This window comes from Dermacentor andersoni, chromosome 7 (assembly GCF_023375885.2).
Source record: "Dermacentor andersoni chromosome 7, qqDerAnde1_hic_scaffold, whole genome shotgun sequence".
Classification (NCBI taxonomy): domain Eukaryota; kingdom Metazoa; phylum Arthropoda; class Arachnida; order Ixodida; family Ixodidae; genus Dermacentor; species Dermacentor andersoni.
In genome coordinates this window covers 86,164,257-86,273,149 of record NC_092820.1, presented here as the reverse complement: position 1 = coordinate 86,273,149, position 108,893 = coordinate 86,164,257, and the positions used below count along the sequence as shown (strand labels likewise).

At 45.4% G+C, this 108,893-nt stretch overlaps 3 protein-coding genes across 9 annotated transcripts in view; all 3 read left to right on the top strand.

Moving 5' to 3' along the window:
* Positions 1–16,338: 16,338 nt before the first annotated feature.
* Positions 16,339–61,878, top strand: LOC129380103 (sulfotransferase ssu-1-like). Of its 7 annotated transcripts, none has more exons than XM_055072719.2 (4): positions 16,339–17,644; positions 18,076–18,145; positions 39,698–40,173; positions 42,117–42,726. In XM_055072719.2, the coding sequence occupies exons 2-4, from the start codon at positions 18,085–18,087 to the stop codon at positions 42,600–42,602; spliced, it is 1,023 nt and encodes a 340-aa protein (XP_054928694.1). In that variant the 5' UTR covers positions 16,339–17,644; positions 18,076–18,084; the 3' UTR covers positions 42,603–42,726. The 7 variants fall into 7 exon arrangements, with proteins under 7 accessions (XP_054928694.1, XP_054928695.1, XP_054928693.1 ...); XM_055072720.1 differs by lacking the exon at positions 16,339–17,644 and adding an exon at positions 48,829–48,917 and having other exon boundaries at positions 17,926–18,145; positions 42,117–42,602; XM_072289244.1 differs by lacking the exons at positions 16,339–17,644; positions 18,076–18,145; positions 39,698–40,173; positions 42,117–42,726 and adding exons at positions 43,274–43,367; positions 45,453–45,548; positions 48,829–49,304; positions 61,287–61,878.
* Positions 61,879–63,875: 1,997 nt separating this feature from the next.
* On the top strand, positions 63,876–81,760 carry LOC126534157 (sulfotransferase 1B1-like). Its single transcript, XM_055072723.2, has 3 exons — positions 63,876–64,115; positions 76,903–77,378; positions 80,892–81,760. The coding sequence occupies exons 2-3, from the start codon at positions 76,923–76,925 to the stop codon at positions 81,375–81,377; spliced, it is 942 nt and encodes a 313-aa protein (XP_054928698.2). The 5' UTR covers positions 63,876–64,115; positions 76,903–76,922; the 3' UTR covers positions 81,378–81,760.
* An 18,624-nt stretch (positions 81,761–100,384) lies between these two features.
* Positions 100,385–108,893, top strand: part of LOC126534147 (sulfotransferase ssu-1-like) — an 11,464-nt gene continuing 2,955 nt past the window's right edge. The window contains exons 1-2 of the mRNA XM_050181376.3: positions 100,385–100,504; positions 103,376–103,851. Coding sequence (XP_050037333.2) covers positions 103,396–103,851 — 456 coding nt within the window. The 5' untranslated portion in view covers positions 100,385–100,504; positions 103,376–103,395. The remainder of the gene's footprint in view (positions 100,505–103,375; positions 103,852–108,893) is intronic.

Genomic DNA, 108,893 nt, shown 5'->3' with positions numbered 1-108,893 from the left:
TATCGCCACTTTCTCATATCAGGCGTGTTGCGTACTTTGCGATAGAATAGCACGTGCGTGCGGGACTGTTCCTTTAAAAGGAACACGCGTGTGATGATGAACCTGATGCTTTTATACCATAGCTTTATTTTCGCTTTCCCATGGGTAGGCCTTCGTCGCAATTTCATCGCATAATAATTCTAATAGCACTCTGTGGTACTTGGTTTGTGCTTCTGTTGAAACACAACAGTCGGTGCCAACTTGCCGCACTCGTTGTGTGCCACAAGATGGGTGCCGCTATTCAATACACGTCTTTCACTCCGACTCACGTAAATATCTAAGGGTTAACTGTAAATGTGCAGCGCTTCAACTAACCTTTTTAACGGAAACGTAGATGATAGGGTATGAGTGGCGCTCTTGAGTGACTAAAAACAATATAATTTAAATTTCTCCGATGCTGGGCGGAGTCCAACTTTCATCATGTAAATTCAGGCAGTCTTGTTTATATATATATATATATATATATATATATATATATATATATATATATATATATATATTTATATATTGCTACACGCGTGCGGTATTTCATTGTTTGAACGAGGCGCGTGGGTGCCATCACTCGAGAAAAGAGGAGGAAGAACGAATTGGGCTCGCGCTGTGAATCGAACCGGTCAGCGCTGCAGCTGCTCTTGTAGATATAACCTGTAAATAGTTGCTCGTCTTACTGACTCGTCCTTCGCGTAACGTTGTGGTGGTGGACGTGGAACGTTCCCAGTCCTCGGCACGGAGCTGCGAAGCGGCCGCATCGTCGTCTTCTCAGCCATGGCTTCCGATGGAACCACCCCGTCGCCACCTAAACCTGCGGCGCCAACGGCGACGTACGCTACAGTTCCTAGTCTCTCTCATCGTGGGACATTCTCCGCCCAAAATGACGTTGACGTCGACGACTAGCTCAGCATGTATGAGCGTGTTAGCCAAAGCCACCACTGGGACTGCTTGCCAATGTGATCTCTTATCTGGATGGGACACCACATGTCTGGTTTCGCACACATAAGATCGAGCTCTCCAGCTGGGACTTTTTCAAAGAGCGGCTTCGCGACCTATTTCGCAACCTGTCAGGTCGCCAACAGGCTGCGCGAAAAGAGGTTGCCACCCGTGTCCAGTCATCTACCGAATCCTGTCTCCTACACACAGGAAGTGTTCACGCTTTGCCGGAAAGTCGATGAGCACATGACCGAGGTTGACAAGGTGGGCCATTTCCTAAAAGGCATCGCGGACAATGCCTTCGATTTGCTCGTCTATTTCTACCGTCGACGCCATCGTCAAAGAATGCCGCCGCTTCGAGGTAGCGAAAAGCCGCCGAGTCGTCCAACAGTTTTCCCGGCTCCCCAACACACCTGCCATGTCCACTTGCTCCCCTCTTACTGCCACTCGACCATTTCAAGAGAACGTGACACGCATCGTTCGCCGTGAGATTGAAGCCGTGAGTCCGGCCACCCTTCATCCACGACCCCCTGACGGTACCTTTGACCAAGCGGCCCCCACTATTACCGTTATTGAAGCAGTTGTGTGGCAAGAAATTACAAAGCTTGGCATCGCCACCACCTGCTGTGTCTCCCGACCTGATTAGGCACCCATTCCCATGTCCACAACATGTAATGACCAGTATTGCGCTCCCAGACCACGCAATACTGCTGAATGGCGAACCCCAGACGACATACGGATCTCCTTCACCTGCCACTGCGTTGGTCATTTATCCCGCCACTGCCGCACCACCTGGATGCCGCCGTACTGGAGCTCATTCCCTACTCCTCACCCATACGCCGACGCTCGCCGTTATTCACGTCGCCGTCTTTACCCACCTTCTGATGCCCCTAACAGCTGCTCCTCCGTGCGATCGCCGTCGCTCCCCGCCACCCCAACCTCGCCGGTATTCCTGGCCAAACCGACGGACGGAAAACTAGGCCCTGCAGCTCTTGGAGGTAGTGCTGCACCACGTTCCTCCTGTCCAAATCCTCCGTTTACACTCCTCACCAACACGAACCTAATTGAAGTAGACGTTGATGGTCTTCCGTTGACGGCATTTATTGCTACTGGAGCCCCAGGGCCCATAATGAGCGCTAACCTACGTGGTCGCCTCAAAACTGTTCTTACGCCTGCCATCACTCGAGCCGTACGCCTCGCCAGAGGCGCCACTGTTGTCGCCAGGGGTATGTGCAATGCTTGCATAGGAATTGCTGGCCGTCAAGTTCCTGTCCTGTTCGCAGTGCTGATCAGTTGCCCTCATGATCTAATCTTCGGGCTCCACTTTCTGACGACGCATTTTGCTCTCGTCGACTGTGCCACCGGTACGCTGTGCCTCGAGCTTTCTCTTCGTTAAGACGTTTGACCCGAACAACCGACCACCCTCTGCACTACAGTGTTTGTTCGCTTACCATCAAAAGCCCTAACCTTTATCTCTGTGCCACACTCCGTAGTAACCCTTCCCGTTAATAGGATGTCTCTCCCCGTTATCAATTTTGCCTTGACGAAGCAAGTGTTACCTGACGTCATAGTGGAGGCCACGTTCCGGTCAGTGACAGACGACCACGTCACTCCTTTTTCCGCCGACACGTCTCCAGATCCTCCTGATTACCCGCAGGATGCCTTGAACCTCGACAGCCCATTACGTCCCATGGTCGTTCCGGACCTTGTACCTCACCAAGCAGCCGCCCTATCAGCACCAAGCAGCCGCACCTCACCTAGCCGCCTTTTGCTTTCCTACCGCAACATATTTGACACTGACAATCGACCGCTTGGTCAGACGTCCTTTGTAAAGTATCGGATAAACACTGGTCATGCTGGTCCCATTCACCGCCGAGCGTATCTCGTGTTCAAGGCAGAGCGGCAAGTTATTAAGCAGAAAGTGAACAGGATGCTCGCCAGAGGCACTGTTGAGCCCTCGTCGAGTCCTTGGGTGTCGCCAGTCGTGCTCGTCAAAAATAAAGATGGCACGTGGCGTTTCTACGTTGATTACCGCCCCCTAAACCGAATTGCTAAAAAGGACGTTTACCCTTTACCACGAATCGACGACGTTCTTGATTGTCTTCACAGTACCAGAGAATTTTCGTCCATCGAACTTCGATCTGGTTATTGGCATATTTCCGTCGATGAGCAAGACCAAGAAAAGACCGCTTTCGTCACTCTCGGCGGCCTCTGCCAATTCAAGGTTATGCCATTCGGTTCGTACAATTCCCCCGCCACGTTCCAACAGATGATCGACTCTGCTTCAAGGTTTCGAATGGTCAACATGCCTTTGTTACCTCGGTGACGTCCTTGTGTTTTCTCCTACATCTGAGACGCAACGTGGGCGCGTCGCATCTATCCTTGACGTCTGCCGCAAGGCTGGGCTCCAATTAAACTCATCAAAGTGCAACTTCGGGTGCCGACAGATTACAGTGCTAAGCCATCTCGTCGATGCTTCCGGAGTACAACCCAACCCGAAGAAGGTTCGAGCAGTAAGCGATTTTCCTGTACCTCAGTCTTTCAAACTCGTCCGAAGGTTTGTGGACGTGGCTTTTACATGGCGTTCCCCTCAGGCTGCTGCATTTTCACGCCTTATCACGATTCTCACCAATCCACCGCTCTTGGCCCACTTTGACCCGTCCGCCCCTACAGTGGTCTAAACCGATGTCAGTGGTTGTGGCATCGGCGCCGTCTTATCGCAACGGCAACACGGACACGACTGCGTTATAGCCTACGCTAGCCGGCTCCTGACAACTGCACTGCGCAACTAGTCCATTACCGAGCGCGAATGTCTTGCTCTTGTCTGGGCTGTTTCAAAGTTGCACCCATATTTATATGACAAGCCCTTCTCAGTAATCACACACCATCGTGCGCTCTGTTGGCTTTCTTCGCTCAAGGATCCTAATGGCCGGCTCGGTCGTTGGGCCCTCTGACTACAAGAATATCCCTACACAGTGATTTACAAGTCGGGACGCCAGCACCAGGACGCAGATTGCCTCTCTCGCTACCCAGTCGAAGACGCGACCTCTACGTTTGATATTGACACCCACGGCTCTGTTCTCTTTGTTTTTCCACTGCTCTATTTCGCGGACGAGCAGCGCCGTGCCCGTCCTAGCGTATTGTCATTGACCGCCTGGAATCGTCACTTGCCCATAGTTCCCTTCGCTTACTCACACTTCAAGGTGGCGTACTCTACCGCCACAGGGTTGACGCCGACGGCTCTGCGTTACTCCTTGCGATCCCTAAGCACTTTCGCTTGGCTGTTCTCCACGAACTTCACGATCTCCCCACTGCCGGTCACCTGGGTGTGTCCCGTACCTACGAGCGGATCCGCCGACGCTTCTTGTGGCCAGGGCTTGCTCATTCTGTTCGAACATACGTAGCTGCATACGAGAAATTTCAGCGATGCAAGACACCATCGACGCTCCCTGCCAGGTACCCTCAACCACTCGACATTCCTACTGAACCATTCTTTCGGGTTGGTTTGGACTCATTTGGCCCTTTTCCTCTTTTACCTCTGGGCACAGGTGGATCGCTGTGACCACGGATTACGGCACGTGCTACACCATCACCCGAGCGCTTCCTACAAGCTGCGCCACAGATGTCGCCGATTTTCTTCTACGTGACGTGATTTTATTACATGAAACTCCGTGACAAATTCTTACAGACCGTGGCCGGACATTCCTATCAAAAATTGTCGTGGTATTCCTGCAGTCCATTGCTACGAGGCACAATCTATCCACGTCGTACCATCCGCCAACAAATAGCCTCGCGAAACATCTCAATGGCACTGTCACAGACATGCTCGCGAAATATGTCCCTTCAGACCACGCTGACTGGGCCCTCGCTCTACCATTTGTCAGATTTGCTTATAATTCCACGCGCCAAGACACAGCCCGTCATTCCCCATTTTTCCTTCTTTTCGGCCGACAACTAGCACTGCCCTTTGACAAAACCCTCGCTGTTCCCGCGGCACCGACCAGTTAATATGCACTTGACGCCATCGCCCGCTGTGCCCACGCAAGGAAAACTGCCAGTGAACGCCTTCTGAAATCCCAAGAGAGTCAAAGGCGTTTGTACGACCAGCGATATTGAGACGTGCACTTTGCGCCTGGTTATTTGGTGCTTCTATGGTCTCCGTCACGCCAGGTAGGAAAAGTGCTGTCTCGTCACGTAAGGAAAAGTGCTGTCTCGTTACACAGACCCATACGGAGTGCGTCGTGCCGTGACTCCTGTCACTGACGAGATTGTCCTTGACGCCCCATCTGCTTCCCAGTCCAGTGATATCGCGCACGTTACACGGCTGAAGCAGTATCACCCAGCCAGTGATGACACTTAGACGCTCCGGGACGTCGCTTCTGCCACCGGGAGATTATACTACACGCGTTCGGTATTTGATTGTTTGAAGAAAGCGCGTGTGCGCCATCACTCGAGAAAAGAGGAGGAAGACTGAACGGCTCCCGCTGCTGTAAATACAAGATGTAAATAGTTGCTCGTCTTACTGACTCGTCCATCGCGTAACTGTATATAATGAACGAGAAGAAAGGTGGTTAACCAAGGGGCGCGATATTTCTAATTCATATCATGAAAAGCCAACAAAGACACCAAGGCTAAGATAGGGGCACTCCTTGCTGACCGAACGTTTCCTGATGGCGCCAGCTTTTATCTTCTTGAGAAGCATTTCTGCCACAGGGACGAAGGCCGACTTAGTGAACCCAGCTGCAACAAGCCTGCCCAGTTGGTTGTCAAAACTAGCTTGCTGCTAGTGCACACACGAGTTCTGGAGTGACGATCGAGGCAGAGGTCGTTTTATACGTTCGAGTAGGCGGAATTATACGGCCGCAGTGCGTTTTGCGCACAAAGGGAGTAAGCCGAGTAAGTATTCACATCTACAAATTTTAAACGCAAATCTAAAAACTGTAACATGCCTTTCACCGGCAGTTCATGGGTAAACGATAGCCCTTTTCCGAGTTTTATGAACTGATCTAAAACACTGTTTACTGTTGCCTCACTAGAAACATCGCTTTGCCTGTTTAAAACAGCTAAAAGCTCGTTCATGTAACTAAACACCTTAATAATCATTATTTGAAGTGATTGAACCGGTCGTGTAAAGAGCAATTGATTAATGCCAAAAAGAGCAGGCTTACCTTTGCCGGTAAGCCTGCTCGTCAAATATAATATAAGTGCTGAGAAGATAATATTATAAAAGGATGAAAAGTTATCTACAGTAACACCAGCAGTGTTTCGGAAAGATACAGGGCCGCATTCGTAATGCAACCTTTTACAGAGGCAAATAGCTCAAAATGAGGCACTCAATAGAATAGCTCTTCCACATCAACAGAAAACACGTAACCTATATCACCATTCTCTGCGAAAAAATAGACGACATCCCCCGAACGATTTGAAGGAAAAGGATTATTGAATTTCTGGCGATTCAGAAGTCTCTGCAGGAGCAATTGACCTAATGTTGTGAGGTCGCGCGTTCATTTATAGTTGTACGAAATGGTGCGTCAGTTTCGTGCGCTTTAACACTGAGGAAAACATCTAATGCCCCACTGCTACAATTAGTTATATCCGTAACTAGACTATGCAGATTTAGACGTTCACAAAGTGCAATAGTTTACTCTTAATTATAGTTTGACCTTCTTTCACCGGGGCAAAGTTTTTATTGACGGCTTGCACGGCCTTATTGTTATACAGTGTTCGAGGTAAAACGATGAAGCCACCTACGTAATCTGCCTGCAAGAGACGAAGTTCATTATGCTTGAAAAACTTTACGACATCCCGTAAACGTTCTTTGCGGTGGTTCTGCTCTGTCCGTTTGACAAACTTGGCTAGACAGTCAATTCTGTCCAGTAGGTAACGCTGTCGACCTTTTAAAACGCACAAACCAGAAACTCCATTAAGTACAATTTTAAATGAAGGTGGAACCTGGCAGCACTGCGTCAGCCGGTTCCTGAAGAGGCGTCTAAATGGCCTGAAAATAACCGATCCTTTCCATGTAAAAATTTCGGGGATGTAGCCCATTTTTGTGCACAGAATAGTGACATAGGTTATGCGTTTTCCGTTGACGTGGAAGATCTATTCTATTAATTGGCTCATTCTGAGCTATTTGGCTCTGTGAAAGCTTGCATAGACGAAAGTGGCTTTGTACCATTCCAAAGCACCGCTGGTATTACTGTAGAGAACTTTTTAGCGCTTTTAGAGTTTTATCTTCTTAGCACTTTTATAATATTTGACGAGCAAGCTTACTTTCCAAAGAAAGGCATTTGCATCGGCTCTTGCATAGCTTCTATACTTTAAACTATTTTTTTATCATTAATCGATCGCTCTTTACACGATCGTTTTAATCATTTTAATAATGACAAAGTTGTTAAAATGTTTCCTTACATGGACAACTTTTTAGTTGTTTTAAACAAGCAAAGGGCTGTTTCTAGGGAGGCAACGATAAACAGTACTTTAGATGAATTAATAAAACTACGAAAGGGGCTGTTGTTTACCCATGAACTGCAGGTGAATGGCATGCTTCGGTGTTTGGATTTACGTTTAAAGTTTGCAGATGGGCATACTTGCTGGGCTTATTCGCCTCGTGCGCAAAGAGGAATGCTGACGTGCTATGCGGGATGCGTCGAGCTTATCTACATTCACTATGAGTGGCTATCATTCCTTGGGCTTTGCCTTCTGGGCGGTCGAGAAACTGGGGTTCACGTGATCACACCGCCGGTGCATGGTCGTGCCTTCTTTCACTTGTTTGTCGTTCCACCGAGTGTATTACAAGCACAAGCAAGTTATAAAACCAATGCGTTTAGTACAATATTATTAGTTACTTTAACGTGGTTTAGAAGCATTTTAAAGCTTACAGGATGCACACGAATGTGTATCAGATTAATTTGTGATATAGTACGCTTCACATTATACCACGAGGGAACGCTGTGGTGGCGTCACCACATCCATTCACCGGGCGAGCATGGCGGCTAAACATCGAAGAGGCCCAGTGTAAAAAAATTCGTACAACGAGCTTGCAGTGCGCGACGTATTGATCAGGCTCGACGATGGCCACTGTTTCTTGAATAGTTCTGTTCCTCCGTGAGCAATCTTTCTGTGCACCCCGTAAGACTGCCAATAGCTTCGGTGATTTTACAGATCGCAACGCGCACCTACTGTTCACGGTGCAATGTTCAGGAAACAACTTGTCCGGTGCCGCTTCTGCGAGTGCGCTGAGTTCCTCCACTCTGCGTGACTGCGAGCGTCACGCATATTACATCGTGTGTGCAAAAGGAAGACAGCCTATATAGGTACGAGGCGACAAGGAGGTGCTGCCGACGATGGATCTCTCTACCAACACACTGAAAGAGAAATCGACAAATTGAAGGTAAGTATATTTCTACTGTTTCGTATTTAGCATAATAGTGAACGGATTAAGTCACTTTCGTAGCGAAGAACCGAATGTCCAGCAGTTTAAAAAAGGCTCTGAGAACCAATGAGTGTTCGTGCTTTTACATGCACGTGGGCCCGCGAAAATATGGAAAAGATAACGGTAACTTTCACTAACTTGTTGAGATAACAGACATTCATAAGTGACATTCCGCCTGCAAAATCTATGGAAGAGTATCATTATCCAGGTTAAATATCAGTAGCAGGTACTGATATAAAGCAGGAGACTTATACAAAAATTTAATAGGTTGAACAGCACATGGAAGGCATTACTGAATCATGATCGCCATGTTAGCAATATCCTTGAAAAAAATTTTAGAATCATTGTAATGTGCAAACCCTGAGGGTAAAATAAATAAATAAATAAATAAATCCTACCGGTTATGCAATAAGGGACATAAACATGGAGGTTAACAAAGAAATTTGAGAAGTCGAGGACTGTGCAGAAAGCGAAGTAAGAAAAATTGTTGGAGATAGCATTAAGGCAGGAAGACAGTGGCGTAGTAAACCATGGCAACAGATGTGCTAGTTGAGATTAAGAAAGAAAAATGGAATCGGCAGGCAGGCCATACACGTCTTCAATCACTTGTTGCCAATTCATAACAGGTGATTACATAAGCGTGACAGAATGGATGTCAAGGAAAGAGAACTGCAGCCGAGGATGGTGGAAAATTGCGTAATGCGACAAAAATATTATGTTTGTAGGCATAGGATGCGATCAACTCGCATAGGACGGGATTGTAGGGAGAGGCATTTGTTTTGCACTAAACAAAAATATGTTTATGGTGCTGACAGTAGAGACTCGTGAAGGTGTGGGGACACTTCAGCTGCTGGCAAACTAATCAGCATGACATTTGGGTCTGAAAAAGACAACCCCAGTTATGAAAAATAAAGCAACGTTGTCCCGACACATTGTTTTATGGTGCATACTATACTAAAGGCTTCCACAGTTAAGGGCAGCTAGTACCATTAGTGCAACGAGCATTTTTCTCTGTATATAATGGTGCATATGCGGTTCATTCATTCCAATAATCCACTTTTTTGCAGCAAAACATTCTGCTGCTGGATGCACTCAACCGCCTGGTGGCCGTAGGCGAGCGCCAGGCACGTGATTTTGAGAGTGTGGCTGAGCTCCAGAGTGTTGCTCTGCAACAGTAGTATCGGTGTCCTCACTGCTCCCCAGTCGAGCCCCCAGAAGACACCTTAGAAAGGAGCTTTCAGTTTATTGCTTTGTTTATTATTCACGAGCTTGAATGAAATTATTGCAGTAAACATTGTGATGTGCACATTAGGACACTTGTAACATGCGCTTGGGGTCTCTTCAAAATGGGCAAAAATGTAAGACAACCTGTGCCATGCTTGGTCCATGTAAATGAAAAATACACTAATGCAGCATACACGTCATTTTGCTGTTTGTTCTTTCTATGTGCTAGAATACAGTGCGTGTTGATTAGCCACAAGATAAACGGTGTGTGTGTAATTCACAATGAAAAGACAGGAAACAAGAGTAGCTTAATAATGTTATCACCTATAGACTGTGCATATGAATGCAACACTCCTCGATTCAAACGTGCCATTACATGCATTTTCGATACCACATATGCTTTAACAAGGTCATATATTTGCATGTACGAATTTTCACAAAGCTTAAACCCTTGCATAGCTCAGTTGTGATGTATCCATTTCATAGGCCAAATAATTGTACACTTTGTCCTTTTGTGTTGTATGAAAAGCGATATCCTCTACAGTCAGATACAACTTCAGAAGACAGAAGAGGCCCCGCCCAGCTGACCACAGCGCAGCCGCCGATTGCCTCCACGTCTAAAGAAAGAGTCCCTCTCCAACGAGCGGGTATTAGTGCGTCGGGTGGCACGACGTCAGTCCGAAGTATGTGCCCATTGGTGCAGGCTTGTGTTCACCTGCCTTTGAAGTGCAGGTTCCGCGGCCTCCTAAAGTTGTATGCCACTATAAAATCATTTAATGCCTTGCACCGGTTGCATAGGATTTAGCAACTTGATAGCACACAGTGATCAGGAACAGAAATCTGTAAAGGCATCCAAGCAAAGCTGGCTGGCCACACTTCCATTAAGAGGGGCTGTAAAAAGGTCTCGCGAAATATTCCCATGACGTCCTTGAAGTAGAGGTGGTGTTTGGCACTTCTTTAGAATCAAAAACAGATTACAGTGAATGTTGTGTACCACATTAAAACAAACTTAGCTTGGTTATATGCACAGCATGTAATGGAAGCTTGTGCTTCGCATAGGAAACAAACTGCTCTATCCAGTACAATTGTTGAGTCCGGTGTGGGACCTATTATGCCAAGAGTGTCAATATACAATACACACTTTTCAAAGGCCATTCATTTCACCATTTCTTTCGTATGACTGTTCTTTCAATCAGTGCTTGTATTACATGAGCAGGTGGATTTGAAAGCAAAGCTTTGTTTGCAAACCTTCAGACTTCCATAATTGTGTGGCAAGGCACTGGCACGGTGTCGAATAGCTCACACTTCCTCGGTCCTGCACCAAAGACGCCCAATGCTCTATTTGAAGTTGGATCGCGCAACAATTCGACTGCACACAAAGAAGAGTAACACACACAGCAGAGCGTTCTGCTGTGTGTATTTCTCTTCTTTGTGTCCCGTCGAATTGTTCTGCAATTCAACTTCAAGCTTCTATACCAATACACCGAGTCGTCAACCTCACCAAAGTTCTAATTATTAGACCACGATGACGCACATCTTTGAAATGTTCCAAAACAAATTACCTCTCGAAAAATCACCACACGCGTTAAAGTTTGCAGCACATGTGTGTGCACGTGCCATATTCTTTACCACTAAACTCACAGGAATCAAAGGGGCAAGCATTAACCAGCCTTACTGCTGCTGTTACCATCATCATTATGACACCAATGGAAAGAAAGTGCCACGTTTCAGGAAAGGGAGTGCCGGAGGGAAAGGCGTGACAGCGAGGCTTACAATAAAAATAGCAGTTACAAGACATGTTCAATGCAAAAATATGCTGCATGTCGCTCATACTACTTTGGCATTGCGGCAAGCTTTTCCACGTTTGAGCATATCGCGTTTTGTGTAATCATTGCTCTAAAGTTGTACGAAAGTTCCATTCGCTCTGCAATTTTTATTTTTATTAGGGCGAGTTAAGACCCACTTTTCATTGGCATCTGCACCACATTTATTCCGATATGTAATTTTGCCTTGGTGGTTCATGACATCTTCACGCACACAGATTTCTGCAGATTTCTGCATTGTTCTACTGCTTAAGAATTAGAGCCCCATTATGAGACGCAAATATATGATTTGTCCTTCCAGAATAACGCTGCCCCCCCCCCCAAAAAAAAAGAAACATACAGTGAACCTCTGGCACTTGCATCAACAGTGAACAGAGCAAACACTGAAGTATTTTCTTCATGCAAGCCAGCCCACTAAGATTCTCAATGCATTTTCATTTCGCCACAAATGCATAGGCACAACCGGCTTGGCGCAACATCCGCATCTCGAGCTGTAACGAATTGTGCAAGGCCTTGCTGTTTCATAGTGCGGCCGATAGATGACGCATGACCATAATTCAGCATTATGCATAGTAAGTAACTTTACCAATGAAGAACCCCAAGTTCTTTATGAGATTGGCATTCATAGTGTACGTCACACAATTTGTGATAATAATTTATCTATTTGTACTTTATTAACCCCTTTCCCAAGAAAGTGAGCCATTTGGAAGGCACCCTGAGAGACAAGTAGAACAACCGGTAAAAAGTCAGCAACCAGAGAAAAAGTCAGTACCATAGGCAGCCGCACGTGAGATGTCGGTAACACAAAATTAAAGTCGGCTACACAAAAGAAACATAGTTGGCAATATGGCGTGTCTAGACATTGCTTCAATGCTAACCACAGTAACGCTGACATTGAAGGCGCCTTAATTCCTACGTACGTTCCGTCGACACACACGACTACGTTCGTAATGTTCCCGCGAAGTAGGAAGCGTTATTTTATATATGCACGCTCAGCCACAGTATTCAGGAAAGCTAGCCACCGCTTACGCACTGCCGCATCAATAAGCGCGCCATAAACATCACTGACACAGCGGCTCACAGTAGTTTGATGACGTCCAATGTAACGCTCGGCGCCGACGCATCCCCGAAAACTCCCAGTCCCGTAGAAACGGAGGGCGCAGAGGACTTGCTCTTCGACGGTGAGCGAAAGAAGCCCGCCACGCTGTCTCCGCAGACGAGAGTCTTGGCCTAGCGCGTCACACAGCCAGCGCACTGATGTCTTCGACAGGCGAAAATGACGTTGAAAGTCCACGTCGGTCATTTACGTGAAATGCTCCACACGGTCATACGGACGCTTGTGGCCGCTGGATGCAATGACACAGGCTGCTGCTGCGGCAGCCATGTTCCCGAGTTAAACTCGGAGGGGGTTTCGCGATGTACGAGTTTAGCACGAGTTCGCCAGTCATTCAAAACCAGATGTCACGTCCCGCGCGAGGCATGTAACTCTTGTGCGCGCACCCACCACGGTTGGGCCACGCCCAACTTATTTTCCGGCAACAGCGAAGCGGTGTCGAGCTGAGGGGCATCAACAATCTTGACCGCCGATATAAAACACGCACAACGCACTGTCATCGGTGATGTACTGAGCACCACTAACAAAAACAAAACGTTGACTGTCGCTGGCTTATGCATATATCTTCTCGCGCTGAGATGGCCCCAAAACACGGTTTTATTACCTGCATTGTGGGAACGTAGCGCACAGTAAGTAATTATCCGCACGTCACTGTAGCTGCTTGCAAGGTGTCGATGTGCCGAGGGGGACGACGATGCTGAGGAGTGCGTATCGCAGCAGTTGTTTGAGATAACTGCTCTGTCATCGGCGATGTATCGGAGCCACAGCGTCGTAAACACGATCAGCGTCCGAGAATCACTCGCTTTTTTAGGCCCAGTGGAATGGGCCTAAAATAAATAATAATATGAACCTGGCAACGTTTAACGCTAGAACGTTATCTAGTGAGGCGAGTCTAGCAGTGCTACTGGAAGAATTAGAGGGCAGTAAATGGGATATAATAGGGCTCAGTGAAGTTAGGAGGCCAAAAGAAGCATATACAGTGATCAGAAGCGGGCACGTCCTGTGCTACCGGGGCTTAGCGGAGAGACGAGAACTAGGAGTCGGATTCCTGATTAATAAGAATATAGCTGGTAACATACAGGAATTCTATAGCATTAACGAGAGGGTGGCATGTCTTGTTCTGAAACTTAATAAGAGGTACAAAATGAAGGTTGTACAGGTCTACGCCCCTACATCCAGTCATGATGACCAGGAAGTCGAAAGCTTCTATGAAGACGTGGAATCGGCGATGGGTAGAGTGAAAACAAAATACACTATACTGATGGGCGATTTCAATACCAAAGTAGGCAAGAAGCAGGCTGGAGACAAGGCAGTGGGGGAATACGGCATAGGCACTAGGAATAGCAGGGGAGAGTTACTAGTAGAGTTTGCGGAACAGAATAATATGCGGATAATGAATACCTTCTTCCGCAAGCGGGATAGCCGAAAGTGGACGTGGAGGAGCCCGAACGGCGAGACTAGAAATGAAATAGACTTCATACTCTGCGCTAACCCTGGCATCATACAAGATGTGGACGTGCTCGGTAAGGTGCGCTGCAGTGACCACAGGATGGTAAGAACTCGAATTAGCCTAGACTTGAGGAGGGAACGGAAGAAACTGGTACATAAGAAGCCGATCAATGAGTTAGCGGTAAGAGGGAAAATAGAGGACTTCCAGATCAAGCTACAGAACAGGTATTCGGCTTTAACTCAGGAAGAGGAAATTAGTGTTGAAGCAATGAACGACAATCTTGTGGGCATCATTAAGGAATGTGCAATAGAAGTCGGCGGTAACTCTGTTAGACAGGATACCAGTAAGCTGTCGCAGGAGACGAAAGATCTGATCAAGAAACGCCAATGTATGAAAGCCTCTAACCCTACAGCCAGAATAGAACTGGCAGAACTTTCGAAGTTAATCAACAAGCGTAAGACAGCTGACACAAGGAAGTATAATATGGATAGAATTGAACAAGCTCTCAGGAACGGAGGAAGCCTAAAAGCAGAGAAGAAGAAACTAGGAATTGGCAAGAATCAGATGTATGCGTTAAGAGACAAAGCCGGCAATATCATTACTAATATGGATGAGATAGTTCAGGTGGCTGAGGAGTTCTATAGAGATTTATACAGTACGAGTGGAACCCACGATGATAATAGCAGAGAGAATAGTCTAGAGGAATTCGAAATCCCACAAGTAACGCCGGAAGAAGTAAGGAAAGCCTTGGGAGCTATGCAAAGGGGGAAGGCAGCTGGGGAGGATCAGGTAACAGCAGATTTGTTGAAGGACGGTGGGCAGATTGTTCTAGAAAAACTGGCCACCCTGTATACACAATGCCTCATGACCTCGAGCGTACCGGAATCTTGGAAGAACGCTAACATAATCCTAATCCATAAGAAAGGGGACGCCAAAGACTTGAAAAATTATAGACCGATCAGCTTACTGTCCGTTGCCTACAAAGTATTTACTAAGGTAATTGCAAATAGAATCAGGAACACCTTAGACTTCCGTCAACCAAAGGACCAGGCAGGATTCCGTAAAGGCTACTCAACAATAGATCATATTCACACTATCAATCAGGTGATAGAGAAATGTGCGGAATATAACCAACCACTATATGTAGCTTTCATTGATTACGAGAAAGCGTTTGATTCAGTCGAAACCTCAGCAGTCATGGAGGCATTGCGGAATCAGGGTGTAGACGAGCCGTACGTAAAAATACTGAAAGATATCTATAGCGGCTCCACAGCCACTGTAGTCCTCCATAAAGAAAGCAACAAAATCCCTATAAAGAAAGGCGTCAGGCAGGGAGATACGATCTCTCCAATGCTATTCACAGCATGTTTACAGGAGGTATTCAGAGACCTGGATTGGGAAGAATTGGGGATAAGAGTAAATGGAGAATACCTTAGTAACTTGCGCTTCGCTGATGATATTGCCTTGCTTAGTAACTCAGGGGACCAACTGCAATGCATGCTCACTGATCTGGAGAGGCAGAGCAGAAGGGTGGGACTAAAAATTAATCTGCAGAAAACTAAAGTAATGTTTAACAGTCTCGGAAGGGAACAGCAGTTTACGATAGGTAGCGAGGCACTGGAAGTGGTAAGGGAATACATCTACTTAGGACAGGTAGTGACTGCTGATCCGGATCATGAGAGTGAAATAATCAGAAGAATAAGAATGGGCTGGGGTGCGTTTGGCAGGCATTCTGAGATCATGAACAGCAGGTTGCCATTATCCCTCAAGAGAAAAGTTTATAACAGCCGTGTCTTACCAGTACTCACGTACGGGGCAGAAACCTGGAGGCTTACGAAAAGGGTTCTACTTAAATTGAGGACGACGCAACGGGCTATGGAAAGAAGAATGATAGGTGTAACATTAAGGGATAAGAAAAGAGCAGATTGGGTGAGGGAACAAACGCGCGTTAATGACATCTTAGTTGAAATCAAGAAAAAGAAATGGGCATGGGCAGGACATGTAATAAGGAGGGAAGATAACCGATGGTCATTAAGGGTTACGGACTGGATTCCGAGGGAAGGGAAGCGTAGCAGGGGGCGACAGAAAGTTAGGTGGGCAGATGAGATTAGGAAGTTTGGAGGGTCAACATGGCCACAATTAGCACATGACCGGGGCAATTGGAGAAGTATGGGAGAGGCCTTTGCCCTGCAGTGGGCGTAACCAGGCTGATGATGATGATGATGGAATGGCATTTCTTCATCACAAGCACTGTGCATTCAACAGTTCTAACATCTTACTCCGTTCCAAGTGTCATTTCATAGCCGCACACAAGAGCCCTCACCTGCCAAAATACGATTGCTGCGGTTTCCTTACGATATCCCTCTGCGATCGCTGCTGGCTCCAGCAGAGGTAATCCGCAAGCACATTGGAGGGCACAACACACTCAAATACTGCGTTCATGCGCTCAGAGGCACCTTCACTGGGCAAGCGATGAATCGTGTCGCTGGGAAGCATGCGCTTCTTCGCAATGCATCGCAGAGGCTTCAGGCACAAAGATAAACTGGTACATTTTCACGGAACTGCGTCACTACGGACCCTAAAATAACGTATATACTGCCATTTTGCAGCGACAGCCGCTGCTCCCGTATCTATGACTAGTTTTTGCTTCTGGTAGTGAAGCGCCTGCAATGAACAGCCGTACCACGACTCAGCGTTTCTATTCCCCTAATAAAGAAAGAGAGGTGATGACTGACTTTGTTGAGAATAGCACTGCAGCGCCCCTAGGCGACTTCTCACCGTATGAACTCCCTCCTGCGTGCGACCCTATTCAATGTATTCGTTTCTAAGCTTTCGCCTCACTGTCGTCACTCGCGGCAAGAAGTGCAAAATTTAATAATTTGCTCGATCTCCGTTTGTCATCAGAAATTTCTAGCATTCAAAAGAAGAAACAGATACTTAAAGAAATAAATATGTCTGTTATTTTACTTGTTGCATTTTAACATATTCGTTTGAGTGAAAGTGTTGGTGCAAGAATGCGATGCATGTACCCTGTTCGCATTCGATAGAAGATAGAAAGATAGTGCCCAAAAGAGGAGGCACGCCCTGGACGCGCCCGGGAAAGCCGTGCCAAGCGGCTCACGACAAGTGTGCAGACAGACAGCGGGACAGTCGCGGTATTGCTTAGTTGCGACAATCCATTGAAAACGATACGTGGCGCTGGCGCGTTTCGTTGTGCAGACTTCTGCCCTTGAAACGCGGACGCAGCGTACTGCGCAGGGTGCGCTCATGTTTTCATACGCGGCTTTTCATATACATATTTTTTTGCCTGTAGCTTTTGCGCGTTCCATGCTATCTTCGTTAGCTGACTGCCGTCAAGCGAACTCGGGGGAAACTCGGATGAACGAGAAACTCGGCGCATCCTGCATGCACCCCTGCTGTGTAATTCCGCCCATTTGAGAGTAATAAAAAGAGGCATCGAAAACCTCTGCCTCGAGTCGTCACACCGGAAGTCGTGTGTGCATGAGGTGCAAGCCAGCTTTCACAACAAGTTGGGCAGGCTGGTTGCAGCTGGGTTTCCTGAGTTGGTCTTCGTCCATGTGGCAGAACCGCTTCAGAAGAAAATAAAAGGTGGTGCCAGCAGGAAGGAATCGGTGAGTAAGGAGTGGCCTTTAGTGGTTCCCCCCATCCACAGGGTATCGCACTGCACGAAAAAAGTGGCTAACCGATAAAACGTACTGGTACTGTTTTAAGCTCCCAAAAAGGTAGCTCAGCTTAGCCGAAGCATCTCTTGCGAAGGCCAAACGGTTGGCTGTCGGGAAAGGCATGCCCAACGTTCAATAAAGTGTGCCACAAACGTCGCTTATGAAATTTCCCTTCCATGTTGAAAAACCTACATTGTACAGACGGGGCGCTGCGTGTATGACCGAATAATGTACTCCCGTTTTCTTTTTGCAACACTGGCACTCCGCGTAAGAGCACCCTTGATTTCATTGCCACCCACAGTCAAGAGATTACTTCCGTTACTTCCCGGCCAGACGAGATTTCGTCAAACTCTTGATTTCAGTGTGTCATTTCGTCTTAGGAATCACCGATGGATCCTTCTGAAAAAAGATGGTCCACCGAGATAAATCAAGAGACACCGTCCAAGACAGGTAAGTTGTTTTGTTCCACATATAGAGTTGCTTTCTGTGTCGAAAAATTTGCCAAATATTCAGGCCGTACTGGCGCTCATTTCCCAAATAGAAAAGCAAGTGGCGAGTTCATTTTTGGTTTTTATTGAAAGGAAAATTTATGAAAGGCAAACAAATGTAAAAGAGATGGCGTCATAAAGCCAGAAATCCACAGCATAGAGTCATATACACCCACCAACATATAAATTTAAACGGCCGAGTTGACACTGAAGAACGTGAACGTTGACATGGCGGCCGCTGCGGCAGAATCAATACAGCGCGTCTCATGCGTCATGCAAACATATTCTGGGCTCGGCTTTCACCGCTGAGGAGTTGCCTTTTCATTCACAGACACGTTCCTTTAATTTATCATTTGAACATTTCAATTAAAAGCTTCAAGAACGAAAGCTTCTCTATGGTCTGCTGGCATGGTCTGTTGGCTTCTGCTGGCTTCATTACCTGTTGGCATCATACGGTTGCGTTTATCGCTTCAATCCGATTAGAAGTTAAGTAATCTCTGCCCACCCAGTAACGAACTTTACGAGCACAAAATATAAGTAACTGTTATTGGTGGTTGTGAACGCGAACCAGCGAGACCAAATGCATATGGCGATTCTGCTGCGCGCTTTTTTCTTTTTTTGAGCTCTAGAGTTTCAAGAGGGTTCTCGCGCTGTGTCCTCAAATTACCTCAACACCAATATCCTCTTTAGTAATGTTAAAATCGTATATGCAATCATCTGACTACCTGTAGTATTTTTGGAGGGTCATACGCAGTTCTGCAGCCTATGCAACTAACAAATGTGCGTTTTAACAACTTTGCTTTAAGTGTATTTTCCACACTTGATTCCTTCAATTAGTAAGGCTGCGCATATTAAGTTTTGATAATATTACAGTGTTTATTGCGGTAATACCACCGCGACATATGTCAGCCTGCATGGTCACTAGCAAACTGAAAAAGCTTGCACAGTTACGTAGCCATAATTATTCATGGGTGGAGCAAACCGCTTGTGACTGCACAGATTTCTATTCTAAGACATCGTGCGTAATTTTTCGAATGCTTCCATAAGTAACTTCACAGACGAGTAATTATCAATAAGTGGTGTTTTACCCCGCGATACGAGGTCGTGTTTCAATCGCATGCATTTAAATTTATCGCATCCTATTGCTGTAAGACTCGCTTTCACGACCTTCTGAATTAAGCTCGATTATTGTGTCTCGCTAAATTTCTTGAATTATCATTGCATTACTATCGTGAGTCACTGTGAGATTGGTTCTGCCATACTTTTTTCTTGTTGTACTTGTTGCAAAGAACTCGCACGCAATTGAAACAAAACTTTCATCGTCAGTAACAAAGCACGTATGTCGCCTGTAGTTTTCAAAGTGCAGGTGACCACAGTTAAAGAGGCCACTGCTCGTCCGTCGTGTGAAATGTGCACCCTTGGTTTCATTTGCACCTCGGTGTGCTTCTCAATATGGGAAACGTAAACTCACCTAGGTTTCAGAAATGCAGCTCCCACCAGCTAGTACGCCACTGTAATCTGTTAGTCGATCGCTTTACGTGGAAGCATGGGGGCGTGGTTGCGCCAACTGCGGTCTATGTCGCACGTGCCAAAATATTTGCCCGCACCCTACGCCGTAATACACCTCGGCCAAGCCAAGACAGGACATCGAAGCCATCACTTTGTGCAAAGCGGTGTAGTACCACCCCGACCGCACGGCGCGTATATACCTCTCCCGCATGCTCTTGCATATTCTGTTTTCGCCGTGAATCGAGGCCAAGGAAAGACCTGGACACATTCTCGTCCTTGTGGTTCGGCAGGTAACGTTACGAGTGTATTCACGAAAGAGCCGCTACAAGCGCTTTCGCAACCCCGGCCTATGAGGAAAAAAAACCCTTGATTGTTCTCTGCTCAGCAGTAAGAAAGCGGTCCTGTCAGTCGTATAGGTCAGGTTCTGCCTTCGGCTGCTGCCGTGAAACGGCGCTCAGGCAACAGAGATCCGAAGAACGTGTGGTCCACAGGGAGGTGAATCTAATGAGAGCAGCATTCCGGGCAAGTTAGTTACGTCCGTGTGTTTTTTGTTGCGCAATTATACTTGAGTCAGGTGATCCTACCTATTGTAGTTTACCTTGGTTATGCACGGCTAGCTTTGTAACCAGGGTTTCCATTTCTGTTACCTGCTTCCTTAAGTAGAAAAGTTATTACCGAGCCTCTGGCGCGCGATGTTTAGTTGTAAAAGTTTGTGCTGTAAACGACAAGAGAATTGTGCTGTGGGGTAAACTTCTGGGGAACTTCAAGATTGCAGTTCATCCGCCATCTCTGAATAATTCAGTAATGCATTCTAGGACACCTTATACGTAAGAACTCGTCTACACAAGAGGAACTGAAGTAAGCTAGATCTTGAGAGGTTTTTCTAACTGGATCTTTAGAAAAATGTCAAAGATCTTCGTGGCTGCGAAATGTTACTACGTCTGATTGATGTCGTACTCCTAACCAGCATTCATGGATGAAAATAATGCCCCGTTTCAAGAAACCACAGGCATCTCGATGAAGTGTTTTGAGCGTATCATTCTTCTATGTGTATATTTACTGCGTTTTTTCTCATAACTTGGACAAACATTAAACAAAGGCCAGTAGGCCTTACATAAATATGATGGACATATTGTTCGTCTTCGTCTTCGATTACTCAGAGTATTTATTAAAGTACGAATAATTTGACGAAGAATAACGTCAAAAATACACTATCCTAATTATACTTTTAGGGCGTAGGTATACTGTTGCACAGTTGTAAAGCCTATTCGGAAACACAAAACGAAGCTCTTTTCCATTAAGTTTTTTTTTTCGTGGGTATTTTCTTCTGGGCTTGGAAGAAGGTCGCGAATAAAAAAGAAAGGTCTGGAAACCAAAGTCGGAGCGAAAGAAGACAAGTTCGACTAAGATGTTATATCTATCTATATGTGCTAAACTGGGGCATAAATAATGATTCAATGTTGCATGTGTGCATATTATTCTTGCATTACTTGCAATATTTTACTTGTTCCATTGCCCGAACTCGCACTTCTTTTTCGTGAGTTCCACTTTTTCACGTTCAGTTGTTTGTTTTTTCTTCGTGCACCTCGCTAGACGCTGTGTTCGTTCACGTTCGCTTTGGTTGGCACGCCTTGCTTTTTCTTTGGCATGACGCCAGGTGTGCCTATACCGGAGATGGTGCAGTACTATGCACAATGTGGTTGACAATGAATTAACTTGACACCAATTACGCCCATACAGTTGTGTCTACTCTGCGACAATGCCTCATATCTTGCCGTGTTATGCCCTACACTTCGATACTTCTTGAGACTCGCTACAAAACTCTAGAGCAAGTTGTTAGACCGGGATACACTCTCGACACATGGGACGGGCGATTAGTGCACAAAAAGGCAGGCACACTCCCTAATTCCACCTACGTGGGCCCGTCTGAAGTCACCGGAGATGGTGAAGTACTATGCACAACGTGGTTGACATTGAATTAACTTGACGCCAATTACGCCCATACAGTTGTGCCTACTCTGCGACAATGCCTCATATCTTGCCGTGTTATGCCCTACACTTCGATACTTCTTGAGACTCGCTACAAAACTCTAGAGCAACTTGTTAGACCGGGATACACTCTCGACACATGGGACGGGCGATTATTGCACAAAAAGGCAGGCACACTCCCTAATTCCACCTACGTGGGCCCGTCTGAAGCCACCAAAGAGGACCTTATCTCAGTATGTGACGTCAGTGCGCGCTTGGAAATCTTGTTTGCAGCACTTTCAGTAGTGTTTCCGAAGAACGAAGCCTGCATGCTCAGGATAGGCTGAACAGTGTGTTTGGGGCGACGTTGAGTGCCAGCTTATCGCCTATAATTGGTGAGCGTAGTGGAATTCGGTCTTTTTTTTTTCTTTCGCGACGGGGACGCGGGGCCATAATTTTTTCAACACTTCATTTAGAACGCTGCAAGCCAGAAGTAAAAAAAGTGCTGTGACGTCAATAAATTCAATATTTTGCGACCTTTCATAAGCATTCTTATTGCTCAAAAAGATAAGAAGCACACAAAAATATAATGGAAACAACCTCATACCGTTTTTCTAATCTCCAAGAAAAGCACTCCTGACTATCAATTATCGAGAACCGCGTAACATTCACGTAGTTTAATAAACAGAACAAAGATTTTCTCTTGTAGCTATAACAAATCCCTATTAGATTGAGATAGCGCCCTACATTCGAGCCGTGGCAGTGGTATTTTTATGGAAGCGAAAACCGACAATGCTCTTATACTTCCCGTTCAGTGTAGGTTTAAGAAGCCCAGTCGGTCAAAAATATTCCGGAAGCCCCCAGTGTGCCATGTCTAATAACTATATCGTGGATTTTGCAACCAAAGCCCCAAATTTTTCTAAAACTTATGTCTTCGTGAAGAGCATTGGATCACTCTCTAATAATATTTTCTAACGTCCCTAACACGCCCGCACAACTATCATCTTCTCATGCATATGAAACATAATACCTTCTCTTTTTCCCCCATTTTCAGGAAATGTTATCTCGTTGACTGACATAGCCTTTTTAATACATCCAGCGTAATTCTACGTGCGTAAAAAAACGGTTATGTCAATCATCTGAGAGCGCCTGCATAAGTAATTTACAGAGTAAGATATTTGCTTGCACATCACCCTGAATGTGCCCCCTACTTCTGCAAAATATAGAAAATTTGACTTCGTGAGAACCGTGGCAATTCACGGAGATCCCCATGCGTGCTTTGCATATAGCGTGAAAATAGTGCAACAGTACGGGCTCAGTGATTGTTTGCAAACTGATAATTAGACCAATTCACTTAACACGATTCAACTATTTTATAAGTGGGAACTTGGTGGGATTTACAGTTCTCTCAGGGCACTCCAGCGGTATAGGTTTTCGAGCACCTGATTAAGCACGTTGTTACAACGCTCTTAACTTAAACAGGCACAAAAATTTTCAAAAGCTCATAAGCCATAGTCTGTTCCTGATTTGATCTCGTCGCAGTGTAGTGATGCAGTGGAATGCCCGAGGCCTGCGTGGTCGCCTAAGTGACTTCCGACAGCGCGTCCAGAAATACCGCTTCCCCGTGATTGGTATATGTGAGCCCAACATGCCTTCTGCTTTCCGCCTTTCTGGATATGTATTGCTGTGGTCTCGAGAAGCTGATGAAACCCGAGATATTCCGTACTACCGCCATGTCCTCCAGCCCCCATAACACGAACCACTACATTTGCTTGACGTTAACGCTTAAAGGACGGGTCTTCTCGATACTCGGCGGCTACATTCCACCCAGAGATCACATTGATTTCTCGTACCTGTCCTCAGCAATCCAGAGTTGCGCAGCTCCCCATAATATTGTGAGCGACTTCAATGCTCATCACCCCCAATGGGGAAGTACAGTAATGAATAACTGAGGCAAAGCCTTGTCCAACTTTATGCACTCAAAGGATGTCATCAATATTAACGATGGCTCTCCTGCGTTTCTGCGTGGCACGTCCTATAGTAGCTGCTTGGACCTGACGTTTGTTTCCCCACGACTACAATCTTCTATTAGCTGGTTCAGTGATGTGGAAACACATGACAGTGATCACGTACCAACGTAAATCTGCGTAAAGTGGTTCGCACCTACCACTTCGTCTCATGTGCGGTGCACAGACTGGCCCACTTTTAAGACATTCGTGGAGAATTCCTGTGCGAATCTCGAGTCACCAACCCAAATAGAAGCCTTGATCACGTCCGCCCTCGGTGAGGTCATGCGGAACATATGTGCACCTACACCGGGGTCTTCTATCGACGTGGAATTCGAGAAGTTGCGCGCAGCCCGACGGCGCGCTGAAAGGAAATATAGAAGGACGAAATCCACGCACGATCTCGCCCTTTGTCGCCGAGCTCAACGACAAATAAAGCGCCATCACGAGAAATTAGGAAGGAAGCGCTGGAGAAAGTTCTGCTCATCACTGGATCCTCGCCAGCCGCTGTCACGTATTTGGCATGTAGTCAGGAGCCTACGTTTTCCCCCACAAGAAAGGTACCCTTTCAGTGCTCTGGCCCTTTACCAACGCCGCAATGATGTAGATGTAGCGGATGACTTCTGCTAAATGGTTGTGGGCATAATTCAACCAGCCTCAATCCAATTCGAAGTTTTTGCGCCACCTTCCTTAAGGGACCACTACGACTTGCTCTTTACGATGCCAGAATTAGAGGCGGCTCCTGCGTCGTGTCGGCATTCATCTGCTCCTGGCCCTGACGGGATCTCGTACTCGTCTCTCTCTCACCTTGGCAGGGCTGGTCGCACTGCGCTGCTCAATTATTACAACGACACATGGGTCTCCGGTATTGTTCAGGTTATCTCAGAATGTTCGACGATAAGAGATGAATGCAATCGGATCCGGGAGACCGTTTCAATGTGCAACAGCTGTAGGAAGGGGAGATGAGTTAAATGCCTGCGTTGGACCATGATTTCCAGAAACTAAGTGCTTTGGGGATGCGTCGAGATGTGGGCACATGAGCACGAAGCGGCAAGCAATGAAAGTACCTGGGAAACAGACATAAAAGAGCAATGACGCGGCGATCTTCCAATAACTGAAAGGAAATCTCTTGTTTTTTTCGGGTAATGCTCGAATGATAGCCGTAGTTGCCAGAGATGAATCTGACTGCTCTATTCTGAACAGCTTCCAACATACGGATTAGATAATCTTTATATGGTGACCATGTAGTTGAAGCGTATTCTAGTTGTGGGCGAACATAAGTAAGATATGCTAATTTTCGTACTTTAGAAGGACCGTTGGGCAAGTTTCTATGCAGGTAGCCGAGGGATTGAGAAGCTGTGGATGAGACAGCTGCTACATGCGTTGTCCAAGATAAGTCCGATGAAAGGTAACCGCTGAGATATTGGTACGATGGGGCAGTCGAAACTATGGTATGATCAATCGAATGGTGAAACACTTAGTGCGCTTTCGACTAAAGGAAATTAACTTCCATTTTGAGGCGTTAATCGTTCAAAATCTCTCATAAATAGCAACAGTTGTGCCTCTTTTATTTCACCGAGAGCACGAGTAAAACTTAGGATAGGCTTAGAATTACGCAGTGAAATAAGGAACACCGTGCATATGGTATTGATTCCCAACACTGCTAAGTAGGCCTGTTTTTTCCCCACATCACACCATACATGACCCCCATTTTCATTGAGTGCGAATTCGGCCTGTTGTAGAGATCGCTTGAGACGCTGGGACACATGGTGAAAAAGGGATCGCGTAACGTTTCTCGGCCACTTTCCTCACTAATAATTAGAAAAACCCATAGCTCCCTGCCGTTCTAGAAAATATGCTCCTACATCACCCATAAAATTTTCTTTCCTCATTATGCATATGTAAACTTTGTGACGAGTTGATATGGTTCGTGATATCTGCTGAGCTTGATAATTGGTTTGTAAAATGCGTGCGCAATGCTCTGAAACGCTCGAATAAGTAAATTTTGTACAAAGCCTGTGGTTCACCTACAAATACTTAGGATGTATCGCCCGCAACAATTCCATTTCAGCCGAATGTAATGTGCATATTTTAGTGCACCGGTAATACTGGGGGAACCAACTAGTGCGTTGTATCAGACCTGACAGTTAGGAAAAATTTCATTGTTCAATAAATATTTCCCACAGCTCACAGTTACCCTAGGCGTTTTAAACTGTCGGTACGCTTCACCAGTAAAAGTGCCGCCTTCTTTAAAATAAATTTAGAACTACAGCAAGTACTGATTTTCCTACGGCAGTCTTGAAGCATTGTAGGGGTTTCACAAAAATTCTCTCAACTGGGAAAAAACCCTAAATAACTCACGCAGTTCCAAAGTTTCAGCGCTACCCAGCCCTGTGTTGGCGCCCAATTCTCCTGTTTTAAATCTTTGCTTGGTGAAATAATTGTTGCCTTAGGACGCCTTGAAAACTCGCCCATAACGTTTTCGAGAACTCCTAGTTTCACTGAATCCTTTGTACCATATTTTAACCGCAAAGTGAAGTGCATATCCTTCAAGCCACAAAAATAACGAAAGGCATTTCATAAAAAACGAGTATATAAACAAGTCTTGAGCATAGAATTTCCTGCATCCTACGCAATTTAAATTTGCAAGCATTAGTGCCGTAATGCTTGCTCCCTTAGTGTACTTAACACAAAAACAAAGGAAATGTTAGAGAAAAATAGAAGCGGAAGGTGCTCTAGGTAGACTCTTCTCACCCCATGTTCTAATATCACGAGCATAGAGGCGAAGAAAATGTCCTCATCCTTACACATCAACAAATGGAGGAGCACAGCATTGGCGGTCGCGTTTAGGTGACTCCAGACAAATACACGCCCACCCCCAAACTACATTAACAAAATCACAGGGGGCAAGGAAAGCGACCTATGTAGGCTCTGTCCACGAACAGGGACACTCACACACATAGTGTGGGAATGCACCGCGCTCCCGTTCTCTCATCCCCCTGTCAGCAGCGATACTGACTGAACAGCCTGGTTGAGTTCCGGGGACGTCTACCAACAACTTGAACTGGTGGACTGGGCGGACAAGGCAAAGCAGGCCCGGGGCCTTACTTGAGCCCGATCCCTCATCCACCTCCCCCTTTCCCCTTCCCGCTTTCAATAATGTTTACCACCACCACCATGTGAGACGAGCACGCGCATACAGTGTAAAAAGATGAAGCTCTTTAACAGAAGATATTAAACGCTTGCCCTTTATACAAGGTGGGCATCGTCTACAAAGAAATGACAAATGACTGGACATAGAAAACTCAAGAACCAGTATGGGTAAAATCCTGATATTGTCGAAATGTTGTAGACACTTTCGCAGGAGATTGCTAAAATGCGTGAAAGTTGCAGTTTTGTCCGAAAGCAAGTTGTGGGCGATTAGCGAAACCAGTTTACACTAGAGCATAGATAGCACACTAAGCAACGCATCACTGAACAAGCGGAGCAAATGAAGCCGAGAGCTTGTGTGAACAAGGAACACGCGAAAAAAAGAAGACAAACATTTCACCTAGAGGACTGTGATGCTTTTTTAATTCCCATACGTAAAGAGTCTTAGTATCGTTGCCAGTTCTTTTTAATTGCGCAAAAGTTCATTCGAGTCAATGTTCTTTATATCGTACCTTTGATGGTTCAATCTTTATGTTTGTAATACATTTCTTAGCATTGCAAGTGTTCACAGTCTTTTACTGGCTACGTACATTTTCTTTCTGCTTTCTTTGTGTGTGCCAGCAAAACAAGAGCCTCGGCCACTTTGTTTGCGATTGTCAAAAAATAAAAAAAGTTTTAATGCTAGGCCAGAGCCCCCCTGATCAGTAGCGGAAAAGCAAATTATTTGTTTTAGCCAAAATATTGAAGTAGCCACTTTATATCGAGGCGGTGAAGCTAAGCCCTTCCACTTCGTCAAACAAAAATTCTGTTTCAGGTTTTAATGCTTGAACTCAGCCTATTCGTTAAGGTATGCTACTTGTCCAAGCTACATGCAATAAATTAAACAAAATATGGAAGCCTTTAATGCGTACTAAAAAAGTTACATATCGTTAGCAGGAACCTGAAGAAGGGTTTCATACGTTTTCAGTTTTTAATTAGTATTGGAATAATTACGAACTTCCGAAACAATATAATACAAACACCACGCCAAGACATGGTGTTAGAGTGACTTCGAAAACTTCAATGTAATTTGGTTCCGGCGAGCTACATATCGTGCAGGTCTTATTCCTACATGTTCTGTGTGTAACATGGTATATTGTTACATTCGGGCTCTTTCTAACACGTGGAAAAACGATCCGGGCAAAATATAGTGTATCACAAACAAATTAAGCTTATGTTTTCGATGTAACTCTAATACATAATGTGTATTTACATATATGTGCCGTAAATATAGCAATGAAAACAATACTTAGTAACTCGTCACTAAGTATTCATTAGGAATATGGAAAAAAACAAGACGGACCGTCTTGTTTGACTGCTAAATAAATGTGGTTGACTTCATCGGAAAAGAAAGCTGCCGTTTTTCATTTTTATCTTTTTGTTTTAATAAATGTGGGACACCGTGAAGACAGTAAACAGAGCGACAGCATACCAACGACAGAAAGGCACGAAGGAGGCAAGTGCTCAAGCTTCCAACTAAAGCTTATTTTCTTTTGACAAACACACATACATACTCTTGCGCGATCGCAATCGCAAGTGCCGAACCATACTTGGCAAAAAACAGAACGTCTCGTTTATCTACGTAGCCTAACACAGCGTACCAATTCGCGCGCATATCATTCAAAAAAGTTTCGTTTTAGATAAGGTGACGAGAAGTTTTGGCACAATTGGATTTATTTATAGCCGTTATTTTTTAATTATCAACCTGGTGCTATTACTTGCGCACTTTGCAATTGCTGAGTTTTTTGTTTTTTTTTGCAACCAGATGAGCACAGTCACGATGGCTACAATGTAAAGGAAGCACTCCCCCTCTGCCTTTCTACACCTTTAGATTCTACTCCTGTAGACTTAGAATAGGGTATATGTTTCACGTATTTTAGGTGACAGGAAATGAGGATGGCGTATGCCACAACCCTCACTGTGCAATCAACAAACCTTTTTTAGGATTAGTATTACATGCATACGATTCATTATTACCAGCGCTTCATTCATGGAAACAAAGCTCAGTAATTGCTAAGCACACATGCGATAGCACCAAGTTGGTAAATGAAGCCAGGGATGTTGCTCAAGGCGACTGAATCAGCAAACCTTCTGTCGCCCTATCCGAAAAAGCAACTTATCTGCCTGGAATGTGCAAGAGGTGGTATGCTGTGTTGATCTGCGTAGGGATTAGAGATGTTCTTTTTGGTTGGCCAATCATGGTTCAGTAGTTGCGGTTGTGATTACGTCAGCGCAAATATATATATATATGTGTGTGTGTTTCATGAAAACAATGTTTAGTTAGAAGTGTTAGCGACTTGTCTGGGAGGTTCCTTTCCGTCCTTTGTCAGCTGTCGCACGGTGCGCATCATGGATTATCAACTAGGCCGGTCTGACACCTTGATTTAAAATCCAATAACCGATTATGAAGAAAGAAAATAAAACTATTCGTTTCCATTCCAATACAACAGTGACAGTTGTTTTGAGAAATGCTCTGGAGATGTTGAAGTACTCGAGGGTAATGATGCTCGATGTTTTACACAAAGTAACAATAAAATAAACAGAAGCACAGATGTCAAAGTTCTTTCGCTCTAATATGGGCTTCTAAAGGGATCAGACTACCTTTCAAACACACATTCATGCTATCGTGCTCTTGTCGTACTGCCAGAAACGAGGTGTCTCTCGAGAACTATGCGCCGCAAGAGCAATCTGTCGCCGATGTAGGTCATCCGTGATATGACCGTTTCTCTAGAAGTAAAAGACGATGCCAAGTGAAAGATTGCGTTAGGTGTTCGTGTGACATTCGATATATGGACATAGCAATATTTTTTTGGAGCCTGCTTGATAAGCTCCGACTACATTTGGGGCGTTCCACTTACGCACTGTTTCTTCAAGCTACACGCTCGAAGGACAGCATTTTGAATCTACATTGTTTGTTGCTGTGTTCATAGCCACGACCTTGCTTGCGTATTTTTTCGGCTTGTATTGAGAAAGACGTTCCTTCGCTAGAAATTTGTTATCAAGAATTCAAGAAGACAAACGCGGTGATGAACATGCTATTAGTGAAGGTGAGCGGTGAATGGCTACAGGAATTGGGAACAGCAAAACATTCTCAATTGCGTCCCAGCACATATGTTTCAAAGCCTTCATTTGAACTTCATACCATTCCTCAACATTAATACTACGCTGGCCAAAACTTTATTACGTGACCGCAAGCTGACGTATACAAAAAGGTGCAATTGTCATAATAAGCAGCTTGATTTAAAATTGTGCCCTTCGAGCGTTTGGCTCGCAAGAACATTGAAGTGCCGAAAAACACGCTAGATATGGTATGATATAGATATTAGTCCATAGGTATAGATATGAGTCCATATTCAATGCGCTGAAGAACGTGAAGAGCGGCAATTTTTCATTCGTACTCGATTCCGAATACTTTTGTACGCTGGCAATAATACTAGCGGAAGGAGTTACGCACGCCTAAGCAAGTGTTCGGGGGAACTTGCTTTACACATTATTTGTCTGCTCAACGGTTAAATAGAATTCTGAAGCAGGCACACAGATTTGCGAAATTACGTAACCGTCCAATTGGTCTAATATTTCGGGGATGATCTCGCCGTAAAGTGGAGAACGGGCACGCATATGATCTACTCAACAATAGATCATATTCACACTATCAATCAGGTGATAGAGAAATGTTCGGAATATAGCCAACCATTATATATAGCTTTCATTGATTATGAGAAAGCCTTTGATTCAGTCGAAACCTCAGCAGTCATGGAGGCATTGCGGAATCAGGGTGTAGACGAGCCGTACCTAAAAATACTGAAAGATATCTATAGCGGCTCCACAGCCACTGTAGTCCTCCATAAAGAAAGCAACAAAATCCCTATAAAGAAAAGGCGTCAGGCAGGGAGATACGATCTCTCCAATGCTATTCACAGCATGTTTACAGGAGGTATTCAGAGACCTGGATTGGGAAGAATTAGGGATAAGAGTAAATGGAGAATACCTTAGTAACTTGCGCTTCGCTGATGATATTGCCTTGCTTAGTAACTCAGGGGACCAACTGCAATGCATGCTCACAGACCTGGAGAGGCAGAGCAGAAGGGTGGGACTAAAAATTAATCTGCAGAAAACTAAAGTAATGTTTAACAGCCTCGGAAGGGAACAGCAGTTTACGATAGGTAGCGAGGCACTGGAAGTGGTAAGGGAATACATCTACTTAGGACAGGTAGTGACTGCTGATCCGGATCATGAGAGTGAAATAATAAGAAGAATAACAATGGGCTGGGGTGCGTTTGGCAGGCATTCTGAGATCATGAACAGCAGGTTGCCATTATCCCTCAAGAGAAAAGTTTATAACAGCTGTGTCTTACCAGTACTCACGTACGAGGCAGAAACCTGGAGCCCTAAGAAAAGGGTTCTACTTAAATTGAAGACGACGCAACGTGCTATGGAAAGAAGAATGATAGGTGTAACATTAAGGGATAAGAAAAGAGCAGATTGGGTGAGGGAACAAACGCGGGTTAATGACATCTTAGTTGAAATCAAGAAAAAGAAATGGGCATGGGCAGGACATGTAATGAGGAGGGAAGATAACCGATGGTCATTAAGGGTTACGGACTGGATTCCGAGGGAAGGGAAGCGTAGCAGGGGGCGACAGAAAGTTAGGTGGGCAGATGAGATGATGAAGTTTGGAGGGTCAGCATGACCACAATTAGTACATGACCGGGGCAGTTGGAGAAGTATGGCAGAGGCCTTTGCCCTGCAGTGGGCGTAACCAGGCTGATGATGATGATGATGATGATGATGGGCACGCAAGGCGCTTGCAGGATATAAAAGAGAAGCAGTTTTAACTGGTATAACTAACTATGCCTCGGCTTCGAGTTCCGCCAGTGACTGTCACCGACTTGACGTACATCTGTCGCCTACACTTGCGATAGTGCAAACAAAGACACTCTGTCCACAAAGCTCGTCACATTGCGGCCGTACCAGGGAAAGACGAACTCCAAATACTTTCGCGAGAGCAGCGCAAGAGAAAACATAATGCCGCTGTCGCATTCCCGTCAGTAGTCCAACCAGGGGTTGGGCCATTTATACCTCAAGGGCTATCGTTGGCGGCTGTCGTGAAACGGAGTTCAGGCAAGCTATACCGCAAGATTGTGTGCCTCAGAGGTAGGTGGATCAACCCACTGCTGTTTGATTCCGATCTAGGCTGTTGTTTCAGCAGAAGAACTATTTAGTAACCATAAATGTAATAACAAATTTTGGAAGACGCTTAAGCTGCCCTTTAAGAGTGTAACGCCGACAGCATTCAATGATCCCCGAGTTGTTCTCATGCTTGCCGGCAACTGCAGCTTATGTGACCATAATGTTTACTGGGCAACGTTGGCGGCGAACACTATGCACGAAGGAGAGCTTTGTGGATTTTTTTTTTTTGATGGTGTGCAAGAAACCGAGGGACCGCGCCGCACGTACAAAGACAGACCTCGAACAGAAGCTGAAAAACGCTATCGCTTAAAAAGGGGTTTGCGTCTGAGTTTCCGCGTAAGAGCATTATGTTTTCGCATATATTCAAATTACAATCCGACGTTATCATGTCTCCAGCTTGTCTGTAAGTTGTACTTTACAATTTGCCTGACGTATTTTACTTCGAGAAATTCAATTCAGTAACATTTTTGAGCCACAACAAGAGACTGCTTGGTTAGGTATGCATCCTGCAGAACGCGTATTCCCGAAGCGACGGTCGACGCTGAACGCGGTATGCTGGATGCCGGATTTTCTACGACACGGGGCCCTTAACGCTATCGCGTTACACAAGTACTGACACAAACACTGAACCTAAGAGGCGATTCCAGCCAATCGTTATGTTGGTCATATTATTGGTGAAGGCGATCTTCTATTACTTGGACAGTACCTTAACATCCGCCTTAGGTTGCACCAATGTGCGATCAGGAATGCAGCAGGTTCGAATCAGGCCGCGCATTGTAGAAATCGCTTACGCAAACCTTAGTTTGAACAAACCAAAAGTTTGTATAAAAATATCAATCAAATCAACCGCCATATTGTGGAAGCCTACTTAATGCACGTAAACTCAGGCGCATGCGTAAACCTGACTTCTATCGTTCTGCAGAATAAAGAGACTGAGTTTCTGAATGGCAACATAGGATAACACCATTTCATCCTTGTAAACGTCACTGTAGACGTGTTTGCATTTTGTCTATATTTTAGTCACTTGTATGAAAAAAGTAAACTAGTTAGTCTGAGCTGGTATCGTGTACTTCTTTTTGTCTTTCGTCCGGGTCGCGCTGCCGAGCCCTAGGAACATGTTCAATCACTAACTCGCTGAGCTTGCCGTGCTAATTCCAATAGCAAACAGAACTTGCCAACTAAAAGCTCTGTAAAGTCACAGACCTTTCCCTTGGTAAGCGTTCTTTGCCATCGGCCGGTCACCATGCAGAATTGTTCCCATAGAAAGAATTGCGACTCTCTGTGTATGTGATTCATTGTCACCAGCGCTCAATTCCTGAAAAAAAAGGAATTGCTGGCCCTTCCGTAAACGTTAGTAGATGAAAGCATAAAAGTCCAACATGCAAAGCAGATTGGTTGAAGATGATAACAGCCACCGTCTTAAAATGGGCGTAGTGCGTGTGCGCAGCGGCCCACCACACCGCCCCAGGCCATACTGTGCACCAGTTCATATGGACGCTGCCCAGCTAGAAGAAAAAAAATCGCCTGAATGAGGCGCCTACGCAGCGTGGCGCCATCTCCCGAGGCGGCGTAAAGCCCGCGCCGCAAAACTCACGGACCGCTGGTCTTCAAAAGGGCACAGGAAACCCCGTCTCAGCGACACGCTTATAGTATGGTATAGTATAGTACAGCGCCAAGCGAATTTTATATTGCCTTGTATCTCGCTTTTAAACGTCGCTACTGGAAATGGCAAAGTAATGTTCAGCCTGCTAGAAGTTACAACCTGAGTGACATTGTTAACAACTATTAGGGAGAACTCGGAAGCAGCATTCTTGTAAATTATTTCGGCTATAAGAAGCGTATGTAATGCGGTACTGCACAAAGGGTTGTGGGCCTGAGACCACATTTCCTTAATTTCTTAAGTTTTTTTTCTGGTTGCCTGGATGATCTCGGTTGAGTGGCGCGATGGACTCATTTAATTGCCTGGATGATGGCTCTGGCGATTGGATAAAGGTCACTTGAAGGTCGCAGACAACTGGAGCTAAAAGCATTTCATGCTTAAAATTCAGTGATTACTAAGATCACACGCGATAGCACCAGGATTATAATTGATGCCGCGGACGTTGCTCAAGACGACTGAGTCAGCAAAGGTACTGTCGCCCTATCCAAAAAAGGAACTTTTCTACCGGGCAAATGCACGAGGTGGTACGCAGTGTTAATCTGCGTAGGCATTATCAATATTCTTTTTCTTTTGCTAAGCATGCTTCGGCAGTGGCAATTATGGTAAGGCGATCGTGAAAATAAAATTTAGTTGTTCAGCTAGTTGTCTGGGTCGTGCCTTTCCCACCTTCGTCTGCTGGCGCACTGTGCACATGAAGGATTATTACCAACTAGGCCGGTCTGACACCTTGCTTTTAAATCCCACAGCCGATGACAAAGACAGAAAATAAAATGGCTCGTTTACATTTCTATGCGACTGTGAACGTTGTGTTGAGCAAAGCCTGGATATGTGGAGTACACGTGAAGTTTGATGCTCGAAGTTTAAAAAAAGGGCTGAAGCATGGATGTCGTAGTTCTCTTGCAGATATATATATATATATATATATATATATATATATATATATATATATATATATATCGTCACGTGGTGGTGACGTTGAAACAACACAATAGGAATACTGTGAAAGACAAAGGTAACATTTATTCGGCGAACATCTGCCCACAAAAACAGGCTACACTTATCGCACAACGATAGCGGCGAGCACGGTCGGCGTTCGTCGAAAATCTAATCAACGGGTCAAGTGCGTCGGCTTTTAAACCTCAGTCGTCGAATGTTCCAGACTAATCGCTGGGACACGCGTGTCTTCCATAAAGTTCTACGCTATTCGCGCCCCGCATACATGCAATCAGATTACACAAGGTTCGGTGACAGACAGCAGTTGGAACCATCCTATGCATGCAGGCGCGTTCTGCGCTGCGTGATAACATTTGTTAAGCGGTATATATATATATATATATGAACAATGGGTGAACATGTTTAGAGTTCACCGAATAATAGAAATCGCTCGTGGCAGATAGCATAATATTCGTCATTGCGCTAGACCGTTCAAAAAGGGGGTTATTACATGGAGCATAAATCGACGCACACTGTTCATATTACCAGATATTCACTCACTAACTTCTAATTTATTTCTGTATGGAACATGTTGCAGTTTATGAACTGTAGCCGGTGAGTTTGCAAGGTGTATCCACTTGGAATCAATTTGCCGGATGACACCAGTTGCTAGATATTTTTTGCCAAAGTATGCTGCGAAATACAAATTCGTTCCAGTTAATTTTGTGCTTCAATGGATAAAAGAGCGCTTTGCGATAAAGGAGGTGGGACAAACGTGCATTTATACGGCAAATGTGATTATTCACATCTAAAAACCCGTGTCATGCGCAAAGTTCAATCCAAATAGACATCCATTGAACTCCCTCGATTTAATTCTCTACTCGCAATATGTGCCGTATACGTACTTAAAAATTGCTAGTGTATTTTGGACGTTTATTTGAATATTCGTTTTGATTTCTCGAAACTGATGTCGGCTTCATTGGAATATTCAAGGTAAGGACTACAATTATGCCATCTGCCACAAACAATTAAAAATATCCTAAATCGTAAAAATAATCCCCTGTAGATATCCTGAGTAGCAAGGGCAGTCGCAAGGCCTTCGATCATTGCATATGAATTCAGACTGATGAGTCCGGTAATCGAGCAGCCCGAGCAGCAGCAGCGGAGAAGCTCTCCTGAAATTCTCCCATTGTGACACGCTGTTTGTTCATTGATTTGAGCCCATAAAGATCTGTGTACCGGCGTACATGCATACGTACGTACGTACGTCCCCGCGGGGGCGCCTGAGTAAGCAGGCGTTAGATGTGTTACGACACCACGTACCTGACCATATGAAAGTTGGACCCTGCAACGTGTAACTTTGGGTGCTTTAGCTGTGTTCTGGGAAAAGGGGATTCTGGGGGTTGAGCCGATGCTGAGCGCTTGGACCATTAAGGCCCCTCAGAAGAGGCAGCACGCCCCTTTAGCGTCGGGTTGACGTAGACGGCACCCCCGGATTGTCCCACCTGAAGGACATCGGTAGTTGCCTTTTCCTTTTTCTCTGCCCCTCTAATCTTCGTATTTCTCGCTTTCCACCTCTCCTGTCTTCTGTTTACTCGGTGTACTCCCAATCTTTCAGGTAGCAAGGGTTTACTTTGTGTGGGTTAGCCTTCCTTGGTTATAGCAGTTTTGGTTATAGTGGATGAGTACAGAGCTGGGGGGGGGGACATTGGCAGACCTTGTTTAAACACAATCCTGTCACGTGTCCTTGTTCAGCAGCATGATGGGCGAGTGGCGCCGTTGCTGAAAACTCTATATAATTAACGGCTAGTTCTTTCTCCTGCCTCCCTGATCGCCCCCAGAAAAGAGCGCGCACCCAAGATGTTTTTAAAATTTTCGGCAACAGATTACGAAACTTCTACGATTCCATGTCATTCATTCTGCCAAACCGTAAACGACTGAGATTGATTTCCCCTTTCCTCGTGCCGAAATGTCTCACCGAAGCGCTTGGTGCAGCCTAGAAAGCATCGGAAATTGCTAGTGGAGAGCTTCTTCTGGAACTCCGCGATGCGAAACAGAGTGCAAGGCTTCCTAATCTAGTAACATTTGGGGAAATTCCAGTGAAAATAACCCCTCACCGAACTATGAACTACAGCCGTGGTGTTTTCTTTTATGATGACCTAATGAAGCTGAGAGAAGCTGAACTGCTGGAAGGCTGGAGCGAGCAGAATGGGATCAATGTTAAGCGAATTATGCTTAGGCTTGATGGCAAGGCGATCAAAAGAAAGCATCTGATGCTTACTTTTGGCTCACGCATGCTGCCTAAGACAATCGAGGCTGGCTACGTAAAGCTACATGTATGACCCTGTGTCCCAAACCTTTTTCGATGTTTCAAATGCCAGCATTTTCGCCACAGTTCCCAGAACTGCTGAGGTCGACAGATGTGTAGTGCTGCATGTAGTGCTAAATGTAGTGCCGCTGATCATGCGTGTGAAACTTGCGAAAGTGCTTAACACTGCGGGAACGGTGATGGCGAGCATGCCGCATACGCGGGGTCGTGCCCGTCATGGAAAAAAATAAATAGTGACTATCAAAGAAAAAGAGAATATCTCATTTAAGGAGGCAGGCAGGTGGGTGTCATACCTGCCGCATAGCAGCTTTGCCGATGCGAGGCGCCAGGAGGAAGTGACACAACGGCTTCCGGCGACTGTACGGCCAACACGCAGTGAGCTGCAATTACGCCATCCGCCCCCATGGCGGCTGCTGCTAGCCCTACTGCGCCGCCGAAGCAGAAGGGTGAGGGGGAAATAGAGAAAGTATGGGGACTATAAAGATATACCAACTTACAGCTCACCTGCACGCATGCGAGAGAAGCCGCATCAGGAAATCATGTGTGCAAGAGTTTGGCTCTTTATCTAAAGGCTCGTTGTCCAATGCAAAGCAATTTCTTGAGCTCGATACACAATATTCGTCGCGAGCTGCTCACTCCTCGTGAAAGACGAACGAGCAGCTCAGGAGCAGATGCACAGCTTACTGTTCCACTCACAACGATTGGTGGCTTTGCTATTTGATGGAGTCTTCTCAGGGTCCGGTGAAATCCTTTCTTCCCTAAGCAACCGCCCCAGAAGCTTTATTGCCTTGTTTGGAAAGCTGCATTTCATTTTTTTTTTCGATTTGTACTTTTGTAAAGAGCTGTAGTCCGACCTGAACAAGACAGGCGATCACTTCATCATGGTGCCCTCAGATGTGGCCGTATGAAAGATTATACACTACAATGCCGTCGAAATAGCACAAGCAAGTTTTCAATTTCAGGCCATGCAAGACACTAATGTGATGCCCTCGATTGTGACAGTTGCCTTGTAGAGAACGAAAGGCTCAACCTGTAGAGCCTATCGTGGTGGCAAACTATTGTGTTCCGTGTTACGTTCAGACCCCTCGTCAATTCAGTTTTTGACAGGGAACAAACATAATTGCACGTGATTTTGTTTCGGATGCGACAGTCCGAGCGAAAGCTTAGCGAACAGCCTTTTTTCTGCACTAGAATGACCACACATTTGCGGAAGGCCCTATGGGAATACGTCGAAGCATGTCACACACACACACACACACACACACACACACACACACACACACACATATATATATATATATATATATATATATATATATATATATATATATATAGCCGTCAGTCTGCATGCGAAGAGTCGTGCCTCTCTCTCTCTTCTTTCTCTGCCCCACTCCCTCCCCATGCTTAGGGTAGCAAACTGGATGGAGTCATGCTTAAGCTCTTTCCTTACTCTATTATCTCTCTGACGCTGGTCTAAGCTTATGGCAGTCGATTGGTACGTGCAACTGCCATTGCGACGACGCAAGGTCAACTGGGAATGCGCAAATAATATAACAGAACTTTAGAAACTACTTTTGGCCGGTGATTTCACTGGAGTCATTGAATGAAATGCATATGCCTGAGGACACTGGGAAGGATATACCGTTGGTGCTGTTCCTTTTAAGAACGCCTACTTTAAGATTGGGAGCAATAATGTAGTACTTCGCCTATTATTACGTTTTGGCTCACTCGAGCCTCCGCAACGCTCAAGGAAATGTGACACGTAGAAAAACGTAACGCTTACAGGTTTATTTTTTCTGTTTCATAAAGGTTTCTTTTATTATTGCGGAAAGATTTCGCTATGCTTCGCTTTGTGACTTGTTTTTCCGAAAATAACTGCATGAACATACTAATAATGAGTCCCTAAGCAGTTTTCATGCTTTACCACTTTATTTTGAACGGCCCTCAGTAAGCGGGGTGATCATTTTGAAGATTTACTAAATTTTGAAAAATCGGCCTTTTCAGGTAACATAATTGAAGACCTTCAGATGAATTACTGAGGGAGGCGGATATTACTTGCACGATAAATAAAGACACATGTTCAAATAATTCTTAAAAACTATTATTGAAGTTTCTACTTAACTATTTTGCGGCCAATTGCTATTTACGAACAGTAGCCGGTGAGTATGCAACGTGTATTGACTTAGGATGAACTTCCAGAATTGCATCTGTCTGGAGATATGTGCCATCAAACTCACCATAACAATGCATTGTTGTTCCACTTATATTTTTAACAAGGCGCTCTTTTATGCAGACAAGCACAAAAGTAACTGGAGAGCCCATGTATTTCGTCCCACACATTGGGAAATAATATCTCGAAACTCTTGTCATCCTGGAGCTTAATTTCAAATGGATCCGTCTTGCAAACTCACCTACTACAATCCGGAAATTGCAATATGTGCCATAAGGTAATTAGATAAGATGTCAGTTAGGTAATTTTTAATTAGTTGAATATATGCTTAGATTTGTCATGCTAGTAATTTTTGCTTCTTCGAATAATCCAAATGCAAAACAACAATTTCGCAACCTACCTCGACGGATATCTGTAAATTTCAGCAAGCTTAGAAATGATCATCCTGTACAGGAAAACATTGCCGAAAAGCTGCTTCGCTATGCTTTCAAATTTGCAATTTGGTGCTGTCAAAACCACTTTATAAAATATTCGATACATTTCGCAACCCCCATCCGCAGGGCCGACCAGCAGTGCCCCGATGGACGAGGAGTCGTACCGTTACGTCGAAGGAATGTGGCTGCACAAGTTGTTCAAGGATGAAGCTATCCTCTCCGCTGTCAACTACAAGCCACGTCAGGGAGACATATTTGTCGATACGTACCCTAAATGCGGCACAAATTGGATGCAGTTTATTGTATACAATATTTTGACTCGTGCAGCGCCGGTCACCAACATGGGTGAATTCAGACTGATGAGCCCATTTATCGATTTGACAGGCGCCGCTGCTGCGGAGAACCCCTTGAGAAATGGTCCCGTGATGACACACTTTCCGTACAACGTTTTACGACCAGTGGATAGAGCCAAGTATATCTACGTAGCCAGGAACCCGTATGACTGTGCCGTCTCCTTCTACCACTTTATCAAGGGGCTGACTCCTAAAACTGTCACCGATGTTTCCTTTGATAAGTTCCTCAACCTCTACTTGGCAGGAAAGGTAACTTTCCACCACTTTACCACACGCACTGTGAAACCAGAGGGAACTTGACTTGTTTGCAGTAGTTAATTTTATTCGTACATGCGAGGCATCTGCCTTTCGAAAGTGGCCGGACTCGGAGGCACAGATATTATTATGACTGTGTTGTAGACAATGGTGCGCACAACAAACTATGTATTTTCCTGGAGAGTTTATCTATCGCAATGTTCAACGTTCTGCCTTTCTCTAGGTACTGAGCATAGAGCGCGCAATGGCTGCTATAGGGATCAGGAAAGTGTCCGCAGCGCGGGTTAGAGTTGGGCACGATCGGTAATTTTTCAACCCAATATCACGTGAAGAACCCTACCATTGTTGAGGCATTAGCAAAGGCGAGAGGAGTCTGCTTGCTTTAATAATATTAGACAGTTGCTTCCTTATAAAAACTGCTGTATTTGATCATTTTGTTACAATGATGGTGGCCGCCCTTCTGGTATTCCATGCTGATATCTTGAAGAAAAAAACATCCCTCCAATGCTCGGTTCCAAACAAATAGTGATACGCCCCTTCCTGCAGTATATTTGCTACTGCCATGCGGTTTACACCGATTCCATATTCCTTTTTCACATGTCCCCACTGAAGGTATTTCAGGGTGCACTAGATGCATTTCTAAATTACAAATGTTTCACTTTTTCTGACAAGCTACATTACCTAGCGAAGTCGCCATCAATGCGACGGCGCTTTTAATGAAACACAGTAGCCATAATAACTAAGGCGTGTTTGTATGATGTCACAGAGAAAGCGGCCAGTTATTCTGTTATAGGCAGAACAGTTCTTAGGTTTCAGGAATTCTCCTAAGGACAGCAAAAATATTATAGATGGTTCTGCATCGCTGCCCTAATAGTCGATATGAAATAGCAATATTAAATATTAGTCAATGCGCGAACAGTTGCCATGCGGCTTACTCTCATATCGTTGTGCAGAGGAATGAAGCCCATTACACGATATTGCGTGTGTGGCATGCGTAGAAGGTGCCACCTTCGCGCCACGTATCCCGCAATGCGAGATACTTGGATGCCCTGCGTGTGGCATTGATGTAGGCATCGCTGGACAGTACCTTTGTCCATCTGAGTAGGAATTGCCATGTTTGCAATAACGGGCTATATAATGGTGTGCATAATATATCAATATGCTACTGGCGCTCATCATGAATATTTAAAAACGTTATTGGGTTTTACATGCCAAAGCCACTATCTGATCATGAGGCACGTCGTAGTGGGGGATTCCTCAAATTAGGACCACCTCGGGTTCTTTAACGTCCACCTAAATATATGACACCGGTGTTTTCGCATTTCGCCCCAATCGAAAGGCAGCGGCAATGGCCAGGCATTCGATTCCGCGACTTCTCGGTTAGCAGCCTAACACCATTAAACAACGCCACCAACGCCACTAAACAACCACGGTGGGTATCATGAATAGTAAGGTGTAAATGAGTGTAGTATTTTGCAGAAATTTGAGGCTTGTTTGGGTATGCTCTGCTGAGTTGTGCTATTTATGTCCAGACCACACAGCGCGCACTGTCAGAGTGCGTATGTTCTTTTTATTGCTTGCTTTAGGTTGGATGGAAAAATACTGGCATGAACGATTTATGTATTTTTATAAACGTTCGGCATAGGTAATTATTCTAAATAATGCCTTACGATCAAACTGTCTATTTTTCAATTAACACTTTCAACATAAAACATAGTCTTAAGGTTGTTGCAGAATTTAAAAAATTCATGGCTACGTGCAGACTTCCCTTTTAGTCATGGGAAGTCTACCGCAAGAGAGGGGAATCGATGCAGGTTGTATCAGAAAAGATCAGAAACCATATGCTGTATCCACATATAGAAAAGCTTGCTTGTCTTCATTAAATCAACGATTTGTATTCCTCTTAACTAAAGATGCGCAACTTTTCACACCATCAGGTTCTCTACGGCGACTACTTTGACCACCTCCTGCCATGGTACGGCCATCGAGGATCAAAGAATATTCTTTTCATAACATATGAACAACTGAAGGTGGACACCAGGGAGCAAGTGCTCAAAATCGCCGACTTTCTTGGCGAAGGCCACGGAACTTCATTGCGTAAAGACGATGACCTTCTTCAGAGAGTCCTCCACGCGTGCAGTCTGGAAAGCATGAAGAGTTTACTTCCTAGCAAGCCAATGGACGTGGCAAAGATGATGCTTAAAGCTGCACCAGAGAAGTCAGAGACTTTTGCGATGATAAAGGACATTGCGAATGTAAAGGAGGAAATGCACGAGGGCTCCGGCTTTATTCGCAAGGGGATCGTCGGCGATTGGCGAAACTATTTCACTGCAGAGCAGGTACAGCGAACGAAAGAATGGATCACGAAAAAGACACAAGGGAGCGACGTCATGGCACTCTGGGATGACTGTGATCTACCATAGGTATTAAGGCATCTTTGTATACTGTGCATAATATGGTACATATGTGTGGCGGTAAGCAGATGCTGAGGCATAGAATACACATTGGACTGTAGACGTATTGAATAAAAGCAAAATACCACACTGACGCTAACCGTGTTTGTGCTGTTGTAATCCCCTGACATTCGCATACTAAATACACCTTTATTTTATGTCCACTCTAATAGAAAAAAAACCACGGATCTAAGTTATCTAGGCTTTTTGCCTTCTATTTTCCTTGCATTCGTATTTGCTTCATCTATGTTGGCAGCCTCGTCTGGTCATCCATGCAGTGTATCACCACTGCTTAGTTGCAGGTCCATAAAAAAGAAACTGTAGCGTAAAACTGTGGCGTACGAATACAAATGATTGAGTTACGTATGAAAATTCAATGAAATTTTATCTAATTATGGAGGTTTACAAAACTAAGAGTTGGGGCCGAGGGGAATGCGATGCTGCGTGCCTACGTAAATTACAGCTCTAGGATACACTTATTCAGCAAAAGAAATCACCTTTGCTCAGTAAAAAAATAGCTTTGTTCACACAATGCGCGATATGATTACCGTATCAGTGGAAAAAGCACTCGAAAGGCTTTCAGAAGAGCAACGCCCAGAAAAAGAAAAGGCAGCCAGGATTGCTTGCCGCCAGTCGTCGAGATAGCAGTCACGTTACTCTAAGCTCAGAAACTCGTTTGCTACCTCTGCTGAAAGAGCGCGAGGTATACGTATCAGAAGGTCTTGTGACACAGAGGTAAGTGGATCTGCCCACTTTTGTTTCGTTCTACCTTGCGCTGCTTTTTCAGCAGAGGTATTCCACGACTAGGGTGTATATTAACAAAATTGTCGTAACGCCAAAACGAGTTAATAAAGGAGGTTGCAGCCAATCACTACGTTGGGCATTTCCGCGAAGTTCGGACGGTCAATGGCCAACAGCACTTGCCAAGGAAGGGGTCTCTGAATTAACGTAGTTTTCTTTTTAATTGCCTTTTGTCATTGGCCAGTTACATTCCCTAATTATAAGTCGAGCGTCAAGATTAGCTGATTTTTTTTCCTGTTGCAAACAATTCTAGCCTAGGAGCTATTTCTTAATACGGGTCTAGGGGCTTTATGCCTCAGAAGTACTAGTTTCATAAGAAGGAATGAGATATCCGATTAAAGAAGTTTAAGTGTTGCACTTTTAATATCTAGCAAGCGAACGACTTTACACGTCATATACAAAATAATGTGCAACTGTACGGAATGTATGTGCAATAAAGCCATACCTCCGTTATTGAAAGACAGGCATCGAACTACAGCTTGCATATAGAGACTATAGCGAGTTATATAAGAGCCACGCTGTCATTTTCCATTGCGATTGGGTCCAATTCGGATTGTGCTCGGCCCGGATGGATAGTCTCGAATCACTTTCGATCGCGATCTTGCTCGATCCAGATTGACACAATCGCGATCCGCGCATCGCGATTGCGCCTCTTGACCAAAATTATAGGCTGACGACCATGCATTTCGGAGAGTTGCAGACGGTCAGTAGACGATAACAGCGCTACAAAAAAAACAAAAAAAACAATACCTCCTAGAAAAAAAAAATGATTTGAATGTTGCAATTTTCACAGCATATTAGACAAATTTGATAATTCATTTAGACCCACTTACGACACTGGCGTGATTGAGCCCAGTAAAACTTGATCTGGATAGTTGGATCATGTAGCAGCGTTCATTGTCGATCGCGAGCAAAAATGACAGTGTCATTAATTCTAACGCAATAATTACTTTACTTAGATGAACTTACAAGATTGTTATACGAAAACGTCTGGCTTCTTAGTGACAGGCCAGCTATGGATCAATGCAGTTATACAGAGACAAATAACCGATTTGGTGACAACATTACAGCAGCATCGACATTCAAACAGCGGGTCACCGTAGGCCCGCTGCAAAATTGTTCATCAAGCAACGGTGACAATTCGTCCGTCTAGCCAAAAAAAAAAAAAAAAAGAGAGAGAGAGCACCGATTCTGGTCAGTCACTTGCTAATAAATTTTTTTGAGCTCCGTGACTAGCATCGACAAAATGCTTACCCAATCAGCGGTCATGTCTGAAGCAGGAAGACTCACCGGCTGTACCCATGGCGACGGACAGGTCGCGTTTGGTGGCATCAGCATCAGTCGGCATGAGTCGCTCCTTGGAAGCTAGCCATTGTCGATCAAGTTACCTTTGACAATCGCTGCACTTATTGCGCGCTAGTAATGGTTTTAGAAAATTCTTATCATAATTACATCTTCTTTACTAGAAACGATGCTGCTCCTAGCAAATGAGGGCGTATATTGGAGATATAATGTTTGACGGTAAAAGTAACCTGAAGTCTCGAGCCGCCCAACAATATAGAGCTGAAGGTAATGTGTTGCATGTGCACACATTTTATGTGCGCGTGGAGCATATACCTTCTACATTTTTTCGAAAAGTGGCAACATCAAGGAACACCGTTCGCAATACGATGATAGCGTTCTACCTTTGCGAATGTACGAGAGTATTAGCAAATAGTCTGTGGTATATTGGTGTGTTTTATGTGATTTCTCTAGTGAACAATTTTATAGCATTTACTCAAACTGGCTGACTTTGTTGCTCTCGTTTCTTCATTTAAGTCACTGCCCACTTGTTATTTGATGTTCAGCGCATATCTGTCCCATCTTAAAAGGCGCATTCAACGCCATCTAAAGGTGCAAACATCGAACAATTATTATGCAATAAATAACCACCGTTTGGCTTTCGTAGTGTTTGGTTCACGTGCTCAACGGACACAACAAGATATTTCTCTCAGTGTGAACGATAAGCCTATCTTTCAGCTCGATGAACGGCAGGTCTGACGTGAATGCTGGAGCGGTCCATGCCATGCATGACACCATGCAGAGTCCTTGGGATGCAGATGACTTCTAAACATGGTACTTGTCGGTATATATATATATATATATATATATATATATCGTGTTGCGTGTCCCAGCTACCTTTAGGCAGAGTATAAATATATGCGAATCCCACGTAGCTCGACAGAACCAAGGTAATTTGTTTTTTGTTGTCGCTTATGGATACTAGAATCAGTTCTTTTCAATTTTGTCTCATTAGATAATAATCTGAACTAAATTATCAACTTCTCAAATATAGTTACATGAGAAGTCTCAATAAGAAAATTTTTAGAGCCACATGGGAAACTCCCGATACAGCTTTCTGTTGCTCAGTACGGGCTACATAAAAGTGCTTTTTCGAGCGTGCATTTCATGCATAATAATTATTCGATTTTGGCACCTTTAGTTTACGAGAAGCACAGCTTCGCGGTTATTTTTGGTTTACTTACCCGACAGTCTCCGTGAGCGGACCATTTTTTTTTCAAGGGATACAATAAATTCTCGCGACAGTCTTTCTACATATTTATGTAAAGAACAACGCCAGAAGAAACAGAAAGAAGAAACCAGAAAAAAAAGAACAAAGCGGCGTGAAATAAAAAAAAAGCAGAATGAAGAGAAAAAGAGCAAAGGGAGAGAGGCGAAGGCTACAGAGATTACTCGTAGATAGCGCGGTTATCACCGGCGGTGTTCAGGTCTTTGACCCGCTCTTCGAAAGCAGTGTCAAGTGGCCACGGCGTGAGACGCGTAAGAAAGGGAATACGTTACGCGTGCTTTTACATGGTTAGCAACCGCGCAGGCCACATTGCGGTGCGCTGATTAAAAGCGTGCTTTTAACGTTCAACTTCTCGGCATAAATGCCTTCTTCGGGCAACACCTGTCAGTCGACATCACACCATGCCTTGCTTGCATGCTTGCTCATTATTTCATTGCCCTTACCGACTACGGCGATTGGCCAGGAAGCCAATGTGCCATGCTGCCTGTGGGCGAAGCCTTCGTCCTCGTCATCGAGCTCCCACAGCCGCTTGCATGCAGCAATGACTAGTCAGCCTTGGCCCACGGTTGCTCTCCAAGCCACTTCCCTCAGCGCGCATTGAGAGGCACATAACGAGTGCTCCAAGTCAGCGCCAAAAAGTTTCTTCGAACATTGGTACTTGCGTCTGCAGCGGTTGATGTTGGCTTCAAAGAGACTGATTGAAGAGCAGCACGTATGTACGCATTGTCGCGCACTGAGTGACCCAAGCTGATCTGATAGTTGGTTTCGAGCCCTGTTATCTTTGCACAGTAGCCCGACGCGCGAGCCATTCGATCATAGACTGGCCAACGAGCCAGGTAGGCGGAAAAAACGGTTTTATACCAAAAAAGATACGTATACATATACAGAAACGTACATAAATATACTCCTAATACTTGGTGAAGTATTATAAGAGTGATAGGAATTAAAGAAAACATATACGGATAAAGGCAGACAAATATACACATATATACATACATAGCCCTGCAAAAATTCGTCAAGTACCCATAGATTGCTAATTGGGATACCAGATTCCTAACATTCCCCCACGCTGAGAGGAATCGAAACCACATCACAGGGGTTCCTCAAGGGCAGTAACCCGATAATTTGGCAGGCTGCCCTACAAATTCACTGGGTATCTGGCACTTTCACGCCAGCGCTTTAGCAAGCTACGCCATGAGTGCACGGTGTATGTGCGGCTCTTCAATGAACCTGTCGCCAACTTGGGGCACTGAGTGCGCACTACTCGGTGTGCGGCAAGCTAGGGAACAAATCTCAACCTTTGCAGGCGCCGAGGCGCCACGCTTGTCCCCTGGGACACATGGCGCGAACTTCTCGCCGGTGCCTCCAGATGGCGCAGTGCGTCTTGATAGAAGCGCGAGGTTTCCGCATGACGCCTTTGTAAGCGGTCGCACGCACCGCCGCACCAAGCATTTAGGAGGCCACGCGCCAAACGGCGTCAAATGCTTTAGGAAAGTGTGAAAGAGGAGCCCCGCTGCACTACGTGCCTGATACGTCGCTCGTTTTGGTGGTGGCAAACGGTTGGGTTGCTCTATTGATCCTATGCTAAACGCATTGACATCGGCAGTCACCGTGAGATGGGTTCTGCCAAATTTCTTGTCTGTTTGTTTGTTTTGCTTTTTCGGGGAAGGGAGGTAGTCCAGCCTAGGCAACACAGACGAGTGCTTCGTCAATGCTCAGCAGATGTGAGAATGGGGAAAAATATAATATGATATTGTTTTCAATTTGCCGTCATGCTCTAGAATGGGGCAGGTTCATTGCAAAGTCTCAAGTGAATTAGAAGGAACCCATAGAGTACACCTCGGCAGGAAAAAAACTACTGTTCTTTTCTGATAGTGCATCGCTATCTGCCAGTAGCCAGGTGAAATGTCAAAGGTGGAGAAATATCCTGCGCTCTGTTACGGTCCTTGCACCTCGCCATTTCGTCGCTGGCATTAAACATCGCTACGCGTGATTTTGTTAAGCATGTGATAGTCAAAGCGAAAGCGTGCGGAGCCACCCTTTTTCTGCACTAGAATGACTGGGGAGCACCGGGGACTTTCCGAAGGCCGTATGATAATTCAGTGATATATTTGAAATACATTTTCTTCAATAATTTTACGCTGGGTAAGTGACACGAAATGCAGGCACCGGTGAACAATACGGTAGCCTGCAGTCTGCTGGCCACGCGTCAACGAACGACCCATGAGGAACGAACGCATGAACAACGGCGCATGAACAACGAACGAGCCAGTGGTCTTGTCAAACTAGGCGAACAGGACCCTGTTCTGGGCAGCGGTATAAGGCGTGCGTTTACGGTTGTCTTCAAACGTATGGACAGTGCCGTTGCTAGGACGCAAGCTTCACTCTGGGGATGCATTTAATATATGAAAAACCTCGGACCTCGGAAGCTATTCTTGGCAGCAGATTTCACTTGAACAATAAACAAGATACGCGTACCCGACGACGCTGCGAAGAAGACTCCGGTGGTTTCATTCGTGTTAACAATGCCCTCTTTAGCTATCCGCTTGATCAGTCCGCGCCATCACAATCCTTCGAACAAGTTGACACCTCTAGGTTTCTTTTTGTTGTTTCATCAGGGTTGGTTTTCTTAGTATCCTATAAATTGCTCTGGGTTAACTTGGTTAATTCGGGTTTTTCCATTTCTCACGTTTTATTTCTCATGTTGGAACCGCTCTCAATACACAAAATTATCGTAAGTGCTCTGCCACAGTACAGTTTGATAACACGTTATCGCATTGTCACCGCCAATTTAAAAGTTTCATCTATCATCAATTCAATGCGCAGGGCCACCCAACTGTGCCACGATGGACGAAGAGTCACACCGTTACGTCGGAGGCCTGTGGATGCACAAGCTCTTCAAGGATGAAGCTATCCTCTCAGCAATGAACTACAAACCACGGGAGCGAGACATCCTTGTCGTTACGTACCCGAAATGCGGCACCAATTGGACGCAGTTTATCGTTTACAACATCTTAACACATGCGGCGCCGGTCTCCAACATTGGAGAGTTCAGAATTAGGTCCCCGTTTATCGATTTGACTGGAGCAAGTTCTGCTGAGAACCCGCTGAGAAATGGCCCCATTATCACGCACTTCCCCTTCAGCGTTTTACGTCCAGTGGACTGTGCCAAGTACATCTACGTAGCCAGAAACCCTTATGACTGTGCCGTGTCCTTCTACCACTTCATGAAGGGGCTGACTCCGCGAACTGTCACCGATGTTTCCTTTGAGAAGTTCCTCAGCCTCTACTTGGAAGGAAAGGTAACTTATTTTTCCCTCTTTATCATGTGCATCCGAAATCCGGATGTATCTCGATTTGTTTGCCGTAGTTAATTTTATTCAGACGACTTATGCACATGCCAAGTGCCTGCAGTTGCGACTTTAGCTGGTCTCTAGATCAGACGCATTATGACTTTGTTGCCGACGATTGCGTACACGATTAACAATTATTTTATCCTTATCGTGTATCTAGAGCTATCCTCAAAGTTCCCACTTCCCCTACGTACTGAGCGGAGAGCGCGCATTGCCTCTTAGTGCTGATAGAAGCATCTCCCACGTAGATAGGATTTGCAGAATCGGCCCTATTTCGACGCAGTGCCGTATGAAGACCCCTGCCATGGCTCCGACATAAGCAAGCATGTGAAAAGTCTGCTTCCTACAAAGAGATTGCACTTTTGATTTAATTCTTATCAAAACTACTGTATATCTTACTCGAAATATTTTAAAGAGATGGTGGCGATATTTTTCTCATTCTATGCTCGTTTCTTGGAAAAGGCAAAATCGTCAAAAGATGCTGCACTTCTCAGTGCCAGATACACAACAATGTATCTTTTCTATAATACATGTTGCTACTGTCATGCTGACGACAAAGATTGCAGCTGTTTGTTGATAAGGCCCCGCTATCTGGTTTTCACGCCGCATTTCTGTCCGTATACTGTCAACGTCACTGGCATTTCTGCTGATATATCTGTTTTGAAATCATTGTTCTTTTACTTTTTTCCCACAAGCTACAGACCTAATCGCCAGCCCAGTGCCACACCAAATAAAACACAATATACATAGCAACAGCTTTTACACATGCCAAGATAGCTTTAACTCACCTCATGTAAAGCTTATAGCTCATCTTATCAGTGACGCACTCTCACACATAATTAATCTAATTTCCAAAACTGGTGTCTTTCCTAGCTGCTTAAAGATCGCCAAAGTTATTCTTGTTTTCCAAAAGCGTAGCGAAAATTCGGTATTGAACTGCCGCCGTATATCTGTTTTATCATTTTTCAACAAGTTAATTGAAAAATTATTCGTAGTACGTTTAACTAGCTATTTCACAAAGTTCAGTATTTTGTCATCTAATCAATTTGGCTTTCGATCTGGTTACTCAAGTAAATTAGCGCTCATTATTTTAACTTATCTTCTTAAAACAGCCATTGACACCGGTAAATTGGCTGGTACCTTGTTTATTGATTTTTCTAAAGCTTTCGATTCATTACATCACGACATACTTTTTGCTAAACTAAGCGCTGTTGGCATATGTGGTCGAGCACTTTGCCTAATTCGCAGTTATTTACATAATCGAAAACATGTCTATATACTCATTCTCATTCTATACCCATACGATGCTCATTCTCGTGTCAAACAAACCTAGGGGCTCCACAAGGCTCAATACTACGACAATTTTATTTCTCGTGTACATCAATAATCTTCCAGAATGCATTACACATTCTAGTTGTATATTATATGCTGATGACACAACAATTTATTCCTTTAACACGTGTTTGGAATCGCTCATATCTTACCTTAATGCTGACGCGGCTAAAATCAATAATTGCTGCAGAGACAATATGCTCAATATTATTGCTACTAAATAGAAATTTGTAGTTATTTTAATCCCCGCAATAAAGCGTACAGCAGAAGCCATGCATTAATATTTGTCCGACTTCGCTTAAGGCTGTTGACCATGCAACATTTCTTGGAGTTGAATTCGACAATCATTTGAAATTTACAACTCACATATTTTTATTAACCAGTAAAACGGCATATGATATCAGAATACTAATCAAAGTCCGTCCCTATTTTCCTGTACGTATATTAATTTCACTCTGCTACGCATTTCATCACAGCCACATCTCTTACTGCATTTCTTTTTGGGGCAATAGATACGTAATTCACTTGTCGTCCCTGCAGCACACACAAAAGAAAGTTTTGAGAATAATCACTTACCGCCATTTTTCATCTAGTGCCTTGCCATTACTCCACGGATATAATGTTCTGTGAGTAGTGGATTTAAATAAACGTTCTCTTGGTGCCCTGACGCATTAATTTTGTCGAGGAGAATTACCAATTTCGTTGATAACAAAAGGCCCAACCCCACATTTCACTGGCACTCGATTTTCTCACCATAATAACTGCCTGCTACCGAAACCAAGAACTAACTAGGGCAAATTTACTGCGAACATTTTGGCAACATCAATAGGGAATTGACTAAAGCCCTCAACTAAATCATCTCCTTGCATTCATTTATTTAAGAACAAAACTTCGTCACCACTTGTTAGAAAAGTGATTGTTTTGTTTATTACACGCTTCTGTATGTGGAATCATACTCCCAGGATCTGCCTTTTGTGTTTAAACTTTACAGTTATTACCATGACCTGACTTTTTTGTTAATATTTGTGTTTCATAGGATTGCTACTTCTGTTAGCCGCATTAAGTCTACTTTTTCAAGGCATATATTGTTGGAGGTCCCTCCCCAGTCTTTGACTAGGGGACCTCCTAGCACTACGTTTCCTGTACAAAATTTCAATCGCATCAATAAACTGAAACTGGAAGTGAAAAAAAAAGACGTGTTCGTGTATTATCCCGTCGTAAAAACGGCCACATCTGCTGAAGTTAGTAGGGCAACTCATGTTTCAAGAATTGTATGACAAATCACTAACAGTAAAATGGATGGTTCTCCATCGCTGCAAAAACATTCGACAGGAAATTGCCGTAGGCGGTGTTCCACGAATCTCCAACTAATGTAACAAAATGATGGACACGTTCCCAATATAGTATAAATGGTTTATTGTCTATTCGTGTTTCGCATACTTTGAAGCAATCTATAAAAATAGCCGTCCACCTTAGGCTATTCACGCAAAGTACATATTATTATTAGTCAGCCAGGCTGCTCAGATGTGCTTATAAAGTGCAATTACCTAACAAGCTTATTGAATAATTGACAATTTTAAGTAGTTGTCTTCGGGCACAAGTTACAATGCTGCAGCTGCAGACTGTGCTAATAAACAAGTAGTGCTGTTTCTACGATGCTATTCATAACGTGGCTCATTTTCCCGAGGTTGAGGAAAGCCCCCAAATTATAGGTAAAAACCAATAAATGTATTAGTAAGATCTTGATAAGGGCTAGTTGGGTCATATGTGGAATTACGGTTAAACAGCGCGAATCAACAAGGACACGAGGAAACAAATACCACAAACAAGCGCTGACTGTCTACTGGAAGTTTATTTGGAATTATCCACCCATTTTACACTTTTTTCAGCATAGACACCAGTGGCAAAGACATTTTCAAGTCAGCAATGTTTCTGAAACGTACTTAAGGATCCTCAGAAGGGCTCGCTTGGTAAAACCGCGTGTAACGAAAACATGTTAACTCATCACCGCTTAGGTCTCTGTGACCATGGCAGCCACTTTAGTATCGTTGTGCAGAAGAAAGAAGTCACCCCTTGATCATGTCTGTCTCGCGTCCTCACATGACTGTCCATCAGGGGTGATATGGCCTACCAATGCGATTTCTTTCTTGCAAACATTTCACGCGTGCTCGCTTATGGCGCCCCTACGTTCGACTACCGCCCCCCCCCCCCCCCCCCCCACCTAGGGCCCGGAAATGGCGTGAAAAGACTAAGGCAGCGAGATAAACGGTTGTTCAACTGTGTAGACCATGGTCGAACGTGCAGGTTGGCGTAAGAAGCACAAGCGTAGGCTATTGATGCAAGCGCGAGAGCCCGTACCGCCTAGTAGTGCGGCGAACTCGATTGACGGAGGGCATAGTTGTGCGCCACCAGTACGGGGGTCACTTATCGACGCTGATGTCGACACATCCTGTGCAAAACAAACGGGGACACTACTAATTGGGAGTGCGCACAATTGCAAAATTACGCCCTGAGATTGCGACTATCTGTAACAAGCCCTGGCTTGTACGAATATTTATTGCGCGTATAAATGTAACTTGTGCCCACATTTGGTGGCGGCTATTTATGTACCTTAGGGTCCATACACCATCTGCAGTACTCACAATGCGTTTAGTGTACCAGAGGGCGACTGCATCTTTGATCCATGCTAGACAATTTGTCATAGTTCAAATAGCATCATTAGTTACATACAATTCTTGTCTTCTGCTGAGTAACTCGATACAACTAGTAACAAATTATGCCATCGTTCTTAATCCCAATAAATGTGCCCATTAGTAAAATGGGTATGGACCAGGGATTTCACAATAAAGCAAATTTTCGATGCTGCCTGCGAATGCAGCTTGAAATCGTGCACTTCAATGAAAATTTGGCTGCTCGAGTTTTCCAGTGGACTCGTCCGTTTCAAGTGATCCGTCTTAGTTACCAGTAAAATCAATTTTTTGGTAACCTGTTGTACTTAAACGTTTGTTCACGGACGTAAATTCCTGGTTTTTAAAGCCAGGTGCAACATAGGGAAGACACCCAGTCTCTAAGCTCTGCTATATAGGCACACGTTATCTCCAACTCTTCACAATATTCTAATAACTCTGAAACAATAACGAGTCCCCGAAGTGGATGTAAACATCAAAGGAATTGCATGTTTCATTAACACCAATTGTCCTGGACGTCTGTCATTTCGTGTTATTTTTGTCCCGACGTTAACGTGCGCACTGTAAGATTGCTTACGTTTTTCTTTTTGGCTTTAAGGAAGGAATATTGCTTTAAGGAGGTCTAAGAATGACTAGTATATTGACACGTGTGCTTATCTTTATCGGCCGACCACGTTTCGCCGCTTAACAACTGTAATCGCACAGCGGGGGACGCGCCTGCATGTATCCGACGTTTCTGGAAAGTTATCGATGCTTCTACCCGGCTGTCTGTTGTCGCCGAACCTTGTGTTATCTGATTTCATCACGTGACTCGAATGTTGTAGAACTTTGTGGAAGGCATGCGGGTCCCAACGATTAGTCTGGAACATTCGATGACTGCTCTATAAAAGCCGACGCGCTTGACCCGCTGATCAGATTTTCGACGATCGTCGACAGTGTTCGCCGCTATCGTTGTGCTATAAGTGTAGCCTGTTTTTGTGGGCACAGGTTCGCCCAATAAAAGTTAGGTTTGTTCTTCACAGTATTGCTACTGTGTTCTTGAACGTCACCACCACGTGGCATCTGGTGGAGGTGCTTTTCGTTCATGTACCGGACGCCCCCGACAAGCCGTGATCCAAGCCCGGACCGCAAAGAGAACACCAACGTAGTCCCGGAGCATCGAGCAAGCCGCCGTCTTCAACAGCTGCCCCCGGAGCACGGACTTCTACCTGAGAAGACCAAGAAGATTGTGGACAAGGCAACCCCAATGGCAGCCCCAGCGTCCCCCATCGTGCTGCAGCAGCCCAGGGAACCTCCGACGTTCCGCGGATCAACATTCGAGGACCCGGAAACCTGGCTCGAAACGTATGAGAGGGTCGCTAAGTTTAACAGTTGGGACAACGACGACAAGCTGCGGCATGTCTATTTCGCATTGGAAGACGCCGCCAGGACGTGGTTCGAGAATCGGGAAGCCACCTTGACGACGTGGGACCTTTTCCGAAGCGGCTTCTTGCACACGTTTACAAGCGTCGTGCGAAAAGAGCGAGCCCAAGCACTACTAGAAACCAGAGTGCAGCTGCCAAACGAGACGATCGCGATCTTCACGGAAGAGATGGCCCGTCTTTTCCGGCACGCCGACCCGGAAATGTCAGAAGAGAAAAAAGTCCGCTTCCTGATGCGGGGCGTCAAGCAAGAACTTTTCGCAGGACTTATTCGTAACCCGCCGAAGACCGTAGCTGAGTTTTCGGCAGAGGCATCGACGATCGAGAAAACTCTGGAGATGCGCACTCGGCAATATAACCGCCAGGGGCTCACGCCGCAGTACGCCATCCAAGGACTGGATTCCGGCGACCTTCAGGAGACCATCAGGGCCATTGTGCGCGAAGACCTGCGCAAGGTCCTGCCTTCGTCGCAGCCCCAAGTGGCTTCGATCGCCGACATCGTCAAAGAAGAGGTGCACCGATCGCTTGGAGTTACCGAGCTGCAACCACAATTACCGCAGCCCCAGCCAGAAGCGATGACATACGCCGCCGTCGCACGCCGTCAAGGTCCCCTTCCGCGACCACGCCAGGGCCCTGCAACGACGCAATTCCGTCGTCCGCCGCCGCCGCCGCCAGCACGCGCACCCGTCGCCCAGCGTACCTACGCGAGGAAGACGGACATTTGGCGCGCCCCCGACCACCACCCGCTCTGCTATCACTGCGGAGAAGCCGGCCATGTGTATCGCCGATGCCCATACCGGGAGATGGGACTGCGAGGCTTCGCCGTCAACGCACAGAGCCCGAGGGAAGGTGAACGCCCTCGTGACATCGCCGACTACCTCGTCGCTACTAAGTGGAGCCCTCGACGACCGTCCCGTTCGCCGTCACCAGGCCGCTAGCTGTCGCCGCAGCGCCGACCATACACTGGCCCAGCCCGGGGCCGGTCAGCGAGCCCGTATCCGGAAAACTAAAAGCAGCAACCGATGGAGGTGCGGTTGCTGTTCGTCGAACTGACGAAGATCCTCCGCCGCCGACGAAGACGACGAAGAAACCATCTCGACGACCTAATGACGACACGCCGCCATCCCGACGAAGTCAGGAAGCCAAGACTACACCTACGAAAGACGACTTGACGACGCGACGTTCCAGCTTCAGTTCAACACGACGCAGCCGTGATCCGACGCCGAGACCTAACTGTAACGCAAGACAAAGAACCACCGACCTCGACGTGCTTCTCGACGGCCACGCAGTCACCGCCTTAGTAGACACAGGAGCCGATTACTCCGTCATGAGTGGACCCATCGCCGCCCAGTTGCGGAAAGTTAAGACTGCATGGGAAGGCCCTCAAATACGCACCGCTGGAGGACACCTGATTACGCCGATTGGGATCTGCACGGCAAGAATTACCGTTCATGACCGGACTTACCCTGCCACCTTCGTTGTCCTCCAACAGTGTTCACGAGACGTCATTCTCGGCATGGACTTCCTGAATCAACATGGCGCAGTCATCGACCTGAAGTCGAAATCGATAACGCTGTCACAAGATCAAGCAATACCGCCGGAGAGCTGTCGTAGTCACCACGCCTTGAGTGTGCTCAAAGATCAAGTGAGCATCCCGCCGCGCGCCAGCATTATTATTTCCGTCGGCACTGAAACACCCGCTGACGTAGAAGGCGTCATCGAGGGCGACCAACATCTACTGCTCGACCGTGAAATTTGCCTCGCAAGAGGGATCGCTCGACTCCACGGAGGGCAAGTGGAAATTATGCTAACCAACTTCAGCCAAGAGTTCAAGCACATCAACAAGGGCACGACAATCGCATACATCGAGGAAATTGTGGAAACCAGCAATGCCTTTGTCCTCTCGGATTCAGCCGCATCTACACCGATGAGCATTGTCCCCGAACCAGACTTCGACGTGAATCCAAGTCTTCCTGTGAGTAAGCAGCAACAGATCAGAAGTCTTCTCCGACGATACAAAGACTGCTTTTCGACGTCATCGAGGATTCGACAAACACCAGTTGCAAAGCATCGCATAATAACCGAAGAGAGCGCTCCACCACTCCGCCAGAGCCCTTACCGAGTGTCGACGCGAGAACGTGAAGCTATTAGGCAACAAGTCGACGAAATGCTGCGCGACGATATCATCCAGCCGTCGAAAAGCCCGTGGGCCTCTCCTGTAGTCCTGGTAAAGAAAAAGGACGGAACCCTACGCTTCTGCGTCGACTATCGTCGACTGAACAAGGTCACGAAGAAGGATGTGTACCCCCTTCCACGGATAGACGACGCATTGGATCGGCTCTGCAACGCTAAATACTTCTCGTCGATGGACCTCAAGTCTGGCTACTGGCAAATAGAAGTCGACGAGAGAGATCGCGAAAAGACTGCCTTCATCACGCCGGACGGCCTCTACCAGTTCAAGGTCATGCCATTCGGACTGTGCTCGGCGCCTGCAACGTTTCAGCGCGTCATGGACACGGTGTTAGCCGGACTGAAGTGTCAGACGTGCCTTGTTTACCTGGATGACGTCGTTGTCTTCGCCGGAAATTTCGACGATCACCTTAGGCGGCTTGCGACAGTGTTAGAAGCCATCAAGTCATCAGGGCTCACTATGAAGCCGGAAAAGTGCCGCTTCGCTTACGATGAGCTTTTGTTCCTAGGCCACGTGATCAGCAAATCAGGAGTACGCCCCGACCCACAGAAGACAGCTGCCATCGCAAAGTTCCCGCAGCCAACCGACAAGAAGGCAGTGCGCAGATTCCTTGGCATGTGTGCCTACTATAGGCGCTTTGTCAAGGACTTCTCACGCATCGCGGAGCCGCTAACACATCTAACCAAATGTGATGTCGCGTTCAAGTGGGAAACGCCGCAGGCCAAGGCATTTCAAGAACTCAAACAACGCATGCAGTCGCCGCCGGTACTTGCACACTTCGACGAGGACGCCGATACCGAAATCCACACTGACGCCAGTAGCCTAGGCCTCGGTGCCGTCATAGTCCAGAGGAAAGAAGGACTTGAAAGGGTGATATCGTATGCTAGCCGGTCGCTGTCAAAAGCGGAAAGCAACTATTCTACGACTGAAAAGGAATGCCTCGCCATCATTTGGGCTATAGCTAAATTCCGCCCTTACCTCTATGGCAGGCCATTCAAAGTCGTCAGTGACCATCATGCATTGTGTTGGCTAGCTAAATTAAAGGACCCTTCAGGACGGCTGGCGCGGTGGAGCCTCAGACTACAAGAATATGACGTCACGGTAATATACAAGTCCGGAAGAAAACACTCCGACACCGACTGCTTATCGCGCGCCCCCATCGATCCCCCGCCGCAAGACGACGAGGACGACGACGCCTTCCTTGGGATAATAAGCGCGGAAGACTTCACTAAACAGCAACGAGCTGACCCGGAGCTAAAAGGCCTCGTCGAGTATTTGGAAGGAAACACCGACGTTGCCCCTAGGGCATTTAAGCGCGCGTTGTCGTCGTTCACGCTACAAAACAACCTGCTCGTGAAGAAGAACTTCTCACCAGTCCGCGCCAGCTACCTTCTTGTTGTACCGTCAGCGCTGCGTCCAGAAATACTGCATGCCCTACACGACGATCCAACCGCTGGGCACCTCGGATTCTCCCGGACGCTGTCGAGAATACAGGAAAGGTATTACTGGCCGCGTCTGACCGCCGACGTCGCCCGTTACGTCAAGACATGCCGAGACTGTCAACGACGCAAGACACCACCGACAAGGCCAGCTGGATTACTACAGCCGATCGAACCTCCTCGCCGACCATTCCAGCAGATTGGGATGGATTTGTTGGGGCCGTTTCCGATATCAACATCCGGGAATAAGTGGATCGTCGTGGCGACGGACTATCTCACCCGCTTTGCTGAAACTAAAGCTCTACCAAAAGGCAGCGCTGCCGAAGTGGCGAAATTTTTCGTCGAGAACATCCTGCTGCGACATGGTGCCCCAGAAGTCCTCATCACCGACAGAGGAACGGCTTTTACAGCAGAGCTCACCCAAGCCATTCTGCAGTACAGCCAGACAAGCCACAGGAGGACAACTGCCTACCATCCGCAGACGAATGGTCTCACGGAGCGCCTGAACAAGACCCTCGCCGACATGCTAGCAACGTGCAGGGTCGTCCTTTTTGAAAGGGAACACGCGAGCGCGTGGCCTGTGCTCTGCGGCAGCTGCCTAGAGCACCGGTCAGTGGCAGCAAGAGGAAGCACGTCCGCTTTTGGCGTCATCTATTGACGGTAAGAATGACTAGGCATGGCCGATTGGAAGCGCCTACTGGACTCCCTTCCCCGTATTACTGATGCGCAAGGAGCGGGGCCTGCAGCGCAGCGTCTGCTGCTAGCAAATCGCGCTCGCGCTGCTGGCCCCGCTGCTTGCACATCAGTAATACGGGGACGGGAGTCCAATAGGCGCTTCCACTCGGCCATGCCTAGTCATTCTGACCGTCAATAGATGACACCAAAAGCGGACGTGCTTCCTCTTGCTGCCACTGACCGGCGCTCTAGGCAGCCGCCGCAGAGCACAGGCCACGCGCTCGCGTGTTCCCTTTCAAAAAGGACGACCCTGTACGTCGACGTCGAACACAAGACGTGGGACGCGATCCTGCCGCACGTAACCTTTGCGTACAACACGGCGGTGCAAGAAACAACACAGATCACGCCGTTTAAGCTGGTTTACGGCAGGAACCCGACAACGACGCTCGACGCCATGCTGCCCCACGTCACTGACGAAGAGAATGTTGACGTCGCTAGCTATCTCCAGCGCGCCGAAGAAGCCCGACAGCTCGCCCGCCTGCGAATCAAGAGCCAGCACAGGACCGACAGCCGACACTACAACCTCCGACGACGCTTCGTCGAGTACCAGCCTGGCGACCGTGTTTGGGTCTGGACCCCGATACGCCGACGAGGACTCAGTGAGAAACTACTCCGACGCTATTTCGGACCCTACAAGGTCATCCGACGTATTACTGCTCTGGACTATGAGGTCGTGCCAGACGGCATTTCGCATTCACAGCGGCGCCGCGCACGATCTGAAGTGGTCCACGTCGTGCGCCTTAAACCATTTTACGGACGCTGACGAACTTTGTTATTTGTTCTTTTCTTTGCTACGAGTGCTTTTGTTTATTAACTTCGTTTGTTTGCAGCATCGGGTCGATGCTTTTTAAGAGGGGGGTATTGACACGTGTGCTTATCTTTATCGGCCGACCACGTTTCGCCGCTTAACAACTGTAATCGCACAGCGAGGGACGCGCCTGCATGTATCCGACGTTTCTGGAAAGTTATCGATGCTTCTACCCGGCTGTCTGTTGTCGCCGAACCTTGTGTTATCTGATTTCATCACGTGACTCGAATGTTGTAGAACTTTGCGGAAGGCATGCGGGTCCCAACGATTAGTCTGGAACATTCGATGACTGCTCTATAAAAGCCGACGCGCTTGACCCGCTGATCAGATTTTCGACGAATGTCGACAGTGTTCGCCGCTATCGTTGTGCTATAAGTGTAGCCTGTTTTTGTGGGCACAGGTTCGCCCAATAAAAGTTAGGTTTGTTCTTCACAGTATTGCTACTGTGTTCTTGAACGTCACCACCACGTGACAATATGGTGCCAACAATACCAATATGGGCAAAATGAGGGGATATAGAAGCTGTGCCATTTTCAAGACAATTATCCAAGAGCACATATCTTAGCCTCGGTTTGAACTATGATTTTATATATTCCAGCGACGGCGGTGCACCCACATTTAAGGCTATATTTTTCACACGAAGGTGCGGCAGCCATTGAGGTTACTAAAATAATTTCGGCTGTGTTATGACCTATATTTGAAGGTATGGCTTCATTCTTAGCCAACGAAAAAGTCATCATGGTGAGAGGCCCTGTTACCTTATGAGATTGCTTTCTTTCCAGCCCAGCAAGTTAGCGGTGTTTGAGCCTTACGCTTGACGAGTAACAGCCCAACTATCCGCACATGCACAACTGTGGTCCCATTCACCTTATCAAATCGGCGGCGCATATTGTCTAGCAAAAGTCTATAAAAGACTGCGTATTATATCAATCGAAGAATCTTAGGTATGATCCTGCAAATACTGGCACTGAGCATCGTTTCTGTTATACTAATAAAAGGTTTGTAAACAGACTTCAGCTAAAAATTGCCTAAATATGAGACTACCTATTTGTAAATTGCGCTCGCAACCTAAAGAACCCTGTTTAGCACATGGTTTCATTTAATAATACAATCCACCGTACGCAGAGTGATTTTAGTTTTATGTGAGAAATAACACAAAACGCAGTTCAACATTGAACAAATGGAAGAAAGTAGAGTAGATGCAGATTACCTAAGAAAAATTGAAAAAGCCAATGGTGTAGACGCCTAATGTCGCCTTAATAAAATCCACCATGTCTATTCCTCTATCTTAAACAAAGATCGCTTTTCTTTTGCCCAGGTCATCTACGGCGACTACTTCGATCACCTACTGCCATGGTATGAGCATCGAGGAGCAGAAAATATTTTATTCATCACATATGAACAACTGAAGGCGGACACGAGGTCGCAATTGCTCAAAATCGCTGATTTTCTTGGTGAAGAACACGGAACTGCATTGCGCAAAGACGATGACCTTCTTCAGAGAGTCCTCCACGCCTGCAGTCTGGAAAGCATGAAGGCAATCTTCAATGTAAAACCAGCGGACCTGGCAAAGATGATGCTCAAAGCTTCACCGGAGAAGTCAGAGACGTTTGAACTGATGAAGGAAGTGGCCGAGCTAAAGGACGAAATGCACGAGGGCTCCGGTTTTGTTCGCAAAGGAATCGTCGGCGATTGGCGAAACTATTTTACTGCTGAGCAGGTACAGCGAACGAAAGAATGGATCACGAAAAAGACACAGGGAAGCGACGTCATGGCACTGTGGGAAGACTGTGATCTCCCATGAGGAAATCTGGTGTATGTGCATAATGTGCATGAAACGGTGCACGCTCGTTTTCAAGCTGTCACCTATCAAAAAGAAGCATCCAGTAAAGCCATTGCGGTTTGCCTGACTTGTGCCTTCTTGGTATAATATTCGATCTTGCTAAGTAAGCAGCTTCATGAGGTCATCCATGCAGCTTATTTTTATTGCTTCGTCTAAAGTGTACATTATAGTGCACAAAATGTTGCGCACGAAAACAAATATTTCGGGTGTATACTGGGTGTTCCACGTAACTTGTGCCAAAATTTTAAATCATGTGATTGTCACATAGCTGGACAGCGCTGCGGTAACGTTGTTTGCTGTGGCCTAAGCAAGTCAGATGTTTTTGTATTTCGCCTAACTTTCCAATTAGTCATTATTAGGTATTCAATTCGTTACCGGTTTGTAAAACGTTTCTCGATGTTTCCCCACGATCTCACACACACACACATTGATGATAAAGATCGTCATCGCCACCAGGTATGATAGTGCGAAAATTGCACTTTTCAAGAGGGTGTTTTCTGCTGCAATCTTTCAACATAGTCTTTGGACATGGAATACGCAAGTGACTCCTCTGCTTTTTCTTCATGATGCTGAGTTCAGTAACGGCTGTTTGCGTCTCTTGCTTCTAGTGCGACAATGAGAACACGCTATTCGATAGCCAGGCAAGATGCCGAAATAGGCTTGAATGTGCCCCCTCAAGCTAGTCTAGTTCCGTGGAAGAAATCACAACATTTTAGTAGTAGTAGCACAGGTCACGAAGGTTATCTTCTTCCATTGGCCTGCGTAAGGCCGAGTTTTCTTGACTGTACGCAATATGTTCAGACTATTCCATGGTGGGTTCTTTGAGCATCTGTAAAAACCGCTCCCGCTGGCACTAATGCCACGACCTGCAATATGCGCTGTAGTAGCTCAGTCGATAGCTGAACTGTGAAAGCAACACAGCGCTGGAATACCGAATCAAATTCGGCAGCAGTGGTCATTTCCTTCGCGTGTTTCTCGAACTTCAATCCAGTGTTTGGCTGGTGATCAATTGTGGCCTGAGCCACCATGACTCGGCATACACGGCGGCTCAATCAATCATGCTCGTTGTGCATGCTTTAGTGCATAGGATATTGGTCAGAGGCGTTAGATCATCCAGAAGCTCAGTGGGAACCGCTCCTTTAATCCTGTAGGCTTTGTCTGTGCGCTTAATCTCTTGCATGACTGGCAAATAATACAGGAGGTAGAGCTTGTTTATTCAATCAGTGTACATTTTAGATAGCAGCTCTGGAGTACAGCATCATTCAATAAACATTGCCTCAGTAAAGTCTTCATGCAAGAAAGTCTCATATTGGTCCAATACTTTGGCCACTGCAGGTTTCGAGGAAACCCACGTCGTGTCGCATACCCTCATAAGCACTAGCAGCTCTTCCCGACAGCAGGGATACCCGAAGAGCTGACAATATGCAGTTTGGTGGTTCTTTAAGTAAGCAAACGACATGAGGACGTACTAAAAAACCCATGTTCCTAAGAAGGCATCCTTAGACTGCGTCTGGAAATGTCACTCGCGAAAAATGGCTGAAACACCTCGTTATCTCCTCTGCCAGGGTCTCACTAATAATTTACGCCTCCAATAAAGTTTGCTTGACTCTCTCTTGCACTTTACTTATTATATTCAAGTTCGGGAGTTGCCCCTCCCGCTTCATTTGGAACATACTTTTCTCCACAATTGTGCTCCCCGAGGTACTCTGAACAGCAATGCCCAGGAGACTTCGCCTTATTTGTCCCGATGGGCAGGGGGGGGGGGGGGGTGCGGGCTCGGGCTCCGACCAGCTTTCTGAACCCCATATGTATATATATATATATATATATACGTATATATATATATATCCAACTGCCAACACAAATATATGCTATAACGTCTTTTTTTTAATATTATACCTCCAGACCCTTCGTACGTATATATATATATATATAAATATATATATATATATATATATATATATATATATATATATATATATATATATATATATATATATAAGTCCAGGCGCAACACCCGCTCTACGGGCGTATTGCGGCGGAGCCAGTTGCGCCGTCCTGGGCTTCAAATCACCGGCTCACTGACAGCACATCGCGGTCCGCGCACTTTGGACATGGCTGTCGACCAATCTGCAAGCATCGCGGCATTCACTCAGTCATCTGAACACTGGAACCACCCCTGTGCACTCTGCGCATGCGTGGAATTCTGTTAAAAAGCTACGCCCGAGCAACGTACCCTTTAGAGGGCCCGACAGCAAGCTAGCGTTCGCCCGTGCTAACGTTCCACGCTTCTTCTTGGTGCAGGTAACGAACTCTTATTGCCTTTAGGCAAAGTCTAGTGGCCACCGTGCACTCCTTGTGCGGCCGGGCCCACGGTGCTTTTGTTCCATTGTGTGTGAGTGTGCGCAAAGTGCTCTTAAAGCTTCTCATGCTAGCTGGTGATATCGAATCCAACCGCTCCCCCGACATAGAGATCCTTAATGTTTTGAAAGAACTGCAATCGGGGCAGACGGTAAAGCTAGAACAACTACATATAATTAAAAAAAAACACTAGTTGATCACGATAAAAAGTTCAGTGAAGTTAAAGCGCCGCTAGACTATTAAAAAAATCTAGTTGATCATAATAAAACGTTCTATGAAATTAATGCACGGCTAGACAAAATTGACACAGCCTGTGCTGGTATCGACGGCATGCAGACTGAATTGGGCAAACTTCATAAGATAAGCAGCGAAAATACGGCACACATACGTGTACTGTCTGCCCGGTTAAACGATGCTGAAAATAGATCTAGAAGAAATAATATTGTTTTCTACAGTATCGCAGATAAACCAAAACTATCACGGTCTGATTCTGAGAAAATCATTGTTGCACATTGTAAACAACATTTTGGTGTACGAATAGAACGGCGTGATATTGCGCATGCACATCGCATTGGGTCTTTCCAAACTGGAAAGTGCAGGCCTATAAGTGTGAGGTTCGCTCGCTTTAAAAGCAAAGGTCCTGTCCTTTCTTCGGCTCGGAAGTTCAAAGAATGTGCTATGCCGTTGCACAAGATTTTGCCCCAAGCACGCGCCTTGTCCAAGAACGCCTAATCGAGTTTGAAAGGACCCGCAAAGTGCAACATGAACAGCTTATCGCAGGTGAAAAAAACCTACTACTTCGACCACACTTCTAACCAGGTCATTGAGGAATGCCTTTAGCCATCATTAAAACCAAATTGTACACCGAATCCATGGAACTGTCAGCTTTTATCATTCCTGCTTGCTAACATTTTAACTGTTGTTCCAAAGCGTGATGCCCTGTGCAGTCTAACAGGCTCATCCTCTTGCGATGTCTTACTGCTAATAGGAACATGGCTTAACACATCAATTGATACCGAAATTATGCCCTACCTCTCGCATTTTGACTTTTTTTCGGAAAGATAGACCTGATAACTCGCACGGTGGGGGTTTATTAATCGCCACTAAGCGGAACCTACATTGTTCACTTGTGAACCTCTCTTCACAACTGGAAATGATTTGGATTCGATGCATTGCTACACACCCGCACATTCTGATTGGTATTTGCTATCGGTCCCCTAGTGCCGACAGTTTTTCATGCCTTTACTTCATGAAGCCTTAAATACGTTAACAAAAAGATATCCCAACAGTCCTGTCCTTCTATAAAACTTGGTGTAGGGCTAGTTGGTGATGCATTCTTTAAAACTGAAGGTAGCGCTAAAAAGGACGGATACACGATGAAAAGACGACACGACGGCGAGGAAACGCTACTGACAAAGAAAGGCCCACTGTACTAGAAATATACTTCAATAAAACTTGGTGTTGGGCTAGTTGGTGATGCATTCTTTAAAACTGAAGGTAGCGCTAAGAAGGACGGACACACGATGAAAAGACGACACGACGACGAGGAAACGCTTCTGTTTGGCGATTTTAATTTTCCAACTATTGATTGGTCCGATCCTGGCTCTACATTATCTAAAATCAGCCCCGCTAGTGATTTCTTAAACACGTGTATAAAATTCGGCTTAACGCAGCTCGCCACTGACCCAACACGCGTTACTGCTCACTTGTCCAACGTTTCAGATCTTGTATTAACCACACACCCTGATAGATTTATCCCAGTCACCTTTTTGCGCGGTTTGAGCGACCACCTGACAGTACATATTTCGTTTTATTGCAACGTACTAAAGAAACAAAAAATAATCGAAAAAAAACTTACTCTATGATAACGGGGCTATGTCAGCATGAAACGAGAATTAGCTTAGTACTTTGATACGTTCGTCACTAACTTTCCACTGAATAATGTCGAGTCGAACTGGCTGCTTTTCAAAGCAGAGGTGCACCGCCTTATATGTCTTTATATTCCCACCATTACAATAACAGAAAGAACATCACTATGTTTTAATGTAACCCTCAAACGACTAAATAATTATGAGAAAAAAACGGCTGTTTCGATCAGCCAAGCGATCTAATTCTTGAACATGGCTTAAGTATTACGCAGTCGAGAAAGAATATCACATGTTAAGCTCTCAAACTAGACACAACTTTCCTTCTACCACATTACCAGCTATGCTACAAACTAACCCTAAGCAATTTTGGAAAGCATAATCCTAATCAATGGAATGAGATTTCACTTAACAGTAGCTCCGGACTTCCGATCCCTGAGACTGAGGTTGTAGATCTTCGTAACACAACATTTCCTTCGATTTTTACTTAATAATTACATGGCGGCTTGCCCGATCCACCATACTTCGCGTACCAGCTCATGCAAAATACCACATTCGATCCATCGGCACGGTCAAAGTAACTGAATCATTGAAGAACTCGTCATCCACGGCAGTAGACGGTATCAATGCCAAAGTGCCAAAACATACTAAACACGTGTGTATCCTGTTTTTATCACTGATATTCTGGGAATCTCTTAACAGCGCTTCAATTCCACATGACTAGCAGTTGGGCAAGGTCATGCCAGTCTTCAAGAAAGGCAGCCGATCATCACCGAGTCACTAACGGCCTATTTTCATAACAAACGTGTCTTGTAAACTAATGGAACATACTCCATGCTCGCATATTGCTAACTTCCTAACATCTGCCATTTATTTCTCTTCAAGTCAACATCGTTCCCGCAAAAATATTCATGTGACACCCAACTCGCTCTTTCCTTGCACGACTTACATTTAAACATAGATGGTAAAATCCCGATCGAAACAATATTTCTAGATTTTGAAAAAAGCGCACGATAAGGTCCCTCATGGTAGTCTCTTAATAAACTTATCCCGTATTATTTTTCATCATTGTGTTCTGAGCTGGATTCGAGAGTTTTTAGCTAACCGTCAGGAGTCCGTATACGCTAACTCACACCCTTCATCCTTAACACCCGTGCTTTCGGGCATACATCAAGGTACCTTACTTGGTCCCTTCCTTTTCTTAATATACATCAATGGCCTGCCTTGTAATATTTCTTCTCATATCCGACTCTTCGCAGATGATTGTGTGGTTTACCGAGCAGTTGCTCACTCCACCGACCGTTTGGCGTTACAAAATGTCCCATTGCGCACACCATACTGGTGTAACACTTGGCTCATGTCATTAAATGTAGCTAAAACCGTGTTAATGTCTATTCATCGTCGTCGTAATTACGATATGCCTAATTATAGCATCAATAAGATGCAGATTGCAACAACTGAGTCATTCAAATATCTTCGTGTGTATATCTCCCGTGGCTTAACTTGGACCTGTCATGTTAACCACATAATAAATTCTGCTAGTCCTACTCTAGGTTATCTACGCCGTAACCTTTTTATTCGCTCCTCCCTGTATTAAACAACTTGCTTTTCTATCCGTTGTGCGGTCCAAGCTGGAGTATGCCGATGCTATTTTTGACCCCCACCACAATAAACTTATTAACGCCCTCGAGTTGTTCAGAACCGTGCAACACTATTTATTCTCTCAACGTATTCGTACCAATTGAAGCATATCAGCACTAAAAGCCCGAATAAACTTACCCTCTCTAGCCTGACGCCGTAGAATAGCACGTCTTAACCTTTCTCATAATTTTTTTTCATTATTAGCCTTTTGACAACCCGTACATAAATAGAGCACATCGCATTGCCCGCACCAGTCACTCCAACACAGTACATCACCCACAAGCCCATACCGTGACTTTTCAACAATTTTTTTCTGCGCACAACACGAGACCAGAATGGCCTGCCCACCAAAGCAGCCACTATCATCGGCCCATTTGCATTCAAGCGACTCACCGAAAATATCCCTTTGGAATTTGTAGTATCTTTCTTTGTCACCAACGCCCCACTCCCTCATGTATTGTTTCAAAAAGAGGCCTTTGAGGAAATAAATCAAATAATAAATACAGGGTGTTTCAGCTAAATCGCGCTAAGTATTCAAGAAACAAACATAGGCGCTACGCGTGTAGAATTGGTTCAGTATTGTTCTCAGCAACATGGAGCACGTCATGACGCATTTTGCCATCCGCCAAACTGAGTAATTAACAAAAATTGCTTAAGTAACTTCTGAAATGGTAAGTCCAGCCAAAAATGTTCAATGAAGAAGTTCTAGCGCTTGTGCAGAAACGTCGGATTATTTCATCTATGCTAAGGTAACTGCACTGTTATATATTTTTTGCAGCCTTTCTTTAAAGTGCGCGAAATTTGAAAACTACCACGCGACTGCTGGCTAACGAACCGCGCTTGTAGTGCCATACCTATATTAGCAACGTTGTCGTTATAATAAAATTACTATTTTTTTGGAGTAGGGCGTAACGATACGTTCAAGAGCAGTTGTGTATGGAAAGAAAAAAAGTGTGCCATTTGATTTATATATCGTATTTCTGTACAATATATGAAAGCCATGTCCGAGCACGCACAACAAAAAGGAAATATTCAAGAGAAGGAGTGAGTTGCGAAATCACTGTAACCATCCGACTTATCTGCTACATTTAAGCGGAAATCCCCGTAGAGTAAGCAATAACCATGCGAGGCGCGTACAGTAATTAAAGCAGAATCCGCTTTAAAGCAGTACAACATTCGCGTAAGCCAATGGCTTACGTAAATTACGCAAATTACAGCTCTCGCATACACTTAAGATTTAGCAAAAGAAATTAGCTTTGTTTAGTAAAAAAATTACCTATGCTCACACAGCGAGCCATATGGGGACCGTATCAGTACAAGAAGCACTCCAAAGGCTCTCACAAGAGCAACGCCCAGAATGAACGAAAGACAGGCGGGTTCGCTTGCCGCAGCAGTTGAGATAGCAGTCGCGTTATTCTAAGCTCAGAAACAGTCGTTGGCTAGCTACGCTGAAAGAGAGCCAAGTATACACATCAGAAGGCACTGTGAAACAGAGGTAGGTGGATCTACCCACTATTGTTTCGTTCTACTTTGCGCTACTTCTTCAGCAGCAGGGGTATTCCATGATTAGGGTATATATTAACAAAACTGGCCAAAGGCGAAAACTGTATTTAATGAAAGAGATTGCAGCCAATGGCTACGTCGGGCACTTCAGCGAAGTTCGGACGGTCAATGTCCAACAGCACTTGCAAGCGAAAGGGTTTTGAATTAAGAGTTTCGTTCTTAATTGCTATTTGTCTTTGGCCAGTTGCATTCCCTAACTGTAAGTCGGGCGTCAAGATCAGCTGATTTTTGTTTCTGTTAAAAACAATTCCAGTCTCGGAGCTGTTTCTGAATGCGGGTCTAGGGGTCTTATGCCTAAGTAGTACCGCTTTTATGAGAGGGAATAATATATCTGATTGAAGCAGTTATTAAAGTGTTGCCCTTTGAGCTGCATGCAACCAAATGACTTTGCGTGTCAACCAGAAAGTAATGTGCAACTCTCCGGAATGCATTTCGAATAAACCCACACCTGAGCTTTTGAAAGGCAGGCATCGAACTACAGCTTGCATATAAAGGCTATCGCGAGTTATACACGTGCCACGCTGTCCTTTTCCATTGCGATTGGACCCAATCCGGATTGTTCTCGGCCCGTATGCATGGTTTCGTCATTTTTATCCCGATGTTGCTCGGTCCGGATTGATGCAGTCGCGAACCGCGCATCGCGATCACGCCTCATTACCGAAATTATAGGTTGACGCGACCTTGCATTTGGGAGAGTTGGAGACGATCAGTAGGAATCTGATCATCCATTTGGGCCCACTTACTACAACTCGTGTGATTGGACTTACTTAAACTTGATCTGGATCGTGGGACCATGTATCAGCGTTCATTGCCGATAGCGATCAATGGTTCCGATACAAATCGGTTACGCTCGCAATCGAGAATGACAATGTGACACCGGCATTAATCTTAACGCCATAATTAGTTTACTTAGCTAACTATACAAGATTGCTATACGAATTAGTCCTCACTAAATAATCAACTTCTGAAATGTATTTAGATTAGAAGTATCAATGAGAAAATTTGAAGATCGACATGAAAATCACACAAGACCGCTTCCTGTTGCTCAATACGTGCTACATAAACGTGTTTTTCCGAGCGTGGGAGGAGCCCGTGAATGCATGCAAAATCGCCGCGCGATCGGCCGCACGAGGCACATTTGCGTGTATTCTCGGGCTTTGTTTACGCTCGGAAAAACATTTATGTGGCACGTATTGGGCAACAGAAATCTGTGGGGGAAGTTTTTCATCTTGCTCTACAAATTTTCTCATTGACACTTGCAATCTAATTATAATATTTGAGAAGTTGAAAAATTAGTTAAGACTAATAATTTAATTAGGCGAAATGAAAAATAAAGATTTTGAGTATCTCCAAGCGATGGCAAAACAGATTACATTGGTTCGCTGCAACTGCGAGGCATTCGTATATATTATAACTCTGGCTAAAGTTAGCCGGAACACCATGTGTATATATATATATATATATATATATATATATATATATATATATATATATATATATATATATATATATATATGTATGTATATATTTATATATATATTACAAGTACCGTGTTTCAGATTTATCTTATTCCCAGGGACTGTGCATGTTCACGTCAGACAGGCAGTCTACCAAGCTGAAGGATAGGCTTATTATTCTCACTGAGAGAAATATTTTTGATGTGTCCGTTAAACATTTGAAACAATCGCTACGAAGCCAAACGGTGGTTATTTATTGGATAATAATTTGATGTTGGCACCTTCAGGTGACGAGAAGCACAACTTCGCTGTTATTTTTGGTTTATTTACCCGACAGTCTCGGTGAGCGGACCAAACATTTTTGAAGGGATACAACAAATTCTCGCGACAGTCTTTTTATATATTTAGGTAGAGAAATAACAACGCCATAAGAAAGGAAAGACAGAAAAAATAAAGAAACAAGACGATGTGAGAGAAAAAAAAAGCATGCAGAATGAAGAAAAAATGGCGAATGGAGAGAGGCGAAGGTTGCGGAAATAACTCGTAGATAGCGGTGTTATGACTGGCAGTGTTCAGGTCTTTTACCCTCTCTCCAAGAAGTGTGTCAAGTGGCCACGGTGTGAGAGGCGTAAGAAAGGGAGTACGTTACGAGTGCTTTCACATGCTTAGCAAAAGCTCAAGCCACATTGCGGTGCGCTGATTAAAAGCGCCTTGGCTCTTTAATGTTCAACTTCTCGGCAATAATCACCTTCTTCGAGCAACACCTGTGGGTTGACATCGAGCGCTGCCTTGCTTGCCTGCCTGCTCATTATTGCATTGCCCTTACCGACTACGGCGATTGGTCAGGAAGACAATGCGCCATGCTTCTTGTGGGTAGTGTCCTTGTCCTCGTCATCGAGCTCCCACAGCCGCTTGCCTGCAGCAATGGCCAGTCAGCCGTGACCCACGGTTGCTTTCGAAGCCTCTTCCCTCAAAGCGCATTGAGAGGCACATAACCAGTGCTCCAAGTCTGCGCCAACGAGTTTCTTCGAACATTGGTACTTGCCCATTTCCGCGTCTGGAGCAGTTGATGTTGGCTTCAAAGAGATTGATTGAAGAGCAGCACGTATGTACGCATTGTCGCACATACGCGATGCTCTGCAATGAATCTATTTGACGCCAACATGAACCGCGTTTCTATCTATGCATATATATGCATAGATAGAAACGTGCATACCGGGTAGGCGGAAACCGTCCATACATATGCGTCCAAAGGTTGCTGAAGTATTGTAAGAGTGCTAGGATTTAAAACAAACATATATGAATGGAAACAGACTAACATATGCATGCATACGTACATATCAGTGCGAAAACTCGTGAAGTACCCTCAGATTGCTAATTGCAATACCGGGTCCCTAAATTCCCCCCACGCTGAGCGGAATCGAAACCACATCCCCAGGGGTTCCTCAAGGAGAGTGACCCGACGCTTTGGCACGCTGCGTCACAAATGCACTGGGTATGTGGCACTTTCACGCCAGCGCTTTGGAGAGCTACGCGATGAGTACACGGTGTATCTGCGGCTCTTCAATGAACCTGTCGCTAACATGGGTCATGAGTATACGCACCACTGGGTGTGCGGCTAGCGAGGAAACTATTCTCGGCGTTTGCAGGCGCCAACGCGCAACGCTTGTCCTCTGGGATGCATGGTGCGGACTTCTCGGCGGTGCCTCCAGATGGCGCAGTGCGTCCTGATAGAAGCACAAAGTTTACGCTTGGCGCCTTTCTGAGGTGTCGCGCGCACCGTCTCACCATGCGTTTAGGAAGCCACGCAAAATGGCAGCGAGTGCTTAAGAAAAGGGTAAAAGAGGAGCCCTGCTGTACGTGCTACGCGCCCGATACAAAACTGGTTTTGGTGGTGACGAAACATCTTTCGTCTGTTTGTCTCTTTTCCTTTTTAGGTGAAGAGATGTAGTGCAGCCTAGGCAAGACCGACGAGCACTTCGTCAAAGCTCAGGATGCGTAAGAATGTGGAACAATATAGTATGGTATCGTTTTCAATTTGCAATAGTGCTCTCGAACGGGGCTGGTACGTTGCAAAGTCTCGTGTGCATCAGAATGAATCCATGTAGTACCCCTGGGGAGCAAGAAGCTGCTGTGTTCTTTCTGATACTGTAGCGATATCTGCCAGTAGCCAGTTCAAATGTCAAAGGTGGAGAAATATTCGGCGCTCTGTTACGATCCTTGCACCTCGCTAATTCGTCGTCTGGGATAAACATCTTGACGCGTGATTTTGTTAAGCACACGATAGCCGAAGCGAAAGCGAACCGAGCCACCCTCTTTCTGAACTAGGATGGCTTGGGAGCACCAGGAACTTGCCGAAGGCCGTTTGATAATTCAGTGAAGTATTTCATGTATATTTTCTTCAATAATTTCACGCTCGTTAAGTGCAAGCAAATATGGCCACCGGCGCACAATATGGCAACAGGCCTGGAGTGCGGCCTGATCCCGGTGACCATAACCGGTAACGCTCTCCCTTAGCAGAGCAGGATTTTCCGCCCTGGTGCAGTACTTGGCCACAACCTCCTATATGAATACGACAACCAAAGCGCGGCCCTCAGTCCACATCAGCTGCGAAGCAACTGAGCACGGCGGCGGTCAGACCTGTGACGCAGCAGAGGGTGCTATGAATATCTGGAACTGGACAGGCTGCCATTGGAATGTGAACCTGGCCACGTTTAACGCTCAAACGTTATCTAGCGAGGCGAGTCAAGCAGTGCTATTGGAGGAATTAGCGGGCATTAAAGGGGATATAATAGGGCTCAGTGAGGCTAGGATGAGAAATGAAGTATCTACAGTGCTAAAAAGTGGGCACGTCCTGTGCTGCTGGGGCCTAGCGGAGAGACGAGAACTAGGCGTCAGATTCCTCATTAATAACGATATAGCTGGCAAAATACAGAAACTGTATAGCATTAACGAGAGTGTGGCAGGTCTTGTTGTGAAACCTAATAAGCGCTGCACATTGAAGGTCGTAGAGGTCTACGCGCCTACATCCAGTCACGATGACCAGGAAGTCGAAAGCTTCTATGAAGACGTGGAATTGGCGATGGGTAAAGTAAAAAAAAATACACTATACTGATGAGCGACCTAAATGCCAGGGTAGGCAAGAACCCGGCTGAAGACAATCAGTGGGGGAATATGACATAGGTTATATGAATAGCAGGGGAGCGTTACTAGCACAGTTTACAGAACGGAACAATTTCCGGATAATTAATGCCTTTTTCGACAAGCAGGATAACCGAAAGTGGACTTGGAAGAACCCGAATAGCGAGACTAGAAGCGAAATAGACTGATGATGCGCTAACCCTGGCATCATAGATGATGTGGACATGCTCGGCAAGGTGCGCTGCAGTGACCATAGGATGATAAGATCTCGAATTAGGCTGACTTGGGGTGGGAACAGAAGAAACCGGTTCATAAGAAGCCGATAAATTACCGCTAAGAGGGAAAATAGATGAATTCCGGATCAAGCTAGAGAACAGGTATTCAGCTTTAACTCAGGAAGAGGAGCTTAGTGTTAAAGAAATGAAAAAAAAATGTTATGGACATCATTAAGGAGTGTACATTAGAAGTTGGTGGTAACTTTGTTAGGCAGGATACTAGGTAAGCTATCACAGCAGACGAAGGCTCTGATTAAGAAACGGCAATGTATGAAAGCCTGTAACCCTACAGGTAGAACAGAACTGGCAGAACGTTCCTAGTGAATCAACAAGCGTAAGATAGCCGACAAAACGAATTATAATATGGATGAAATTGAGCCTGCTCTCAGCAACGGAGGAAGCCTAAAGAAGTGAACAAACTAGGAATGGCCAAGAATCAGATGTATGCGCTAAGAGAGAAAGCCGGCAATGTCATTACTAATATGGAGAATATAGTTCAAGTGGCTGAGGAGTTCTATAGAGATTTATACAGCACCAGATGCACCCACGACGATAATGCAAGGGGAAATATACTAGAGGAATTTGTCATCCCACAAGTAACGACAGAATAAATAAACAAAGCCCTGGGAGCTATGCAAGTAGGTAAGGCAGCTGGGCAGGATCAGGTAACAGCAGATTTGTTGAAGGATGGTGTTCAGATTGTTCTAGAAAAACTGGCCACCCTGTATACGCAATGCCTCATGACCTCGAGCGTACCGTAATCTTGGAAGAACGCCAAAATTACATTATTCCATAAAGAAAGGGGACGCCAAAGGCCTCAAAAATTATAGACCAATCAGCTTACTGCCCGTTGCCTACAAAGTATTTACTAAGGTAGTCGCAAATAGAATCACAAACATTTTATACTTCTGTCAACCAAAGGATCAGGCAGGATTTCGTAAAGGCTACTCAACTATAGACCAATTCACACTGTCAATCAGGGAATAGAGCAACGTGCGGAATATAATCAATCCTTATATAGCATTCATTGGTTACGAGAAAGCGTTTGATTCAGTCGAAACCTCAGCAGTCATGCAGGCATTACAGAATCAGCGTGTAAACGAGCTGTACGTAAAAATACTGAAAGATATCTATAGCGGTTCTACAGCCACCGTAATCCTCCATAAGGAAATCAACAAAATCCCAATAAAGAAGGGCGCCAGGCAGGGAGATACGATCTCTCTAATGCTATTCACAGCGTGTTTACAGGAGGTATTCAGAGGCCTAGATTGGGAAGAATTGGGGATAAGAGTTAATGGAGAATACCTCAGTAACTTGCGATTCGCTGGTGATATTGTCATGTTTAGCATTTCAGGGGACCAATCGCAAAGCATGCTCATTGATCTAGACAGCCAAAGTAAAAGGGTTGGTCTAAAGTTTATTCTGCAGAAATCTAAATTAATGTTTAACAGTCTCGAAAGAGATCAGCAGTTTACGATTGGTAGCTAGGCACCTGAAGTGGTAAGGGAATACATATACTTAGGGCAGGTAGTAACCACGTATCCGGATCATCAGACTGAAATAATCATAAAAATAAAAAAAGTGGGCTGGGGTGCATTTGGCAGGCATTCTCAGATCATGAACAGCAGGTTGCCATTTTCCCTCAAGAGATAAGTGTATAACAGCTGTGTCTTACCAGTACTGGCCTAAGGGGCAGAAACCTGGAGGCTTACGAAAAGGCTTCTACTTAAATGGAGGAATACGCAACGAGCGATGGAAATAATGATGGGTGTAACGTTAAGGGATGAGGAATAAGAAATCAAATTGAGTGGGGGAACAAACGCGCGTTGATGACGTCATAGCTGAAATGAAGAAAAAGAACTGGGCATTGGCAGGGCATGTAATGAGAAGGGAAGAAACCGATAGTCATGAAGGGTTACGGACTGGATTCCAAGAGAAGGGAAGCGTAGCAGGGGGCGGCAGAAAGTTAGGTGGGCGGATGACATTAAGAAGTTTGCAGGGACAACATGGCTACAATTAGCACAAGACCGGGGTACTGGGAGAAGTGTAGAAGAGGCCATTGCCCTGCAGTGGGCGCAGGCAGGCTGATGATGATGATGGACAATACGGTAGCCGGCAGTCTGCATGCTACGCGTCATGGCGGTACCTTCGACAGGCGTATGAACACCGAACGGGCCATTGTTCTTCTCAAACTAGGCGAACAGACCTCTTTTCTGGGCAGCGGTAAGATTGATAGTCTTCAAAAGCATCGGTAAAAGTTTCGGTAATAGTCTTCAAAAGTATCGACAGCACCGTGGCTAGGACGCAAGCTTGACTCTTGGGGTGCACTTAATACATAAAAATCTTGGACCTCGGATGCTATTCTTGGCAGCAGATTTTACTTGAACAATAAACAAAATGCGCGCACCAGATGACACTGCGAAGAAGACTCCGATAGTTTCATTTCTGTTAACAGTGCCCACTTTAGGTGTCGACCTAATAATGTATTACCCCGCGTATTATGTTTTTGTAAATCCGCGCTTTTACAATTATTCTAACAAGTTGACAGCCATAGCTTTCTTCTTTTTGTTTCGTAACGGTTGGATATATTATTAACCTGAATATTGTTCTGTAGTTCACTTGGTTATTTCAAGTTTTTATGTTTCTCACGTTTTAATTCCTACTTTGTAACCGCTCTCAAGATATAAACAATTCTCGTAAGCGATATGCCACAACATAGTTGGATAACACGTTATCGCATTGTCACCGCCAATTTAAAAGTTTCATCTATCATCAATGCGATGCACAGGGCCACCCAACTGTGCCACGATGGACGAACAGTCATACCGTTACGTTGAAGGCCTATGGATGCACAAGCTATTCAAGGATGAAGCTATCCTCTCCGCAATGAACTACAAACCACGGAAAGGAGACGTACTTGTTGTTACGTACCCAAAATGTGGCACCAACTGGACGCAGTTTATCGTTTACAACATTTTATCACATGCGGCGCCAGTCTCCAACATTGGGGAGTTCAGAATGACGTGCCCGTTTATCGATATGACTGGAGCAAGTTCTGCAGAGAACCCGGTGAGAAATGGCCCCATTATCACGCACTTGCCGTTCAACGTATTACGCCCTGTCGACTGTGCCAAGTACATCTACGTAACCAGGAACCCTTATGACTGTGCCGTGTCCTTCTACCACTTCATGAAGGGGCTGACTCCGAAAACTGTCACCGATGTTTCCTTTGAGAAGTTCCTCAGCCTCTACCTGGAAGGAAAGGTAACTTTTTTGTCCTGTTTATCATATTCATCCGGAAGGCGGATGTATCTCGATTTCTTTGCCATAGTTCACTTTATTCAAGCGACTTATACGCACGCCAAACGTCTGCAGTTTCGAAAGTAGCTCGTCTGGGAGATACAGATGCATTAAGACTTTGTTGTCGGCGGCCGCGTGCGCGACCGATCCCTCTTTTATCTTGAGCGTGTATCTAGAGCTATCGTCAAAGTTCTCACTTCCCCTAGGTACTGATTGGAGAGCGTGCATTGTTTCTTAGGGCTGATAGAAGCATCTCCCACGTAGATAGGGTTTGCAGAATCGGTCATATTTCGACGCAGTGCCGTATGAAGACCCCGCCATTGCTCAGACACGAACAAGCTTGTGAGAAGTCTGCTTGCTACAAAGGGATTACACTTGTGCTTTAGTTCTTATCGAAACTGCTGTATCTCTTACTCGGAGTATTTTAAAGAGATGGTTGCAACTTTTCTTTATATTTTCATGCTCGTTTTTTGAAAAATAGAAAATCCGCAAAAGGTGCTGCACTGATCAGTGCCCGACACACAACGATGCCTCTTTTCTGTAATAAGTGTTGCTACTGCATTGCAAATGACAAGGATTATAGCTGTTTGTCCATACGACCCCACTAGCTGCATCTCACGGCACATTTCATTCTGTTTTACATGAATGTAACTGGCATTTCTGCTGCTACATCGGTTTTCAAATTATTATACTTTTATATTTTCGCATAAGCTACCCGGCCTAACAGCCTACGCAGTGCCACACTAAGTAAAACAAAAAATATAGCAACACAGAGGTGTTCGCGAATTATCTCGTCGTGAAACCGGCCACATCTGCTGGAATTGCTCGGACATCTCTTGTGCTTCTGGAGTTGTGTGAAAGATCACTAAAAGTAACATGGATGGTTCTGCATTGCTGCAATGACACTCGATAAGAAATTTATGAAGGCGAAATTTATGAATTATCGAATGAATGTAACAAAGTAATATACACGTTTCGAAGATAGTATAAATAGCTTATTGTCTGTGTTTCTACGTAAATTGAAGCAACATTTAAAAATTGTCGTTCACCTTTGGCGATTTAGACAAATTGCACATTATTACTAGTCACCCAAGGTGTCAAGAACCGTTTATCAAGTGCAATTACCTAATAAGCTTACTCAATAATTCGCAATTTTAAGTACTTGTCTTCGGGCACAAGTTCCAATGCAAGAGCTACAGACTATGCTCATAAAAATCGACTAATGCTATTTGCATTGTACTATACAGAACGTAGTTCATTTTCCCATGCTGTGCATAAAGCTGTCAAGGCCTCCTGACACGTTTCCAACGCTCCTACCCAGTATACAAATAACGAAACTGGCGTGCTTGTAGTAAAAGACGACAATAAACGCGTTTCCACCCGTCTTCAACGCCAGTGTATTTATTATCATTCTAAACCGTAGCCTTCTTTCGTATGCGGAACGATTATGCGGACGTGGCAGCCTGCACACGATGACCGACTGCTTCTTTTCACAGCGGACCTAGAAAATATTATTTTTCTGAAACATGGTTGAAAGGGCTGGAAACCTCGTGTGCATACGCGCAATTACTTTTCTTTAGACAGCTCTTTTGACAGCTCACAAGAAAGACGCGTAAAATATATTACCCCCCAAAAATTATATTGCCCGTGCGTGTTGCTCAGCGCGCACTAGATTTCTCTAAATCCAGGGTCATCGCTTGAACATGTAGTTAGCTTTTAAGTAAAACGTCCCTAAAGTTGGCCAGAAGGAGTCGCTTCGTAAAGCCGCATGTAACCAAAACACGTTGATCAATTATCGCTTAGATCTCTGTGACCAAGTAGCCACATGCCTTACTTTAGCAACGAAGTACAGAAGAAGGAGGTCACTGCTCGGTCATGCCTGCCACCCCTCCACACATGACTCCCTTCTCGCGCCACGCATGACGCAATTGGAGGCAATTTCAGCCTCGCGCGCTGTGTTCAGAAAGGTGCAGCTTCGCAGTACGTCCGTCTATCCCAGCGCGAACGATCGGGTATGAGAGAACTCGTTCAGCCATCGAAGGTGTGACTCATAAATTCAAAATAATGATAATCAGGCGTGATATGGCGTACCGATACGCATTCTTTCTTGGAAACATTTCACGCGTGCTCGCTTATCGCGCCCCTGCGTTCGACCCCTCGCAGAGTCCAGAAATGGCGTGAAAAGACAGAGGCAGCGAGATGGAAGGGGTGTTCAACCGCATAGATTTAACGTTCACGGCTGCGCAAGAAGCACAAGTGTAAGACATTGATGCAAGCGCGAGAGCCCGTACCATCTGCTAGTGTGGTGAACTGGAGCGACGGAGAACATACTTGCGCGTCACTAGTACGGGGCTAACTTATTTACGCTAGTGTCCAAACATCCTGTGCAAAGCAAACGGGGACACTACCAATAGGCAGCGAGCACAATTGCAAAATTACCCTCGAAGACAACCACTAGCTGCAACAAATGCTGGCATGTAAGCATTTTTTTCTTGCGTCAATGTATGCAACTTGTGCTTTTGGTGACGCCCATCTCTGTACTCTAGTGCCTATACACCGTGTGCAGTAAGTACAATGCGTTTAGGGTACCAGAGCGTGTCTTCATCCTCGATCCATCCCATTCAATTTGTCATATTTCAAATAGCATCATTCGGTAAATGGAACTCTAATCATCTGCTGAGGAACTCGGGACAACTACTAACAAATTATTCCATCGGTGTTACTCACTTCAAATGTACCCGCGAGTAAAATGTTTATGGACCGGGGATTGCACATTAAAGCCCATTTTCGGAGATGCCTCCGAATTCAGCTTCAAATCATGCGCTTCAATGAAAACCTAGCACTGCGAATTTTCCGATACGCTCGCCAATTTCAAGTTGTCCGTCTTAGTTACCAATAAATGAAATGTTTTGGTTACATGTGGTGTTTAATTTCAATACCAGCTCATTAGCGGCGTTTGAGCCTCACGCTTGACGAAAAACAGCTCAACTATCCTCGCATGCACAACTATGGTACTATTCAGCTTCTCAAATCGGTGATACATATAGTCTAACAGAAATCTAAAAATACTGCGTAGTATGTCAATAGGGTAATCTTAGATATGATCCGGCAACTATTTGCACTCATAATTGTTTCTGTTATATTAATAAAACTTTTGTAAACAGATTTCAGCTAAAAGTGCCGTAAAATGAGACGTCCTAGTAGTAAATTGTGCTTGAGACCTAAAGAATACTGTTTAGCGCATGGTTTCATTTTTATAATACACTCAATCGTGTGCAATGTGAGTTTAGCTTACAACACGCAACAAAAAACGGAGTTCAAGATTGAATGAACGGAAGAAAGAATGGGTGCAGATTAGCTTAGAAAAAATGAGAAAGCCAATGGTGCAGCCACTTAATGGTCAAGCTTGCTTGCCTTAATAAGATCCACCATGTCTATTCCTCTTTCTTAAACAAAGATTGCTTTTCACTTGCCCAGGTCCTCTACGGCGACTACTTCAATCATCTTCTGCCATGGTATGAGCATCGAGGAGCAGAAAATATTCTCTTCATCACATATGAACAACTGAAGGCGGACACGAGGTCACAAGTGCTTAAAATAGCCAATTTTCTTGGCGAAGAATACGAAACTGCGTTGCGTAAAGACGATGACCTTCTTCAGAGAGTCCTCCACGCCTGCAGTCTGGAAAGCATGAAGGCTATCTTCGGTGTAAACCCAGTGGACATGGCAAAGATGAGGCTTAAAGCTTCATCGGAGGAGTCAGAGACGTTCGCAGTGATGAAGGACGTGGCCGAGCTAAAGGGGGAAATGCATGAGGGCTCCGGTTTTGTTCGCAAGGGAATAGTCGGCGATTGGCGAAACTATTTTACGGCAGAGCAGGTAGAGCGTACGAAAGAATGGATCAGGCAAAAGACCCAGGGTAGCGACGTCATGGAATTATGGGAAGACTGTGATCTCCCTTGAGGAAATGCAGTGTAATATGCATAATATGGCGCAGACGCATGACCTTACACACATATGTGATCAGGATTATAATGTGCACTTTTAGCTGTATATTCGTTCAATAAAAGCAAAATAGCCTACTGAGTGTAATGGTGTTTGTACTGTTATATCCACCTGACATTCACTTGGTACACCCACGTTTTCAAGCCAGCACCTCTAAAAACGAAGCCTCTGGTAAAACCATTGCGGCTTTTCTGACTTGTGCATTCTTGGTATAATATTTGATCTTGCTATGTAAGCAGCTTCATGAGGTCATGCATGCAGCTTATTTTTATTGCTTCGTCTACAGTGTAGAACAATGTGCAAAAATTGTTGCGTACGAAAATAAATATTTGGGGTGTGAACTGCGTCTTCCACGTAATTTGTGCCAAAATTTAAAATGATGCTATTGCCACATAGCTGGACAGCGCTGTGGTAATGTTGTTTGCCGTCGCTTAAAGTAAGTCGGGCGTTTTTGTATTTCGCCTAACGATCCAATTAGTCATTATTAGGTGTTCTATTTGTTGCCGTTTTGTAACAAGTTTCTCGATGTTCCCCAACGTTCACGCACGCACACAGACACACGCACACACCGATGATAAAAATTCTCAATGCCGCGAGGTTTTATAGCGAAAAAATTCCACTTTTCATGAGGGCGTTTTCAGCTGCGATCTTTCTACACTGCTTGTACTTGTATTTAGAACTGAGCTTAACAGCTCGAATAAAACAAGGCCACAAGGAAACAAATACCACAGACAAGCGCTGACTGCCAACTGTAAGTTTATTTGAAATTTTCCAGCCATTTCAAATAAACTTCCAGAGATGAGACAGTTACAGTGATTATAGGTACCGCTTTCGCAGTGGGTTTTCGAATAGCTATGAACTGGGCTAATTACAGCAATTATAGGTACCGCTTTCGCAGTCGTATTTCGAATACCTTTGAAATTGGCCAGTTGGTGTGTATTCATTTTTGGTGTGGATGCAACTGTATTAACGTGACAGCATTAACAAGCCCCTGTTGGAGAAAAAACGGCGTCGGTGCCGATGCCGGACGTCGTTCTGCTAAAGAGATTTTCGAACCACACGTACCGAAACCGTTCACATCACGCAAGGAATTCACTGAACTAATTGTATTTCTCAAGCTAAAATGCGTGAAACAATCCTGAACTACGACTTACACACAACCTACAGACAAGACAGCTCTCCGATTGTAATATGAATGTAGGAGACAACATAATTCTTCTACGCAAAAACTCAATCTCTTTCCAGCATTTCTCCAATGTACAGATACGAGACGGCATCCGCTGTTTGCGCACGCCGGCACGTAAATATCTTAGTCCACGGAGCGGCGAACCCGCTTCCTTGAATCACTTCTAAATGGCGCTCGCTTTCGCCGCAGCGCGGCCCATGCCAGAGGCCACGTTTCGAACAGAAAGCCCGCCTTCCTGCAGAGCGTTCGCAGCGAGCGTTTCCGGCTAAACATTACGGTTACATACGCTGCAGCTGCCGGGCAGCGTGAGGAGTAGTCGGGAATCTTTGAATGCAGTTGCTTTACACTCTTCAACGCGAAGCTTAAGCGTGGCCCAAATTTTTCAAGTTGGTGTGTATTCAAGTTCTGTAAGACGCAATGGGGACGAAAGGAACACCAGATATGAAGCAGACATGTGGGATAACAGGGGAGCACAAACTACCAACTGATTTATTGTCACATAATACTGACGCGTGTATTCTATGCAGAAGGCAGCGATGATGGGGGCATTAACGAACTCCGTCTAGTGGGTGGCTGAAATTGGGCGAGTACGAATAATACGTGCCTCTGTTCCGTTTATTCTTGAACAGGTTTTGTTCTTGTTCTTGAAGAACATGACCAAAGATAGGAAGTTACGCTACCTCATGCGAGGTGTAAAAGAGCAGTTGTTCAGGGGCTTGTGCAGAATACACCAGTCACCATCGCTGACTTTGTCAAGAGGCTATGGCTATTGAGCGGGCCCTTCATCAACGGTGCAGGCAGTACGATCAACTGCCCACCAGCACTACAATCAATGCCGCCGCAGGGACTGCCGAGTATCAGAATTCCTTGCGTGAATTGTTCAGAGAGCTTGTCAAAGAGGAAGTGCAAAAGATTGTGACACCGACATTGGATATACCCGTAGCATCAATCGCCGAAGTGGTGCGCGACGAAATCAGGCGGGCATTCCGGGCCGCCGATCTTCAAGATCGGCTGGTCAAGACTGGTGGGCCCACGACTTACGCCGCCGCTGTCCGATTTCCGCCACCCGTCACAACCTCACCGCCGTACCACCAGCCTCCGATAGCCACTCCTTGGTCGCCACCGCAAGAGGAGGCTTCGAGACGCGCACCGTTATGCCGCTTAAGTCCCACCAGCAGCCGTCGTTCGCCGCGCCTTGGTCAACGCCTCCAAACGACGTTACGGGACGGCCGCAATTTCGGAGAACCGACGTATGGCGCACTGTCGATAGGCGACCACTTTGTTTTCACTGCGCAGGCGCCGGCCATATTTCGCGTAGTTGCTGGCATCGCGACACATCATTTCGACCTCATCGTCCGCCGTCCTATGGTAGACGTGCAAATGGCGATTCCATGCTACGCCGCGACGACGCTGCTTTTCGGAGACCTCCAATAGCGCTCCCGAATGATGAATCCGTGCCCAATGATAGGTCCGATTTCGGCTGTCGGTCGCGCTCTCCAACCCCTCCTCGTCGGATGGTTTCACCTACTGGACGTACTTTTGCTGACCTCCGAGGACGAAGGTCGCCCACCCCACGCCCGGGAAACTGAAGGCGGCGACCTCTGGGGGTAAGGTTGCACTCCCGCCGCAACACAATAAAAAGCCCCCGACACTCCAGTTGTAGAACGCTGTGAATCGGATAAACACCGAAAAAATTGTGAGCGTCGACTTTGATGTTTTCATGGACAGGCAGCCGGTGACAGCGTTAGTCGACAATGGTGCCGACTTTTCTATAATGAGTCAGGAACTCGTCCGCCGCCTGAAGAAATTAAAGACGTCATGGACGGGACCTCACGTAAGGATGCCAGATGGCCAATTACTGATATCTACTGGAAGATGCACTTTTAGAATTATTGGCGACTGTTCTTTCGTGGCCGCTTTCATCGTTCTTCCTGTGTACTGTAAATATTAGATTATTGAAATGGATTTTCTGAAAGAACATGGTGCTTTAATTAACATCTCGGATCACATGGTGACGTTTTATAACAGTCCTGGTTTAGTGCATCGCTTATTGCCCCAACACCGCTCCTTTCCTCTAATAGAAGACGACGCTGTCATCCCACCTCGATAATATACCCTTGTTTCCATAGCATGTGATGTACCGTTTCATTGTGAAGGCATTGCCGACAAAATAACCACGTTGTTGTTCACTCATGGTATCTCGGTCGCACGAGCAATCGTAAATGTCACCGACGGGTGCACGAACCTCTTGCTAACAAATTTTAGCACAGAGCGACGGCACCTTCCAAAGGGCACGGCTGTGGCTTATTTTGACGGTGTTGTGGATGTTCGCGGCTGCTGTTCACTACTCGAAGAGGCACCTACGCAATACCCAGCTCCTGTACTTGACGTCATTACTGCTTTGTCGCCGCATGAACGAGAACCGCTTCTTACGCTACTGGCCAAATTTAGCGACTGCTTTGCGTCGACGGCCAGCGTCGGTCGGACACCTCTAACAAAGCACCGAATAATTGCAGAGGATACGGCAGGACCAATTCACCAAAATCCTTATCGTGTTGCTCCCAGAGAACGTGAAGCTCTGTAAGAAGTGAGAAAAATGCTTGAAGACGACGTGATCCAACCATCAATCGAGCCCATGGGCATCTCCTGTAGTTCTAGCCACGAAAAAAGACGGCAGCTTGCGCTTCTGTGTGGACTACCGAAAACTAAATCAGGTGACAAAGAAAGACGCGTTCCCACTTCCCCATATAGAAGATTCACTCGACAGGCTTCGACACGCACGTTACTTCTCTTCAATGTACTTAAAAAGCGGATATTGACAAATGGAGGTAGACCCGAGAGACCGCGAAAAAACTGCTTTTGTGACACCAGAGAGCCTATACGAATTTAGGGTCTTGCCTTTCGGCTTGTGCTCTGCCCCTGCTACGTCCTAACGCCTCATGGGCACTGTGCTTTCAGGCCTGAAGTGGAAAACCTGCTTCGTGTACCTCGACGACGTCATCGTGTTCTCCAAAACACTTGAAGAACTCCTCTAACGGCTTGAAGCGGTTCTGCAGTCCACTCGGTCTGCCGGCCTTACCCCGGACCTGGAGAAGTGCCACTTTGGGTTTGCGGAACTATAGTTTCTAGGTCGCGTCATCTGCCACGCAGGGGTCCGCCTGGATCCTGAAAAAATTGCCGCCGTCACATAGTTTCCAGTACCATCTGATTCCTCGGCCTTTGTGGCTTCCTCGGCCTTTGTGTCTATTAACGGTGGTTTATTGCAGACTTTGCTCGCATTGTCTCGCCCTTAACTCGCCTCACTTTTGTATGGCGCGACAAAGATCAAGGTGCATACAACGACTTGCGGCAATGTCTCCAGGCACATCCAGTGCTAGCTCACGTTGACGAGACCGCTCCTACATTACTCCACATTGATGCCAGGAATGATGGCTTGGGAGCTGTTCTTGTGCAGCGGCAGCAGGACACAGAAAGAGTGCTTGCCTATGCAAGTAGAACACTCTTACGCACAGAGGCTAATTACTCCACAACTGAGAAGGAATGCTTCGCCATGGTATGGGCGATTATGAAATTTCACCCATATTTGTACGGCCGCCACTTCACAGTTATCAGCGACCAGCATTCACTCTGTTGGTTGACAAACCTAAAAGATCCTTCTGGACGACTGGCGCGTTGGAGCCAAAGTCTGCAAGTGTTTGGCATGACTATCATGTACAACTCCGGGAAACGGAATACGGATGCTGACTGCCTGTCTCGATCGCCGATAGTCACCTGCTCCACCCAAAGAAGGAGATTAGGCATTTCCTTGTGTTTTGAACGCATCCGCCATCGCGCAACAACAACAGGACGACCCTGAGTTGCTTAAAGTCATCAGTTACTTAGAGGGCAGATCTGCGAAACCCCCTAGAGTTTTCGCAAGAGGACTGTTGTCATTTCGTTTCCGAGCCAAAGCCTTTTACAAAAGAAACATTTCTTCGTCCGGGTCCCCCTATCTCCTCGCCATTCCTGCCTGCCTTATATTTCCTCTGTGTGTAACACGACGAAACAAGAGACAACGCGCATGACTCCGTTCATCCTTGCTCACGGACAGGATGTACGAACGATGTTGGATGCAATGCTTCTACACGACTTTGACGACACTGACACGGACGCCGATGTGTTTACGCAACGCACAGAAGAGGCTCGGCAGCTCGCACGCCTGCGGATCTGCCATCAGCAAGACTACGACGCAGGGCGCTATGATCTTAACCGTCGAATGGTAATTTCTGACGTTGGCGAGAGAGTGTGGGTTTGCACACCCATACGGAAACGACGCCTATCCGAGAAACTGTTAACACGATACTTCGGACCTTATCGAGTATTGCGGCGACTCAGTGGTGTCACGTACGAGGTCGTTCCCGATAGTCTCAATTGTACGCGGCGCAGCACATACTATCCAGAACTTGTGCACGTTATCTGCATGAAGCCGTATCTGCGTGAATAACTGTGCCAGTGACCCTTACTTCAGCGAGTAACATTTCTGGTTTAGCATCGGGGCGATGCTCTTTTAGGGAGGGACAAATGACGCGTGTATTCTATGCAGCAGACAACGACGATGGGGGCATTAAGGGACTCCATCTAGTGGGTAGATTGGGCGACTACGAAGAAGACGTGCCTTTGTTCTGTTTGTTTTTGAACAGGTTGCCCTGTTGTTCTTGAAGAATGTCTCCCTATCTTCTGTCCGCCTTGTACCGCGACAATACCATACCTTATAAAGCACGCGACGACGCATTGCGACTGCGTCGTTGATGGTTATAGGAGATCCTCCCAGATAAGATAAGATCCTCCCATAAGAACATAGCTGGTAACATACAGGAATTCTATAGCATTAACGAGAGGGTGGCATGTCTTGTTGTGAAACTTAATAAGAGGTACAAAATGAAGGTTGTACAGGTCTACGCCCCTACATCTAGTCATGATGACCAGGAAGTCGAAAGCTTCTATGAAGACGTGGAATCGGCGATGGGTAAAGTCAAAACAAGATACAGTATACTGATGGGCGATTTCAATGCCAGGGTAGGCAAGAAGCAGGCCGGAGACAAGTCAGTGGGGGAATAGGGCATAGGCTCTAGGAATAGCAGAGGAGAGTTATTAGTAGAGTTTGCGGAACAGAATAATATGCGGATAATGAAGACCTTTTTCCGCAAGCGGGTTGGCCGAAAGTGGACGTGGAGGAGCCCGAATGGTGAGACTAGAAATGAAATCGACTTCATACTCTGCGCGAACCCTGGCATCATGCAAGATGTAGACGTGCTCGGCAAGGTGCGCTGCAGTGACCATAGGATGGTAAGAACTCGAATTAGCCTTGACTTGAGGAGGGAACGGAAGAAACTGGTACATAAGAAGCCAATCAATGAGTTAGCGGTAAGAGGGAAACTAGAGGAATTCCGGATCAAGCGACAGAACAGGTATTCGGCTTTAACAAAGGAAGAGGACCATTGTGTTGAAGCAATGGGCATCATTAAGGAGTGCGCAATAGAAGTCGGTGGTAACGCAGTTAAACACGAAACCAGTAAGCTATCGCAGGAGACGAAAGATCTGATCAAGAAACGCCAATGTATGAAAGCCTCTAACCCTACAGCTAGAATAGAACTGGCAGTTAATCAACAAGCGTAAGACAGCGGACATAAGGAACTATAATATAGATAGGATTGAACAGGCTCTCAGGAACGGAGGACGCATAAAAGCAGTGAAGAAGAAACTAGGAGTAGGCAAGAATCAGATGTGTGCGTTAAGAGACAAAGCCGGCAATATCGTTACTAATATGGATAAGATAGTTCAAGTGGCTGAAGAGTTTTATAGAGATTTATACAGTACCAGTAACACCCACGACGATAAGGTGAGATAGAATAGGCTAGAGCAACTTGAAATCCCACAAGTAACACCGGAAGAGGTAAAGAACGCCTTGGGAGCTATGCAAAGGGGGAAGCCAGCTGGGGAGGATCAGGTAACAGCAGATTTGTTGAAGGATGGTGGGAACACTGTCCTAGAAAAATTGGCCGCCCTATATACACAATGCCTCATGACCTCGAACGTACCGGAATCTTGGAAAAACGCTAACATAATCCTAATCCATAAGAAAGGGGACGCCAAAGAATTGAAAAATTATAGACCGATCAGCTTACTGTCCGTTGCCTACAAAGTATTTACTAAGGTAATCGCAAATAGAATCAGGAATACCTTAGATTTCTTTCAACCAAAGGACCAGGCAGGATTCCGTAAAGGCTACTCAACAATAGACCATATTCACACTATGAATCAGGTGATAGAGAAATGTGCAGAATATAACCAACCCTTATATATAGCCTTCATTGATTACGAAAAAGCATTTTATTCAGTCGAAACCTCAGCAGTCATGAAGGCACTACGGAATCAGGGTGTAGATGAACCATATGTAAAGATACTGGAAGATATCTATAGCGGTTCCACAGTCACCGTAATCCTCCACAAAGAAAGCAACAAAATCCCAATAAAGAAAGGCGTCAGACAGGGAGATACGATATCTCCAATGCTCTTCACAGCATATTTACAGGAGGTATTCAGAGATCTGGAGTGGGAAGATTTGGGGATAAAAGTTGATGGAGAATACCTATGCAACTTGCGATTCGCTGATGATATTGCCTTGCTTAGTAACTCAGGAGACCAATTGCAATGCATGCTCACTGACCTGGAGAGGCAAAGCAGAAGGGTGGGTCTGAAAATTAATCTACAGAAAACGAAAGTAATGTTTAACAGTCTCGGAAGAGAACAGCAGTGTACGATAGGTAGCGATGCACTGGAAGTGGTAAGGGAATACATCTACTTAGGGCAGGTAGTGACCACAGATCCGGATCATGAGACTGAAATAACCAGAAGAATATGAATGGGCTGGGGTGCGTTTGGCAGGCATTCTCAAATCATGAACAGCAGGTTGCCACTATCCCTCAAGAGTAAAGTGTATAGCAGCTGTGTCTTACCAGTACTCACCTACGGGGCAGAAACCTGGAGGCTTACGAAAAGGGTTCTGCTGAAATTGAGGACGACGCAACGAGCTATGGAAAGAAGAATGATAGGTGTAACGTTAAGGGATAAGAAAAGAACAGATTGGGTGAGGGAACAAACGCGGGTAAATGACATCGTAGTTGAAATCAAGAAAAAGAAGTGGGCATGGGCCGGACATGTAATGAGGAGGGAAGATAACCGATGGTCATTAAGGGTTACGGACTGGATTCCAAGGGAAGGGAAGCGTAGCAGGGGGCGGCAGAAAGTTAGGTGGGCGGATGACATTAAGACGTTTGCAGGGACAACATGGCCACAATTAGTACATGACCTGGGTAGTTGGAGAAGTATGGTAGAGGCCTTTGCCCTGCAGTGGGCGTAACTAGGCTGATGATGATGATGATGAATGTCTCAAGTTGTAGCGCAACATGTGTTTTTCTCCTCTCCTTTTATATAACCAGTATGTGTGGCCATGTCCTAGACTAATTTTTAGGTCGAAGAATTGTATTCTCGAATCTTTCGGTATTTGGTGCGTGAAATAGAGCCCGCTGTGTGCCTCCTGGAACATCTTTACCACTCCCTTGAAAGTAATAGCGCTGTTTGCTATACTCATTGCATACAAGATAATCATGCGCATTTCGGAAGTACCGGATTATACTAGTGACCTTGATAATTTCTGTCAGTCGTCAGTCTCTAACCGGAATACATAAATGCGGCCACACATGAGATAAGCATGATCCAATAGCGATTCCTTCTTTCTGGAAGACGATATCCCCTCGTATTCGATAAACGAAGAGTTTAGGTACGTTCTCGGGATGTACAAAATATTCTCCATAGAACATTTGGAAAGGTCTTGAAATTTTCCCCATCCATGTAAGTCGACGCATTCTCCAACCGTTCCGACTGTATCTCCCTTCGGTATGTTATAATACTGTTCTTTGACGTCGATGGAACAACACTGGATTGGCGCAGATTTTTCGAGAAAATCAAGGACTTGTTGCGAGTTCTGTATTTTGAATGGGTCGTAGACTTGTAGGAACAAAAGGCAGGCTTTGCGATAATTAGTGAGACACGTTGACAGCTTTCTTTACATTCAACTATGGTTCTGAACCGGTGGTTTGACTTATCAATATTGACCCTAAAAAATGGCCGAAGAGTCAATGTCTTGCATTCTTTGTGTTTCTTTTCTAGTTTTGTGAGTGCCATGTTAAGGCATTTCTTCTGTGTTGTTTGTCTTAGCTGCTCTATTTTCTTTCTTTCTGCATTGCCATTCTCCAAGTTCTTCAAGATGACAAGGTGACACAGGGTTGCGCTCCCCTCTGTCACTTGCTGTCCGCTTCATAACCACTGTTCGTTTGATCCCTGTTGCTTTTCACAGTACTTAGCGCAAGGTAAATGAACTCGGTTTTCGAGAGTCTGGAGCGACGGCACTATGACACTATTTTCTGCGAATTGAATTGATTCGCCCCTAGTTCGAAGGTGTTTGCTTGTGTCTGTGTTTGTGTGTATTAGCGCGTGACTGTGTGTCTGTGCGTGTTTGGATGAGGTTAACGATAACTAGCTAGGGGTAAATGTTTTGTCCTTTCTAATGCGAACGCGTGACATTGTTCATGAGGTGGAAAATGCGGCTTTCGCGTTGGCGTGACTAAAGTCAACAAACCCTCGAGCTTTCAAGGAGTTGAACGCATGATTATTGGGTTTGTGTGCATTCGCTTTCCACAGGGCGCATCTGTGCAACAATGAAATCAATTTCCGAAGCCAGCATAGTGCGACATATTTGCAACCATCCACTTTTTCTAATACATCGCGGATGATTTCACAGTAAAATGAAGAACATGCATGCATGCATGAGGAGTGCGGGAATGAAAGCGGAAAGCAATTCTGGTTCAATTAAGCAAACTTCGGCGAAGTGTCAGTGTTTCTGCCAATGGCTGTCATTGACGAGGTCTTCCCATCTCGCCTACGCTTAGTATTTAGCAAAGAATGACCCTTTTCCACACAGTGCGTCACATTGGCACTGGATCAGCGCAAGAAGCACTGAAACCCTTTGTTTTTGTAGTCGCACAGGAGAAACAAGCCGCTGTGATCCCTCTAGTGGACCAGACAGCAGTTGAGCCATTGCTATCTCAACAGCTATAGCTGGTTGATGTCTTAAACCGGAGCTAGGCAAGAATATCAGACGACATTTCAATACAAAGGTAGGCGCATCTACCCGTAGTTTCTTGGTAGATCTTTGCGCTGCTTATTAGTCAGCAGAACTATTTCATTACCAAGGCCTATAATAAGATAAAGCTACTTAATCCAGAATTGCACCTAACCGCATATTTCAGTCATTAGTTATGTTTCACAAGTGTTTAGTATAGACGGCTGGTCATAGAAAGCAGCCCTTGAAAACTAAAAGCACCGTGAATTCGTAGAGATCTTCATTGACAAGTGCTCTTTGTCATTGGCTGGTCACACTCGCTAAATGTCCAGGGCCAAGATAGGCAGAAATTCTTACGAACAATTCTACAGTAAAAGCTCTTTATGTATAGGGGTCCAGAGCCTCATGCCCCACTTCTGCTGCTTTCCAAAGAAGGCGATATATCTGAATGATTACGAGAAATATTTCAAGCGTAGCTGTTTAAGGTGTTAGCAACTAGCAAACTGTGAGTAACGTCTGTAAACATATATGTAACTGTCCGCAAAGCACTTTCATTACAGCCCTGCCTCACTAATCCATAAAGAATCATCCAACTAGAGCTTGCATATAAAAGCCGTTACGACTTAAATATTAGGATGGTTAAATTGTGATGGCATTCCCACAACGAGTTGAATGTTATTATCAAAAGCAAATATCGTTAGCTATGAATCATAACAAAAACGCTACACTTATCATTGAAACTACCGCGATCGCTGAAAGTGACTTGGTTTGTAAGCCACCAATTGCATTACCAGATAAATAACTTGCTTTTTTGAGATCGCACATGCGCGCTTCGTTATTGGATGTCTTGGTATATATGCTTGTTATTCAAAACAAAAATTTATTGGAAGTCAGCGCTTGTTTCTGTCGTTCTTTCGGCCCCTTTGTCTATTTACGTGCTGTAAGGGAAGTTTGCAACCAAAAGTACGAGGTGCAGTAAAGGTAGTCAACAGCATCGTCAATACATGGCAAGGGATATAGTATTTCGTTGTGACGGCAATTTGGCGGTGGTAGTCTACACAAATTGTCCATGAGGTGTCTTTCTTTTTTACTAGTATAACAGTAGCTGCACAAGAACTGCAGAACTCCTGAATAACACCTTTCTGCGGCATGTCGTCGACCAGTTCGGCAATCGCTTTTCTTTCCGTGGGAGATACGCGATAGGGTTTATAACGTATCGGAGTCGTTTGCCCTGTGCTGATGCGGTGGTGCATGCGGGATTTCGGCAACAACCGAGAATGCTTGCATTGAGCAAAATAAATATTGTTGTGTAGCAGGCAAACACTTGTTGGAGTACATCTTGCTTGGAAGGTAACAACGAACTGTTTATATCATACGGCGGAAGTCATCGGAATAGTTGGGCAATGGTGGACTGATGTCTCAATATGCTCAACCTGTTCGTACATCAATTGTGCCTTGCTCCCCAAATGTCTCCAAGTTAAGTTCGGCTTGTAGGGCAACAAACTTCGTAGAAGCGTTGACTATCCGCAAGAAAGCACAACCGTCGATGGCTTGAACAACAGATCGACGGACCAACAAATTGTACTTAATCGCGTTGCTATGGTCTGGCTCGAAAGAGCGCTTCATGATCCCATCCGGACACTTGAACTCACGGGAAAAAACATGGCTGTCCGACCAGGCAGAAAGAGATCTTGAGACAAAAAAAAACACGTAGGCTTGATCGGTCTGCAAACCATCAAGTATGGCGATTGATAATGAGCTGCGTAGTAATATCTCCCCAGCCCCACAGTGAAATGTAGCGCTGGATTCCCTTAGGCAAGCTATGCCCAAAACAAAATCATGAGTTGCATGGAGGAATACCGTGAACTCGGCTCTAAAAATCTGCCCTTGTATCGCAACCAAAACAGAACAAACACCAAGGCACAATATTTTACCTCCAACTCCACGAAACATTTCTTTGCGATCTCACGCGGCACCAGTGTCGACAAGAGCAGTAGTATTTGTACCGTCTATACGTACACAGACAGCTTGTTGGTCCGGCTACTGCACTTCCATAGCCTGACCAGTTATTTTCCCAGTTGCGGTGGGAACGCGACTGACGACGGTGCTGTGATGGCGAGCGGTGCAGTCTGGTGGCGGTGGTGTCACCGCGGCGGTGTCACAGAGGGGACTCATCGAGCGATTGGTACGACGACTGTTTCCGCAGATGGTGGACTCCATATGGCGCTGGCGCGTATCCTGCACACGAGCGAGGCACTCCGAAAATCGTGGCATTCGCTGTGGGGTTGCGACGACAATAGGGCCCCATGTGTCCTCGGAAACAACAGGCGTAACGAACAAGTAGGTTGCTGTTGAAAATATTTGCGCACGTACGCATGACACCATGTATGATTCTGCAGGAGCATGTCGTGGCATCGAGTATTCCGCAGGAACACGTCATGATCTTGGGGAGTACTCCGTAGAATCACGACGAACTGATGAGGACTGGCGGTGACTGAGATTCACCGGCAGCGACCGAAAGCTCGTGTTATTTAAGAGTGGATCTTCAGATGGCGGTCGGCGCTCGATGCAATGTTCTCGCGACCAGGATGGTGGTTCGGGAATGCACTCGTCAAACGCGCACTGATAACCAGCGCCTACTCCCTGAAGCCGTGCTAGCTCATCTTGAACCACTCGGTGCACGATCGAGGCGATTTCATTGCAGGCAGCGACGTCCGTACTTAGAACTATGTTGACGTGTTCCAAGCACCCGACCTTCGATGAGATACCTCAAGTATTCAGAGCTTCGAACGCGCGAAATTGCTCCCCAATTTGGAAGGAATGTTCAGGTTTTCTTTCGTTATTAAAATATTGTAGACTTCTTCAGCGATGCCTTTTAACACATGTTCCACTTTGTCTTCGTCGGACGTATTAGCGTTTACAATTCCGCCTAGCTTCAATATTTCTCCAATAAACAGCGTACAAGTTTCAACAAGGAATTGGACTCTGCACGAGAGCGTGTGTTGCGCTTTGTTCTTTTCCGAATTCGAGTCGCCAAATCAGGCTTTCTATTCCTGGACAAGAATTTTCCAAGTTGCCAGGACGCTTCCGCTAAAAGCGAAATAGAACGGTACCCGCGAGAATAAATGCAACATTCACAAGCTGCGCTGACGTACTCCACCCGTTATGCCGGCTTACTCTTTCGTAGTGCCCCAGCTAATCATCCACGTCTTCATCTGTTTTACCTGAGAATAAACGTGGTTCCTATGTCGAGTAGCTAGGTTGCCTTGGTGTCTGATGGACTTGATTGATGCCCTCTTCGGCGGTGTTCGTTGACCGGCCTATTTTGGTGTCGGTCATGCTTGTTGGCTTTGGTGGTATTCCGGCCACGTGTCTGCTTCTTAGAAGATCTTGTAGGACTGTTGTCCAGGGCGTCCTGTACCCAGCAACTTCGCCACTTGTTAGGGATGTAGAATGAATTCATTTACAGCGAGAAAGTTGAAGATATGGAACGTTCCGAAACAGCCGATCACCAAAAAGCCTCGCACCGCTTCTCATTCCTCTTCTATGTTCCTCCGGCGTGGCGTTGTAATATGTATTAGAAAGTTTGCATTGCCTTGTAAAGTACTGTCGTGTATTATAACGCAAACAGTGGAGGACATGCCGGAAACGTAACTGAATGTGCAGGGCGCGTCGTCAGCCAATCATTATTATGCCCATGCAGCGTTATATAGTTTTCACACGGAATGCAGAGCTGTTCACCCTACGGTAGCGGGTGCTGTGAGTAAAGAAGCATTGAACGATATAGTTCAATGCTTCGGCTTTGAAGTGCATAGCACATTCACGTAAGTAATACAATGCATAGGTTTTTTTTCTATGTAGAAACCATATGTGCGCGGACGGAGTCAATGGTCGCTGGTTGAAGGCACGCGCTGTACCTTCAGTAACGGCCCGGGACTTATGCTCCGCAGTTCCTCCTTTCGATTGTCGACGGTAGAACACGGCTGCAAAGCAGAAATCTCTAGGTTGACATGATTTATCGAAGCGGTGAAACACGACCTCTTTGATTTGATTGTCCACAAAATGCAGGACTAGGTCCTAATTCTTCAACTGCCGCCCCCCCAACCTATGGGTTGAATTAGGGTTGAATTACTCCATTATAATATAATAGCATGACCGAAAAGGAAGCAATGAACAATATTCTCGGTCGGTTGCCAGTTTAGACAAAATCAGCAGTCATTTTGAGTACTTTGCTGAAGAAATTGCAAAGAAATATCGTACCTTACGTTTTTGACTACGAGACACAAATTCTGTTCTTGTTTCTGCAATCACGCATAACCTGATGCAAACCGCCTTTAACACTTGAAAAAAAATATGAAACATGGCGCTTCGTGGTAATAATAAAAGGACTTTATTTACAAGAAACCTAATAGAAAAATAATTCACCGACGATTACTATACTTCTTAGTGCCAAATCTCAGCCCTGTGCTATACGTGTTTTTATTTCGCGATATATTCACTGGTGCGGATAATCTGTCTCGTGCGCCACATTCCAAAGAGAGCGCATGTGGCACGACTGCCTCGCTAATCGGGAAATCGCGGCACACAGCGCATGGGTCCCGCGTGGGCACGATTCACAACAGCCGCCACAGACAGATCTCCGCTCATTTAGCGCTTTGGTGAACAGACGACGCGCGCTACTCTGGCGCCATCTTGTGGCTAACGTCGCCGCCGAGTCTCTCTCGCGCGGCACGGCGCTTTTCTTAAGCTTTCGTCATACGCTCCTCTTCCACATTCCTCCTCGCGCTCTCATCGCTTTGGCTGTATTTCCTCTCCCACTGAGTGGCGCGTTCGCTTTCATCCTTCACTGCGCTCGTTCGCTACGTTACGAGGGACAACGCCAACGCTCACCACATTAACGGGCACTTAAAAGCTCGGCTCTAAAAAGGAACGAGTGAATCTGATATGTCAGATTTACTGAAACTGTCGTCACTCGCAATTTAGCGTTTGCACTGCTCATGACTGAGCGTTCCCATTGCGCCCCGGGAAGCGCAACTTCGGCCTTCACCTCCTTGTTCTCCATAACAGCCACAACAGCGTATTGCAGCCGGCACAATTCCTGTTGTTGTGAGACCGGCGGTTGCAACCTTGTTCCCTTTCTTTCAGGAAGAATATTCACGAGAAATGTTCGTCTGTTAGAGTTGTTCGTAAGAATAATTCACAAGCAATAGTTGTGTGGCGCAAAATTTTTGACAAAGGTGTCCAGCCAATGCCAAAGTATTCCTTACAAAAGGAAATCTTTGTAGAATCAGCCTCAATTTCCATATTCCCACAACTTTCGTTCCTAAAATTTTGCCATACACTCAAGACGGAGTTGCCCAAAAGTTTAATACATGACCTCGAGGTCGTGTAAGCGTCAATACAATTTGTTTCACCAAAACACTCTATATAGGGCATTCCAATGCTCTCCGCGCTAGAGTATTTGGATGCCAAAAAACACATGACCTCCACCTTGCGGCGAGCGAGCGGTCACTTCGCATGAATTAATTTTGATCGTTATTTTGCATTCGTAACTCACTTGTGCTTATCTTCTTTTACGACACACACGGCCACATGCCGTCACTTTAATTAAATTAGGTATGACTTGTGGAACAGGTGAGAACCATACTTGCGACAGCAGTTAAGTGTGTATGAAGAAAGTGAAATTTGGTGCATGACCTAAATATCGTACGTAAACACATCATTGATAGAAATGTTCGAAGCATTCTCAATGGTGAAAAGTCAAGAGCAGTACAGAACGTGATTCTGAACGCCAACTTTTTCTAATGTATAGGGTCAGTCTTGCTATAAAGTCCCCAATGTGCAAGGCATGTACCGGAATGAAACCGAAACCGGTTTTACTGGTATAAATAATTGCAACTGCTTAGGTGAAGGTTCAAATTATTAGAAATATCTATTCATATAAAAATGATAACCAGAGCTAAGCAATCCGAAGTGTTACACTAACGCGTTGCGCGAAGAACGTCTGATAAATCAGCGTGTAGGGATAAAAAGAAGTCGCAGGGGATAGTAACAATGCGACCTCAAATCACATTTGAAAACATCCTCTTTGGGATGAGAAATTTCTCAGGCATTTGGAATGAATGTCGATGCAGTGAGAAGCCTATTTTCGTTCACGTGCTGTGCTCAACACCAGCTAAAGCATCAGGCGCATGACGACAACATGATATGCGTATAATATATGCGTGGTATAAACACTAGTTCTCCTAGTATCTACGTTATTGTAAAATCGCACATCAGATGATTAAGAATTGGCCCGATCATCTTTATTAAGCAAGATTTCCGTCCACTCACGCATTAACGAGGTTTGTTATTATGACTAAACACTCGCAAGCCGACCTACATGGTGAGAAGAAAGAACTGCGTTCTTCAGGAGAGAAATAATAAAACCGACAAATGCAGAGGTGCTTGTTCTCGTAACTAACACTGCGGTCGAGAGTGAATGTCGTCAAGCTTATTTGAAGTTCCATTTCTTACATATCATGCTTTTTTGGGACCTCCAACACGCCGTGGTCGCTCAATAGCTATGGTGTTGGGTTGCTAAGCACGAGGTCCCGGGATCGAATCCCCGCCACGCCGGTCCTATTTCGGTGAGAGCTGAATGCGAAAACACGCGTGCACGTAGATTTAGCTACACGTTAGTGAGCCCCAGGTGGTCCAGACTTCCGGAGCCCCCAACTATGGCTTGCTTCAGAGGCAGATCAGGGTTCTGGCACGTAAAACCCATACGTTATATTAATTGGGGCCTCCAAGCTCAGTACAACCTCTTTTTCTTTCTGAAAATCATTCCTTAAGGATAATGTGGGTACTTTCGGCTTTTTCGCCCGGCCTTAAACACCACAAGGCCCCACGCCACATGCACTTGCGTAGCAACAAATATTGACGCGCAGTCCGGCACAAACTGTTGTTTACCGTTCAGAGTCGTCAATGCCGTCAGCTGCTTCGTCAATGTAACCACCCCTGTCTTCCTGCCTTGCTACTGGTTTGGTACAGCATGGTTCTGTAATTTATGTACTGCAACGTTGATTCCTTCTTGCTTCGCCAGCACAGATGATAAGCTACAGTTGTTTCTCCACCAGTGCAGTATTAAATACCTCAAGCAAAGGCAAAATGGACTATGCTTCTGTCAAAGCAGCGAGACATGGTGACTGCGCACATTCCATACCTAGATATTGACTATAGTCTTGCAATAACTGTCTTTATAGATACATAGACATTCCTCGTGCCTTCGTAATCTTTTCGTAAAGTGCACATGACAGATAAAAACTTCCGCGCTCACTTTTTAACAAGTTGCTTTGCTTTCTTTACTATTCTATATATAAAAATCAAAATCAAACAGCTAGAATCGCAGCGATGGCGGCAACGGGAAAATTGTTTTTCTTTGAGCTGCGAGCCGCGCGTATCACACGAATTCGTAAGACAAAAAATGAAATGTTTTACAAAACGACCTGTACAAGATAAATGAGTGGTGCAACAAGTGCACATGCTCATCAACTTCAAGAAAACCGTTCATATGCGTTTTTCGAAGAAAAGAACAACTCATGAACTCTGATACACTGTAAATTCAACCACAATATTATCGGTTCAAGAGCACAAACATCTCGGCGTTTATTTCACACCTGTGATTTCTTGGACCCCGTCACAGTAAACATATCACAACTAAAGCATGCCGCGTTCTAGGTTTCCTGCGCAGAAATGCAAAAAAGATGCCACTGGAGACAAAGGTATCATTGTACTAATCAAGTGTCCTATCTGTTATGGATTATGCTTGCGCTGTGTGGGATCAGTGGTCTGCACGTGACGTGAACAGTTTAGAAAAAATTCAAAGCATAGCCGTTCCTTTTTTTTATTCAAATTACGCCAGGAACCTCAGTGTTTCAAGAGCAAAAGAAAACCTCCGTTGGGAACCACTACAGCAACGCAAGAAATATCTCAGAATGAAACTCTTTCCCAACATATTCCACTCTCGAACAGGTATAGATCCCGGGAAATATTTTTTCCTAGCCTGATTATGTTTCTCAACGGCTGGACCGTGAAACTAAGGTTAAAGAAATGGCGTGCTAAACTGAAGCGTTTAAAATGTCATTTTTCCCCAGAACCATAAGCCAATGAAACAAGCTAGCATCCAATGTCGCAACGATTCTCTCAAACGATGTATTTTGAAACTCTATACGCCCACTGACGTAAGATAGTGTGTTTGTGTGTACGCCCGAGTATGGAAGTGTTCCGGGTACATGTTTTGTTTTGCCTGCTTTATTTATTGGTTCTTAGTTTCCTTCGGGTCTCCACTGTAATTCCTATGGGCACTATGGGTATTGTGATAAATAAATAAATTAATTATTATAAATGTAGCAAACACGCGACCGTGTGGTCGTCGACGACGTTGTTTTCCAGCTCGACGCCTCATTCTGAAGCTCAGTGCACCTGGCCTCCTCTAAACGGACACGCATTCGAATTTCAGTGCGTCTCCTCGCCGCTCTGGGCTGAATGTCGCTGCTGTTGCTTTTCTGCGCACCTCGTGCCAGCTGGCATTCCGAGCAACTGGCGATGATTGTGGCTGCAATGACACATACTGTTTTCCAATAGGGCTACGCACTTTCGCTTGCGGAAATTACATTTTTGCGATACTCCTGGCGGTGCTAGGAAGCGAGCGCTCCTACCGAATGCTCGGTTTCCAGCGCTACCTTGCAGAACGACGTGGTAAGCCCGACTTTCAGAAGTGCCCTCTTGAATTGTAGTTGGGTTAGGCATCATGCTAGCTCACAGTTTTTTGAGTTACCTTTCGGTGGCATACTGTTTAAGTTACGCAATCTTCGTCATCTTAGCGTTCGTGCCCCCCGTACGGCGTCAACTAAATTCAAGTGACGTGTTCTCCTTTCTGTGGCGTTTATTTTGTTTCTTCACTTGAATTGTTGGAAACGAAGTTCACTGTTCTTCAATTCTACACTTCTCGACTGAACTGGATGCTCACTATATGTGTCTTTATTTATACTAGGTTTCTGCACATTTGGATGGTAAGAAATCAGGTGTTATAGTGTAAATCTTACAGTAACTTACGTCATATTCTTGTCAAAATGTATCGCTGTTAGTTCCGCACGTTCCGTACATATTGGACTTATATTATTGTAGCTTGATTTTGCATATGCTCACGGAGAGTTTCACTTTTTAATCGTTGGCAATGTTATTCGCTAAAATATAATTTGATATTTATGAAGAAAAATCTAATAACCATAAGGACAGGAACTTTAAAATTTATTCTCACAATAACTAATTGTACACGCTCAGACGTCCTATGAGATATTTCTTTTCTACCGCTTCCACGTAATATGCAAGACTGACAACAAAAGAATGAACGGGAAAGGGCAGCGCATAGAGATGTCCTCGCGACGCAATCGGTGCCCAACAATAAAGCAACGGCTCTACATAAAATGACTGCAACTATGAGCGTACGTGGTGTATTAGTGTAACCTTAAACATCGCTGCAAGATAGTCATGTAATTTTATAAATTCCTGATTACTGTATGGCAGGTAGTCCATAGGTGTCTCCTCCTAGCAAAATTTACGCCCGTGGACAAGTCGGTAGCACTGTGAAACCTGTCGCCATCAAGTAGGCTAAAGGTGAGGGCGTCGAATCATTTCTTAAACTGGCTTAGTATTGCAAACCGAATCGCGAACCATGAAAAAGCGTTATTTTTTTCCACGTAGAACTGTATCAGAGTGAAATCACAGCGTGTTCGTCCCGAATATAAGTGCGAGCCAAAGTTGATTTATTTTTCAGCTCTAAACCCTCCTCAAGTTGGTTACAAATAATAGCCGACAGGGGACTACATCAGATTTGTGATGTTTTAGGTGAACTATATACAACCTCTATAGTAGCCATCAATGTATGCAAATATGTGTAGCACTTCCTCACGCGTGCAACTCAGATCAACGTTCTTCTCTCAGCATGGTAACATTGTACTATTTACACATGCAGCACACAGGTATAGATGGCCAGCCTCATGTCATCTGTTAATGCTGCTATCCCTATAACTCAAACCTCTAGGATGATGATAGCGCTGATGCCCCTCTACTCTGATCCATATCCACAAAAAGCAATTGATTAAAAATCAGCTGACAGGGAAACATCTTACCATCTCGACGAGTACATCGTCTGTTCGTCTTTGCTCAGTGTTGCATGAGCTCTATGGTACTAATTATGGGTCTCAAACAACTCGCCCAAGCGTATGTACTCTATCACTAAAATAAGGTTTGATACAAATCTACCGTTGCGCTCGATCTGAATGTCTGTATGCGAATGTGCACAACTGTTATCACCGGGCTACGCTGTTTGACCCGGTGAATGATCAGAAATGATTTCAATGATAAGAAAATATTCATTAGAAAATCAGCGCGGTATATTATCCCGTAGATTCTGCCCTGTGCAACGTGAGATAATTACTGATGGTGATTATCAGTGACGTCGAAAATCGCATTATGCGCTATCAAATTTCTGGTACAACCCAACAAATACACTGCAGTCTTGACAAGTATATTTATCGCATTTGAAAACTCTTCTTCCATGTATGCGTCTTTTTTTTTAATATATGTAGTAATGCAGTTGGCATTGTCCCCGATAAATCATCCATTTCTCTCCCCTGTTGCTTTTTCAGTTCATTTCCGGCCACTTCAGCTGAAGCACAGGCAGATCTTTTGTCAGACATTCTAGCACAAAATAGAATTCTCTGGCTACTTGTTGTGCACGAAATGGCATAGCAAAATGCACTACACGTTTTCATTCGCCGCAAAGCTTGTAGAAAGCGCGCTATGGAATGCTGAATAAATTTATCCCTCTCCCTTTCAACTAGCAGGAATTTATCAGTCAAATTGTAAAGAACTTTTTTTTAACAAGTGTAAGCACATAGCGAATTTGTACACTCATCGGCCTCATTCTCCTCATCTTGATAAAGGCAACTGCAGCGCGAAGCAGTTTCGCATCGGTTCCAAAATCGACCCGTTTCGAGGCAACCAAGCCGCAATACTTGTGAATATAAAGTTCGGAAAGTCTCTTCAGCTTTAGCAGGCGAAGAAAACAAATCATTATACGTTCCACCTATGGACATTTAGAGCCGTCATAAACAGCACGCTGACAATAAATGTCAATAGACGCAAAGAAATCCCACATGATCGTTTCAAGTATTGCATATTAAGTTTATAATAAATTCGAAGCTGCTAGCTGAAATCTATTCCCTCTTGTGAAAATTTTCTAGTTGTGCTGTTTGTCCGCGTTTCAGTTGAGACGTGAAATTCGAATCGTTGATTGGCGATGCGTGAAGTTGCCGAGCGTACCTTAATAAACCATCTTGATTTGGTGGGCAGAGTGTACTGTACTCAGCTTTAATGGCGGCATTTACGTCGACGAGGGAACCACTGCGAGCAGCAAGGTTTCCTAAATACAGACAATCTAAACTCAGCCGCTCAAGCGTCTGATACAAGCTGGACTTGCAGTTTCTTGTCTCATTTAAAATAGTACTATGCCACAGCCTGTGTACGTTCGACCATGATTATGCACATATTCATTGTCTTACCCAGGCATTTAAAGCACCGCCACCATGGACGAAGGACTGTACAGAGAAGCAGACGGAGTACGCACGCTTGGGTACTTCAGCGATGACGCTATCCGTTCGGCAATGAGCTACAAACCACGACAAGGAGACACTGTGCTTGTAACGTACCCGAAGTGTGGTACGAACTGGACACTGTTCATCATATGGAACATATTGACGCGCGGAAGGCAACCTTCAGACGTTGGGGAGTTTGCAGTCATGTGTCCGTTCATCGAACTAATTGGAGCCGACGCAGCTGAGAACACAGATAGGAGAGGCCCCATAGTCACTCATCTTCCGCTCAGCGCTTTTCGGCCAGTTGACTGGGCCAAATATATATATGTAGCCAGGAACCCTTACGACTGTGCTGTTTCCTGTTACCACTTCCTAAAGGGAGTCACGCCGAAGACGTGCACAGATGTTTCCTTCGACAAGTTCCTCGCTCTTTTCCTTTCGGGAAAGGTGAGCTAATTTTCTTGCATGTTTCAGCTTTTTTGATTGGACCGAGCCAGCGCGATACAGCTGCTTAAAGTAATATTGCAAGCACTTATCGCCGTTACCTAAGAAAAAAAATATATGACGCATAAAATTTTATGGTGTAGCCTAAGAGGTCAGTAAACATTCTAATCAGCTTGTTCGGTGTCCATTATTTCAAATTCGAGATACGGGCAAAATGTTTTTATAGGAATGTAACCACTAGAGTTGCTTTATGACATGTTTTGCCACAGTTATTTTTACATGTACCTCATATAATATATTATAATATATAGTTTCGACGTTTTATGCACTGTTTCATCTTCATGCTCCTCCAACTGGCTTCTCAATCCCTTTCTCTCCACAGTAAGCATCTGGGTTTTTATATTGCGCAATGTAAGAACGCCCTGATATCACTCTCGTGTTTAGCGTTTCATTCCGACTGGAACCTTTCGCTATGTCTGCATAACGGCATTCGCTGATAGGAGGCACCAAACCTATGAAAAACAGGGAAGTTCACCCTGCTGTGCCTGCTCGCGCTACCTTGCACGGGAATAACAATAATAGGAATTTCAACAGATGGGGAAGAGAGAAAGATGATGGGCGAGGCTAAGATCGGAACGAAAGCTTATCCGGCCGCACATGTCCCTGTAACAACCCACTTGTCGCAGGACCATAGACCGCAGAAAGCGAACTAGCACTCTTGCTGCCCTTATTGCCAAATGTTCCATTATATCCTGCTCTGACAGTTCCAGATTGGCCGGAGTCTGTAATACACTACACACCAGCTTCCACTCCGTACTATAACAAATAGCGATGCACAGAAGATAGGCATTCACTGCAAGTGTGAGAGACACGGCGTTCGGGCAATCCAAATTTAAAAGTGCAGGACCTGAAAATCATTACCCGCTTATGTTTTACCGTATGGTGGTAAAGCATCAGCGACTTATTCGATAGTACCGTGTGGGAGCTGCCCAACTAACTCGACCGCAGGACTGTTACGATAGCCATTTGAATTTTAAGCAGTACACCATGTTTTCCATTCCGTTGTGAAGCATGTACACACTTTTTTGAGCTACCGATATCTGTTTACTCGGCTGCATGGGGATATTGATTCCTGTTTTTCGCATTCTCACTACATTATACAATTTTCGTCATAATGTACACGAAACTTCTCTGAAATCGATAATATCTTTCGGATGGTCGCTCTTGTTTACGTTTGCAGGAGTCTAAGAAATGGTTGACTGGGGCAAAATATTGCATCAAGAGTTACTCAGAAGAGAGAGGCGCTTTTGTCGAGGTCAACTTCTTAAAGAGATATCTTTGACTTTTTAAGGTAATAACAGTTGTTAATTGAAGATTCAGCGCTGCATTCTCGACAAACTGGCTCTTTACATGACGTAGTCATTGTAACGTGCTTAACTATTCCTTGCTCATCCCAAGGTATTTTAGGGACGACTAGAGTACTTAAAGATAAAAAAGCAAAAAAATTTACGCACCTTGCGAAAAGGCAGCTTAGCCGTAAATGTCTTATGCGCGCTAACTGGGTATTACACCTACAGAATTTGTTTGCTCTGCTGCTGCTGCCTAATTACTTAAACTCTAGGTGAGTTGATTGTTGGGCTAGATAGTTTTTTTAATTATTGAACTAGTAATTTAGCGCAACAAAAACACAGGGACAAGAAAGGTGAACAAAGACAAGCGCTACTCATAACTCTTTAATGGCATCACAGAATTGTACATATATAAGCCTTTGTCACGCACGTGCATACCATGCAAAAAAAAAAGAAAGACAGGCATATGAACATCAAAGGCGGTTGCGCGAGAAGTCAACTTCAGCATCAAGTAAAGAAATCGAAGGCTCACTTATACACTTATCGCTGTTCTGATTGATAAAGAAGGCATCCAGTGCTAGTCTAGAAGAGGCGCTGCCGGTCCTGCCCAGAATGGTGGTATCAGAAAATCGAGCGTCACACATACAAGCGGTAACAGGAACCACCATATCAGATCCCTTATCCTCCTCTTGCTTTATTTTTTTGCACATGTTCCCTTAAATTGTCACGCACGCAACGCTTCTTTTGTCGAATGTACAGCTGCCCACAAGGGTCCAAGGGGATGGCATATAGAACCCCTCCAGAGTACCTCACAAAGGGCTTCTCATGTCTCGTGCGGCAGCCTCACCTTCTCTCGCAGCAGACTCGAGCGCACAGCTTCAAAAGCTTGTTGGGCTCATTAAAAAAAAATTACCGACGATTACGTTACTTCCTAATGCGAAATTTGAGCGCAGCAAATAAGTCTCGACGGCGGCGATGAGCCTCCGCTTCGGCGGCGCGAACGGCAGGGTCTTCTCGGCGGCGGCGCTTAGCCTCTGCTTCGGCGACGCGTACTCCTGGATCATCTCGACGGCGGCGACGGTAAGCTTCTGCTTCGGCGGCACGCACCTCTGGATTCTGACGGCGACGGCGCTGGGCCTCTGCTCTGGCAGCTCGTTTAGCAGCAGCAGCAGCAGCAGCAGCAGACGGAGGACTTCCATCTGAGGACTTCCTCAGAAAGAACTGGCAGATAATTTCGCAGTGGCGAACGGCAGCGGCAATTTCGGCTCGGGCGGTGCACATATACAGATCCGCCGCCACCGATCTGGCTCTCTGATTGCCACCGCACAGGGCGAACGGCAGCGGCAATTTCGGCTCGGGCGGTGAACATATACAGATCCGCCGCCACCGATCTGGCTCTCTGATTGCCACCGCACAGGGGTTGCATTGGAGGAGGAGCGAAGAAAGGAATTAAGTTCGAGCCGGCGCTTTGACAACCGGAGACTCGCAGGAAGAGGGGGGAGGGGGGCGGCGTGTACACCCAGCGGCAAACGATGGGGGCAGAAGCGCGCGCAGCAAGCGGACAACACGATAAAGGGAGGAGGGAAGAGATAGCAGCGACTGACTGATGCCGCTGACGCCGATAGTGAGTCAACCCCAGCTGCGGAGTTGGTTTCAGGGACAACGCCGCCGATGCCGACACAAGCAATATGATACCCTCGCTTCCGCAGCGCTAAGAACCAGGTCTAGCCGTGGGAAGGTGGTCACGTATTCGTCGACGTGCCGGGGCCTACGTGAAATAACCGGCGCGTCGGCAACTGAAGAGCACCCTATCCGCCACACAAGAACAGGGGGGGGGGGGACCCTTTCCTCCTCTTTCTGCATGGCGGCGACGGTGTTCTATGCAGTCACGTTATCTTGACTCTCTAGCGGCGTCAGCGGCATCCAGCGGTATCAGTCGGTCGCTGCTAGCGCTGGGGGGATGAAAGGGGGGCGGAGCTGGTTACGAGGCCGACGACAACGCCGACGACGACGCGAAACCCAGGAACGGACGCCAAAGAGCTGCGCTCTAAAACGAGAGGAATACCATGGCGGTTAGCAATCTCTTTAAGGTTGTGCGCCACTTTGTGCATGTAGGGTATAACCTCCTGTCATACCTTCGATTGTTGGACCTCTGCTCTTGCCCATCTTTCCTTTAAGCTTTGCATTTTGCAGTATTGACTCTGGTATCGCACTAACGACCGTCTAAGGGAAACCAGCTGAAGAAATACGTCTAACTTGGTTTGAGAAACTAGACTGCATTTGGTGCGCGCACAATTTTCGCTGAGCTGATTCCAAGCATAGATTACCTACTGGTCGCTTCACCACCTTAGAATGTGCGGAATCATACGGCAATAATTGTTTCAAGTCTCGCGGTTGATGTGCCCAGCAGACGTGACCAGCTTCAAAAGACAGCTTTAAATCTAAGGATTGCAGGCCTGTGGCGTAGGGAAATTCACGTCTAAAAATGAACATTTAGCCTTGGTTGTTCAAAGCTTCTAAAATGAAATCAAGGGGCGCAAAACGAGGCCAACAGCAGATGTTCGAAGACCGATAGTGAGACCGGAGGTTATACCCTACATAACCAAGGTGTCACGCAAGCTTAAAGAGGTTGCTAATGGTCATGGTATTTTTCTTGTTTGTTCTGCGTGCAACCAGCTTTCGAAGCTGTGCTCTCGAGTTTGCTATGAGAGCAGGCGGTACTGCCGCCTAGGCATGAGATGCTCTTTGTTAACTGCTCCAGAGGGGTTGCATATTCGATTTCCGTGCGCCCTTATGGATAGCGGTACATGGGACAAAGCGAGCGTTGTGTGAATGACCGTTAAAGGGAACATGCACAAAATAACAAAGCAAAAGGAGGATAAGGGATCACATATGGTGGTTCGTGTTACCGCGTGTGGGCGTCGCGCTCGATTTTCTGATATCACCATTCTGTGCAGGAGCGGCAGCTCCTCTTCAAGAGTTGCACTGGAGGCCTTTTTATCAAGAAGAACAGAGATAGGTGTATAAGTGAACCTTCTATCTCATTACTTGATGCTGAATTTGACTTCTTGTGCAAACGCCTTTGTTGCCTACGTGCCTGTTTTCTTGCTTGGTTTGGGCATGCGTCACAAAGGATATATATGTACATTGAAAAAGTGTAGGTTTGGGCATGTTGGTATTCCATAACTTTTAGGTTTTTAGCGCACAAAAACGAACGAGAGACAGAGTTACGACGCGGACACAGCGCTATTTGTCCATAGCGCTGTGTCCGCGTCATACCTCTGTCTCCCCTCCCTTTTTGTGCGCTATAAACCTAAAAGATATATGTACAATTCTATGCTTCTATTAGCGTTACTAACAGCGTTACTAACAGTACAAGCGTTACTTCTACAAGCGTTACTAACAGTTGTTAGTAACGCTTTACTTTGTCCACCTTTCTTGTCTCTGTGGTTTTTATTGCGCTATGTTAATAGTTGCATAATTACCCACACGCCTTGTCCTTTTTGTCAACACCCGTGTACTTATATTTAGGTGCACATAAAAGAAACCCAGGTGGTTCCAATTTGCGGAGTCGCCAACTCCAGCGTCTCTCATAATTGGGTCGTAATATTGCCCCGTAAAACCTCATAATTAAATTTTTAACCTTCCTACATACCTCGCCTACCGTAGTCATAGGACGTGTATGGTACACATCCT

Coding starts and splice junctions, on each gene's coding strand:
- LOC129380103 (XM_072289244.1), top strand. CDS start 45,479: ATGCTGGAGCGGTCCATGCCATGCATGACACCATGCAGAGTCCTTGGG. Junction 45,549..48,828: donor GCAGATGACTTCTAAACATG/GTACTTGTCGGT, acceptor TTCAATGCGCAG/GGCCACCCAACTGTGCCACG. Junction 49,305..61,286: donor GCCTCTACTTGGAAGGAAAG/GTAACTTATTTT, acceptor TCTTTTGCCCAG/GTCATCTACGGCGACTACTT.
- LOC126534157 (XM_055072723.2), top strand. CDS start 76,923: ATGGACGAACAGTCATACCGTTACGTTGAAGGCCTATGGATGCACAAG. Junction 77,379..80,891: donor GCCTCTACCTGGAAGGAAAG/GTAACTTTTTTG, acceptor TCACTTGCCCAG/GTCCTCTACGGCGACTACTT.